Source organism: Amphiura filiformis, chromosome 11 (assembly GCF_039555335.1).
Source record: "Amphiura filiformis chromosome 11, Afil_fr2py, whole genome shotgun sequence".
Taxonomy (NCBI): Eukaryota; Metazoa; Echinodermata; class Ophiuroidea; order Amphilepidida; family Amphiuridae; genus Amphiura; species Amphiura filiformis.
Genome location: NC_092638.1, coordinates 30,966,470 through 31,110,648, shown reverse-complemented (window position 1 = coordinate 31,110,648; position 144,179 = coordinate 30,966,470). Strand labels below are relative to the sequence as shown.

Genomic DNA, 144,179 nt, shown 5'->3' with positions numbered 1-144,179 from the left:
CAACCAATCACAGAGCCGCTAATCTGTACCACGTCCGCAATTAAGTGATATAAACGCTCATCGTGCATACAATCAATCAATTGGTCCATGAGTGGCCAAACGGTTCCTGGTAAGCCGTATACTTCTATTACAGTATATGCAGTATACATGTTCTCTGTTGACAAGGGGCAGTCTTCATTGAACAGCTCTTCCTCAGAGCGAACAAACCTTTAATTTAGCAGATAGGCGAGGTCTGCTTGTTTTCTGTTGACAAGGGCAGTCTTCAGTGAACGGCTCTTTTCAGAGCCACCAAAACTTACAAAATCAGCAGATAGGCGAGATCTGCTTGTTTCTGCTGACAAGGGGCAGTCTTCAGCAAACGGCTCTTTTCAGAGCCACCAAAACTTACAAATTCAGCAGATAGGCGAGATCTGCTTGTTTCTGTAGACAAGGGGCAGTCTTCAGCAAACGGTTCTTTTCAGAGCCACCAAAACCTTTATATTAGCAGATAGGCGAGATCTGCTAGTTCTCTGTAGACAAGGGGCAGTCTTCATTGAACGGCTCTTTTCAGAGCCACCAAAACTTACAAAATCAGCAGATAGGCGAGATCTGCTATTTTCTGTTGACAAGGGGCAGTCTTCAGCAAACGGCTCTTTTCAGAGTCATCAGTAGACAAGGGGCGGTCTACATGTCTCATTCTTAGGTACTTTGTCCTGAAGAAGTCAGAGCTACTCCTGACGAAAGCTTGACAGTTCTAAACTTGTCCGACGGCGAACCCGCTAAAAACCTACTAATTGTTATGAATTCCCGTCGTAAAAGCCTATCCCACAATTTACCATGAAGGGACATGAATACGACACATAGCACCGGAAAAGTTGCAATGGTTGCAGAGGCCTGGAGCAAATGAAAGGGCGTGGTCTCGGATTTTACCACGGAATTCTAGTTCGGTCATGATGTTTATAAATACGATAGCTCGCACCCCTTTCTCGCACCCCTTTCTGTTAACATGGTTAACTGCAGTTTCTTCTGTACATTAATTTTCACTACAGCTACAAAGACACAAATTTTAAGTCGCATCCCTTTCTCGCTCCCCTTTGTATATTAAGTTCGTATCCTTTCTATTATGATATTAACATACAGGAAAATGAAAGACTTTAAGGCCTACATCAAATTAAACTGACAAGGTTAAAGTTTTAACATAGAAATTATAGTTCTTAGTTAGATGCTTTAGCTATGATAGGGCTAGCACGATCCCGCTCCCCTTTCTCGTCTTGTTGTAATAATAACTTGTTCAATTCATTGGTGCCCTTTCTGCACAGCTACAACTATCGCATCCCTTTCTCGCCCCCCTTTTACAATGAAGGCACCGGAAAAGTTGTCATGGTTGCATAGGCCTGGAGCAAATGAAAGGGCGTGGTCTCGGATTTTACCGCGGAATTCTAGTTCGCATCCCTTTCTCGCTCCCCTTTGTACATATAGTCCATGTCCTTTCTATTATGATACTAACATACAGGGAAATGAAAGGTATTTAGACCTGCATCACATTAAACTGACACGGTGAAATTTTAACATGGAAAATCTAGTTCATAGTTAGGTATGATAGGGCTAGCGCGAACCCGCTCCCCTTTCTTAAATGGTTCTGGTGATATCTTGTTCAATTCATCAATGAGTCCCATATCTGTACAGCTACAACTATCGGGTATTCCGCATCCCTTTCTCGCTCCCCTTTCTATTACCATGAAGGGACATGAATACGACACATAGCACCGGAAAAGTTGCAATGGTTTCAGAGGCCTGGAGCAAATGAAAGGGCGTGGTCTCGGATTTTACCACGGAATTCTAGTTCGGTCATGATGTTTATAAATACGATAGCTCGCACCCCTTTCTCGCACCCCTTTCTGTTAACATGGTTAACTGCAGTTTCTTCTGTACATTAATTTTCACTACAGCTACAAAGACACAAATTTAAAGTCGCATCCCTTTCTCGCTCCCCTTTGTATATGAAGTTCGTATCCTTTCTATTATGATATTAACATACAGGAAAATGAAAGACTTTCAGCCCTACATCAAATTAAACTGACAAGGTTAAAGTTTTAACATAGAAATTATAGTTCTTAGTTAGATGCTTTAGCTATGATAGGGCCAACACGATCCCGCTCCCCTTTCTCGTCTTGTTGTAATAATAACTTGTTCAATTCATTGGTGCCCTTTCTGCACAGCTACAACTATCGCATCCCTTTCTCGCCCCCCTTTTACAATGAAGGCACCGAAAAGTTGCCATCATGGGTTGCATAGGCCGGGAGCAAATGAAAGGGTGTGGTCTCGAATTTTACCGCGGAATTCTAGTTCGGTTATGATGTTCATAAATACGATAGCTCGCACCCCTTTCTCGCACCACTTTCTGTGAACTGCAGTTTCTTCTGTACATTAATTTTCACTACAGCTACAAAGACACAAATTTAAAGTCGCATCCATTTCTCGCTCCCCTTTGTATATTAAGTCCATATCATTTCTATTATGGTATTAACATGCTGCAGGGAAATGTAAGCCATATAGGCCTGCATCAAATTAAACTGACACGGTTAAATTTTAACATGGAAAATCTAGTTCATAGTTAACCTGTGGTACGTAGGTCTAGCACGAACCCACTCCCCTTTCTAATATGCCCAGCAAACACAAAACGTTTTCGACATCATTCGCAAAAGCTTATAAAAGGTTGTCAGAAAACGTTTAAATGTCGGGTTATATAAAGGGTATATTAAGAGTATAAAACGTTTTCATAACCTTAAAAACATTTTTGATAATCTAGTGCTCAGCAAACAAAAATGTTTTACAGAAAACTTTTAAAGGTCGGGTTATGTAAAGCGTATAAAAACGTATTAATAACAAACCAAAAACATTCTTGTAAACTTGATACAAAACATTTTAAACAAAATGTTATTTTGGGGTTGAAAAAATATTTTGCGAAAAATGTTTGCCCATAATATTTTCAATAACGTTTTAAAAACGTTTTCATGACCTTTATATAACCCGATATTTAAATGTTATTAAAAGGTTTTGATAAAAACATTTTAAGAACGTTTCTGTGTTTGCTGGGTTCAAACATTTTAACATAATGTTATTTAAGTATTGACACGATATTTGGCAAAAATGTTTGCAAAAATAGTTTACAATAACATTTTTTGAAAACATTAAAAAATATTGTTGTAGTGTATTTTTATACAAAACGTTTTAAAACGTTATCATGGCCTTTATATAACCCGACATTTTAATGTTATTAAAACGTTTTTACCTAAACCAAAAGCCAAAATATAACCTATTTAAAACGTTTTTAAAACGTTTTTGTGTTTGCTGGGTGGTTCTGGTGGCATTTTGTTCAATTCATTGGTCCCTTTCCTGTACAACTATAGCTAATGGGTTAATCCGCATCCTTTCTCGCCCCCTTTCTATTACCATGAAGGGACATGAATACGACACTTAGCACCGGAAAAGTTGCAATGGTTGGATAGGCCTGGAGCAAATAAAAGGGTGTGGTCTCGGATTTTACCGCGGAATTCTTGTTCGGTCATGATGTTCATAAATACGATAGCTCGCACCCCTTTCTCGCAACACTTTCTGTTAACTGCAGTTTTTTCTGTACATTAATTTGATAAACAAGTATGATTGACAGTGTGTTTTAGAGAACGAAGTCCCGGGGTAAAGTTCTGCTTAAAGGTCAATGTCCATAGTCGATATTTAACTCGGATTTCGCGATTAATAAACCGGTAGATTCTAAAAGCAGAATTGTTTAGTATTGAAGTGCCAATATAATTATGGCATTATCATATGTTGCATTAAATAATATAACCCTACGTACACTTTACTTTTACTGTCACTAATATAATTATATAAACCTTTTCATAACAATTTTATACTAATTTTGATGTAATAAATATCAGTATAATTTTGAGTTTAACTGAATGCTTTCATCATGATTAACATGCTTTTATTTATCAAAAATCGACTATGGCATAGTCTACTTTTACAATGAAGGCACTGGAAAGTTGCCATGGTTGCATAGTCCGGGAGCAAATGAAAGAGTGTGGTCTCGAATTTTACCGCGGAATTCTAGTTCGGTTATGATGTTCATAAATACGATAGCTCGCACCCCTTTCTCGCACCACTTTCTGTGAACTGCAGTTTCTTCTGTACCTTAATTTTCACTACACCTACAAAGACACAAATTTAAAGTCGCATTCCTTTCTCGCTCCCCTTTGTATGTTAAGTCCAGATTTATTATGGTATTTAATACAGGGAAATGTAAGGCACGTAGGCCTGCATCAAATTAAACTGACACGGTTAAATTTTAAAATGGAAAATCTAGTTCATAGTTAAGCTATAATAGGTCTAGCACGAACCCGCTCCCCTTTTATAATATCGTTCTGGTGACATATTGTTCAATTCATCAAGTTGTTCCCTTTGCTGTACAGTCCGCATCCCTTTCTCGCTCCCCTTTCTATTACCATGAAGGGACATGAATACGACACTTAGCACCAGCAAAGTTGCAATGGTTGCATAGGCCTGGAGCAAATGAAAGGGCGTGGTCTCGGATTATAGAACAAAATCTTAAGGCCCTTCACAATATTGGTTTTGAGTTTACTGCCGGCATCCAAAATTGAGAATTGCAAAATATTTAATTAGGCCTATTTGATATTTATTTGACATTTTCTCTATTAAATGACATTTTAATTACGTTAATTTGCTACTCATATAAATTTGATCATCCTAAATTTAACTATGATGCTGAACAAACAAAGAACCCCTCTGCATTATTATCAATGCATAAAATCAAGCATAATTGCAATATAATAATAAATTTGATACGCTTAAAAGTTGGAAAAAAAAATAATTATTTAAAGCTACCTCGTGTCTTTTAAAAAAACAGAAAACAAAAAAATACACTATTATTAAGGCTCATACGCATTTGATATAGGCCTACTGCAGGGCCTATAAATTATAGAATAATGAAGTTTCAAGTTCACGGAATTTTATTCACAGTGGATGTATCACGTGTATAGGTACATCTCTGTGGGTAAACAAATCATGCGTTGTAGGAATATTCCATCGGAGGAAATTTGAGGGTCATCAGTATTGTGCATGGGCAAAACCTTGGACCTAGCTTGCCTGGTTTGATCACAGATATCATATTGCACATACACACACATTGTATGCATGGTGGTGCACACTGCAGTTTGATCGGTGACACCACATGTTGAAACTTAATCTGTGTGTCAAGTGTTTCATGTCAAGGTGCAGGAACCCGGGCAGGGTCCAGGGTCTAGAATTAATTGTTGTTTATACTCTACATGCTTTGCCTGTCAGCAGTCAATTACAGGCATGCATCAAAGTCTCTCAAGAGAGCATTGGCCAAAGCTAACGTTAAACACCAGGCCTTCGCCTAATGCTTAAGGGTGACGAACTGATAACAACAATTCTGTTATATTTACGGACAGCTCGTCACCCATTTCATACTTTTACATTTTTTACTCTTTACCCCATAATTTCCCTCATTCTTCAGGCCCTATATATATAGGTCATATCGCATCTGGTGTAGCTCATTTACATGACAATAACTTAGCGCATCGGGATTTGAAACCCGATAATATACTCATCACTGGAACTCCATATTCGCCAAAAGCCATGATCGGCGATTTCGGATTGGCAAAGTTTGGTTCTGACAATTTTCAAGGAAGTTTGTATGATTTCTACATGGCTACCTTACAAGGTAGGTTTCAAATGAAAGGCGTAAAATACTATATTAAGAAGAATATTTATGTGCAAACCAAAGCAAGCCGTTTGAATTTTCCCACTAACAACAGAATACCCATCCAAATTTGAAATTGCATTGAGAGGATTTGGTCAAATTCTAATAGGCGCTAGCAACCTGAAAACAAAATTTTTAATGTATAATTCCATTTGTTTGAATGTTTCACACTATTTTTGATAATTTTTCCGCCCTTGGTTCTTTTGCCACCCCTTCTTCTGCCGCCCTTCGTTCATGCTTCCTCTTGCTTTTTGGATAGGTCAAATGCAAGTTGTCATTTTATTCTTGTGCCATTTTCTCTCCAGGTACAATATTCTTCTTGGCTCCAGAAGTTTACGAAGGACACTACACTGCGAAAGCAGACGTGTTCTCCATGGGTCTGATCTTTGCTACAATTATCTGCTATAAGAGAAATAAGCACGGTCTCATTGTTGCTTTTCTCGATGAGAACCACGGGCTCCAAACCCCCGCAGAAGCACTCCGTGACGGCGACGACATTGAAGTGTTGCAACAGCCCGCCATTCGAATCTCAGAAGAGCTTAGGTCTTTAATACGAGACATGGTTGACATTGATCCGCAAGCAAGACCAACCGCAAAGGAAGTTCAAGAAGTTGTTTACTCAAGCATAAAAGGATCTTCTCATAACTGCATTCAACGAGTCATTATCCGCATAATTGAATCTGCAGCAATGGGCGCAGGCGGCCCTCTGACGGGGATGGCTACATCCCGGGGCTACATTTAGTTAAGGTGCCATGTACAAGAAGTAGACTTCGGAGTGGGTTCCCGGGGGGGGCACTTCAATATGAAATGGATATAGGTGTAGGGCTGGCACTTTCGCAGTAAGGGGCATTCGGTGAGAGCAAAGTGTAAAAAATATGGGGTCATTGGGTGAGAACATGACCTTTTTTTAAATGAAACCTTTGGGTGAGAGTCGAAACGGCGCCACAGAAACCTCGAACATCGAATGTCATTGTTTTTTCAAAATAAGTAACAAAATCAGTGATAAATGAAAGTTGCTGTTCAAATTGAAAAATAAGGGTCTCTGGGCATGCTGGGTGACAGATCAAATTGAAAAATAGAGAGTCTTCGGGTGACAGCGCATGTATTCGTAAAAAATATGGGGTCGTTGGGTGACAGTGATGCTAAAAAAGGGGGTCTTAACAGCCCTACATATACGCGTCACCTCCAAAGTTGAGTGCCCCCCCCGGAGTGGGTTCCCAGGGACTGAGCAAACCATAATTTCCCCGAAAAAACTGGGGGATCCATGTTCAAGTATTGGAACAAACATTGCTAAAATCAGAATATTGGATCCTGTTTGTGACTCTAACCATGCTAACCGGCGCAAAGTTCATAACGACCGGGATTCAGAAGTTGTCCCATCGAAACAACTGGGCAATAGACCAAGAAAACATTAATTTTGCAACTTTGAATAAAACATGTTTAAACAGACCGGACGGAGCAGACGAGACTTTTTTGGTTCCACAATTATCTCGCCAAGCGAACCTGCACATGAACGTAAGTCATCAAATGCTTCTATGCTTCATTTTATCTAATGTTATAGGCGCATAATATCAGAACTTTGTTTTTCTGAAAACAAATAGTACTGTATGTCTCAGCAACATTTAGAGAATCGTTTTTAGCCACTGGAGTGCATCTATTGTCTCATATAACACGGCGACATCATCATTTTAAGTTTACGCCAAAAATAACGATGTCGCCCTTGTTAGGCTAATGAAAGTCGATTCCTTGTTTCCCGTTACCCTACTCCGCTCAAAACCAATTGCTGGCCAAATATTTCATTATTTTGAATAAAACATTGATTTCTAACAAACTTTCATACCAATAAATAATTGTGGTTTTAAATATATCATAAATCTCTTTCTGTTGATTTTCAGGGATTTTCTTTGCAGTAGGAGCATGGCATATGTTTAATAATGAATTAATAATGAATACCTACTCACTTCTCTGTCCCACACTTTTCTGATCTCATCCCGTAAAAATACTGTGAAACTTTTGATAATAGTTGTACAATCACCTTCATGTGGTTGTAAACTACATCTGTAAACTACAAACTGTGATTTATCACATGTATACATGGGTAGTTATTGGTTTACACCTGTAACAGATGCAATAATGAAATGGTATGAAATAATGAAGAACAATGAAATGGTCACCTACACGGTCATGAAATTTTGTGTAATGGGAAACAAGGAATTTACTTTCATTGGCCTTATATGAGACCATAGATGCACGACAGCGGCTAAAAACGATACCTTTATTCGCGCGCATCATATTTTGTTCAGGGCTCGTGTTTTTAAAACTCCCGCCACATCACAATAATGCAATTGAACAGTGTAGTGGTTGCATGGGTTCACTCAAGCATATCGATATACCAGTCCCTTGCCTGCCTTTGTTGATAAATATTGAGGTCAACTCATCTATACAAGTACAAACTTTACAGCGTTCAGACCTGGCGACATCACTCATCATACACGCGAAGTTTACATGTGTACGCTCGCGCTATTTGCGCTATTTTTTAGTTTGCTCACACGGTATACCTGATTTAGAGTCGATCCCCATAGGCAACATGCCATTATTCCGGGTTTATTGTTGTACAAATATCATGATTATGTAAAGACTGCACAAAGAGTAACGCAGCTGTTATAAATACGCCTTTAACGTCAGAACTATTAATTGTGTTCACAATATTTCAAAGTAGAAAGAAGGATGATTTATTTATGCGGATTTTGATACCCCATTGGGTCCAATTTCGTTTAATATTAAGGGAAGGGGTATGAACGTTTGGACAGTATTTATTTTGGGACATTAGAGCACATCAGACATATCGAATTGCATTCTGAATACGAAGAATGTCATTCTGATATCAAATAATTTTGATTTTTGAAATTCGCAATTTAATACACATTTTATGGCAAATCATGAAAAATTGATATTTTTGATATTTAACAGTACTTGAAGTAAACTTTATAAATCTGATGATTTATACTTAAAATTAATGTATGTAGGTGGGATGAAAAGCCGACGATCAATTGAAAATTTTGACCTTTCGTATTGAAGATATGGATTTTTTCCCAAAACACACAAAAAAATTAGGTCTTTTTGGGAAAAAATCCATATCTTCAATATGAAAGGTCAAAATTTTCAATTGACCGTCGGCTTTTCCTCCTGCTACATACACTTTAAGAATATATCATTAGATTTATATAATTTACTTCGAGGACTGTTATATATCAAAATTTGAAAAATATCAAATTTTTATAATTTGTCATAAAATTTGTATTATATTGTGATTTTCAAAAATGAAAATTATTTGATATCAGAAAGACATGCTTCGTATTCAGAATGCAATTCGATACGTCTGAGGTGTTCTCATGTCCCACAAAAAAAAATGTCGAAACGCAATAAACGCTCATTTTAGATCCCTTAACAACACAACACAGCTATTTGTATTGATTTTAAGTCAGCGCGGGCGCGAAGGTAAATGGAGGGTTTTACCATAGATAAACTCCTGGATGGGGCAGCTTTAATTAGCATGAGGCCACATTGATATGTAAATAGCGTATTGTTATTTAAATTTGTGCCCAGACGTATTGAGGGCGACAGTCATGTTATCCAGACGGAGAATGGCTGCATATGCCGGGCATGTCAATTTGCTGAGTGAAGGCTGATAATCACCTTTCTGTATAGGTAATAAGCTAGTATATTTCGTGTACCAGTTGGTTATAACAAAAATTAGTATCATATTAAATATATTAAATGTATAAACTTTGAAATTTACATGAATTTGAAGAGCAGAGCTTCGAAATCTAGCTAAGTCAGGTGATGTGAAATTCTGCTGCGTGACCCCCTCTGCGTGGTAGAATTATATTCATAAAACATTGAATTTAACAGATATCATGGGCAGCCAACCACGATTTATCAGCATTTAAAATATATGTTAATTAACAAAGATAAATAATAAAGAGTACAAATGGCAATTAACTAGTAAACAAGCCTGAAATCTTAAAATGTTGCCACGTGATTTCCCGAACACATGATATGTCAACATGTGACCACTATTCAGATTTACCGTAAATATTTGGAGTATGCTTGCACATCATGCACATACACTGTGCATTTCTTTACCTCCGTATAAAATCAATAATTCATGCTGGGAGCCAAGTAACATTGTCTGCTAACATTGTCTGCTCAGTGCAGATTGGTATTTTATTTTACTTGAGAGCATTTATAGAAATACATAAGACGAATAAGGCGCCATGATGGAAGGTCAGGTCGGGTATCAAAGGTTATTATAACTTAAATACTACTTGTATTTCACACCTTGCCTCTGTCACATATTTCCTTCATATTATTGACAGCAAGTCCTAATTTTGACTTTGCTATTGCAAAATGTCATTTCATATCAAATTAGTAGACTTTCTTTGAAAAAACATATCACTGGTGCCTGATGGGAATACCTGTCCGCCATTTCATTAAACTGGATCGTTTTCGCCTGGTTTGTGCCCAGATGTATTGGGGGCGCGCTATACTCTCATTGAACAGGCAAAGTTCGCAAAACTAACAACGTTGTTATTTGCCAAACTCAATTAACATGATCCAAGGGGTCGAACATGAATTATTCATAACGAGCTATAACGGATCGATAACTGGCCTCACTTTCTAGCTAGTAAACCAGCTGAATTTTTCATAGATTTTGCGTGGCTAATAGAACAACCGTGAATTTAGTGTCACCCCCTTGGTTTTACGTGCCACACTGCTTGCGTAATAACCAGGAAAGTTGAAAAAGAAGGAGGAAGAACGGAATTATATCCTTGAGATAATCCCGTAGGTTATCCTGTCGCACCTATTCATAGTCCTTTATTCTCAAGTAGTTACACATCTACTTGAAAGTAGCCTTTGATGTGATGTGTGTTGCCGACTACGGTTGATTAATTTTCACTCCAGAATTGAAACCATATCCAATGTTTCTATAGATAATTCCTTGAAAGTATGACACGTGTGTGTTAAGTACCTGATGTTGCTCTGCAGGGATACCACACGTGGATACTATAAGAAAGAAATGTAGTTTTGTAAAGATTCCAAAAAATCCGCCCATTTTGGAACATATATTAATTATTTAGGAGAGTGTTTTAGGATTTTGTTAGAAACGGGATGATTTTTGATCATCTATATTTTATTGTTTTAATGTATTTTCCTGTCATTTCCTGCAAACCTAATAAAGATATTTTGATAATTGAAAATAGTCTGTATCATAAATCGTAGAGGTTGAAAGCGTAACCAAGCGTGCAAAATTATTCTTTGCCATGGAACTTCGGTCATATTTTATTTGAAATAAACTGGATGTTAGGATCTGCATGCATGGTATGCATAGTATTGATGGTATACAGACACTGACCTTTCCCTAAAACTAGTAAGCAGCAACTTGTGTATCACACCCGTCATGGGTTCGAACCCTTTTGTTGTATTTTATTGTTAAACCTAAATAGCGTGATTGCTTTTGAATGAGCGGCAACACACATATTTTGTTTGAAGATAGCTGGATCTATCTCATTTCTTTACATCTTCTCTGGTAATAACCATTGATCACTGAAAACTGCAACTTTTAAATTCGGGTATTTTTCTTTAAAAGCGCCACTGTGTTGTTAATATTGAACGACATTTGACAAATGGGGTATCAAAATGCGCGTAAATAAATCACCCTTCTTTCTATGTAGAAATATCGTGGAAACACTAATTAGTTCTGAAGCTATATGCGTATTTATAACAGCTGCGTTACTTTATGTGCAGACTCTATAGATGTTTGTTATTGTCAATTCGGTCACATTTAAGATATAAAAATGTCAGTGGTTCGTAGTTGTAATAGTTAATTTGACAAAAGGACTTAGTAATTACAATGATTATAGCTTGGCGGGCAGGCAGGTTCGGTTAATTTTGTATTATATCTGTATGAAAATCTATAAAGTCAAGAATGCTTGACTTTCTGTAACCGTTTATGTAAATATCTACACATTTGACATTAAGTATGTCGAGCTAAAGGGTTAAAAAAAACCTCCCTAAATTTACAAAACATTTCTTTGTATAACTTGACATACATTTCGTTGATTTAAAAAATTTAAAAACCTGTGAATAAAGGCATCGTTTTCCTACACCCCGCCAAGTTCTTTCGTTTCAAACTCTTTTTATTTTGGCCAAAAATAATCACATTTTCCAAAATTGATGCTTTCAGAAAAAGTTGAGTATTTTTGGTCAAAGCAAAAAGATTTTGAGAAGAAATAACTTTGTGATGCCAACAGATATCCCTTCTCTCATTTTTACCTTTTCAAATCAACGAACTCTTTGTCAAGTTATGCGAAGAAATGTTTTGTAATTTTAGGGGGGTGTGGTATTATTTGAACCCTTTATAATAATCTTATGGTATATAATAACTTCAAGTGCCAAGACTAATCTGAAAGGGCTCTCATAAACCGTAGAGTATGCGAGTTCAATAATAGGATGTTTCGGGAGATGGTGTCAAATAATTTTTGATAGAAAGAGTGCTTTCCATGAGTTTATATTATGGTGCTCATAATGTTGTGTATTATCCTAAAATGGTGGATTTAAGGAGACTGAATTTGAGTTTTGTGGGAGTAAAATTTCTGAATTGGGCAACATTGTTCTGATATTATCGAATTTATTGAAGTTTGAGGTGATACCGTAAAACCTCGTCTACAAGCATATATAACTTTGGATGAAAGCTAAATTAATCCAGGCGCCATCCATCGACAAATGAAAATATAATGGAGTTTGTGCAAATAAATTACCGATACCAGCGTATACATTCAAGTATTATTATCAGACGAATCTATTGTATTGTCATATTTACGACTATTCCCTATTAATTTAGCGTTCAACAAAAACACCATATGCTTTGTCAAATACCAGTGAAGAATGTGGGAGAAGCTTTTAAAAAATTGACTTTTAAGAGTGGTGTGTACTCAGAAAGTTTGAATGGCCCCTGGAATCAAATATTTTTGCCACAAACACAGAAGTGGGGTTATGATTGGCTGATTGATTCGCGTCATGATAAAAAGCTTTGAAACGTATACCTCAATTGCGGTGTAGCAGTATCATACCGGTGACTCATCCTTTATACGCGAAAAGTAGTTTTTCCTTTGGGGAGGATTCTTTACTTAATTTGTTGAATTTATATAAGAATCTGAAAGTTTATTGTCAGGATTACTAAATTGTGTGAATTATTACCAGTTTGACGAACAGCAGATGCATTTGTGTGGGTTAAAACTGGGTTAGGGTGACATGTGTGTCATCACCAATAAGCTCATTGTGTCGTTTCTTTTGTATTGTGCGAGGGGCAGTCAGTATATAATGAGAGTTGACTGGTAACCCTATTAATGAATTATTCTCATGGCATTTCTTTGTGATCGCATAAACACTGTACCTTTGTCTTTCAAACAACACATGTAAAAAAAATATCACACACTTGATACGTAACAGCATTAGCATAAAATCAATAACCTAGGAACAATGTCAAATCACGCAAAAAGGCGGGTCTTTAAAAAGGCACGTGTTTATAACGTCCAAGAACAGCAAAAGTACATGGTGCATATATGCCTAGTTTTTGGCAAGTATAAACACTAGGTCCGGGGTCTGCCTCAATTGTTAAAATAGGAGACTTGCCATTAAACTTGGGTTTTAGGCAATTATAAACACTAGGTCCGGGGTCTGCCTCAATTGTTAAAATATGAGACTTGCCATTAAACTTGGGTTTTTGGCAGGTATAAACACTAGGTCCGGGGTCTGCCTTTATTGTTAAGATATGAGACTTGCCATTAAACTTGGGTGGAAATGTGATGTCGTTGAACTTCAACAGCTTTAGGACTTGAAGGGAAGCAACATTATTCTGCAAGAATGGCGAAAATGAAAAAGCAGTTGACATTAATTATCTCCAAATGAAAGGGATTCAAATATAATGACTGGTCACATTGTGTGAGATGGTACTCAGTACGATGATAACTGATGCAAATCAAACAACAAACTGCGCATGCGTAGGTGGGATACAACACTGTTGGAAATGTATGTACATTGCACAATTTCACGTAATTAGGGCTTAAAACATTACAAAATGCTATGTAAATAGAAATTTAATTATTCATGTTATTTTTTATGGATGATCTCAACCTCAAATAAACAGAAATTTTTTCAAAATAAATTTCTCACTCAAACGATGACCTCTCTCTCTCACTCACTCTCACTCTCTCTCTCTCTCCTCTCTCTCTCTCTCTCTCTCTCTCTCTCTCTCCCCTCTCTCTCTCTCTCTCTCTCTCTCTCTGTGTACCACTACTCTTTGTAAAAATGTAACAAAAGTACAATAACACATATTTTAATCACGCTTTAACATATTTTCTAGGGAGGCTCCCGTTTTAATGATTGGAGATTAATCAACAGAACTGGCAAAAAAAATTGATATAAGTTTTACATATACTGTTAGAAAGACAAAGGTACAATGTTTATGTGATCACAGAGAGATGCCATGAAAATAAGTCATGGGGTTAATACCAGTCAACTCTCATTACATACTGACTGTCCCTCGTATACTACGTTGAATTATATGTTTTATTATATGGGAATAAGTATGAAAGAAACGATCTGAAATTGTATTGTCCTAGTAATGGTTACCAGCTGATGCACACTTGTGGTTTTAAATTGGGTCGGGTGTTTTGAAACAAAGAACTAAATGTCACCCCATTCTTTTTACCAAAATTTTAATTCTTTTATATTCTAATACATGTATATGAAATTGGAGTATAATTTGAATTTGAATGGTCTTTTAATTTAGGAAAGTAGTCCATGTGGTTGAAAGAGCCCATATGCTATGAAGGCGTACAAAGAACTACTCCGCGCCATGGTCTTTTGTTTCAGGAAAGTAGGCCGTGTGATTGAAAGAAACCATATGTTATGAACGTGTTACGAGCTTGATGAGTTCACACACCCACAAACGGTCGCTCCGTGTGGAGACACGCTTGGGTCCTGATGGGACCAGGCTCAAACAAAATGCTCAAGCCAGGCTAAAAAGCCTATATAATCATGCTGGCCTATATGGAAAGAGAAGTGAGAAACAGATTTGAAGACAAAGAACAAGGAAAAGAAGGCCACTCCCAACAATCAAGTTAACAAGTTTACTGTCAGCCTTTGGGTCAAGAGAAAGGAAATGCTTAATCCAATCTCAACTGCCACTGAGGCTACTGCATGATGGCAATTTAACGGTGTCTTTTATTCTACGGTTGAACGCAACAATATGAAAGATTTATTTAATGCAATTATAATGGCATAATTATAATGGCACTTCAATACTGAACAATTCTGATTTTAGAATCTACCAGTTTATTAATCGCGAAAGCCTGAGTTAAAAAATCTTGGGAAACTAACAAACTGAGGGAGCACGGTGACCGAAAAGATCAGATGTGAAAATCTATCAATTGTGCACAAAATTGATCAAATCAGAGTTTTAAGCTTAAATGCAATAAGCCAGAGTATGAAAAGTGCACAATGGGCAAGTGGACTACGCAGAAGTCTAACCAATTACAGGTATGCAAAAGTATTCATTGCTGGAAATTAAAGCAGAACAAGAAATGTCTTTAAAAAGACAATGCCACGGATGAAGACCATGTTTCATAATTTGCATTGATAGTTCATGATATGCTGGTAATTTGTTTTATGTGTAAATTAATTTCCGGATGGGACATATGGGTATTTATTGGTAAATACCACCAAGGATATCTAGGAAATACACATTTACTCTTAAAATGTGTGCTACGTATATCTAATTCAAAATTGTATAACAAAAATCTCCATGCATATCAATCTAACCAAGTTTCCTGACAATCCGACAATCAATCCCGGGGGGGGCACTCACATTTCCCAGCTATACGGGTATGTGCCGCGGCGACGACCCCCTTTTTCAGAGCCGCTAGCCGTTCCTTAGACCCTCTGAATTCATTGATTGCCCGCTCTGAAGCCCCGAAAATTTTCTAGCCGTTCCATAGACCCTCAGATCATCGATTTCCGCTCTCATTGACATCTTGACAGGCGTGTTTTCTGTCCTACTATTTCAAGCCCAAAAGCTACTTTTGCGAGCTCAAAAACTTCAAAGGGAATTTTCCATAAATGTCTTCCCCATTGAAACACATTGTATTAGGAGTAAGGTGAACTTTGGGCGGGATTTTGGGCTCCTTTAGTAGTGGCAACACTGGTTTGTTGTTAAACAGCACTGCACTGTCGAGTGCCTGCCGCGATGCCGATGCCTTCAGCTGATGAACATTTTGCTAGAAATAAATGATTTTGAGATCTCTTTTGGGAATAAAATTGCCAAATATGAGGAAAAGTACCTCAAATAATTGTGTGCACATCCTTGCAGCTGGCCATAACAGTGAATTAAAAGGTAATTTACGATCTACTGGTCTAGTGGAATGGTGTCAAATTCTGCACACTTCACTCAATCATCTCATGCAGTTCAATGTAGTCAATGTTTTTTCGGCACTGAAAAAAATATTTTTGTGGGTTTGTTTTTATGGTGGGCTTTTATGTAGTGCTGTTAGCTGCTGCTATAATTATCAGTAGGCTAATAGCATAGATTGTAGGTCTGCAGGGTCTAGTAATTTGATTCGAATGCTGTTTTGCTTTGCTGAGATTTTCATCGTAATAAAGGCCAAACAGACCTATTTTGCATTAATGGTTTTCCTGATTTAATAATTTAATGCACAATTCAAAGTGAAATCAATTCCTTCAAAAATCTGTGGCAAAAACGCAACAAAATTGAACCCTGGTTTGGCCTGCATGGTTTAGTTGCCGAGATTTTTCAGATTTTGGCGGCTGATCAGTTCCCAAGACCCCCCTTTTGGCCGGTCAAACAGTTCCCAAGCCCCCCCTTTTTGACCGGCCGATCAGTTCCCTAGACCCCCCTTTTTGGCCTGCCGATCAGTTCCTTAGACCTCAAGTTCGAAACTGGCGGTGGCACACCCCTACCCAAAAAAAAATTAAGTGCCCCCCCCCGGGCAATCAATATTCAGTTGACCTTTAGATAAAAGTATCATTTGGTTCAATTACATTTTGAGGCTACTTTTAACCAGCCGAATCACATGAATGTTCTATTATAAGATGTTTTGCTTAAATCTTGTTGGACCAAGGTCATTTATAATAAATAAATACATAAATAAATAAACAATTAAATTAATAAAATAATACAATAATTCATTTATTTACCTTCCTATCTATAAGTACAAGTCAAATGGGGTACATTTGTTCAATATTATAGCCTACGTGTACATGGTGTATAAATTATGCCCATGTCATAACTATGCCTTAAAAACTCTATTTTGCATGGGATTTTTCCTGTTGGAAAGACAAAACTGATGTTTAAGATATCAATTATTTTATCAATAACATTTTGAGTCCTTTTTTATCCATAAAACGATAAAGGATAGGAGATTTATTGACTCCCACATGGTCCATACTAAGATTTTAATTCTGTATACAACATTAGATCAGTTATCAACATGATCACAACCAAACAGATCACGCTATGCTCAGCGGTCGTGCAGGTCTGCAAGGATACTACGATCTGTGATACTACTGACAACTATAAAAGTATTGTTGATAGGAGGAAAAGATGCCAAACATTACTTCAGAAAATATCATATTTTCATCAAAATGTTAACAATTTGAACATGTTTGGTGTCAATCTGAACTGAAATTGAGTCATGCACCTGATTTTGTTGATTATAGCCAAATTTATCGACAAACAAAACACATATCCAGCACATTTAATAACTGCCTAAATTATTCTAGTTAAAGTTATCGCTACTACTCCTAATCTTCTATATATGTATACAAAACTGCTGGCGAAAATTGCTTATCTGGATCTCATGGACGGTCAAGGTCATCATGCATTAGATAAGATTTAACACAGTAGTCAGTGAATCCCATGGAGTGCATGCATGTGGTTGAATAGAACTCAGGACGAAGCATATAGGTACAAACACAGGAGCCAAGCTTTGTCAACTAACATGAATTCAATTTCATGCATAAGCAAATTAAGCAAATTCCCATGCTAATCTGGCAACAATAGCAGTATGAGGGAGTATGAGCCCAAATTAATGACATGAATTTCACCAACATTGGGTGTAATAAATAAAGTAATTAAAAGATAAGAGACCCACATAGCACCATTGGGCTATTTTTAAGTGGAAATTCCGTATTATAGCCTTTTCAGAAGCATTCACAATATGAGACGGTCAAAATCAGACAGGGCTTGAAAAAGGCCGCCAGAAAATATATAGTTGTACAGGGTGCGATGCTTGCTTATATGTATACATGGTGATCAACATTTTCTTCATTATTATACTTAATTAATTATTCAAAAATCTTATTCAATGTTAATAATTAGCTGCTTAAAATACTCGGTTTCGGTCACAAATAATCATAACAACCCAGAAAGAGTACAGAAACAGATTATCTCCTCATTTGGCACTTTCGGACTAACTACAAGCAACTCTGAAAATCGACTATTTTACATAGAAGTATATAGGAAAATACAATGAGTGACCCATAAACCAACTCGTTAGTCTAATTAATGAATTAAAATGACACAAACTACTGTATTATTTAATTGCTATATGATTGCTCAAGTTCAAGTTTATTTCACCATCATCATATCATATATACAGTAACAAAAAGTAATTGCTATCAACCTTGGTACTAAATAAGCATGGATTTTTATAGTTTGTAAATTAACATTAAAGGGAAAACAAGCATGTCGTCAAACTGGACTGGACTCTTTCCATATACAGTGTATGGTTCCGTGTCCACACCTCCGTGTCCACACCTGCAACCAAAGACCTAATCAGCTTAATTAATCATAAAAGAAATTAGCAGCAATTGGTATCAAATTTGCAAGGAAGAACCAGGCTTTCCATTAAGACCAAAATAAGTTGTAAACCTTGTCATCTTTTCAGACAAACAAAACAGAACATTTAATTTTCTCAAGTAAAATGTCACAACTCCGCGATATTTGTTTTACTGATAAACATTTGCATAGGAACCGCATAGTCGGAGGCAAGGCTCAGTATTGATCGGAGATTATACGTATTAGTAAATAGACAAGTAATAGTATATCGTATGTATGCGCTTTATTCCGTAATCAATATTAAAGTATACTGCGCCAAGAAAGTATCCTTACACTTGGAAAAATAATCACAATTTCAAAACTGAACCATATTGGGGTAAATTTGTTTTTTTAATAGATGCACTATCTTATCCGGCACATTTTGATACCCCATTGACTCCAGTGTGACTTCAAGAAGCAAAGTTACAAGCATTTGATTAGACGAAGGTCCAGTTTTAAAAGCTTTTAAAAGTGACACACTGGCCTATTCAAAACTCCACGGACTAGACATTTGGTTTACCAGTGGTAAATGGCTAATTTGTGTGTGCCTTTAATTTAAAACAAAGGAACAAAAGAAAACTGAAACAAAAGAGCTGACAAATAAAATGCAAGTTATGGAAAGTACCGAGAAGTAAAAACTGAAATAAATACTGCTTTCAATAAAGTTTCATTGAAAAAACTGTGTAGTCTCTTTGTTGCGCTTGTTGGAATATTTTTGCGCCTTGTATAGGCCAATTTGTCACTTTTAAAACTGGACCTTCGTCTATTCAATTGAATACATGAATACAAAAACCACCTAAGTCCATGCGAAGTTATTTTGAGAGAAAAACCCGTGTATCATTTTAATTCCTTCAGTTAGATTTACCTGGTCAATATGGTAAGTTTTACGTGCAAATGAGTGGATTAACCTGTATTAGGTATGACGATTAGCATTTCAGGGACTTCGTGGGGTTCATTTTAAATTTTGGACTTTTTTGAATCATATACAAAGACAACAATGTTAGAATGAGATTATCACTAGTAAGATAATACAAAATAAAGCACACAGGTATGTATAATGTTGATAAGCATTCTGCCATGTAATATAAACCACACACTTTCCTTTATTAAACCCATTTTTTGTTCAAAAGTCATTCTCTAGCAATGAATGTGTTACAAGTGGACTTTTATACATACTGGATTTCAATCAATGTGTTACAAGACTCAAATCATGGAATTGGGTGATTCTTTCATACATGCTATTTTTCACATGCCCAATAGACACAGAGAATGAATTTGAGTTGTTCTTGTATGCATATGACAGGCCTATGTATAGCAACAATTTCACATGCTTAACTCAATTTGGCCAAAGTATGGACTTAGGTGGCTTTTGTATTCATATATTCAATTGCTTGTAACTTTACTTCTGGAGGTCACATTGGATTCAATGTGGTGTCATAATGTGCCGGATTAGATAGTGCATCTATTACAAAAACAAATTTACCCCAATATGGTTCAGTATTGAAATTGTGATTATTTTTCCAAGTGTAAGGATACTTTCTTGGCGTAGTATATGATGTACAAGCCCGGAGAACAAGCGTATTTCTGGCAGCACGACTCGTAGCGTAGTAGTATAGCCTCTCGACTGTGGATGCAAAGGTTGTGGGTTCGAAAACCCTGGTAGAATTTTAATTGAAATAAATTTGTTTTTCTTTTGTTATGTAAGAGGTAATAATAATGGCTATAAATCCGATCCGTCGTATAAAACTGAACACAGCGCAATCCAGCCTCATAGCGAACTAGTTTGAAACGCTAAAAATAACTCCACAAAAAGTTCACTGGCGAAATACAGGTACTGTATGTAAACATTAAAAATCTTACACTAAAAGACAAAATTTCAAGGTTTTTTTTAAAGGTATCGCCAAGTACAATGGTTGGTCCTGATAATACTGAAACAAATTACAATTATTGTTTTTTACTTGATCAAGAAAAGCAAAATTTAAAAGTTTCTGGGACTGATCAGAGCAGCTTTCTCATCCAAATGGATGATAAATACTAATTATTGTGTATAATCTGGAAAACATGCACCAATCAGTCCCACATGTTTTAAAATTTCATTAGTTATTGTCCAATTCTCATTTTTCGAAAGAATTCTCATTTTAAAATTCCACTATATTTTAATGTGTATACAATTATATCACATACAGTTAAGTATTTTAAATTTTTTTGAAAGATTATATATTGCAGGATAACCGTGTGGAATATTATTCTTAAGGGGGTACTACACCCCTGCCCAATTTTGTGCCTATTTTTGCATTTTTCTCAAAAATTATAGAGCATTGGTGATAAGTAAGATATATATATTATAGGGGCAAGGACTACAACTGCTACACTGGAAATTTTATTTCACCACAGACAACAGTTGTGGAGTTACAGTTAAAAATGAGGGAAAACCATTATTGGATCAATAAATCAATAACTACTTGCCTTGAGTTGGTGATTTTTCAGTGCAGTAGTTGTAGTCCTTGCCCCTATAATATACATATCTAAATTGTCACCAATGCGCTATAATTTTTAGAAAAACGCAAAAATAAGCACAAAATTGGCTAGGGGTGTAGTACCCCCTTAACCCGGTATAAAAGATAAAAGCCACTAGATAGTCACATCCGGGAGTTACTCAACTCCTATCGGTATAAAGTGCTGTTTTAAAAAGGATATAGCAAAATGGAAAATGGGGTTTATTGGGTATAACATTTCAGGTCATTTGGTATTAATACACTTTCGAAGAAAAAAAGGGTCGTCGAAACTTTGAAAACAAATGGAGCAAAAATATATTTCTGTTCCAAATTTCCCGCATTTATAATATAAATTTGCTGAAACAAGAGAATTTCAAAGTTTCCGCATTATCTTATAGCATTTTTATGATGTAATTATAAAAAAAATGGGGGTCATTGGGTAGCCGAACATAAAAAGGGGGTAATCGGTTTTGACTTTAAAAGGGGGATCATTGGGTATTTAAGCTGGTTTCAAAAAGTGATTTTGACAGGCACATACCGTCACCTGGAAAATAATGCCCTCCACTGGATTGTATATATCGACTGCTCAGTGCCAGAAGTGGGTAAGTGCAATAGCTGTCTAGTGTAAATACCAAGTGTAGATGAGTACAATATACTGTGTGTAAATTGCCAAATGCTCACAGGGCAGCTATTGCACTTATAGAAATGGGAAATACAAAATGCCAATAGTAACTACAAACAACACGGTATGACCAGCTAATGGGCACGGGTTTATTAATGCTGTAATTATGTAGTTGTTTTTATTGTTAATTTTATCACATAAGATATCGATGTCAGTGGTTCATGATAGTTCATTATTTTGAAAAAGGTCTTGCTAATTATAATAGCCTGCAGATCTGTATGAAAATCTATTAAAGTCAATAAGAATGCTTGACTTAAATGTTTGTCTATTAAGGGTAGACGAGGTATTGTTGGTCGAAGCAACCTAAAAATCGATTTTCATTATCTAGATCAATATATTATTGAAAATTAACACCTTGATGTTTTGCAAAAGTTCATACTACAAATCGTATACTTTGCAAACTTGCTTAATTTATTGTTGTTAATGAGTTATGTACATTTTACAAAAGTGTTGTAGTTTCAGCCCTCTTTACAACGTAACTCAAGAACCGCAGCACCTATAAAAGTATATCTGTGATATTTTAATTCTTCTACACGCTCGCTATGAATTGAGCAATGCGGTTTTTGCCAAAGCCCACTACCATTCATAAGATGCTGTGAACTACCAAATCACAACAGTTTAAAATAATTAATAACCTTAAATATCATTTTTAGAAATAATTACATAGGATGAGAAGAATTTGAATTAAAGTAGGAATTCCTTAACAAAAAGGTATAATTTTACATAAACACGAACTATGTACAATCTACCAATAAGTTACCAAAATATTTACATAGTGAAGTGTAATTATTTTTCCATTATGTTAGGTATTTCGTTTTTACCCATTTCTAGGTAGTATCGTCGGCCGTATCACATACTGACGTATTTGCAAAATACGCATTTCGAGAAAATCGAACTTGAAAATCTAGCGATTTTCATTTCTGCATAATCTTGATTAAAATATTGTTGTCGATTAAAACCAGGTTAACAGTAATGCAAATATACCATATTTTCAATATAATTCACTCATCACTATGAGAGCATAACTTATTCTGCAAAAAATCAATAATAAATAAAATACGTCACTATGTGAAAAGGACTAATGTCAATTTCGCCATTCAAATGACAAATACGTCGCGCAAATACGTCAGTATATCAAATAAACTACAATGAAACAGATCTGTTTGTTCATTCATAATGCCCAACATCAGCTAAGACCCGACCATCACGGCCCAAATTAGCCCGACATGTCGAGCAATTGGCCCAGAGGAAATTAATAAAGAAAAAAGTTCATTTTATCATGCCGTTAGCCCAAGTTGCAAATATTTCGAGTGAACACTGTCGACCGGTTCCACTTGTGTGAGACGGATGTTAGGTTTCGCTTCATGTGTTACTAGTATAAACACATGATAATGATGTAAATTATGACCCACAATCAAACTAATGAGAACCAATAATGTTGATATCAGTGTTTTATGTGTAGAGTCATTTGTTGAAATCGGTTCAAAAGTAGCTAACAAAACCAACTATAAAATATTTGTCTGAATTGCGTTTACCAGATCAGATAGAATACGTAATAACCAAGTGGTTCCAATTCGATCGATTCACAATGCGATGCGCCTCCAGCGGTTGTTGAGGAAAGGCAGTGCATCATGGGGGAAAAGTCGATATCCAAAGCCCGCGTAATATGAATACACCACAGGAACATATTATGGCAATATAATGATGTCACACGCGAATGCACACTAAAACAGCAATTCATAATTTTAGTAGATCAATTTTAATCACAAAGAAGCCTTCGTGGAACTGTTTTCAAGACGATTATTCATGATGCAGTCATGTCTACAGTAGAATTCATCTCGACCTTTGCAGGACTTAAACCCCATTAAAAGCTATTAAACCAAGATAACACTCATTGAAGCAGCTCAACTGATTAAATCAGATCTTCTCTGGTTGTGCACAAGTGTCTGTTTTCAATGTGCGACATCGCAATAAAGCTGGTATTATAGCTTCAGTTGGTTAACCGATTATAAAGGAAACGAAAGGAAACAATGGTACGTGTACCTTTGTTCACGAAATGAGACAAAGACCTGCTTTTTGTTAACCAGCATTCTTCAAAATGAGCAACATAATGATTGTTGACTTAACACGGTTTAGAAATAATTTCTTCATATTTTTGGTGTTATCTGTCGTTTACATATCCTTCCTAAAACACAAAAGTGCGACCCTCTCCAAACATCTAAATTAGCTAAAAATTTAGGACATGTTACAAAACTATATTTTCTAGAACCTATTTAGAATAGTTTAAATGTAGCTTGTACCGTTTTTTTGTGGCATCCTTCAGAAGTGAGCGGTCCGATACCAATATTTTCGGTCAAATCTCCATTCAATTAACACGGGGAGTTGGCTAGCTATGCCTTGCCCTCACTCATATTTTACAAAAGTGCGACCATTTCTGGACATCTAACCTAGCTGTAATTTTAGGTCATGTTAGAGAAATATATTTGCTAGAAGTTTTGGAGAATAAATAAAATATTGGCTGGTTATTTTTCACACAGTGATGTTAACTAGGCAAGTGTCCATTCTCCCAACATACATCATTTGTAGAGGTCACGCGTCAATGGTGAGAGCACTGTGTATTGTGTATAGGAAAACGGACAGTAACTGCAGTATGTATCACGTACTCGAGTGAAAATCCAATGATGATACTGGAGGTCAAACATTAACTGGCAAGAGCAACCACTGGCGGCGTATCGTACTGTGAATCGCGAGAATTTGACTGCTTTAAGATTGTCTGATAGTCATAGGAACACAATTGCCCGGAACACAATTCAACCACAACACGTGCATTCCTTAATCGGGTACCCGGGGGGCCACTCACATGTCTGGGTGTGGTGTTTTTTAAGGCAAGGCAAGTTACGTGCGTGACGCATTTAGGGTCTAAAAACGCACTGATTTTAAAGAATAAGGGTAGTTTTCTGAAACTGAACAACTTATTTAGGGTACCTTTCCAAATTTTTGGTAATTACAAGTCCAAAAAGGGTACATTTTTTCAATTTTTTAGCCAAAAACTCATTAGGGGGTTAATTCTAAATTTTTCTGGTAGGTAAAACTCGTTTTAGGGGGTGTTTCAAAATAATTTGGTCACGCATGCGTACATTATCATACTTTAAGAGTGGCCCCCTGGGATCGGGTAAAAGCAATTTAGAATTCTATTTTAGAGTCTGTATGTTCTGTTGTTGTTGCAAATTCAAATAGCTGGAACTCCCTGCATTCTTCATTTGACGTCTTTTCCTGTAAATTAAAGTGAAAACAATACAACTCAGGATGAAGAAACAGGCGACGGCGATAACTACATAGAATGCCACCATTTTGGGAGAGTGCTTCCTCTCGTCAGGGCCAAGACGGATGCGACCTTCAAGACCGATTGAGATGGTAGTTTCCAGTCGGATGTAGTCAGCCATAACGTATTCTCCAGAGTCACCTGTCAAGAAACAAAAGAGAGAATAAACAACTATTAGTTTGTACTATTCTCCGTAACTATTCTGCTAGTCCAGATACATCTCTTTGGAAACATACTGCACACCGTCGGTACTTGGCATAACTTAACGAAAATAACGCTTATAACTCTCTTCACGCGGGTGTCGACTGCAGACGACATGTTGAAAAACAATTCAGAAATTCAGAATTGTAAATTTTCATGACCATATTTGGAATCAGCATGAAAAATGCATTAAAATGAGTACAAACAAGCCTAGTATTGATTCAGTAGTTCTTAAGATAGCTCTTGATATTTTGAGAAAATATTTCAAAACTTGAACTTTTTCCATTGAAGCGCATGGCTTGCACGCAGAGCGTACCTGCTCACGCTTTTAATCCTGTCAATATCAACCACCCTCGTATGCCTATGCACTATTTGCTACCTGCTGTAATATGAACTTACCAATTTTATAATCAAAACTATTGTCTTTTATCATCCCGTACCCATCGCCACCACCTCTCATAAACGAAGACACAGCCATCTTGTACACGCGTTCATCCTCTAAAGGCTGATAGGCGGTAGTTGTACAATCAATGCATTTTAACATCACCTTCACAACCCGGTTCTTATATGGATCGCGCGTCATGTTGTAGGTTACTCGCATACCTGTATGTGTTTTTTGTAAAAAAATCATACTATATAAGGGGCTGTGCAATAATTATGAGCCCTGGTGGGAGGGTAAAATTGGGGGGAGGGATACATTTTTGGCGAGTCGAAAGGGAGGCAACAATTTTCGGCAAGCCGAGAGGGGGGATTGATTTTTGGCACACATTCATGGGCGCCTTTTAAAAAAAACCGCTTAAAAGGCTTAGGAAAACGGTACGGAAACGCTTAAATATGCTGCGCTCGCAACATGTATCAAGATCATTTAAGGTTTGTAAATTGGGATCCCAAAAATTAGGCATGTTCAAGGGGGGGGGGCAAAGAATTTTTGGCGGGCCGAGAGGGGGCAAGCGATTTTTGGCGAGCCGTTTGGAAATTTTACCCCACACATAATTGTTGCACAGCCCCTAAGAGATCAAATCATAACTTGACCGCCGTTTCCGGCGGTTCTAAAAGTCTACGGGAATATACACAGTGATGAGGTAAGTCGTCCAACCCTGGTTCACATGGCTGGTTGATATCATTCAGTCGCCAGTGGTTCCATATAGCAATAACCTCTGGCGACCGGACGGAACCTCCCGGAACCGCCGGTCGAGTTTTGATTTGATCCTTAGAGGTAAAACATGCAAATTAAATTCCTCTTAGATCGCCTGTTCAATCTATTTCTGGTTGTGTCCCCAGCGCGTGGAAGGTTTCACATGCCAGTCTTTGCATCTGGTGACCGTCAGTCTGCCTCCAACTGTCGTCATCTATCTCCTCATTCGATTATCAGTAAGCTGAAGGAAATATGGTCTAATGATCGAAAATAACTGACCTGACACTTGAAGAAATCTTCCCGAGTAGTCTTCGTAGCCAGCCGCCGAATGTTCAAGCATTTCTCGGATGTACTTCCCTTTTATTTCTACAGCATCAAAGGTGTTTCCGAATGGCAGAACTTCATGTACATCACGTACTCGTATTTCACCTAAATACATATGTAATTTCAACATTTAATAGACTTTTTAGTATAATGTTATATTTAAAATCTCGAGTCTGTAGAAATTGTAAAGTAGAAAATGGTATTATAGAAACACTAACTAGCATACACATTGCTCTTTACGTGCAATCCATGTAAAATTAGGAATGAAATCAAAACTCGACCGGCGGTTGGCCGCTTTTTTCGTCCGGTTGCCACTAATAATAAAAACTGCACGGAACCAGCGGTCAACCGCCGGTCGAGTTTTGATTTCATTCCTTTTTACAGACAGTGTTAGACAGCATTAGTTTTTCTCGCCCATGGATGCGGTGACGTGAACGCATTACGTCAAATTGATGTCACTTAACCGCTATAACCACAATCAGCACTCTTGAATGACGTCAAATTAACGTCAAAATCAACGAACAGCGTCCATGTGCGAAACACTAGGGCCCAGCTACTCCAACATGTCAAAAGGCCAAAACCATTTGAAAACGTTTTGTGCTGTTGACATGGTTGATGGGTATACTAGTAGCTCACCTTTATCAATAGAAGCCCTTATGGCCCCTGCATTTATAACTGCCATCGATACATCACTCCATTTTCGTATACCTAAGGATTTTCTATATTCCCAGAGCATAGTGTCTGCAACAAGGTTTCCCATGTTGCACTCTCTGCGTCTACAAGCCTGATCCCATTCGGGTCCCCCTTGAAGCATAACCACTGTGTTGCCGAGAAGTCTATTGCCAGCGTTCTCAATTTCATCGGCATAAGCGTTGATTTCAGCAAGCAGACTGGGATCTGAAGATAAAGAACACCCGTAAACCATTAGTTAGAAGTTGATCTCTGCTGCAATGGTTCCGTTACTTTATAGTTCCCTTAAACAATTTGTCATGTTTTACCGACGATTTAGCGGAAAGACGGGGTAATTACGCATTCAATTATACTCTGGACAATAACGGCTGCAGCATGACACCTGTTGTTACCAACTATCAACAGTGCCTACTAGTGCTTCAGGCGATCGGCACTTTCTAGAAAGCAATGCATGACATTTGTGCTCAGGCCCTGGTCTAACGACATGCCAGGATGCACTTTTGAATGTTTGATACGGATACGAGATTCCTGCAAAAACAAAACATTGTATAGTTCTGATCTTACCTCATGTAACCGTGATCCTATATTCAATTAGCACGTTACATAATTATAACACTGATAATATCCATTGGCAAAGTTTAATGGATAACATAGACGCATACCCCTTGAAGCCCTTAAATTCCACAATACGAGTTTAATGTAATAGTTTTAAGGGAATGGAGCGCACTTGCTAAAGTTGCACCGTTGCACGTGCAAAAAACATCAGGTACAGCCGGTAGGCTGCGACAAGTGTAAGTGCGACGGGAAATGCGGAAGATTTTCTCTGCTGATTTTAACGAGATAAGATCAAAGGCTGACTGCTTTATGCATATTATATCATACCACATCCAATTTGGTCCTATAGAACTATCGGTGCCCGGTTAGGTACCGATGACTCTTAGCATCACTTCAAGGAGATTTAATAAATTGTATCAAGCGTAATAATTAACAGTTGCATATTGTTATTGTTTTTCATTTAAATAAAAAACGAATGTACACATGTTCAGGGTACGATAAAAAGTGCCATCGGTATCTCTTCGGGCACCGATAGTGCTATATAGGACCAAAAAAGATGTGCCTTATATTAACATGATTTTTGCATATCTATAAAAATAACAGTCAATAGAAGTGAACAGATTTGCCAGGTTAATGGTATAGGAGTTTGAAAGAGCAATATCAGTGGTTGGAATTTAGAGATGGTTGAACCCAGGACCTCCGATTTCAGATGGAAGTGTTTGTACTGATTGACTATATAAAAAAAGAGGGAGAAGGGGTAACTTGCCCCATTATATGAAATATATATGACACCTATATTTTAAGTAGCATTGGGTTAGATCTTGACTTATTTTTTGTTGACAATGTAGTTATATTATAAGAATGTGCTATTCTATTTAAAATCCACACTACACTACACTTTGAAATACTCACTCCAATTGTGGAAGATATACTAGGTAAAGCCAATTAAGCCATAATACAGGGGGATTACGGGTTACAAAATGTTTAACCCTGGCCAATTACATTTGAAAAACATACTCCTCCTGTGGAACATATTTCCAAAATTTTCCACGGGGGTAGTGTGGATTTCAACTGGAATAGCCCATTTACCATAGCTGTGTCTTACCTTCTTTTATTGTGTTGTCTAGTCGAATGGGATCGCCATTCCATTGCGTCAGTTTACCATCTATAAAATTAACGTTCAATCGCCCAAGATATCTGCCAAAGAGGTAGCCATTAACAAGAAGAACTCTTTCGGTAGAATCGTGCTTTGGCATGATTTCCATTGGATATGTGGGATCTTCCTTGAAACCTTCAATCATGTCTTCTTCTACATGGGAACAGTCTGTCAGGAAAGGATGAAATTAAGCGTAAATACGTTACAGGTTCCCTTAAAATATGTTATTATATTGCTGTTTGTTTAGTAACACTCTTTCGGTAGAATCGTGCTTTGGCATGATTTCCATTGGATAGGTAGGATCTTCCTTGAAACCTTCAATCATATCTTCTTCTACATGCGAACAGTCTTTCAGAGAAAGGATGAAAATAAGCGTAAATACGTTGCAGGTTCCCTTAAAATATGTTATATATTATATTGTTGTTTGTTTAGTAACACTCTTCCGGTAGAATCGTGCTTTGGCATGATTTCCATTGGATACGTTGATCTTCCTTGAAACCTTCAATCATGTCTTCTACATGCGAACAGTCTTTCAGGGCAAAAGGATGAAAATAAGTGTCAATACGTTGCAGGTTCCCTTAAATAATTATGTTAGTATGAAAGTTGTGGAATTGAAAAACTTATCATATCAAACCACGCAAGATTTGACAATGTATATTGTACAACCTTTTGTAGCTTCTGCTCTGAAACATTTCAAGACTGTTATTGGAAGACCTGTGCCAGAAACGAATTTGTTTGGAGTGTATTCTTGCAGATTTTGGCAAACCATGTAATAGCCCTAGTAAAGTTTAGGGGATGTGTAATCATTATGAGCCGCGGTGTAAACGTTCCAAATTGTGTGCAAAAATTGCTCCCCCCGGTCTGCCAAAAATCGCGTGCCCCAATCTCGCCGGCACTCTCGGCCTGCTAAAAAATGCTTGCCCCCTTCCACCAATTTTACCCTTCCACTAGGGCTCATAATTATTGCACAGCACTTATTAAAATATCCAGTTCGTAAATGTTATCTTATATCATGCATATACTTACCATTGCATTGAAAGAGATTGGCACCTCCTAACACAATGATATCTACCTCTGGAACATGTAGAGCTATCTCCAAGGCTTCATTACCGTCTTCGATCCAACCGTAAGTATGGCCAAGAACGATGATCTTATTAATCCCCTGTGATCGCAACACGTTCACTTCTTCTTGTACCGATTGAACTGCGTCTGTAAAGTTGGCATTGCCTGTATTGAACGGGTCAAAAATAAACCTTTAGTGATTTATAACGCACTTGACTAAACCCACAAGGCCCTTCACGGTTGAATATTCTAAAGCGTTAGCTAAATCTAGATCTAAGAGCAGGACCAACTCTAGTCATTTATGTGGATACAAATATTATGGTCGTCGCACTGTGGGTCGTCGCAAATGTAATTTCTTGGTGTGTACGGTTCCCATTAGGGTCCGGTCACAAACACTTTTATCGCGAAAATGTTTCGCCCCCTCCCCTTTACAGATCTCAAAAATTTCAGGCCCCCCTTTTTGACATGAAAATTATGGGTCAACCCCATAGAAAAGCATATAAACTCAATTTTTTCAGCCCCCTTTTCATCAGCCCCCCTTACAAGTGTTTGTGAACGGTCCCTTAGATCACCACAAAGGTCAAAGTGTTTGGAGAACTGCACGTTTGGAGAAAGCAACACCATTTCTGTGGGAATATTTTATCACGCAAAGGATACATAAATGCAAGTGTACAATGGACTTCCCTGAACAGTGATTTTTACAGGATAAGCAAACAAGGATATACATCAGCCAGCCAGAACATTGTACTGGAACACTTTAATCATCAAGAAGAAGACTGCTGGATATTAAGTAGTAATTAGTTAAAAAGAGTGATTTAAACAAATATTTGATTATATTGTATGTACATTTCTTGTCACGTATCAAGCATATCGACTAGTCTCTTTGTTGCTATGCGTGGTTATAGCGCGTAGCCCTGAACCGGGTTATATCGTCTCATATAACACGGCTAAGATTGCAGGAACGTTCTCAAGTGTTTAAGAATTGATTTTTAAATGCAAGCAAACTCTGTGACAAAACTTACGAACTTGTGATATTTCGTTTGTTTTCTGCGTCGTGTATCCAACAATTCCAATACGTTCACCACCTATTGTCTTGATGACAGACTTGTGGAATAAACCTTGCAGAACAGGCTCTTCCGAAACGTCCAGGTTGGAACAGACCGCATTAAAACGGGCTTGTTTTAAAAAGCTTGCCAGACCGTCTGGACCGTGAGTAAATTCAAGGTTACCAATTGCCTGCATGTAGAAGAAAATTAAGATTAGGCGACGAAAACTCCCCTGTTCTGTGGGCCGAATGACCTGTGTATTAAGTTAGGCCAATTTGTTAAATGATGACTCCGGCAATCACAACATTATGCCTTATATATATGTTAGAAAAATAATTATCAAGCACGAATCAAATGGTTTCATCTAAAACAATCTCATATTGAGCATAAAAATGAATAAAAACAGCCCGGCTCTCAACATGCTCAACACGCGATATTCAAAATTCCCGCGCCGAAATTGTCCAGTGCAATGACGTTGTGGTTATTTGTGCTCGATTGTTGTCAGCCTTCATTGTGGGACGTCATTGCACTCGACAATCTCGGCGCCCAGGAATTTTGAATATTGCGTGTTGAGAGACGTCTGTTTGGTCAATATGAGTTTGTATTATATAAAATAAAACCACGTGATTCGTGCTTCATAATTAATTTTCTAACATAAAGTTGTGATTGCCGGAGACATCCTTTAACCTACGTTCCAGTGCCTGATAGAATGCTTTGTTTCAAATAGATCTCAAATCGTTCGTAGAAAAAGGTGATCATTTGATGAGAAGCGAGATCATACAGTCAGACTTGGAACATTTGTGGGTCATAACAGTGTCGATATGGGACATGCCCCCTGTCGAAAGGTCCTCTCCATGGACTTCGATTTCAAATAAGTACGCTTTAATGAACTTTTATTTAAACGTTTAAAAAACTACATTAATGAAACCGACAAACCTACCATAGCGTCATATTCCAATGCATTCATGAAATGCGCTGTTGCATTGCCTTCGTAGTAATTGTACCATTCTCCAACAAACTGGTCGCCTCCGTCCAGTAACAAGACATTTAGATCACTATGACGTTCTTTGCGGACATCCTTGATAGCTGTTCCACGACGCGCCACTCCCCCAAGACATTTTCCATTTGCGGCTTCTTGCTCGCTGCATTTAGCACCTTCAGAGTTGAATTGTTCAAATGCAGAAGTGACCGTACTTGTATGAAGTATAGTTAACTGGAATTCGTTGGCCTTAGCATCACAGAGGCAGGCCGTCGTTACGAACAGCAAGAATGCAAGCGTGTTATATATCACATCCATCCTCTGAAAATCATGGATTTGAAATAATAATTATTAGCTACGGGCAGCAAGGGCGTAAATCGGGTGGGGACAGGGGACACGTCCCCTCACTTTTCAAAGTGGGGACACAATATCAAATGCCCCCCCCCCACACATTTTGGTCCCCACCCCCCAAAAAAAAAGAGGGAAAGGAGAGAAGAGAAAGGGAGAAAAAGAAAAAGAGAAGAGAAAGGGAGAAAAAGAGAAGAGAAAAGGGAGAAAAAGAGAAAAAAATGTTAAATTGCACCTAGCTGAGACGAATATATATGAGGTATTCCTAAAGTAATGACGGTGCAGCATCATAGATGCAGACCCGGGGATGCAGGTCGACGTTACGACCACTCGAACAGCAATGACATATCACAGCCATCCCCTAAAAATAAATTTGGATTTGAAATAATAATTAGGCCTATTACCTATATTGTACCCTTAGCACCCTCAAAAATAAGCCACTGTTCATGATAAAATGCATTTTGTTTTTGAGCGATAATTTGTAAAAACTTTTATCAAGTTTCTCGTTTGGGAATGCTGAAATGGTAACTTTGCTGTCTGTCATGCAAGCTGCATGTATGGATCAAAAATCAAAATATGCTCAAAAGTTCAATCAAATTACCCACTGTTGGAAATATTTCCATAAATAAGCCTGAAAATTGAGATGTTTGTGGACTTTCACAGAATGTTTCTATCTTTAAAGTACGCTTCTGGTTGGTTTTTATACAGAATTGTAGTTAACCAGACGGACTATAGCTGTTGAGTCTTTCTGGAAGGACTGCAGACTTGTGCTGTTTAAAAACGGGGAAGAAACTTAATGACGTCCGCAAATTTTGTATCATGGTGTCCGTCTCGTAAATTCAAGCACAAAATATCAAGTTTAAAGGAGTTATATATTGATGAAGCAAAATCAGGTCAGATGTTCAGGTTCAGTGTGCATTCAGTACTGATATGATATTCGGCAAACTTTAAGCACGTTGTACCAAGCTTTTAAACCACGACCATTGATGTATTAACTATCGCAGACTCAGAATTATATTATTCAAGTATGGCAGAATCGTGCAAAATCAGCCTATTGTGGTAAGCATGGCGAGGCGTAGCTCAGCTGTAAAAGGTGCCGACTTGTAATGTTATAGGCTATTGGAGTTGGTTTGAATTGGTTCGAATCTTTTGTTGGCTTTGTTATGATTATTATTTTACCTCTCCTAATACTTTTTATTATTTAGCCTAATATATAGTTAAACTTTACGCTATTTCGTCATCATTCAAATAATGTTTAAATTTGTGTGTACTATCTTCAGTAGACAGCATGTAAAGGCGATTGAGTAGTGTTTTATTTTTTACATATTTTACATTTTAATAATAAATTATTAATAGTACACATAGACCGATTCGTGTAAAAGTTATATTCAGTATAGAAAACACAAACAGGGTAACAATATGTGAAAATGTCATGTAATTCCAGACAATCCTGGCGGAAATTCGTTCACGTGCTGGCCTATACTCTCCCTTTCCCCGTCCCCCATTTTTTCATGGAGACTGAAAATGATGACGATGTTGTCCAAATAAACATTGCAATAGGTGGGCGGGGAAGGATGTTGGCTAATTAACACTTTTGTGCATGGCAACCTTTTTCGCCAGTATTGTAACTACAGGCTTGGAAAAATACAGTTGCCCACCAGTAAATTAATTTCTTAATATTTGGGCAAAAGTATTCAAATTGCCATTAAATTCAATTAATAAGACTTAATTATATGAAAAAGTGGAGGGGGTGATTACATTAGTGTATGTAGATGGGATGGAAAGCCGACCATCAATTGAAAATTTTGCATATTGAAGGTATACATTTTTCCCAAAATAATACCTACATATTTTTGGTGTTTGGGGGGGATCAACATCTTCAATACGAAGAGCAGAAAGCGATGCCAAAGATGTAAATTAAATACGTCCAATTAATGCAAAGTTAGTTAGCCAAGTAACTGTACAATTAACTCTAACAATGTACAATGTTCATTGTACATGAACTGTACAAAGTACAATGAGTTCATATCTAATGATATGTAAAAGTACATATCATTAGATGTAAAAAGTTGACTTCAAGCATAGCTTCAAGGGATGTTAGATATCAAAAATGTAAAAAATATCAAATTTTAATAATTTGCCATAAAATTTGTATCACATCGCGAATTTCAAAAAGATCAAAATTATTTGATATCAGAAGGACATTATTCAGAATGCAATAATAGATAATGTCAGATGTGCTCTCAAGTGCCACATAAAATACTGTGCAAACGATGCTATCCGATTCCTTAAGCTACTCAACACCTTCGTTACGTTAGTGAAGGTCACTCTTTTAAATCAAATGCACTATCATTGATCACTGTAAACATAATTAAACGTATTAAATGTTTTTAAGAATTACTTAAAGGAGGATTTCGTGATCCTAGCATCCTCTTTTTATGACATTTTTCAGTAGATGTCCACGAAAAAAGCTTATTCCCAAAATTTGAGTTGATTCCGATTTGGCGTTTGCGAGTTATGCATGATTATGTGTATTACACTGCTCCATAGGCATGATAGGCCACGGTTGTAATTTCGTTCTACCAGAACGAAATTCAAATTTGACGATATTTTGGCTAAACGAATTAATCTGCAAGAAAATTCTGGTACATAAACATGTAACCAGAGGTTTCCAGTGGTATAAAAAATCTCAACTTTTTTTTGAAAAATAGGGGGATGAGGTTGTGGATCACGAAATTCCCGTTTAAAAGTAAAGGATAAATCAATCAATTGCCATTAGATGTTGTTCTTTCATATGAAAAAAAACACTTCGCAAACAGGAAGAAAATGATGTCATATGAAGCCCTTTTGTAGTTACAAATGTCCTTCAACATCGATTGAAATGTAACTTACCGTCATGCCGTGGTTATTCTTTTGTACTTTATCCCTTCATGCGTCACGGTGTATAAACTTCCACAGAAATGCACAAATCTGATTTCCGATAATCTTTTGAAATCGATTTTATGATTTTGCGAATCACTGAATAGTGCAGTAATATTTCACTCTCCGCGTGAATCTCTTTTTCATAGATTCTTAATGACCAACTGCTAATTGAAGTATTTTATGGTTGCAAATCCAATAATAGCCTTACTAACGTTGTAATAGTCATTAACAAAATGGTAATGGTACTCAGGTGTTTATAACGGCCACTATTCAAAAACGGGCTATTGTATTACAAATCTGTAAAATGTGTTGGAAGCAGTATTTATTTCTGCGAATTTGACATCTCATTTGACATGATAGCCTAGAAAACAATAAAACTCCGGTCAATTTAATGTAGCAAGGTCCATTAAAGTTGTACTTACAACAATACAAAAACACTAAGATATCATTACATAAAAATCATAACAATAAACACTTTTCTACACTCTGAAACATGTGTAATCCCAGCAAACACAAAATGTTTTCGACTTCATTCGCGAAAGGTTAGAAAACGTTTTAATGTCGGGTTATATAAAGGACATATAAAGGGTATAAAACGTTGTCATAACATTCAAAAACATAAACTACTGAAAATATTCTAACGTAGTGTTATGCAAGTGTTGAAAAATATGTGGCAAAAAACATTTGCAAGAAATATTTTAAAATGACATTTTAAAAACATTTTAAAAACATCGTTGTAGTGTGTTTTCATACAAAACGTTTTAAAATGTTTTTATGACCTTTGTATAACCCGACATTTAACGTTATTTAAACGTTTTTATCTCAACCAATACCCAAAATATAACATGTTTAAAACGTTTTAAACGTTTTTTTAAGCACATTACTGAACAGTTTGCTCAGGACTGTTGTTGATAAATAAATGAAGAGATTTCATATTTCTAGTCCAATAAAACAGTACTGACTGTGGACGTTTCGAAGTCTAGCAGACTTCTTTCTCAACACTGATGTGACGATCTTCTGTTTACCGCTGATGATACTGGTTGCTTAGCAACGCGGTTGCCAGTTGGTTTTCTAAGAAGATCGTCAAATGCGTGACTAAGATTGTATCGCCCCTCTTCCCTGTCCCTCGTTCCATTCCTCGACACCCTCATCGTTCGTCGGGATGATGGCTCTGTCAAACTGTTGGTGTATCGTAAAGCCACACACACACCGACCAATACCTGAATTTTGCGTCCCACCACCCGTTACACTAGAAATTGGGCGTAGTAAGAACTTTAATGGACAGAAAAAAATAAAATCATCACAGAAGACACAGACAAGGAAGAGGGGGAAGCTAACATCAAAAAAGCGCTCAACACATGTGGGTACCCGCCTTGGAGTATTGATAGAGTTAAGAAGCAAATGGAGACACCTAGAGAGAAGAAGGACACCAAGAAGGATGAGAACAACAAGTCCAAAGGCATGGTCGTCATTCCATATGTGGAAGGGGTTTCTGAACGTATTGCTAGGACTTTCAAAAATACAACATTGCAACAGCTATGAAACCTCATTGTACACTCAGAAACATGTTGGTTCATCCCAAAGATAAGCGTGATCCACTCAACACCACGGATGTCATATACCCCATTCCATGTAAGAACTGTGAATCTATGTATGTTAGAGACAGATAGGAAGTTTGGTAAGCGGATCGAAGAGCACCGGGCAGAGGCAGAGAAAGCAGGGGCTACAGTAAGAACCAGAGCTATCAGAAAGGCATCCATCACAGACCATGTAATGGAGAAAGGTCACATTATAGACTGGGAAGGAGCTAGGGTAGTAGGCGAGGAGGTGGACAGATATAAGCGATGGATTAAGGAGGCAATTCAGATCAGGAAGCAAGACAACATCATGAACAGGGACGAGGGCCAATACAATCTTAGTCACGCATTGACGATCTTCTTGGAAAACCAACTGGCAACCGCGTTGCTAAGTAACCAGTATCATCAGCGGTAAACAGAATCAGGAGGGTGAAAGTGCATAGGAACAATGCCGGAAACTACGTCACTTAAACTACATCATTTTTAACGCATGCGTGTTCGTTAATACAGCTTTAGTCTCCTCCTTCTCAACATGGTACGTGGAATGTCTGGAATCACACTGACGGCGGAGGAGAATACTAGCTGGTCAGACAGTTTAATTTTATCAAGCAGAAAATACCTAAACAATCACCGTCATTTGATCGATTTACCTACAGAATATAATTGATTATTCAAAATATAATTTTAATATTGTAAACATGTTAACTTATAATATATTTGTGTACTAAAGTATAAGGACACGTGAATAAAATAATGTCGAAGACAAAATGGCCGTTAATCCGCCTATTGTCTAGACTTAAACTACATCTTCCGGTTTGTTACGTAACACTAGGATGCCCATCCCTTTGTATCGATCCCCGACAGAATATCGTCACAACAACATCAGTGTTGATAAAGAAGTCTGCTAGATTTCGAAACGTCCACAGTGCGTACTGTTTTATTGGACTAGAAATATGAAATCTCTTCATTTATTTGTGTTTAGCAGTTTTTTAATTGTAGACACACGGCATTTTAATACCATAGACCACGGATATGAGACAGTTTTGGTCTCACATCCCCTGTACAGACATGGTTCCGGTTGGAGCGGGTGGCCGCTACGACATGTACGAAGTAAACACCGTGTTATTTACTAAAGTGGTTTACGTGACATTTTATTAATCAACAGACAAATAAATACGAATTTACACCAGACAAAATATCAAGCCAGCAATTCATATTACACCAAATTAAAGTAGCAAAGTCAAAAGCAATGGTATCTTACCTATTTTTGGTTAATGCCGTTATGTGGATTCCAGGTGTAAAATCCTTGTGTCATAGCCTTTATCATTATGTGCCAGTCAGTAGGCTCCGCTGTACATGGTTCAATGCATAAACACCGAATTTGTATTTTAAATCCCTCCTATCTTGATTTGTGACCCGTAAAGCAAGGTCAGATTATCATTCAAACGATTATTTCATTCTATCGATCACAGACAAATCTATTGTGTGCATCGCGCTTCTACACACACAATCCATATGAACTTATGCATTGTGAATAATTACTGTCGATAGCTTGATTGTGGCAGAGAAGGTCTTTTGAATCCAAATAGCATTTCTGGACACACTCTTGGACACATTTCTGGATACGTTTGAACACAACACGATTATATGGAGAAACTGACATGAGCATGAAATACAGTTTGCAGTGGTTTTAAGTTTGGGTAAACTGCTGCAAATGGCTATCATTTGAAGGGTTTTTTACCCTATATTAATTTTGCTGGAAAGTTAACTACAGGTCAATGTAACTTAAAGCCATATTATAACATTTGCTGAGGAGGACGCCCTCACTGATTTTTTTTTATTCATTTTTTTACACAATTAAATTGTGCTTTATTAAACCAATATAGCCTGCAAAAATCAAGACTCTAGGTGCTGTAGCTTTGTCAAAATCCGAGATTTGGCCAGGGGTGTAGGGTGTAGTACCCCCTTTATTATTACGATGGAATTATTAGTCGAACGCATACACGATGTTCATAACACACAGTACGTACACGCGTGCGGGACGGTGATATACACAACAAAAGGTCGTACTATAACCGAAGGTGGTACGTATTGGCGACATGTGCGCTGGTAGTAAATACCAATTTTCTTTGCTTTGCCGTAGTTGTTCGGCTCAAAAATAAAAGGGATATATCTGACAGTAAAAGCTACCGTAACATTTTATGGCAAAGAAATGCTAATCTATTTTGTTTGAAAATGTTATAATATGGCTTAAAGAATGTTATGAGAGTTGCGATGTATTATGCTTTTTCACTCGTTTAGAGATGATCATGGTCACCCAGGTTAATAAAAAAGGAAAAGGGCTCGATTTGACCATAGATTTTAAATACCGGCGGTATTTAAAATCTATGATTTGACTGCTAGATCAAGCCATAGATTTTAAATGATCAAGCTGATTGGAAATTTAACGATGTACTTCCGTGTGTGGAAATGTTTTTCCACTAGTGAGAACTACCGAATCAGTCGAGCGTGTGGCAGATGAACAGATTGTCATATCAAACGGAAAATTGAAGTGGTGGTTTAATACACCCAGACAAAGAAAAGTGAATAGAGATTAACTGTGGGTAATCGGATTATTTGTTCGAGTGATCTCCTCTTTTCTCATCTTCTCTGATTCAGCGTGTTTATAGCAGGGATCAATAGTCGGGATGGGCATCTGAAATGACGTAACCAAACCGGAAGATGTAGCCTAGGTCTAGACAACAGTCGGATTAGCGGCCATTTTGTTTCCTACATGATGTTATTCACGTGCCGATATAGACCACTTGACATCACTGTTTATCAACAAAGGCGAGGGACTCGTCTATCGATATGCTCGAACGAGCCGCTACACTGTTCAATGGCTTTCCTGTACTATATGAAATGTGGGTTAAAATGCACGTGCCCTTAGCAGACTATGAGCGTGTTTATAGTGAGCCAGATTATGCGGTATTTAGCTGGACTGCCACGCAGTCTATATTTGTTTATGTTTTACTAACCATTGCAAATCTAGACTACGCGGTAGTTTAGCTAAATAACGGAAAGATTGTCTCACTATAAACACGCTCTACGATGCGTACGCAATTGAAATTGCCATAATGCGCGCGCATACTGCCGGACAATGACGTCAGATGCCAAGTGGTCTATACTTTAGTACACAAATATACAAGCTAACAGGTTTACAATTTTTAAATTATATTTTGAGTATACAATATATTCTGTAGTAAATCGATCAAATGACGGTGATTATTCAGGCATTATATGCTTGATAGAATTAAACTGTCTGACCAGCTAGTATTCTCCTCCGCCGTCAGTGTGATTCCAGTCACTCCACGTACCGTGTTGCGAAGGTGGAGGAGACTAAAGCTGTATTGACGAACACGCATACGTTAAAAATGGTGTAGCATAGGTCGAACAATAGCGTGACGTAGTTCCCGACATTGCCCCTATGAACAGACACCCTCCTGTGAATATGTGACCATAGACCATGAATCAGCCGTAAAGTCGGCCCCGCACAGTGTCAACACCCTATATTATAAATATTTTTTTCAAGCGCCCATAACTCAACCAAATGATATCGTAGAGCAACAAAAGAGGTATCAAAATGCGCAGGAGAAACCTGCGCTTTATATACATTAAATAAGTTTTTGCTATATATTACAGTTCCCGATATATCTGACCATCTGTAATCGTTTCGATACTTTATTGGTTGAGTTTATATCCAGATCAAACAGCAATGGCCGCTAATTAGTGTATTTAATTTCAAGTTTTAGTGTATTAAAAACAAAACCTGGGATTTACCTGAAAACAAATCGAATTTCCTTGTAATAGCAACACCACATGGAGTACTAGAGCATGTACGCAAATCGTAATAATATGTAGAATAGAAACTGGGTGGTATCTCATATGATAGTCGTATGATGCTTAGCCCGAGTCGCTCGGCCCATGATGCAGTCATGTCTACAGTAGAATTCATCTCGACCTTTGCAGGACTTAACCCCATTAAAAGCTATTAAACCAAGATAACACTCATTGAAACAGCTCAACTGATTAAATCGGATCTTCTCTGGTTGTGCACAAGTGACTGTTTTCATGTGCGATATCGCAATAAAGCTGGTATTCATAGCTTCAGTTGGGTAACCGATTATAAAGGAAACGAAAGGAAACAATGTTATGTGTGGCTTTGTTCACGAAATCAGACAATGTCGTGCTTTTTGTAAACCAGCATTCTTGAAAATGAGCAACATAATGATTTTTGACTTAACACGGTTTAGAAATAATTTCTTCATATTTTTGGTGTTATCTGTCGTTTACATATCCTTCCTAAAACACCAAAGTACGAGTATTTCCAAACATCTAAATTTGCTAAAATTTAGGACATGTTACAAAACTATATTGTCTAGAATTTTAGAAGAGTACTTTTAATATTGGCCGGTTATTTTTCACACAGCGACGTTAACTAGGCAATGTACTATTACCTATAACATTAACTAAAACACCAAAGTACGAATATTTCCAAACATCTAAATTAGCTAAAAATTTAGGACATGTTAAAAACTATATTTTCTAGAACTTTAGAAGAGTACTTTTAATATTGGCCGGTTATTTTTCACACAGCGACGTTAACTAGTCATATCCCCATACTGTTAACGTAGGGCTATTTGTAAAGGTCACGCGTCAATGGGAAAGAGCACTGTGTGTTGTGTATAGGAAAACGGACAGTAACTGCAGTATGCTATCCCGAACAAAATCGCCATGCGCAGCTATTGAAAAACGAGAGGATTCGCCGTACTATCACGGCAATTTTTGACACGAAGATATAGGGATGATGACGTTGTGCCCCGTTCAATTTTGTTTTATTTCGTTTTTAGAAAATATATATCATAAGCTTTAAAATGGTATATCAGTTGACTTCAAACGATATCCAGAAGCGGGATTATGGTTTGTTGAACTCGGCTCCTTCATCAAAATGATACCTTTTTTCGGTTCTACATATGTCTCTTTTTCCACATTGCTGGTAATAAATATCACACAGTCATCAGCCCCAAGTCAACGAGGTTCAGGAATGTCTTCTCATTGTTAATTGTTGGTTATACATACTTAGACAAAATACAATGTTTTGTAACCCCCACTTGAACAGGATTTAGCCAAAGCAAACAAAGACTACAGATATTTAAAGGGCAGATCTACTGCAAAAACAAGTTTATCTCCATTCGAAGAGAATAATTATTACATTACAAGTTGACACTCGTTGCAATGTTTTTATTCGTATTTCTCCTGAAAAAAGAGAAATTATGTTTGTAAATTCTGCCTTTTACACCAATTTACGGTCCTTCCCCCGCTCGAAGCAAAATTGATTTCCATGGGAGGAGACTGGTGACGTCACAGTAAATGAAGAGGCATGTTATATACACATGAGCCCTGGATATGAGCTCTTTTGACATTCAGTCATGTGTATAATATGCGACCTTGTTTCACGAGAAATCAGGAAGGTTCGAACAAAAGGCCATTGAAATTGTTTATTTGCATGATAAATACAATATTGATATACATCACGCTCAAATTCTAAAATTGCACGGTAAAATTGGTCTAAAATATTTTGTATTGTTTAGTCAAAATATTTCTCAAAAACTTGATATACATATGAATAGTAATATCACAATTTACTAATATATAAAAAAAGCGGATGATTTTATCCATATGTTTAAAAACCATTAAATTTGTAAAACTTGATAAGACCTTTTCTTCCGAGGACAGCAACAGGATACGTTCTGTGCATTTTGAGCGTTTACAGTCCTTTTTCTCAAAGCAGGCACATCTCATTTCATGACGTCAACTTTTTTCTAGGTCAAATCTGTCTCGTTCGAAGGAACTCACCGCTTAAGTTGTTTTTTGTGGAATATCAATTTGAAACGTCTATTTGCTCAATTTACCGTACATCTGAAAAGACCCCGAGGTCACACTTGCAAAGCACGTGGAATGTGTAAATATAATGGCGCGAGCTATAAACAGCCCGTTCAACAGTGTGATCATGGCGGCGAACAGATAGCTTCTGCTTTGATCACTCTTGGGACTGAGAAGGGTTTTGAATGTCTTACGCGCATAGCCAATCGAATCATGAAGTCAGCGTGTTTATAGTGGGCGCAAATGTACGGTACAGAAGCTCGGTACTTGAATTGGACTTTAATTGTACAGGTAGCTTCTGTTTTGATAACTCTTGGTACTGAGAAGAGTTTTGAATGTCCTGTTTGCATCCAACGCATCATGAAGAGGATGGTACTTCCGGTAATGCAGTACACAATTTATCCTCGTGTGTTTATAGTGCAAATATCTTGCGCCAATATCCTTTGATTGAGAAGGATGTCATTATGGTACATACCAGGCACGGCTAGTGTTTACAGTGTCGGACAAGTTTCCGGACAATTTCTGACCGGAAAAGATTTATACGCCAATGTACATCTGCTCCAACATTAAACACGCTGTATAACAGTCGCGGGGTCGTTTAGAACGTTCCAATGGGTCAAATAGGGTCCAACGTACGCTAGGAGTGAACACGATTACTTTTCTTACACGTAAAAATACGACCTGAATTCAGAAAGAAAACCTTGTTTGTCGTATAACCTATTGTATGCCTACACAATTACTATCTTCTTCTACTTGCTTTAAAGAGAACAAGTATGGACACACAAAAGACGATTTATTTGTTACTATGGTTTCATTTAATATAACTATTATATATTATTACCTCATACCTGATCAAGACATAAGAAAATATTCTAAAGGCCATTAATATATGCGCTAAAGTTACCTTTGGAATATTTCACATGCATGACAGTTGTCTGAATGCGTTCTCGGCCTAGGCCTAGAATATTGGATAGTGATTTAAATCGTGAAACCGTAGACCAATCTGTCATAAAATTGATACCCATCACATCAATTCAAAGCTATACCCGTTTTTGAAATATTGGTTACCCGCGACTTAAAATGTATGTACTATAATATCGCACACGTTTTGGCAAATGGATTCACGTTTGAATAGGTCTCATACATCGCGTATCAAAACAACAACGACAAAACCTAATATTAGTATTAATAAAATCAATGATATAGAAAATGAACAATCAACTTTTGCCCTTTCGGTTTCGATATTTGGTCGGCAAGTCCCTGGGGGAAAGTCCCCGGGGCAAGTCCCTGGGGAAAAGTCACCGGCGGTCCGAGAAATTATATGAGCTATAATACGTTTAAGGGACCTTGGGACTATATTATGGCCTTATTTCCGTTATTGTTAACGTGATAAACTGGAGGTTTCTTTGGTGACAAGCCTAAACCCTTTCCTAACACCCCAACCCTCCCCCTTCCCCACCAATCAATGTTGGGTGCCACTAGGCGCGTGTGGCCAAAAAGGTAGCTAGGATTCAACATTGATCCGGGGGAGTGGGGGGCTTATTTACATTACCCTATCAAAACCGTCCCAACACTTCTGGCCAGCATTGTAGGTCGATAGAGGGCATAGTGATTGAAAAGTTAATGGTAGCCGCAGGCTACCGAGTCTCTGCCTAATTCAAACAGCACGCTTTTGATTTTGACTAAAATTTTGACTTAACATGCTGCTTAAAATTAATTGTATTTTTGTGCTCCCCAAATATTATAGTTGCCCCAAAACATATATTTTGGTAGAGTAAGGATCACTACATCCATATATCATGACTTAACTTTCAGAATGAGACTTTTTCATCCTGCAAATTAGGCGCGTTGCATGAACTTCGACATATCGTAAAATCAGATTATTTCTACGTAACACCTACGTTTTATACGACGTTGGTGTCCAAAATGTGAAATCGCAATGTCATTTTTTACACGCAAAGTATCACACAATTTCAATGGGCGATCTCTGCGTATGGACATCGCGTATAAATTTTGTCAATTTTTAACACATCGCTGTACCTTTATTATAATGATTTGTTACAAACAAAAGGATCATAATAATAACTAGACTTTCATTCGTATGTTCATTATCCTTGACTGTCTTTAATATATTCGGAAATGGACACATTTTGTGCATTTACAACGCTGTATCTACGTTGATTTCGCACGTGGAAAATCTTTAAAACTGGCTCAATATGTGACACCTCGCTTCGATACAGGAGAGTGGTTTTGAATAGCTCGACGTACGTCCGTTACCTACGTTTGGAAATCGCAATCTCTCTAATATTCTTTTAGGCTCCCCGACGCAAGCATCACAAATGCAGACGTGTATTAAACACAATAATGAATTCGAAAAATCCCGAAAGTAACTTATTCATTATACGCCTCTTGCAAACTGGAGGGCGTAAATGAAAAAACAACAGGTCGGCCTAGAATATTATTCAAAATCAAGAATAATATCAAAAATATTCTCCTACTCGCACATCATTATTGATCATATAATTTTCTTCATCTAAACCGTCTTTTTGTCTCATTCTTAATCTGTATGAGAATCTTCGTCGCATTACGGGTACATATACTTTGTATACCAACGCAAGGAGAAGAACAGTTCCTACAGCTACTGATACGTAAGCAATTATGTCCATTGACATAGATCTTTTCCCACTTATGGGACCATGGATTACTATACGCCCATCAAGACTGGTGGAAAGAGGGCTGAAATGCTCGATATATGATGCCACAACATCTTTCCCTGGTTCTCCTGTTGAAAAAAAAGAAAGAAAGAAGAAAAGCAATACAGTATTCAAATTTAGAGTGATACAGATTTGACAACCTGAAATTGGAGTTGAAATTAACTATTGCTATTCTTAAGTTCAGAAGAGTTGCAAGTTTCAGAAGAGTCGAAAAGGTAAAGTGAAGGCAGATTGGAATTTCGCCATTTAAGAATATAAACGAGTTACAAAAAGAAAGTTCGCACTAGTCTGAACAATCAATAAAATGTGACCAATTTTGATGCAAGTAAAATTGCTTTTAAGATACAGAGTTGAAATTTCTTAATCAAGTACAAAAAGGATGACATTGTTTTGTTGCACCATCACAAAATGCTATTTTCTACATGTAACCTTTTTATGGGACATCTGGTACAATTCATTTTCCAGTATATATTCTCTTACAATTTTCAATTTCAAATTAATGTCTAGATCATTTTAAATTAATGTACAATTTCCGATGTATAATTAATCAAATTACTATATTAGACATACCAACGACATAATCCAAAGCGTTGTTTTTAATCACCTCATACCCATCTCCGCCGCCTCTCATGAACGAAGACAAAGCAATTTTGTACACCTGGTGTGTTTTCAATGGGTAATAAGCGCCATTTATGCAACCAATGCACTGTGACTTAATGTTGATTACTCGCTGATACGGTGCACGTGTCAAGTCATACGTTACTCTTAACCCTGCGTTACAAAAGAATATATGTTTTAATCAATCAATCAATCAAATAATCAATCACGCACTCAATCAATCAAGAAAATAACTAACTAACTAACTAACTAAATTACAGAATTATTTTTACTTTTTGACAAATCGGGCATGCAGTTAGTGTGTATACAAGGTTTCAGACCTCTATCCCTTTTTTTTTTTATAAAAGAGGCACAGACTCCCAAAGATGAAATTTATTTAAAGGGGAACATTTGGGTCCAAATTTAGACCCACCTGCTCCAACTTTAAATGGCTGCCACAGAAATTCCGTAAGAGCTACAGACCTTAATCTTGCATGTTTTTAGTATTTTTACAGGTACAACATATGAGTAAAATATAAAGCAAATCTGAGGGGGTCAGATGGGGGGGCCTCCTTGATATGATATGGAGTTACCCATATGTGCCTTCCAAATAACGCAACATCTGCAATGTTATATACATGTAAGTAGGCCTACTTCAATATTTTGGGAGCAGACCCCACCTCCCAGGGAAGGAAGTGTAATTAATATTGTCATTTGTTATTAGACCCTACCGAATACTACGTCACTCGTTCTCATTTAAATAATTGTTTGCCCTATGTGGGGTACCATGTGCCAATTCGCATGATAATACAATAAACAGGTGATAGGTATGAATGCTTGTCATGGGAGTGGAATCGAACTGGAGACCTGTCCCTTTGTAACTTTAACTTAGAACCTACATTTCTGCCATTTTAATTGTTATACCGTTCCGGTTGAGATGGTTGAGATTATTCGATAGGGTCTATAGGGACTGCGTCTTTACTTAATGTAGCTGACGTACCTGATACTTGCAGGAATGCTCCCGAGTATTTATCATAGCCAGCTGCTGCATGTTCAAGCATTTCTCTGATGTACCTCCCTTCTATTTCCACAGCATCAAAGGTGTTGCGAAAAGGTAACACCTTACCCAAATCGGATAACCTTATATCGCCTGTGAACATAACAAAGAAAGAGGCCACTAACCCACTTTAGAATAGGGAAATGTCAACATCAAATTCTCAAATGCTAACCATAATCCTAAATCCTCTAAACCTTACCATTAAACCCTAAAGTTATCCTTATTATTTGTGACCTGCTACCACGAAATGAGCATGAAGATGCAATTTGATAGTTTCGAGACATTCTGGCTACTGCGTTGATGTTCTTTGCTTCCCGTTCAAGCCAGTAGCAGAGCCAGTAGTATGTATGTATGTCCTTTGTGAATGGGGGCACAGTTGGCCATTCACGAAGGACATACTTCTGGCTTGTACAGGTGCGCGGCAAACAAAGAACATCAAATCAGTCAAGCGGGTTGTCTCGAAACTACCAACTTGCGACTTTACACTCATTTTATGGTAGCAAGTCCTAATCTCTTGGGTGGTGGTCGTTATTTTGGAGGTATGCCAAGAAGCCGGTCATTATCCTGAACTTCGGGTCGATTCCATGAGCTGATGAGCGTATGGAGTAGTTGTAATTGTGATAAGAGGCTACATAAACTGCACCCAAAAAGTATCCGAACACTTAAAACAAAAGCCATATCTTAAGGGCTGGGGTATGAACGTTTGGACAGTATTTATTTTGGGACATTAGAGCACATCAGACATATCGAATTGCATTCTGAATATGAAGAATGTCATTCTGATATCAAATAATTTTGATTTTTGAAATTCGCAATTTAATACACATTTTATGGCAAATCATTAAAATTGATATTTTTGATATTTAACAGTACTTGAAGTAAACTTTATAAATCTGATGATTTATACTTAAAGTGTATGTAGGTGGGATGAAAAGCCGACGATCAATTGAAAATTTTGACCTTTCGTATTGAAGATATGGATTTTTTCCCAAAACACCAAAAAAATTGGGTCTTTTTGGGAAAAAATCCATATCTTCAATATGAAAGGTCAAAATTTTCAATTGACCGTCGGCTTTTCCTCCCTGCTACATACACTTTAAGAATATATCATTAGATTTATATAATTTACTTCGAGGACTGTTATATATCAAAATTTGAAAAATATCAAATTTTTATAATTTGTCATAAAATTTGTATTATATTGTGATTTAAAAAAATGAAAATTATTTGATATCAGAAAGACATGCTTCGTATTCAGAATGCAATTCGATAGGTCTGAGGTGCTCTCATGTCCCACAAAAATACTGTCGAAACGCAATAAACGCTCATTTTGGATCCCTTAAAGACACTAAAACTAAATTACAAACTAAAGTAGTCGATGGATAGAGACTTTTGTTCTGCGTATTTTTCGGTACGATACGACTTTATTTTCCTAACTTAGAGCAATTTGAATAAAAAAGAGAGCTTATCAAAAGTGACGACAATTTGCATTGACTTTTCCCTCGAAACACGCAGATATTGATCACAGTGGTGTGTACGTTTATCCGTTAGGCTTTATTGAACCCGTAACAAAAGGTAGCAGAAATCGCCTTGAAGGAGGAAATATCTAAATATGTCACAATTGAAACTCGACCATTTGTCATTTAAATAAGTATAGCTTAGTGGAATAAAATCGCATCGTGCCGTTTCCATCTATCGACTACTTTATTTTGCATTTTAGATTTAGTGTCTGTAAGCTATTACTTTTGTTTTCAGTGTTCGGATACTATTTGAACGCAGTATACATATCGGTGCGTTAAACTGTTCTTTTCAGTTCAGGACCCTGTTACGAAAATCTATCCTGATAAAATTTTGGGCAAGCGGACAACAATACCCATGATGACCATCAACATGAATGACGTGGCCTCTAACAGAGAAAATAACTTCATTGTGATATGTAAATTTCTCTACCTATAAACACTATTAAGCTTCTTCAGGGTCTCCTTGAAAGATCTGATCGTCAGAAATTTAACGAAACTCCTTCATTTTCAAACCTTTCCACAGATTCAAATATCAATCGATGATCTGTATTCAAGGGTGCTAATCAACAGCGCATCAACAGCGCATGAGGCGTCTATTGTCATTGATATATATTGGACTTCGTGGAACGGATTGAACATGAGGTAGTTTCGTAAAATTCTTTTATTTCAAAAACAGAGCGGTCAATTGTCAAAATTGAAGATGTATCTGATAGGTGATATATTCCTCAACCACAACGGTTATTTAGGGATGTTTGATACGGTGCGTTAAAATACCAAAAACAAATTCAATTCCCAACGATAAAGTCCTTTCAGGGACACCCTGAATATTACCTTCTTCAATGGAAGCCCGAATTGCACCTCCATTCATAAATGCCAATGAAACGTTGTTCCATTTAGTTTTATCCAATGAAGTTGTATATTTCCAGATCATAGCATCGGTAATGAGATTACCCATGGTGCATTCTGTCTGCCTGCAAATGACATCTCCTGGAGGTCCGCCTTGTAACTTGACCACAGTCCTGCCTATTACCTTATTCATTGTATTGGCAACGTGTTCTGCGTATTCGTTGATTTCTTTGAGTAAATCTGGATCTAAAGCAAAACGGACACAATTTAAAGGATGTTGTAACAATGTCTTAATTGGACAGAAGTAATTTGGAGTCGGTTTTGCCCCTTTTTTTTGTTAGGCCTACTAACCAGTGTTGGAGGACTCGAGTCCTGGACTCGGACTCGAGTTTTTTTTTTCAATGACTCGGACTCGGACTCGGACTCGGAAGCTAAAAACTCGGACTCGGACTCGGACTCGGACATTGAGGACTCGACTACAACACTGCTACTAACACAAGCTTTGGTTCAGAAATATCCACTCTTGTATTTCTATTTAAAGTTGTGATGTACCACTTTTAACCGGGCATTTTCTTCCATGCATAAAGCTAAATGTGTTTGAAAAGATTGGACCGTTTATGTGGCGGAAAATTTCTAAACATAAAATAGTAAAACTGTAAAATCAGATAAGGCGAATACACGAGAAACTTCTTGAATAATAATCCACGAGGCGGATCCACACTTAATTGTAGATTCATGCAGAAAAGTGGTGATTCGTAAAAGATAATCTAAGTTTATTGCATAGACTGCCGTCACAGCAATGGTTTAAGGCCGAATAGCCCATTGTAAGGGCATTTGTCTAGTAAGTTCAAGGTCTCCGGTTCGGTTCCTCGGTCAGGGGCATAAGTGAATCTAAGCATGTTACGTGCATTATATTATCTTGTCGTACATGTATCCCGGGGGGCACTCCAACTTTGGAGGTGACGTGTATGTAGGGCTGTTAAGACCCCCTTTTTCAGCGTCGCTGTCACCCAAAGACCCCATATTTTTTAACCAACAAATGCTCTGTCACCCAAAGACCAACTATTTTTCCATTTGATCTGCCACCCAAAGACCACAAGTTCACAGTTATCGCTGATTTTGTTACTTATTTTGGAGGAAAAAAAAACAAAGAAATTTGAAGCCATTTAGAACTAGAAATTCGATTTTCGAGGTTTCTGTGGCGCTGTTTCGGCTCTCACCCAAAGATTCCATTTAAAAAAGGTCATGTTCTCACCCAATGACCCCATATTTTTTACTATTTGCTCTCACCGAATGCCAAAAATCATGCTCTCACCCATTGACCCTATATTTTTTACATTTTGCTCTCACCGAATGCCCCTTAGTGCGAAAGTGCTCCCCCCGACATGTATATAGTGACTACATAGTGACCTATGAGCATTTTTGAAGTAAATTTTCAGAAATCTACGACATATTAAATTATTAAATGACGTGTGTCATACTCACTTCTTATAACGGTATAAGTTAACATGGTTAATATGTTGTGTATTTCGAAAAACATAAGACTTCTACGACATATTGGCTTATAACCCGGACTTACACCGTTAAGAACTTATAAGAAATAAGTAAATACGACATAGGGCCTATGTACTTATTATGTTATAGATTTCTGAAAATTTACTTCTAAAATGCTCATAGGTCACTATGACATGACAACGACGATGTATTTAAAATCAGTGTGTCCTGTCTTCATTTTATTAATCTGCGTACCTTGTTTAATTTTTCCATCAAGCCGAATTGGATTGCCATCCCATTCCTGTAATTTTCCTTCATCATCAAAGGCAACGTTCAATCGACCAATGTACCTGCCATCAATGTATCCGTGGACGAGAAGAACTTTGTCGTCAGGATTGTGTTTGGGTGATATTTTCATTGGATAAGGCTCCGTCCTGTAGATGGCCTCTTTGTCCACAGCTTTATGGGAGCAGTCTTTCAAAATGTTAGAAGTAAAACCATTATAAATATAAATATGTGACGTGTCATGTCAAAAACAGACACTTTTGGGCAGGTTATCAATTTTGAGGTTTTTACATTCCTAAGATATTGAGCTCGTAAGTTATGGTATTATAAAATTGGAAATTGAGATATCGGCCTTTAAAAATATTATTGACAATGTTGAGAGTAGGAATTACCATGGAAAATGTCTCAAAAATACAATATACCAGTTATATTCCGGTCTAAAACTATCAGACAATATTTTAAACATTAATAACATATCACAAATTCGCATCAAACCCAAATTGTCAAAAAAATCACCCCGGGCAGAGTTTAGGCTATTTCTCCATTTACGATCCTGCCCAAAAGTGTCTGCTTTCGATTTACCACGTCACATATAATCAATTTGAAGACCTGAGCGCAAGAAGTACCGTAGGTCCACTTGTACCCGCAACATGTATACACTAAAGTTGCGTATATTTTCGTATAGTTTGGTCACGTTTTATACATGTGCAGGGGCCAAAACAAATCTTTCACAACCTTTCATGATGTTTTCACCCTGGAACATGTATTAAACATGATAAAAGCCTAAGAAACTATACGACTCTTTAGTGTATACATGTTGAGGGGCCACGTGGACTTACGGTCTTCTTGCGCTCAGTTCTTCATTTACTGAACAGACGAGTGAACTGCTCTTAGTCATTCAATATAAAGAATAAATTGGGCAACTTTGCCATTTTGTCTCTGGAGCCTCCAGACTTCATCTGGCAATTGACCCGCTGCTGGATCGTTCCGTTTTTACTCATGTATAGGGCTGGGCCATTAAGACAATACCCGAGCCGTCTATCTCGTGACCAGTCCAGCGGACAAGTTGCCTGATGAAGTCTGGAGGTTCCAGACGCACCGTAGCAAAATTGCAATAAGTTGCATTAAGGGGGTACTACACCCTTGCCCAATTTTGTGCCTATTGTTGCATTTTTCTCAAAAATTATAGCGCATTGGGGACAAGTAAGATATGTATATTATAGGGGCAGGGACTACACCTACTGTACTGGAAATTTTATTTCAGCACAGACAACAGTTGTGGAGTTACAGTCAAAAATGAGGGAAACCCAATATTTGATCAATAAATCGATAACTACTTGCTTTGAGTTGCTGAATTTTCAGTACAGTAGTTGTAGTCCTTGCCCCTATAATATACATATCTTACTTGTCAGCAATGTGCTATAATTTATGAGAAAAATGCAAAAATAGGCACAAAATTGGCCATGGGTGTAGTACCTCCTTAAGTAAATGTTTATTTACATGTTATTTGATGTTACTGATGGTGAGGCTTGTGCTATACAAAATGACTTACTGGGTGAAGCATGAACTAAAAGAATGTCCAAGGCGGAAGCTGGCCTAAGCTTTTCGGTGTTATGATGAACTCCCGGATGAACTGATGCATGGTGAAAACTCAAACGCATGAATGTTGAAACAATGGAAAACCTTTTGATGCAAAGTGAAACTCGTTTTACTGAGTGAAGCTTGACCTTGTGAGCAAATCACGAAAGCAAGGTAAAGCTTGATCTCCTTACGCAAGCAAGTAGGGACTACTTCACGTTCTTATACGGATAACATCGTCAACAATTCCTTTACCATCTTAATTAATATCAAAGTTTTGTTATTAAGGATGACTACTGCAAAGAAAATGCCATTCTTAAAATAAGTCTTTTGTACTTTATGGTAACTAATTATGTTTATATCTTGAAAGATTGGTCATGAATTATTACTGGTTTTACCGTTGCATTGAAATAGAAGTGCGCCTCCAAGTACAATGACATCAACTCCTGGGACATTACGAGCGATTTCTAAGGCTTCGTTTTGGTCTTGTACAAGTCCATAGGAGTGCCCAATCACGATGATCTTATTTATACCAATCGATGTCAACGCGTCTACTTCTTGTTGTACTGATGTGATGACGTCTTCAAAGCGGGCATTACCTGCAAATAGGAAATATGTACCGTAAAATTGGGGTAACTTTGGGCACTTTTCAGAGTTTTTAAACCACTGCTTCCAAACAAAACCAATTATATTTCTAATCATCTCTTTTTTATGACATTCTACACCTTGAAGTTGAAAAAGATGTTTTAATAATTTTGTAAGGGTACCCTAGGGGTTACAAACAGCCTGACCAATGTTACCCCGCATTTGGGGCAACTTTGGTCAGAATATTACATTCCATGAAGAAAAAAATATATAAAAAATTGATCTTCGCTGTATATGGGCAAATTGTTGTTTTTTGTGACATTTGACCCCCTTGCAAAATTAATCAAGCACACATCCTTGCTCACAAATATCATAAAAGTGTATCGCATGGGCTCAACAAACAACACTAACCAACTAGTGCAATATTGTTAGCTCTCTGCACCGTATAACCAACGATTCCAATGCGTTCATCACCAACAATCTTCACAATACTCTTGTTGAATAACCCTTGAAGAACTGGTTCTTCGGAGACATCGAGGTTAGCGCTGACTGCGTTAAAGTTGACGTCTTCTAGGAAGGATGCGAGGCCATCTGGACCAAGAGCAAATTCAAGGTTACCAAAAGTCTGTAACGAAAGATGAAAGTAGAATTTCGAATTCTGTAAAAATGCAGAATAATTCTTTACTACAATAGACCCTATCGAATAAACTCAACCGTAACGGTATAACAATTGAAATGGCAGACATGTTGGTTCTAAGTTCTCTTAGTGACAGAGGAACAGGTCTCCAGTTCGATTCCACAACCATTCATACCTATGACCTGTTTTATTGTATTACCATGCGAATTGTCCCGTGGTACATTACAGAGGGCAGAATTTTATTTAAATGAGGACGAGTGACGTACATAGTATTCAATAGGGTCTATTACTAACATGACGGTTACAGAAGACGAAATGTGATCTGTTAATATCATTGGCACCCTAATGCCCCTGTCATATTTTCATCGGGCAAGCGACATGTCGCATCAGCCAATCACAAGCCTTGTTTGTGTCAAGTTGCCTGCAACACGCGTGCGTCATGCCACTCAAGATAGTATGAAACCAGTATTGCAGCAGCTTGGATCATTGTCCTGATCTTTCCGGTGTCTCCTAAATCTCCACTTTACACAATACGGAATAAATTGCACGGTTTCGGGGACGCTTTACAGATCAGGGAGAATCCTGGTTACTGCATCAACCTCTCTAAATTAATGACAATACACTTGTTGTTCAATGGCATGTTAGACTTGACCTAGAATGATAATTTTATGCAATTCAAACGGTGTAAGATCACATTATGCTAGCTTCATGCATCTGCAACCTAATCGCAAGCTAACACCTACTTGTCACGAGCTTGCACACGTTTACATTACATTATATTATTCATGCCTGTTACGTTACACAGTTTTCATGCTACTGTGAAATGACTGAGAAAAGCCTACCATTGCATCATATCCTAGTTTGTTCATAAAATGCGAGGTTGCTTTGCCTTTGTAGACATTAAACCACTCTCCAACAAACTGGTCGCCTCCGTCCAGCAATAGAACATTCAGGTCTGCGCCATCATGACCTTGCTCATTTCGGACTTCCTCAATGACCGATCCACGACGAGCCACTCCCCCGAGACACTCATCATTCCTTTCTTCCTGCTCACTGCAGGTTTCACCGGCCGAGTTGAATTGCTCGAATGATGCAGTGACGTCACTGGTATGTAGTATGGTAAGATGGAAATTGTTTGAATTGTAGCTTAGACATGACGTCATATAGAGCGATGCCACGTAAATAAACCAATAAATAATTAATGCCATGTCTGGAAAAATAAAAATAACATACTTATAACATTCAGATGATGATGATCTACTGTCAACTGTCTGATGAATAAAAATTACTAATCTTAAAATGAGACCCGAGCTAGCAAAACATTTTCCAGAAATGGTTGATCCCCTGGTTTAATATGTTTGTTTTTATATGCTCTTCCATAATTCGTCAAATCTCAAATTGGCCAACAATGTCACTTACGATACACTACACTCTTTTACATTCTTGATCCTCGGTTACCACACTAAGAGATTTTAATACCCTCATTCACATCCATGATCTTCAACTACCATACAAAGAGATTTTAATACCCTCCGTCACATCCTTGATCTTCAACTACCATACTAAGAGATTTTAATACCCTCATCAAGGATGTGAATGCATTCACATCCTTATTATACTAAGAGATTTTAATACCCTCATTCACATCCTTGATCTTCAACTACCATACTAAGAGATTTTAATACCCTCATTCACATCCTTGATCTTCAACTACCATACTAAGAGATTTTAATACCCTCACGCACATCCTTGATCTTCAACTACCATACTAAGAGATTATAAAACCCCCATTCACATCCTTGATCTTCAACTACCATACTAAGTGATTTTAATACCCTCACGCACATCCTTGATCTTCAACTACCATACTAAGAGATTTTAATACCCTCATTCACATCCTTGATCTTCAACTACCATACTAAGAGATTTTAATACCCTCATTCACATCCTTGATCTTCAACTACCATACTAAGAGATTTTAATACCCTCATTCACATCCTTGATCTTCAACTACCATACTTAAGAGATTTTAATACCCTCATTCACATCCTTGATCTTCAGCTATCACACTATAGAGATTATAATACACTCATTCACATCCTTGATCTTCAGCTATCACACTATAAAGCGTTTATAATACCCTCATTCACATCCTAGATTTTAATACCCTCATTCACATCCTTGATCTTCAACTACCATACTAAGAGATTTTAATACCCTCATTCACATCCTTGATCTTCAACTACCATACTAAGAGATTTTAATACCCTCACGCACATCCTTGATCTTCAACTACCATACTAAGAGATTTTAATACCCTCATTCACATCCTTGATCTTCAACTACCATACTAAGAGATTTTAATACCCTCATTCACATCCTTGATCTTCAACTACCATACTAAGAGATTTTAATACCCTCATTCACATCCTTGATCTTCAGCTAACACACTATAGAGATTATAAAACACTCGTTCACATCCTTGATCTTCAGCTATCACAGTAAGAGTTTATAATACCTTCATTCACATCCTTGATCCTCAGCTACCACACTATAGAGATTATAATACCTTCATTCACATCCTTGATCTTCAGTTACCACACTATAGAGATTATAATACACTCATTCACAACCTTGATCTCCAGCTATCACACTATAGAGATTATAATACACTCATTCACATTCTTCATCTTCAGCTACAGCACTATAAAGATTTTGATACATTCATTCACATACTTGATCTTCAGTTACCACACTAAAACATTATAATACCATCATTGACATCCTTGATCTTCAACTATATACCACACTATAAGATAGTATAATACCCTCATTCATACCCTTGATCCTCAGCTATCACAATATTTATATATATTATAGCACACTCATTCACAATGCCCTCATTCACATCCTTGATCCTCAGCTACCACAGTAAGAGATATACCCTCATTCACATCCTTGATTGTCAGTTTCCACACTATAGAAAGCTATAGAGATTATGATACACTCATTCATATCCTTGATTCTCAGCTACCACAGTAAGAGATTATAATAACATCATTGACATCCTTGATCTTCAACTTTATACTACACTACAAAAGAGTATAATACCCTCATTCATACCCTTGATCCTCTGCTATCACAATAAGATATTATAACACTCTCATTCACATACTTGATCTTAAGCTACTACACTATAGAGATTTTAATACCCTCATTCACACCCTTGATCCTCAGCTACAGTATTGAGGTTATAATACAGTCATTCACATACTTGATCTTAAGCTACTACACTATAGAGATTTTAATACCCTCATTCACACCCTTGATCCTAGCTACCTCACTGTCTAAGAGATTATAATACACCCATTCACATCCTTGACCTTGATCCTCAGCTACCACACTATAGAGATTATAATACACTCATTCACATCCTTGATCCTCAGCTTCAGTATTAAGAGTTTATGAAACACTCATTCACATCCTTGGTCTTCAAAATTATAATACCATCATTGACATCCTTGATCTTCAACTATATACCCTTCTATAAGAGAGTCTCATACCCTCGTTGATATCCTTGATCAATCATCAGCTATCACAATAAGAACACACTTATTCACATACTTGATCTTACCTACCACACTATCGAGATTTTAATACCCTCGTTCACATCCTCAGCTACCACAGTAAGAGATTATATATAATACACACATTCACATCCTTGATTCTCCGCTACCACAGTAGGAGATTATAATACCCTCGCTCACATCCTTGATTTTCAGCTACCACACTTTAGAAATCATAGTACCCTCATTCACATCTTTGATTTTTAACTACCACATTGTAGAGATTATAATACAGTCATTCACATCCTTGACCCTCAGCTACGACACTAAGAGATCATAATACCCTCATTCACATCCTTGATCCTCAGGTCCCATACTATAGAGATTATAATACAGTCATTCACATCCTTGATCTTCAGTTACCACACTATAGAGATTATAATACCCTTCTTTACATCCTTGATCGTCAGCTACCATACTAAGAGTTTATAATACCCTCATTCACATCTTTGATCCTCAACTAGCACCCTATAGAGATTATAATATAGTCATTCACATCCTTGATTTTCTGCTACCAGAATATAGAGATTATAATATACACTCATTCATATCCTTGATCCTCAGCTACACACACTAGAGTTTATAATACCCTCATTCACATCCTTGATCTTCAGCTACCATACTAAGAGATTATAATACCCTCATTCACATCCTTGATCCCTAACTACCACACTTAAGAGATTATAATATAGTCATTCACATCCTTGATCTTCAGCTAACAGACTATAGAGATTATTATACACTCGTTCACATCCTTGATCCTCGGATACCACAATAAAAGATTACAATAATCTCATTCACTTCTTGATCCTGAACTATATAGAGATCATAATACACTCATTCACATCCTTGATCCTCAGCTACAACATTTTAATGCTATAATTAGTGGATTAATGTTGAATGTGAATGAGTGTATTAAAAGTTCTTAAAATACACTCATTCGCATCCTTGGTCTTCAGTTACCACACTAAAACATTATAATACCATAATTATACCATCTTCAGCTATCACACTATATAGAGATTATAATACCCTCATTCACATATTTCATCTTCAGCTACCATACTAAGAGATTGCAATACCCTCATTCACATCCTTGATAATTTAGCTCATTTTAACAGGTGGTGTACTTAGCCTGAGTCAATCGGCCTATCTCGAACAAAATTGCCATGCCGGTGGCTGTTGAAGAACTACTGTCTGTTCAATTAGCGTAGATTCTTGAATTTTTAAGATATTAGAAAAAATAAAAACGTGTGGCCAAAGTCATCAAAGAAAAGTGTCAGCACAGCCTTAGACCTAACGTGATTTATACTTTTCAAATTCCCAAGTTCAATTTAAAACCCCATTTCTTTTCAATTTTGCCTCATTTTGGGCAGTTACTTGGGTCCACCGAAAGGGTTCGCGACCTTTTTACAAATCGAGTGGGACTGCCCATTCTCAACTTAGGGCATAGACCCTATCCAATTTAGCAAAACAATCTGTCCACTGCACCAATCTGTCTTGCCATTTCAATTGTTATACCGTTCCGGTTATTGGATATATAGGTGATGATGGTCCACCGGTTTTGTTACACGAAATTATATGGCGCGAGTACGTTTTATGTATAACATCATTCTGAGCATTATTTTTTCCTAAACAAGGACATTAAAATTATGGATTTCGTTCTCATTTCAACTGGTTTACAATGTAAATTGAGTTTTGTTTAATACCACCATTCCTTCCCAAGAATATCAGCATTAGCTTGACATTTTCAGATACAGTAACTTTACAAGAAATGTTTTCTGTAACCTGATTGTTTTAAATAATATTTTCTTGTATAAAAGTTCTTTTGTTTCACAGTTTTTCAGTTTGTATTCAACAAACAAAACGAAATAACAAATTGAAAATAAATGTGTAGTTTTATAATAGGCCTATTATGCCTACACCTTCTCAGACCCATTCTCAGACCCATTAGAACAATAAATAAATAAATAAATAAATAAATAAATAAATAAATAAATAAATAAATAAATAAATAAATAAATAAATAAATAAATAAATAAATAAATAAATACACAAGGAATGTATTTATATAAGCTGGGCCTATTATAGAAAACCTTAGTTCCCATAAATAATAACGTAATGTTTCGACAGTAGGGTTTCAACACAAATTAGGCATACTGGCAAATTAGTGCCGTACTATTACGCTGACTTTCGTATTCGGCGAGGAGGACGATTTCGACCTCCTGGTTTGTTTACAAACAGAGAGGTAGACAAAAACCGTTCCGCGTGTCCAAACACTCAAGTATCAGAAGGATGGTCCACAATAGCGTGATTCACGTAACCTGAATAGGGATTAAAAAGCTGTCACGTAGAACCATGTGCTTCTATTGTCCAATTTGCCATCAAGATTTCATATGGAAACAGTTCAGACCCAGTACAAGATCATGTCAGAAATTAATATTTTGTTCTGGGTCTGATTATTCGGACTACTGGCAAATATTTTGCTGGACAATACTTCCTGATGCGGATGGTCGAATAAATACCATCTCTGCGCATTGTGACATTCGTCCCCATTGCTCTAAATGGATTTATTCCAAAAAAATTATGGTACCCGACGTTCTACGGCTTTTCGCCAGCCCATAGGGCTGGTACCTAATTCTGAGATGGGATTTGTGTACACTAAAGATTAGCTAAGATTATAGCCTTCTTCTATTGGTATGAATTCTTTTTTTTACTTCTTGTGGTGGAAATGTTTTTGATGTCTGCTAATTCGATTTGCAAGGAAAAGAAATGTTTTGCCGTTTCAACGAAAGAAAACGATTGAGTAATGCCAAAGTTATGTTTGAATTAATTATGACTTAAAAAGTTATCATAGGTTAGGCCTACACATATAAACATAAACTTGTTCAGCAATCAGCATATCAAAAAAATGACATGGTTAACAATTAGTAATTAGTGGGGAATGATCACTGGAACAAGGTCATATCAGTGGACTACTGAGCACAGCATGATGTTTGGTTGCCTGTGAGTGCATAATTGATATGTTGATAACAGATCTAATAATGTTGTAGAATCAAAATCTTTATTATATGGACCACATTGAAGTCAAAGTAATTATCTATCCTATCCTGTATCGTTTTATGGATAAAATTGACTCAAAATGTTATTGATGATATTATTGCTATCTTTAACATCAGTTTTGTCTTTTCAACGGAAAAAATCCGATGGAAAATAAAGTTTTTAGGGACTAGCTATAATATTGAACAATATATCCCATATTTTGACATGCACTTATAGAAAATAAATAAATTATTGTCTTACTTTATAAATTATAAATACTGTAAAATGACACATAACTAAAGTGAGGCCACTTTCTATCTTTTTTATTTGATTCATAAAATTACATTCAACAAAATGATTGAAGACTGAGAAAACACATAGTGCAGACTATTACAGAATGGAGTAGGTAAGATGCCATGTCCATAGCTTTGCAGGAGTTTCGGACTAACAATCAACACATTCAAAAAATACAGTTTAAAAGTGAAGATTGTAGTGAATGATCAGTCCTTTATCATGTGCTTTCCACTATCTACTTTATAGTAAACTATACATTGCGAAATAATATAAAATCATTTTAAAATAAAATGTGCATGTAAGTTGAGTTTACATAGCGAATTAACTAACAACTGCAGTGCATTTTTTGATTTTAATAATAAGCATGGGTAAAAAGCAGTAAAGACAAAAATACAGAACAATTTGGAGTAATAATTAAAGAGTTGACAGGAGTTATAGGAGTTAATGTTTTTTGCTGTTTCAGTGTGCATGTTCTCACCATTGATGGTTTGGTGAACTGTCATGTAACATGGATGTAAGCGTGATCCTAAAAATGCCTTTCACGGTGACCCAAACTATTTACAAGACCTCTTCTGCATTGAGGCTGGCCTTCCCTTTTAAAGGGAATTTTTATTATAAAAAATATCGCGGGAAAAGACCAAAATTGAAAAGAAATGGGGTTTAAATTGAACTTTAGAATTTGAAAAGTATAAATCACGTTAGGTCTAAGGCTATGCTAACACTTTTCTTTGATGACTTTGACCACAATTTTTTATTTTTTCAAATATCTTAAAAATTCAAGAATCTAAGCTAATTGAACAGACAGTAGTGGATTCGCCCTACGTTCTGGTATGAGGGTGCTTGAACATGCATAGTTTTTTCGAGTAATGAAGACCTTGATATTGTATGATGTATTTAGAGGTCTATTACTGGTTGGCAGGCTATAGGCTCCTAAACTAGAGCAAATATGACCTTTTTAAAATCGTTATTCTAACATCTCAATGTAGATAACTAAGTGAAAACATCAAAACTATTAAGCTTACATACCTGAAGTACATGAACAGCTAAGAGATTTACACGTTGCTAGGCCCCATGTTATGATGTGAACCACGGAGATCCAGTCACAACGTCACGGTACTGTGTGTTAGTGAGGTGACCTCGCTCAATTTTTTTCTTCACAGACGAGCGCATCCAACCATGATCCAAACAATTATCTGTGTATCGATTGCAAGCTTGACGGTTCGAGCCAAGGAGGTTGTTTAAACATGGAGGTGAAAATAGATATCGTAACGCAAATAAACTGAGCTCAAAAAGAAACTTATAATTTTTTACAACGCGTGAATCACAAGGTCATATCTTAAAATACTGTCAATCAAAATGAACCAAAATTACACACAGGATTACTTTAATACTCTACTCAAAACACATGTCAGTAACCAAGCAGTTGTCCAACTGACACAACAGCAAAATGCACTGTCATGGGACAGCTTCCTGGTCTTCCTCCACTTTCACAGCCCAACATTTGGCACCCAGCACAAAAAATCTGTGAGAATGCACACAAGATCCTTGCACAGATGATAAAACGGTGCTGCTTTCTGCTTTTTATACACTTTTTTCATGAAACAGGGCTGGGCTGTGAATGTGTTCCAGAAAGCTGTTCCATATCAGTGCATTTTGCTGTTGTGTCAGTTGGATAACTGCGTGGTTACTGACATGTGTTAAGAGTAGAGTATTGAAGTAAACCTGTGTGTAATTTTGGAAGAATTTGATAGACAGGATTTCAAGATATGACCTTGTGAAAAATTATAAGTTTCTTTTTGAGCTCAGTTTAGATTACCTAACGAATTTTTCCTTTGATGCCGATGCAGCACAAAGCAGGTTGCTCAAAGGGTATATTCCATTTTTTGTACCCTTTTAATTGTGAATGTTTCTTCTAAAGGGGTATAAAACATGGCCCATAGGAATTTCTTTTTTATTTTAACAATCGGTCGTTTCAAATTGCGACTTTCAGGATTGTCCAGAGGTATGTGTGTCTAAATTGCACTTAATTTGTTGACCCAATGTGTTTCTCCTGGACGCTCAAGAATCTGTAAAAAGGGGGAAGGGGGTTGAGGGTGGCGGAGCGACAGTTATTCGCCGGTAAATACTCTTTATTACTACTGACTCGTACGCCCACTAGCTACGGACATAATCCCATGGTTCATTCTCATAATAAGAAGGGTGTGAAGGGTATATTTTCGTCGCACACCAACATCGCCCGGCTAATAATTATTTGGTACAGCAGAGATACTAATATCAATACCAGGGATCGATACACGTGAATGTGCTATGCACGATTTGATATTCAGACGATAAATCTTTGGATACCGGGGTAGAAAATGATGAAATTTATTCTAAAGAAGCCATATTTTTACCTTGCACTTGAATATATGTGTTGACCGGATATGGTAGTCGTTAGCTTGCGTCTTGAGAAAGAACCGTGCGTCTTGAACTCAAAAACTGACAAAAATTCTGATTTTATATGTGCCGAACTATAGCGCAGCGTAGGACACTCGTGGAGGCAGTCTAAAAGCGGATGACCTCATGGCGCATATCATGCTCACTCACACACAGTGAGGTCAGTCACCGGGTTATTGTCAATAGCCTTAGTCGGATGTCCCTCAGCCCATTATGCATCTCAAAACTATTAAACTGGTCGGAACAAAATGGCCATGCGGGGCTGTGGATTCAACCTACCATGGCGATTTCTGCCATGAAGATATCGGGGCGATGACACTGTGCGATAGCTTCACATTCTAGGCTAGAGACAATTGCATTCAAAATCTAGTCGGATTCGCTGAAACATGACACCGTGTAAAGCAATGGAAGTTCAGAAGTAAACACAGCCGATCACGACAGGCGATTGCATCAAAAAAGTTTTAGACTGTCCAAAATAGGCAAATCTTGCTCAAAAGATACAGTTGACTCATCGAAATAACTTTCATCCAAATTTCAACATTAACAATATCAATAACCTCCGGTGAAAAAACTTGCACCGCTGTCCGACCGAAAAACGAATGCAAAACACTCTAGCATCGAAAGCGTAACTATCATGTGCAAATTCGAAGCTAGAGTTCTCGAGTAACTTCAGGTATGTAAGCTTAATAGTTTTGATATTTTTACTTATCATCTACATTGAGATGTTAGAATAACCATTTTAAAAAGGTCATATTTGGTCCTGTGTCACAACCTGGGCTACATTTGTGTGACATAGTAAAAAAAAAATGAAATGTTTCAAACATTTTACCTACACGTCTCATTTGAAGTGGTTCATCCTCCTGAGCATTTTGACACCTTTTTTATGGAAAGACAATTACTCAACCATGGAATAAGTTATGGTCACAAATTTGGTGTCATTTTGACAGGAAAGAACAATGTTTGTATTGATATGAAACAATATGGAAATAGATTAAAAATATTTCTGACATAAAGCCGTTTTGGAAAGTTTTCAAACTTTTTTGAAGAGTTGATTATCAGTAGCCGTGTTCAGACGGGCTTAGAGGTAGATTCGTGTTAAGCTAACACGAAGCTACCTCTGAGGTAGCTTCGTGTTAGCGCCCGTGTGGACAAGTATCGTGTTAACTAACACGAAGCTTAACACGGAAGATTTAACACAGAGAAAGCGATCGTTCCGTGTTAGCGCCCGTATGAACAAGATTCCGAGGTAAGCTAATTGACCTTATGGATACAACACATACAATTTCGCAGTATTTTATATTTTCTTTCACAATAAATTATCTCCGTTTCTCACCGAATGAGCATGAAAGAAGCACCATAAAAACGAAAAAAAGCCATAAACTAATCAAAAGAAGAAACGGAAGCGCTGATAAGTGTCTGGAAAGACGAAGAAATTGAGTGGAGAAAAAAAACCTAAAAAAAACACGTATAGGACATAGGCCTAATTGCCCTGAAATTAAGAGACACTCGGCTATCGCAGGGTATGGACAGTCAGGTATATAGCAAACGGCCATATAACTTTCAGGATATTCCTATTTTTGCCACGAAGCAAACACCGAGCCGTGCAGCTAACACGGAGTGCTTAAGAGTTAAAGACCATGAGGAAGGACCGTGTGGACAAGTATCCGTGTTAAGTTATGACCTTGCACTACCTCCGTATTACAGTAACACGGAGATAAGCCCCCGTGTGATATATTAACAGATAACTTTGATATGACCTTGATGGTTTTAATGCTTAATTGTGATTACGTTTTATGACACGACTTTGAACATTCTGACAATCCAACAATATACTTAGTCGACCTCAGATGACCTTTAACAATTTTGGCGCAGAATTGTGATCGACAATCTGACAATCTATACTTAATGCACCTCGGATGACTTTGACCTGACCTTCAACATTTTCGCGCTTACACCCATCATGTCCATAACAATTTAACTCTTACAACTTCCTGTCAACTCTCTAATTCATTACTCTAAACTTCTGTCTGTTTGCCTTTTCTATCTTTTACCATTTAGTATACTACAGATTTTTTTAATTAAATGGCTAAAACTGAAACAAGAAAAACCCGATATAAGTTCTTATGTAAATGAATTATGGCATTATGACCGTAGCTATTGGGGGCACGGGTCAGTACTAATAAATATTATTTACTATATACTAGCGAATAATTGTCGCTCCCCAGCCCCCCACCTTTTTAGATTCTTGAGAGTCCAGGCGAAAATAATTTGAGTCAACAATGAAGTGAAATTGAGACACATATTGTTAAAATAAAAGAGAAATACCTCTGGCAATAATGTTTTATACCCCTTCAGATGAAACGCCACAATTGAATGGGTACAAAAAAAATGGAATATACCCCTTCAGCAAAATGCTTAAACAAAACCCTGGCGAGCCTCAATCTGGTAATGATTCTTGATCAGTTTGAGAATGTTGATTCAGAGATGGTTAAGGGATGGGGTATGAACGTTTGGACAGTATTTATTGTGGGACATTAGAGCACATCAGACATATCGAATTGCATTCTGAATACGAAGAATGTCCTTGTGATATCAAATAATTTAGATTTTTTGAAATTCGCAATGTAATACACATTTTATGGCAAATGATTAAAAATTGATATTTTTGATATTTACCAGTACTCGAAGTAAACTTTATAAATCTGATGATTTATACTTAAAGTGTATGTAGGTGGGATGAAAAGCCGACGATCAATTTTAAAATTTTGACCTTTCGTATTGAAGATATGGATTTTTTTCCAAAAACACCAAAAAAAATTAGGTCTTTTGTGGGAAAATATTCATATCTTCAATATGAAAGGTACAAATTTTCAATTGATCGTCGGCTTTTCCTCCCAGCTACATACACTTAAAAAAATTTACTTCGAGGACTGTTATATATCAAAAATATGAAAAATATCAACTTTTTAATAATTTGTCATAAAATTTGTATTATATCGTAATTTCAAAAATGAAAATTATTTGATATCAGAAAGACATTCTTCGTATTCAGAATGCAATTCGATATGTCTGATGTGCTCTCATGTCCCACAAAAAATACTGTCGAAACGCTCATTCCAGATCCCTTAATTTGGTTTAAAAACTTTACCAAAGTATTGCTCTCATCCTAATGGTTCAGAAAAAGTACGAGCTTGGCCTAATTTGTACGCGACGTACCATTCTCATGTTATAAGCGAAAAATACGATAAATGTCAAATATTAGGACCTAGGCTCTACAGGGGTCAAAAACTGAAAAGTGCTCCTGCAAGTCAGAAAGGGAATCAGAATAGGTTGTATCGAATATTCCACGTCGAATAAAAAGTACTGTGAACTGGGCCTTACATTTTCCATGGCCATTCAAACTTATCACCTAATGTAATAAAGCTCTAAGATTATAGGCCCAAGGTGATCTCAAAACGAGCTTTATTACATCACCTAATGTAATAAAGCTCTAATAATTTAAGACCCATTGTCTTCTTTTGCCGGACGAAGCATTATCGTGGTTATTAGTGCATTAGTGGCTGTATATGGGAAGATTATACTGCAATACACTTCTAGTGCCCGTTTCTATTCATCGTTATGTATTCTTCTCCCGTGCATTATTTTCGCGAACTACCCTTCACAGCCCAAATTATATAAACCTGCACGCTAAACAATGCATTATCTAAAACCTGCACGCTAAACAATAGATTCTAGATAATACGTGCACGCTCAAATACTAGAAATACTACTTTCACATAACCATATAGTAGAGTTAGGTGACGCTTTCGACACAGAGGTCACATAACTATATAATTGTCTGTTCGATATATATACCATCAAAAAAGTACGAATATACATTCTGTGGTGTTAAAATGGTATAGTTACAAACGGTGTTCTATAGTAGGGTACAATTACCGAATAGGGTGCAACTCGCTAGACTTGAGTCCAGTCCTCGTTTACGGAGTTTAGGGTTAGGGTTGGGGTAGGGCAGTCTTGTAATAAGACTAGTAGAGTTGCACCCTATTCGGCAATCGCTCGTGCAAAGGTCAAATATCATTGTCATAAATTATGATTAATGACCTCAAATAAATCAAACATCAAATGAGAATAATCGAGCTTCTATTAATTAAAAAGGGCCAAAAACAGGTGGATCATAATTATACAAGATGACACCATTGCAAAATATTCAGCATTTTACAAATGAAATACATGTAGGCCTATATCTAAAATAACATAGCCGGGCCTGGAAACACACACTAGCGCATAATATCATGATCATGCTTTATAATACCATAGGCCTTCAAACACATGTGTTTGAAGGCCTATGATAATACTGAACAAATTGTTAAATCCCAATGTCGTGTGTTTTAATATAAGTAGATTTTAAAGTTCAAATTATAGAGCTATAAAGTCCAGTTGATATTGATATGTTTTTCCTCTCATCTCAATTCACCGTAGTACTAGTCGGACATCTAAATCGATCGTTTCCAGTTGAACTGGTTCAGTGCTCTCTCTATTCGAAACCACGATATTAAATGATCACAACATAAAGTCAATTGGTTACAAACCATGCGTGAATAAGTTACTAAAGTATGACGTATGGCGCAATCGATACCATTGATAGCTAACTTATACAGGGATTGATTTTCTTTACCAGTTAAATGCTACGTAGCTGGTCAATGTCCTGACGGTGTTTTTAAAATGCAAGATATTTTCCCTAATATTAAAACTAATATAATGAATGCAGCAATTAATATTGCCTATTGTTTTAAATAGGCCTACACTCAAAGTGTATGACGGATAATGTACTCGTGCAAATGCATTCGTCAAGATAATTGCACTTGCCATGGAGTTATTGCATTTAGCTCTTGAGCCTATCGGCTCTCGAGCTAAATGCAATAACTCCACGGCGCGTGCGATTATCTTGACGAATGCATTGCACTCAGTTCATTATCCTTATCATAACAATTGATTTCGCAGTACTTATACCCTAATAATTATACACTAAATACCGGATAAGCTGGGTCATTATAACCACGCTCTATGATTCACTCCTGTATGTAGTGAAGTGTACTTTTTGGTAGATGTATCATATAGAAGTCCCTAAAGGCCGACATACACGAGGCAACTTTCCAAGCAATTGCCTGTTGCACACACCTTGCAAAAAGATTGCTCCGTGTATTTTTGGATTTGCAAGGAATTAATCCCCCAAGCAACAGGCAAAAAAGTAGAGACATGCTCTACTTTCAAGGTTGTTGCATGCAATCTAACCTTCTCCAGCCAATCAGCTGAGTGAACACCGACTGGTCACTGCATTCATTTCGGAATGTGTAGGGACCATCTTGATTCACCATTCACAACATGATAATGTGTGCACATGCTACATTATAATACACTTGTATGCCTATGTTGTTGTTGTTGGTGGTAGCCCTTTTGATCTTGGTTTTCCTTAGCCTTTTCTTTATGGACAATTGTATATATATATACAGGAGAGGATGGCAATCTTTTGCTTTCAGGACAACACATGAGCCATTTTGATATGATTACGAAAATCATTAACCACTACTTATGTTTTGAGTATATCCCCAAACCTATGACCATGCTCAAGGAATTGCAAGGCCCCACATTGCTTCGTGTATTTTGATCAATTGCTCAGCTTCATGGTCAGTGAGCACATAATTCACCCACTGAGTAATGGGCCTTGCAATTAAAATTGCCTTGTGTATGCCCTGCTTAATATTTAAATGAGATTACACAGAGAGTAGACATCCTTGAGAGGCAACTCTATTCCAGACATCCTTGAGAGGCCACTCTATTCCTGTGGTTTCTTTTATTAAACCTCATTTAAATATTTGGGACTGTAATACATCTACCTAATTTTTAGTAAGAATCCAGACAAACGAACATATGAAGTTCTTAGTTGACAGAAGAAGATAAGGTTTGTAAAATGTACCTAACACTAACAGTCAGTAGAGATGTGGGTTTGTAATACAATAGTCATTGTAGTCATGGTAGTACATGTATTAGTTAGGCCTATTGGTAAAACTGTTTACTTGATCCGCAGTTGCATTGCTTGTCGACCATGTCAATCATAGATTTTTAGAAATGATTATTGAAGTGCATTCATTTGTTATCCTCATATCTAACTAATTACTTAATAATTTGTTATCTTATTGTCATCCCTTTTGATCGGAGCAAGTTTCCTGATTAGGAAATGTCACAATCTGGTAATTTCCGGATCAGGGAAGGGTTACTTGCGCATGTCTGTTCTTCGGAAATCTTATGTGACAACAGGGTTTATTTTAACGCAGAAATCACGCGTATTTACGCGTTCACGCAGATTTCGTAACCCTTCAAATGCGTGAACATGGTGAAAAGTCCACCGCATACAAATTCTTGAAAACGTACGCGTTCATATATTCAATAATTTGTGACAGACAACGAATATATATTCTTCATGCCCTCCTTTTTATGTGAATGTATCATGGGATTATGGCCGTAGCTAGTGAGTCAGTAGTAATAAATAGTATTTATTATATACCTCATATATAGATTCCTGTCATCTGATTGGTTGAATGTGCAGTCATTGAATTAACTATGCCCTCAAAATGAACTATGGACCGGTCCATGGAAATGAACTTTGGATCGGTCACGTGCGTCCCGATCAAACTGCGCAATCGCAACATCCACGTATCCATTCGGCATATAAAACAAATATTGACTGCTTTATTCGGGACATGGTTAAGATTATAGGCCCGCGGTGATCTCAAAATAATGCTATGACCCTCGGCTGCGCCTCGGGTCATAGCATGGTTTTGAGATCACCTTGGGCCTATAATCTTAACCATGCCCCGAATAAAGCAGCCAATATTTGTATACCAGCAAATAACTTTGACTCCGCAGCCACCCTCAATCCCTCACTTTTTTTAGATTCCTGAGCGTCCAGGCGAAAATCATTTGGGTCCACAATTAAGTGAAATTGAGACATACATTGTTAAAATAAAACAAATGAAAATATACCCCTTCAGCAAAATGCTTAAAGAAAACCCTGTTTATAGGTGATTTTTTTTTTTTTTTGATTTGATTTGATTTGATTTGATTTGATTTGTGTCTACTGACACTGTAGGGTCTTTGATTACAAATCTTGTTTTGGCTATTTGTTTTCCATGTCATATCACGCAAAGCTACTGTTGGCTTACTTGCTGTGGGGTTTGTATATTATACATTAATTAAAACAATTAATCAATTCAAATAATAGAGCCATCATTCATTGTTTTTACTACGAAATTATTGTTCTACCATGTTTACTATGCCTAGTTATTTTCTGTGAAAAAAATAGCATACTTAAACGGTCGATTTGAAGCTAGAAATTTAAATTAAGTGAGCCTATCATCATGCAGTTATTGTTAACTACATGTATGCACACAACACAACGGGGGAGCATGCATTTGTATGAGAAAGGAAATCTACCATCTTATCCAAACTCCCGTGTTAATCCAATGCACATTTTGCGTCGCGTTTGGAAGAGGAGTGCCACCAAACCGTAATACTAATAGGTCCGGGTAATAGGTACAAATTTAGTACTTTCTGTCAATCAAGTATGGTTTATTTTCTACATGTCAATCTTTAAATTATTAGCATAGTCCTTATAATAACGGTGGAGCGCCTTGATGAGTAAATGATAGCAAACCAGTGGAAAATCCCCAAAACTCAGTCAGTGGAGCTCCACCCGTACATGTCAATAGCGTCATTATCGATTGGATTAGTCGACCGTAGCGGACAATTCGATCGCTCATTGGATTAATATTATCACGTGGTAAGAATTGTGCATTGGACAATCGATTACTATAATGGTTTAGTACTGCACATATCGGTTTAATCTTCACTAAGCGGGTTTATGGCTGAAAAGGTCACGGTGAATTTGCCGTGGACAAAACTGCACTATATGTGCAATGCCATGTGGGAAATGTCTGGAAATTGTTTTGCTTGCTCGGCGGGTCTCTTTGTAATTTTGTTCATCAGACAGTTGACAGTAGACCATCATCATCTGAATGTTATAATTATGTTATTTTTCTTTGTCCAGACATGGCATCAATTATTTATTGGTTTATTTACGTGGCATCGCTCTATATGACGTCATGTCTAGGCTACAATTCAAACAATTTCCATCTCACCATACTCCATACCAGCGACGTCACTGCATCATTCGAGCAATTTAACTCTGCCGGTGAAAACTGCAGTGAGCAGGAAGAAAGGAATGATGAATGTCTCGGAGGAGTGGCTCGTCGTGGATCGGTCATTGAGGAAGTCCGAAATGAGCAAGGTCATGATGGCACAGACCTGAATGTCCTGTTGCTAGACGGAGGCGATCAGTTTGTTGGAGAGTGGTTTAATGTCTACAAAGGCAACGCAACCTCACATTTTATGAACAAATTAGGATACGATGCAATGGTAGGCCTTTTTTTTTTCAAGGTAGCATGAAAACTGTGTAACGTAACACGCATGAATGATATAATGTAAGCTTGTTTCAAAGTATATGATTTGTAGAATGAACTATTGCAAAACATCAAAGTGTTATTTTTTTTACAATAATATATTGATTAAGATAATGAAAATCAATTTTTTGGCTGCTTCGACCAACAATACATCGTGTACCCTTAAATAAAAGTCTGGCCTTCGTAAGGTACCACGGGGCAACTCGCATGATAATACAATAAAACAGGTCATCGGATTGAATGGTTGTGCAATCGAACTAGAGACTTGTCCCTCTGCCAATAAGAACTTAGAACGAACATGTCTACCATTTCGTTGTTATACCGTTACGGTTGAGTTTATTCGATAGAGTCTAATGTAGTAAAGAATTATTCTGCATTTTTACAGAATTCGAAATTCTTCTTAGAAATATTACTGTAGACTAATTTCTTTTTCACTTTCATCGTTCGTTGCAGACTTTTGGTAACCTTGAATTTACTCTGGGTCCAGATGGCCTCGCACCCTTCCTAGAAGATATCAACTTTAACGCAGTCAGCGCTAACCTCGACGTCTCCGAAGAACCAGTTCTTCAAGGGTTATTCAACAAGAGTGTTGTGAAGATGGTTGGTGGTGAACGCATTGGAATCGTTGGTTATACGGTGCAGAGAGCTAACAATATTGCACTAGTTGGTTAGTGTTGTTTGTTGAGTCCGTGCGAAACATGTTTTTGAGATTAGTTAGACGCGTAGTACGCTGGGGGTATGGGTAATAACCAAATGTATTTAAGCTAGTTGCAGAATTATAGTTAAGCTTCTATTAAATCCATATTATAACATTTCTGTAAAAATAGATTAGTATTTATTTTCCATAAAATATTAGCTTATACTGTCAGATATGCCCCCTTTTGATTTTGAGCCGAACAAGTGAGGTAAAGCATAGAAAATTGGAATTTACTACTAGCGCCCATGCATGTTACCCCGCGGTTGTAATACGGTACGATCCTCGGGGTGTGTGTGTATGTGTATCCCGCATGCCGTGTACGTACTGTGCATACATGTTCGACTAATATTTCCATCGTAATAATAAAACTCCGGTTCCATCGTTTTATTCAAAATCTCGGATTTTGACAAAACTACAGCACCTAAAGTCTTGATTTTTGCAGAATATCTTTATTGACTAAAGAACATTATAATCGTGTAAAAACCAGAATTTAGCAATTTTTTGAGGGCGTTTTCCTCAGAAAATGTTATAATATGGCTTGATACCTTTGGGGCGATACATTCAATAAGCACGACAAGTGATAGGATTTAATAATGCAACAGCTTTAATCGATATTCTGATGATCATTATAATATGAATTGTTTTAAGTATTATATATTTCACTCAATCACTCGTATTATCTCAGGGAAACAATATAGAGATTAGCGTTATATGCCAACGGTTTATACGCTGCTTTTCAGATAAAAATAAAGAATGGAATTAAGGGAAATGAAGATCTGTAAACCTTTTAAAAACATTTCTACATCGAGTGCATGTAAAAGGTTTTTGTTGTTCTTCTTATATAGTTTTGTTATGATTTTTATGGTAGCTATCTTGTCGAAAATTGTAAATATTGTCCAAAAGGAATACCCGAGGCGTGGACATTTTCTTCTACCAATGTTCTAGCACTCGTCTAAGGTAGCATCGTCTTGTATATAAACTGTTACATATTACCCTATATGCAGGTAATGCCCGCTTTGAAGACGTTATCACATCAGTTCAACAAGAAGTAGACGCGTTGACATCAATTGGTATAAATAAGATCATCGTGATTGGGCACTCCTATGGACTTGTACGAGACGGGGTGTGTGTGTATGTGTATCCCGCATGCCGTGTACGTACTGTGCATACATGTTCGACTAATATTTCCATCGTAATAATAAAACTCCGGTTCCATCGTTTTATTCAAAATCTCGGATTTTGACAAAACTACAGCACCTAAAGTCTTGATTTTTGCAGAATATCTTTATTGACTAAAGAACATTATAATCGTGTAAAAACCAGAATTTAGCAATTTTTTGAGGGCGTTTTCCTCAGCAAATGTTATAATATGGCTTGATACCTTTCGGGCGATACATTCAATAAGCACGACAAGTGATAGGATTTAATAATGCAACAGCTTTAATCGATATTCTGATGATCATTATAATATGAATTGTTTTAAGTATTATATATTTCACTCAATCACTCGTATTATCTCAGGGAAACAATATAGAGATTAGCGTTATATGCCAACGGTTTATACGCTGCTTTTCAGATAAAAATAAAGAATGGAATTAAGGGAAATGAAGATCTGTAAACCTTTTAAACACATTTCTACATCGAGTGCATGTAAAAGGTTTTTGTTGTTCTTCTTATATAGTTTTGTTATGATTTTTATGGTAGCTATCTTGTCGAAAATTGTAAATATTGTCCAAAAGGAATACCCGAGGCGTGGACATTTTCTTCTACCAATGTTCTAGCACTCGTCTAAGGTAGCATCGTCTTGTATATAAACTGTTACATATTACCCTATATGCAGGTAATGCCCGCTTTGAAGACGTTATCACATCAGTTCAACAAGAAGTAGACGCGTTGACATCAATTGGTATAAATAAGATCATCGTGATTGGGCACTCCTATGGACTTGTACGAGACGAAAACGAAGCCTTAGAAATCGCTCATAATGTCCCAGGAGTTGATGTCATTATACTTGGAGGCGCACTTCTATTTCAATGCAACGGTAAAAACAGTAATAATTCATGACCAATCTTAAAAGTTATAAACTTTAATTAGTTACTATAAAGTACGAACGATTTATTTTAATTTCGATAATCGAAAAGGTAAAGGATGATTTGTTCACGTTATCCGTTCTTTGCTCACAAGGTCAAGCTTCACTCCGTTAAATGATATGTTGGGCCAAGTTTCACCTTGCATCAAAAAGTTTTCCAATGTTGTCTCAACATTCATGCGTTTGAGTTTTCCCCATGCCTCAGCTCACCATAACACCTAAAAGCTTAGGTCATGCTTCACCTTGACCATTTTTTTTTATAACTTAGTTCAAACTTCACCCAGTAAGTCATTTGTAAAGCCCAAGCTTCACCATCAGTAAGATGGTAACGCTTGCTGTTGCTTGAGGAGGGTGGGTCCAAGAATTACAATGAGTGACGCCTGCATTAAAAGGAAGACTACGGTGCGTCTGGAACCTCCAGACTTCATCAGGCAACTGACCCGCTGGATGGCTCGGGTATTGTCTTGATGGCCCAGCCCCATCCATGAGATACAGTAAAAACGGAACGACTTACCAGCAGCGCGTCAGATGCCTGATGAAGTCTGGAGGCTCCAGAGGCAACATAGCAAAGTTACAAAAAGTAAGTTCTTTTTTTAGATTTATTTCCCAAATTCTGTTTAAATCTATATTGGATGACTAAGAGCAGTTTATTCATCTGTTCAGTAAATTTTCCAGTTTTGAATTGATTATATTTATATTTATAATCGTTTTACTACTAATATTTTAAAAAGACTGCTCCCATAAAGCAGAGGACAAAGAAGCCATCTACAGGACGGAGCCTTATCCAATGAAAATAACACCCAAACACAATCCTGACGACAAAGTTCTTCTCGTTCACGGATACATTGATGGCAGGTACATTGGTCGATTGAACGTTGTCTTTGATGAGGAAGGAAAATTACTGGAATGGGACGGCAATCCAATTCGGCTTGATGGAAATATTAAACAAGGTACACAAATTAATAAAATGAAGACAGAACACACTGATTTTAAATACCTCGTCGTTGTCATGCCATATTGACCAATGAGCCTTTTTGAAGTAAATTTTCAGAAATCTATGACATAATGACATTGTCACGGGGGTAGAAGTGCGTTGGTGTTATAGACCTGACCTGACGGGGATGTCCTCTTTTGGTTTATACGCTAGCGCGCTCGCCTTTGAATTCCGATATCGTGTGTTCGAGTCCCGGCAGGACCGGAAGTGGCTCGAGAAGGCGCAGGATACTTAACGGTGTAAGCCCGGGTATAGGCCAGTATGTAGAAGTCATGTTTTTCGAAATCTACAACATACTAAATACCGTTACGAAATAGAAATACAAGAGTGGATATTTCGGAACTTGTGTTACTGACTCCAAATTGCGTTTGTTCAATTAAGGCATTGTTATAACATCATTTATTAAAACTGTGTGTGTTTTGTTTTAGATCCAGATTTACTCAAAGAAATCAACGAATACGCCGAACACGTTGACAATACAATGAATAAGGTAATAGGCAGGACTGTGGTCAAGTTACAAGGCGGACCTCGAGGACATGTGATTTGCCGGCAGACAGAATGCAACATGGGTAATCTCATTACTGATGCTATGATCTGGAAATATACAAGTTCATTGGATAATACGAAATGGAACAACGTTTCATTGGCAGTTATGAATGGAGGGGGAATTCGGGCTTCCATTGAAGAAGGTAATATAGATTTGTCACAATGTGTGAATAGCTTTTAGTGTTTATCAGCTACCTTCGACTATATTTAGAAATACGTATTTATAAATACGCACGTGACCCATGGGCACGACATACCAAGACCAGCAAGCGTGACCAAATCTTCATGCCATTGAAAAGGATAGGAACTCTTTAGGTAAATGTCATCAAATTAAGTATTAATTGAATAGCAAAATTATTACACATGGGGGGATTCCGAATTTGTAATATGTTATCAAAAACAACATTTTAAAAGTATTTGCCGACAGTAAAAAATACTTATCGAAGGAAATGTTTTCAATAACATCACAAAGTTGAACAAACTGGACAATTTTGCTGCACAGTCTAGTGTTGTTTACCTCCTTTGCATTCAAATGTACAGGAAGATCACAGGAAGATCACCCGCTGTTGTTACGGGTTCAATGAAGCCTAACGGATGAAGGCTCACTCCGCTTAATCAATATCTGCGTGCTTTGAGAGAAAAGTCAATGCAAATTGTCGTCACTTTTGATAAGCTCTCTTTTTTTTAAATTCAAATTGCTATAAGTTAGGAAAATAAAGTCGTATCGTACCCAAAAAATACGCAGATCGACTACTTTAGTTTGTAATTTAGTTTTAGTGTCTTTAAGAAATAGTTTTTTGTTTTAAGGTATCGGATACTTTTTGGGTGTAGTATTATATAGCCTCTTATCACAATTACAATTACTCCATACGTTCCTTTATTCGCCTATATGGTTCGTCATTTAAAATACTCTGACTCGATCCAATATTCCAAAGAATTAGAGTCATAAGGATTGTTTCCTAGAATCGTCATTTTGTTCAGCTTCATTTTATGTCCAAATTCCGACAGGATCTGTGCGTATTTCAAATCAAGGAATTTGGTGATGTTCATTTTGGGACAGCAAACATGGCAAAGACCTCATCAGCTCATGGATTCGACCCGAAATTCAGAATAATGACCGGTTTCTTGGCATAAATAACGACCACCACTCAACAGATTATACTAAATAATAAGGATAGCTTTAGGGTTATGGTAAGGTTTAGAAGATTTAGGATTATGGTTAACATTCGAGAATTTGATGTTGAGATTTCCCTATTCTAAAGTGCGTTAGTAGCTCCTATCTTTGTTATGTTCACAGGCGATATAAGGTTAGCCGATTTGGGCGACGTGTTACCTTTTCGCAACACTTTTGATGCTGTGGAAATAGAAGGGAAGTACATCAGAGAAATGCTTGAACATGCAGCAGCTGGCTATGATAAATACTCGGGAGCATTCCTGCAAGTGTCAGGTAAGCGCAGTCCTTATTGACCCTATTCGCCTATTGCACGGTTCCGTCATAATGCAAGGAGAGCCTCGAACTGGCATGACATGAAAGGAAGAATTACGTAACTTTAGTACGCAATGTTATATGACTGGTTCAATTCCCATTCATGCGTGCTGCCAGATCGAGGCTCTCCTCGCTCATGGCAGAACCATGCAATAGGTAAATAGAATAAACTCAACCGGAATGGTATAACAATTGAAATGGCAGTTGACAAAGGGACATGTCTCCAGTTCCAACGCTCTGCAGGGTCTAATGTTCTATTGTTTCCGATTAGAGCTAGTGCTGACATATTGGAAAATGTTGCCAATCAATATCCATGAGAGTGCCTCATTTCAAATATTGAGTTTTAGTTTTGGTTTTGGTTTTGGTCACATGGTTGCCTATTCCTTTTGTTTAAAACTAAACATTTGTGACAGGTAGTTTCGGTTTTGGTTTCAGTTTCTTATAAGTGGTGTGACGAATTAAATTACACGATTTTCGAGTTACCTGATCTAAGTATACAAAAGAAATGTTTAAATTTCGCAGTGCAATATTCACGAGCAGAGAAGTCGAACAAAGCAGTCTACACTTGAAAGCATTGATTTAGTTTGAAAGCATTGACTTGAGACTAGGAAATAGCCTAAGCTGATTTCACTGTGAAAATATAGACCATCGAAATATTTCCACAGACATTACAATAGACAATTGACAGATTATGACTTCAGTGATATAAACACTATTATACACAACTCTATTTATGTGCATGTCGCATGACGGAAGATCAATATCATAGAAAGCTGGTTTAAACTGACTTTTATTCAATTTATTTATTTGGGAAGAGAGAGAAAAAAAGATCGACAGGGAAAGGGGTGTGTGTGTGTGTGTGTGTGTGTGTGAGGGGGAGGGGGTAAGGGTAAGGGAGAAAGAGAAACAGGGGGAGAGAGCATTGGAAGTGGGAAGGGAAGGAGGGGGAGAGGGGAGCTCAAGAGTGGAGTGGAATAATAGGGAAGAGTCGATATCGAGTGTGGGGAAGGGGGAGGGAGGAGGATAGGTGGCGGAGGGAACATAGGTAAGAGGTATGGGTTGTGCTTTCCGGGGAATAATCTAATTCATAATCAAATCATCTACATCATCATGCATCGTTTATATTTCAGACAAATAAACAAAACACCCCCCCCCCTCAATATATGCACATGATTTCTACATGTAGGCCTAGGCCTCGTATATATCCATCCTTTATGTCTCAACGATGTCTATGCATAACTTATCAAACGAATCTCGGAACTCGGGTGTAATTTTATGGTGTCATGGAAGTGTGCCACCTACGGCAGAGAGCATCAAAAGTCGCCCGCGTTGATAGATATCGATAATGAAAATGTTAGCACAATAGGCTATTATATACGTATGGTTATAGGCCATTATACTTTTGATTATATAAACCCTCTTGTGTCCTCCCAGCACAATAGTGTTATGATTGCATACCAGTTCATCTCCACATTTTAATCCCTTGATTTTTGGTTTCTGAACAATAGAGAAACCAAAACTATATATTTGAAATGAGGGAGTGTACATTCAACGTCCAGTTTTCGAAATTGGGTGACTTGTGCTTGGCAGGTGCGAAATACATCTGACTGGGCTCATTAATTACGTAACGCACAACGGCATTGATGTCATCGAATGGCTGCTTAGTGCTGTTATGTGTTAAGTTTTATAATAATTATTATTACATTTATTTTCCTTTCTTTTCTTTCTCTGTATTTATTCTTTCCTAGGCCTACACTAACTTTATCACTCCCTCGCTGTCCTTCTCTCTCTTGCCTTCTTCCCCGTCTTTCTTTTCTTTTTGTCCTCTCTCACTCTCCCTGTCATTCCAATATAAATATGTCCTTATCTTTCTATTATTTTATTTACTTCCCATTATTTCTTTCTCTTCATTTGTCCTCTTTCTCCCTTCCTGTAGGCCCCCTCATTATCCATATCGCTCCCCCTTTTCCTCCCTCATATCCCCTCTCAAGACTTCTCACAGGGGAGAATCTGCCCCCACCCCCTTCCACCGCCGCTATTTCTATGCCAATCTCCTTCTTAAAATAAAAGATAAATGGACATTTGTGACAAAAACCTTTATAGGCCTATACTTATACTTACATGTATACGCAGCGATTACCATTATACAGCCTGTCTCAAAAAAAAATAGAGCAAGTGAAAAGCGCCCTCTTGGGCAATTAGAAAATACCGTTGTGACATAATGCTTACATCAACGTCAAGGGCACAGTCTTAGCTCTCAAATACCGTTTGTTCTGTTCAAATTGCTCTTTTTAATCTCGAGATATGTTCAGTTAACAACGAAAGGGTAAAATCACAATTGTGCCACTTTTACTAGGGAATAGGGCTGGTACGTGTAAATCAATGATAGCTGATGTTGATGCGTCTAATGCACTCCCCTTCGGATTAAACGCATCAACACCAGCGCGCGTGCATTATTTTGTCTAATTTCATTAATTTGTCTAATTTCATGAACTTGTCAAAGTTCATTAACCTATAAGTGTCCAATATTTGTTTGTCTTTTAACATGTCTTGAATGACAAATGAGAACAGTATACCATGAAAAAATCATTGACATGCAGATGTATTTAATTTTACAGCAGAATGTGAAATATTTATTTATCGTTTAATTTGTCGTAAGTGGAAAAAGAGAACCATTATACCTTTATCATTATAAAACATTAAAAACAATTATGTATTGTTGTGTAATTGATGCATTATTTTGATTTCGCGAAGGAACTCTTGATAAACTTGATGCTATCATTGAGTTACATGTACAGCCCTCTTCCCTAGTAAAAGTGGCACAATTGTGATTTTACCCTTTCGTTGTTAAGTAAGCATATCTCAAGATTAAAACAAGCAAATTGAACAGACTAAACGGCATTTGAGAGCTAAGTCTATGCCCTTGACGTTGATGTAAGCATTATGTCACATCGGTATTTTCTAATTGTCACAGAGGGCGCTTTTCACTTGCACAATTTTTTTTGAGACAGGCTGTAGAATACTATAGAAATGTGAACCTGGCAGCTAATACATTATGATGTGTAGTCGATCAGCAGGGGCATTCAATCTGATTCAATTTATTTAAATGAAGCGTCTAAAGGGGGCACACCACTAAATAATCGTCCCATTGAAATACACGTGAAAACACAAGAAAGTAAATTCGTTTTTCTACCCTTAGTTCCGAAAATGAGAAAATGTCGTATGGATTTTCTTAAAGTATAAAGTCTGAAATTTAATAAAAATTTATTTTTTTGTGACCAAGCCAGTCGAACTTTTGAGCTACGGGCACCTGAACAGCGCCCTCACGAATTTCAGCCTACAATTTTGCCTCCTTACCAGTTCCGGCCTTGATATTATTCCGACAGCCTGTCACTAATTAATAATCGATTTGAAACATTTTTTGAACAGATTTTTAATGTTGAGGTCTTACTCTATTCTTTTCATAAAAACAAGCACGATTCACTTAAATTTAGTACCCTCGAGAGGCTCATACATTTCGCTCAGGCGCTATTTTTAACCGGAACTATACAAGGTTACACCAAATGCGAAAGGATTTAGTGGTGTGCCCCCTAAAGTCAGGTGGGTGATAAAAAAAGATTATATCAACAACTAAAGCCCCCATTATAGACTTCAGACCCGCACAAGCGCACATTTGGGATACGTGAGTACAATGGTACCACTTTACACATGACTGCCCTTACACATGACTGTATTGTGGTCACTTATTTATACTCGCCTGTTGGGTAAAGCGTCAATACGATGCCGGATCAGTGACCAATTTAATGGCGGAACCCATTCACTGCCCTTTGTTCGAAACAATGGTACCACTTTTATGAATAGCCTGTCGCAATCTCTAATCGGCATCAAAGGAACAAAGCATTACGTAATCTATTTCTTCTCCTTTCTATCTATCCTTCTTGTCCAGTTCGATTCCACAACCATTCATGCCTATATCACCTGTTTTATTGGATTATCATGCGAATTGCCCCGTGGTACCTTACGGAGGGCAGAATTTTATATAAATGAGGACGAGTGACGTAGTATTCGACAAGGTCTATTAAGGGATGGGGTATGAACGTTTGGACAGTATTTATTGTGGGACATTAGAGCACATCAGACATATCGAATTGCATTCTGAATACGAAGAATGTCCTTCTGATATATCAAATAATTTTGATTTTTTGAAATTCACAATGTAATACACACATTTTATGGCAAATGATTAAAATTGATATTTTTGATATTTAACAGTACTCGAAGTAAACTTTATAAATCTGATGATTTATACTTAAAGTGTATGTAGGTGGGATGAAAAGCCGACGACCAATTGAAAATTTTGACCTTTCGTATTGAAGATATGGATTTTTTTCACAAAACACCAAAAAAAAATTAGGTCAATATGAAAGGTCAAAATTTTCAATTGATCGTCGGCTTTTTCCTCCCAGCTACATACACTTTAAGAATATATCATTAGATTTATAAAATTTACTTCGAGGACTGTTATATATCAAAAATGTGAAAAATATCAAATTTTAATAATTTGTCATAAAATTTGTATTATATCGTGAATTTCAAAAATGAAAATTATATGATATCAGAAAGACATTCTTCGTATTCTGAATGCAATTCGATATGTCTGATGTGCTCTCATGTCCCACAAAAAATACTGTCGAAACGCTCAAAACGCTCTGAGTCTTATAGTAAATTGAAGTAGGCCTACATACACGTAAATAGCATAGTAGATATTAGAGAGCTTGCGAAATGAAGTTACTTTAACTTTAACTTTAACGTCTAGAGGATTATAGAGGATTATGTATTCAAAACCACCTTGGTTTTGAATACATAATCCTCTATAATCCTCTGGACGTTAAAGTTAAAGTTAAAGTAACTTCATTTCGCAAGCTCTCTATTGTGATATTTGGAAGGCACATACGTTATTGGACAAAACGCAGTATACGAAAAATGGTGTACTGCAGTCATTTCGTCTAATATCCGCAGTCTAAAATTTGTTGTTAGACGAAATGGTTATTGGTGTTAGACTATAGATAAATATTAGACCAAATGGTGATTGGACTAAGTAAACAATGGTCTTAATGATTATTAGACAAAGTGGTTACTTTCTGTCAAAAGACCAAATGGTGTTCGACCATGTAATGATTAGATGAGATGGCATTAGACCATTAAAACCAAAGCAGATATTCATTTGTACTTGGAAGTGCAGCAATAGGCTACGGGTAACTGCACATGTTTATATTTTTATCTTACCTTCATCATGTTCATTTCAATGCCAGATTTTGTTTTCAGATTGCGTAACGTTTGCCATTTGTCCCCTTTATTTCTAAAAATGCACATATCTCAGTTTTGACAAATTTTAGGATGTTTTGGTTCGGCAAATATCTGATTTTTTTAAATTGCAGCTGGTATAAACATCGGGAGTGACGCTACCAGCCAGAACGTGATTCCATTAGGTTTTATTTAATTAGTTAAATAATTATTTCATTAGGTTTTATTTAATTAGTTAAATAATTATTTGACACTTGCGCCATATCAGCGAGTTAGTTACAGTGCATTATTTATTTATTTATTTAGTTAGTTAGTTAGTTACTTACTTATTTAGTTAGTTAGTTAATTATTTTAGTTACTAGTAGTTTATTTTGTTTGTTTGTTGATTTATTGACTGATAATTTTATTTCTTTATTGATTGAGTGCGTGATTGATAATTTGATTGATTATTTGCTTGCTTGCTTGATGATTGATTGATTGATTGATTGCTGATTGATTGATTGATTGATTTATACATATATTATTTTGTAACGCAGGGCTGAGAGTAACGTATGACTTGACAAGTGCGCCATATCACCGAGTTATCGACGTTTTACAGTGCATTGATTGCATAAATGGCGCTTATTACCCCTTGGAAGAACACCAGGTGTACAAAATTGCTTTGTCTTCGTTCATTAGAAGCGGCGGAGATGGGTATGAGATGATTAAAAATAACACTTTGGATTATGTCGTTGGTATGTATAATATAGCAATTTAATAAATTATACATCGGAAATTGTACATTAATTTAAAATGATCTGGACATTAAATTAATGTCCAGAATAAAGGAAGGTGACCTGATATATTTGGAAAATCAAATTCTTTAAAACTTACGTTATAATATAAAATATCATCCCTTTCAAGCACTTATGCAAAAAAAATGTAAATGTTTTTTTGTAAATGTGACTAATTCCTTATGGAATTACCGACATTTATACAGTGTGATATTGGTAGTCTACAGTGTTTTTATTAATGATAATCATCATGATCATGTAATATATTGATATCAAGTGAAAGGCCCTATTTTTCTCATAAACATATTGAAATTAGAAGTTCCAACTAGTGTGTTTCCCAAGATATCATCAAAAAACTGCCTAATTAGTCTCAACTATGGTATACCATAGTTAAGACAGTTTTTTGATGATTACTTCGGAAATACACTGATTTGGAACGCCAAATTTCAATATGTTTATGAGAAAAATATGAGCTTTTCTGATACCAAAATCAGCATTTTGATGAGGTAAAGTGGGGGATGAGATTTTAAATCAGGTTACCCACCTTTAATTTGAAATTGAAAATCGTAAGAGAGAATATACTGCCAAATGTATTGTACAAGTTTTCTCACAAAAAGGTTACTTATAGAAATTGAACCGCATTTTGCGACGGTAGAACAAAACACTGTCATCCTTCTTGTACTTGACTAAGAAATTTAAACTCTGTATCTTAAAAGCAACTTAACTTATGAGCGTAAGATGACAGGGGTGTCAAGGTGTCAACTTCCTTCACTCAATGGAATTTGGGGAGCTGCGCAGATAATTGGTGGATGTTACAATCTAAATGCGGATAGGTGTGCGCCGTTCGGCAGCAACCTAGTTGATGCGATCTGATTGTGATGATTCACCATTGCAGCGAAATTACAGCGCTTTGAGTCCTCTAAGATCTGGAGAAAGGCGCTTTATAAATCGAAAATTTATTATAAAAAAAAAAAAGATTGACTAACCATGCTAACCATCAAAATATGGTACATCGAAAGTTGTTATCATATTTTTGTTCACACATCAAAATTGCATTCTGAATACGAGGAATGTCCTTCTGATATCAAATAATTTTGATTTTTTTTAAATTCGCAATACAATACAAATTTTGTGGCAAAAATTTGATATTTTTGATATTTAACAGTCCTCGAAGTAAACTTTTAGTACTTAAAGTATGCCGATTTGGTATGCCTGAGTTTCTGTCAGGCCCCACAAAAATTACTGTGCAAGCGTTGCTATCCCATTCCTTAATCCGTTTGAATTTGAAACATTTAATTTGCACCAAAATTGGTTCATTTTCTAGATTGTTCATATTTCATTTAATTGACATACCAGACTAGTTCAGCAAACATTACCACACATGTCAAGTTTACTGCTCTTGATTACTTAATTGTGTTAAAAAGTTACAACCACGCAAGCAAGTGCGAACTTTCTTTTTGTAACGCGTTTATATTCTTACGACGTAAATGGCGATATTCCAATCTGCCTTCGCCTTAATCTTTTTGACTCTTCTGTGGAACGTATAACTCTTATGAACTTAAGAATAGCAATAGTGAATTTCAACTCATATTTCAGGTTATCACTATACAGTTAGGAGGATATCAATAATGTAACAGTCCTCAAACATGTCGAAGTAAACTTTACAAATCTAATCATGCTAATGATATGTATCTGGGATGAAAAGCCATTATCATTTGAAAATATTGACCTAAAAATCTATCTTCAATGTGAAAGGTCAAAATTTTCAATTGATCGTCGGCTTTTCATCCCAGCTACATACACTTAAAGTACATATCATTAGATTTATAAAATTGACTTCGAGGACTGTTAAATTTAAAAAATAATTTTTTTAAATCATTTGCCATAAAATGTGTATTATATCGCGAATTTCAAAAATGCAAATACGTGAAAACGTCGCTATCCGAGCCCTTAATCCGTTTGAAGTTGTGCGAACTTTCTTTTTGTATTCTTAAATGGAGAAATTCCAATCTGCCTTCACCTCAATCTTACTCTTCTGAAACTGGCAACTGTTCCTCCCAGCTACATACACTTCAAGACTATATCATTAAATTTATAAAATTTACTTCCAGGACTGTTATATCTCCAAAATGTGAAAAATATCAAATTTTAATAATTTGTCATAAAATTTGTATTATATCGCGAATTTCATAAAATGAAAATTATTTGATATCAGAAAGACATTCTTCGTATTCAGAATGCAATTCGATAGGTCTGATGTGCTCTCATGTCCCACAAAAATGCTGTCGAAACGCTTTAAACGCTCATTCCAGTTCCCTTAAGGGATCTAAAATGAGCGTTTATTGCGTTTCGACAGTATTTTTTGTGGGACATGAGAGCCCCTCCGACCTATCGAATTGCATTCTGAATACGATGCATGTCTTTCGATATTAATAATTTTCATTTTTGAAAATCACAATATAATACAAATTTTATGACAAATTATAAAATTTGATATTTTTCAAATTTTGATATATAATAGTCCTCGAAGTAATTATATAAATCTAATGATATATTTTAAAGTGTATGTAGCAGGAGGAAAACCGACAGTCAATTGAAAATTTTGACCTTTTATATTGAAGATATGGATTTTTTCCCCAAAAGACCTAATTTTTTTTGGTGCTTTGGGAAAACAAATCCATATCTTCAATACGAAAGGTGAAAATTTTCAATTGATCGTCGGCTTTCCATCCCACCTACATACACTTTAAGTATAAATCATCAGATTTATAAAGTTTACTTCAAGTACTGTTAAATATCAAAAATATCAATTTTAATGATTTGCCATAAAATGTGTATTAAATTGCGAATTTCAAAAAATCAAAATTATTTGATATCAGAATGACATTCTTCGTATTCAGAATGCAATTCGATATGTCTGATGTGCTCTAATGTCCCACAATAAATACTGTGCAAACGTTCATACCCCAGCCCTTAAGAATAGCAATAGTTAATTTCGACTCAAATTTCAGGTTGTCAAATCTATATCACTCTAAATTTGAATACTGTATTGCTTTTCTTCTTCTTTCTTTTTATTCAACAGGAGAACCAGGAAAAGATGTTGTGGCATCATATATCGAGCATTTCAGCCCTCTTTCCACCAGTCTTGATGGACGTATAGTAATCCATGGTTCCATCAGTGGGAATAGACCTAGGACAATGGACATAATTGCTTATGTATCAGTATCTGTAGGAATTGTTCTACTCCTTGCAGTGGTCATGTTGGTATACAAAGTATATGGGTTAAAACTGAAAAATCGGGAGTACTTGGAATTGGAAAATCAGCAAAAATAGAGTATCTCTAAACTACTCCTTTTTATTCATAAATCAAAAGTAGTCCTTCTAAGTTTCATTCTGGAAAATATGAAGATCAAATCTTGTGAACTTTTATTTTTACATCAATATTTCAATAAGGGTTATTAAACATTCTTGCTATCAAATTGTAAGATACATGTCACATTTCTAAAATCACTCATTTGTCAATTCTTGATGCTTTTATTTAATATGCAAAATTCAAACAAACTTCAAGTTTAAGTCACGAAACATACCTTACCATTAGATCGAAAGGAGTACTGCAAGTTATTTTGTTGACAATGCATAAACTAATTGTTTTGCCATAAAACAATGGGCTATTCCAGAAATTAATGGCACCCCCCCCCCCCTAAAGAAGACATGTGATTTGAACCATAAATGTGTGGCAATTCCCAGAACAAAATTTTATCCAAAAATATTGGGAATTCCCATTTTGATAAAAGAAAATGCTTAAAATTATTGGGAATTCCCAGTGACCCTGAAAAAGACGTGCCATAATTTTTACCATAATTTTTTGGGAATTCCCATACCAAAATTTTAGCAAAAAAAATTGGGAATTCCCAAGCCTAAAAAAGGGTACTTTTCTTGGGAATTCCCATGTCTTCTTTAGGGTTTCATCAATATGCTGCCATTTTGTCGGAATTCCCACTGCCAGAAAAAAAAAAAAAAATGCTTAAAAAAATGGGAATTCCTAGTGTCCCTAAAGAAGACAGGCAAATTTTTACCAAAATGTACTGCAAGTTCTTTTGTTGACAATGCATAAACTAATTGTTTTGCCATAAAACAATGGGCTATTCCAGAAATTAATGGCACCCCCTAAAGAAGACATGTGAATTTGTACCATACATTTTTAGGAATTCCCAGAACAAAATTTTATCCAAAAATATTGGGAATGCCCGTTTTGATAAAAAGAAATGCTTAAAATGTTTGGGAATTCCCATACCAAAATGTTTGGGAATTCCCAAGCCTAAAAATTTAGACACAAAATTTGTTCTGCCTTGCCCTTTATTCAGAGGTGTAACGACCGGGGGAGTGTTTCATAGTGCAAAATGGGAAATCGCACTGAAGCTATTTTTCTTTTTAATTATTTCAAATATTTTTCATTTTGTTATTAAACATGACATATTTCCATATTTGTTTTCTAAATATGTTGCGATTTTAGATTTTATCCAGTGATTTTACTTTTGTTTTAAATATTGTTAAAGCGATTTGTGAATATGTCCCGCGATTTCACTTTTTTTTTAATTGTTGAAGCAATTTTTGAAGATTTCCTGTGATTTTATTCATTTTTTGCCCATTTTGAAATATTTACTATGTTTTTCACAATTTTTGGGACATGGTAAAAATATATCCCGGAATTCTACAAATGTTAGGATGTTTTTAGATTATTTCCTGTGATTTTACAATTGTTTGCATTTTTCTTTAAATATTTCCTGCGATTTAACAACATTTTTGGCATCTTTTGTAAATTTATAACAATATTGTATAATTATTTGGGAAGTTTTCAAAGGAGTACCTTTAGAATACCCTACCACATCAACGGCGCCGCGAAGCTGCACGTTTTTTTGTAAAACTAATCCGACGTCGGCGCGAATTACTGATTATTGGGATAGATTTAAATTAAGTTAGAGGTAGGTATGAGTCAGGTTTTTTATAAAGTATGTCGGCATTTGACTTAATGAAGTTTGCATTCATCAAGGTAATAAGTGTTAGAAATAGGAGAAAAAGAGGGCGCAATGAGGGGCCTCTTTTTTTGGGGACACCCTGTAGGATTTAAAGTATTGTGTTTACTAGATAGTAGTGATGTCATATTTGTATTTAATTAAAGCATAATGAACTAACTCTATTGTATTATATAATGACTTTGAAGTATTGATTATGCGTAATAGATTTTATTGTACTCAAGTAATAATAATTGATCGCATCAAAAGATGATGTTAATAAGCATGATATAATTATAATTAGTGTGACGTATAACAGGCCGATTTTAATTGGTTATTAATGATTATATAATTCTAATTATTGTGATGGATTAGAGGGCGATGGTAATTAATTAAGTGATGACATAATAATAATGAGTGTGACGGGTTGTTCTAATTACTTAACAATGATTGTTAATAGTGATTAAAGTGATATTGATCAGAGGAAGGTTAATTGTTAATGAGTGGTTTGATTAAGAATGAGTATAGCATTTATTTCATGGAGTAAATACGTTAAGTTTCATGTAATGAATAATGATGTGATGGTGGAAATGAAGGAATCGTTGCTGTGCTACACGACGCCGCGAAGGTATCGCTGTAGCTACAGCGACGACGCGAAGCTAGACCTTTTTGAGGGGCCTACACCGACGGCGCAAAGGTAGACCTATTTCCGTATGGCTACACTGACGGCGCAAAGGTGCACCTTATGTAGGTCTAATCTTTAATGTCATCATTAGGAAATGAGTGTGGTGGAGGAAGGTATCGTTATTGGCGCGCTACAGCGACGCCGCGAAGGTATCGCAGTTGCTGTGCTACAGCGACGGCGCAAAGCTATTATATGTCTTTTTTGACGGGGCTACACCGACGGCGCGAAGCTATACCTATTTCCGTAGGGCTACACCGACGGCGCAAATATACACATTATGTAAGCCTAATTGTTAAAGTTGTCATATTAGCAAATGAGTGTGGTGGCGGAAGGTAGGCATATCGTTGGTGCCGTGCTACAGCGTCGGCTCGATCGAAGCTATACCTTTTTAAGGGGCTACACCGACGGCGCGAAGGCATCGTTATATTGCCGTGCTACAGCGACTTTTTGAGGGGCTACACCGACGGCGCGAAGGTATCGTTGTTGCTGTGCTACAGCAAGGGCGCGAAGCTAGACTTTATTACTTTTGAAAAGTTCTCTTTTGTATTCAAATTGATAAAAGTTAGGAACATAAGTCGTATCGTTCCGAGTGAGGTATCAAAATACGCAAAACTAAATTTTCCATTTATTGACTACTGATTGCTCTTTCAAACTCTTAATATTGGCAAGACAAAAAAGTATTAACTGATTTGTCTTCGTGGGTTAAGTCACGTGATCAGGATTCAGAAAAAGTATAGTTTGATGATCACTTTGATCTATCTCTGATGTACAGTTCTTGAGTTATATGCATAAAGTTCAAATGTCAAATTTTGGTCTCCATTGTCCACAGGGGTAACAAAATCAAAAAGATTAAAGTGGGCTCAAATCAACTCGTCTATAAACATGATAAAGCAGGTTAAGCAGCTGGATAAGTTTAGAACCATGTGGTGACATGCGAGGGATAGGTTTGGAACTGATCATCAGAAGCTATACTAGGAGGCCGGTCGACTGCATATCCGTCTTTACACGCTTTTCAATACGGAATAAAGGCTAACCTCTCGTGACATCATCCAAGCAGCAAAGTTCATTTCCCATTGAAAGGCGTGTAAAGACGGATATGCAGTTTACCGTTCTGCTAGTACTTATATTAAATACGTAGGAATTCCGAATACAAAAGTGCTTCACCTAGTAGAGTGCTCCATCTAGGAGAGCGTTTAATACTTAAGGATGAAAGAAGACGAGTGTATTACTCCATCGCGCTTTACAGTTCGCAAATCTATTAGATACGTAATAGATTATTAGGCTACGAAGATGATTTAAATCCCTCAAATATGATCATGCCAGCCCGCGTACTTTAAACTGTTGCACTGGCTCTCTGTTGAAGAGCGCATTGGTTTCAAAGCCAAAGTTTTAGTCACTGTGTTTAAATGCCTCACCAAGAGTGTTCCTGAGTACCTTTCTGATTGTGTTTCCCTCCAATGCCTTGCGCGTGCTGGCCTGCGTTCTGCCGCTGGTACCACTGTCCTAAACTGAGCACAATACAATCAAAACTCTTATATTAGCTGAACGCAGGACATTCTCCTATGTAGCCTATATGTTGCGCATCGCATCTGGAATAGAATGCCCATTAGTATTAGGGAATCACAATCAGTGGGTATTTTCAAGAGAGTTCTACTCACATTAGTTTCCTTAGATTGTGTAGCCTTTTTTCACAGGCAGTTCTCCCTGACTTTTTCTTCATGTTCTTCCTTCGGTTTCTTTTTTGTTTCGTTTTTGAGCGCTTCGTTCTAAATGTAGCAACGCTTTATAAATATTTAATGTATGTATGTATAGACGAATTAAACGAGCCAAGTCATGGTCAGGATTTGGTCGGCCATTATTAGGTCCCCGCAGCACCAAACTGGTGTTGTAACTGCCCAGTTGGGTGGATTAAAGCCGCTTAAAAATCGATGTTAGATTATTTTGTGTTGTAAACTATCATTCTTTTGTCTACGTGTAACATGGGTGATAGAATGCAGTTTAAAATACCCTCCAAGGCCGCATCATTTCACATTTTAGGTGAGATGGAGCCGACGGGGAACCAGCTTTGGCTGCCATTGAGGTGTAGGAATGCGCGAAATTTGATTCGTCTATATTATTATATTACTAGATACTTAGAACTTAGATTGAATAATACAGTACGTTTCTTTTCCTTGGTATCGGACTTGTAGTTCGCAATTTAGGAACTAGATAAACGACAGTAGTACATCAACTTCATTTTTTACAACGTCTTGGTCAGGATGAATGTTAAAGCCCGTGTAATGCCCAATAGTCATACCCCAAACATCAATTATGGTAATCCCTGGAATATTTCCTAGCATTGCTCTCATTAGCTGGTCGCATTCCCATGCATACCAATTACTCATTGAAATTATTGGTTTGTTTCTAGTATTAGCCGATTTTATAAATGCTCTAGTCCCAGGATACCTGTTTTGTAATCGATTGATTGCATTTCTGATGCTTAGCAAACGATCGTGATAATATTCCAGCGTGACTGTTGTAAAATGCGCCCAAATGGTAAGCACAATGATCACATCAGGTCCTCCAGTTTTCAAAGCGTCGAGTCTGTTTGCTATGTAATCGCAATTTGATACTATATATTTCTTACCTCGAATAGGAAAACCATGATTAGTAAACGCTAATGATATGTTGTTTTGTGCGGAGTATGTAAACGTAGTAGCATTAAATTGCAATTTAATACAAATCCTACTCCGCAAAGTATTCGTTATAAACTCAAACCATTGTCGAACCGTTGAGTCACCGAAAAAAAGCACAATTTTGTTTTGCAAAATTTCAATCATTCTGTTCTTATCAAATTGTGACGTTACACACCGCAAAGATACCCATAAATTTTTGTAGTATACTCCTGATGTGTTGTTTGTTAAAGGCAAAAACGCACCGCCATGCGCAGTCGAGTTGTTACACATTGGCAGTGTATTTGTGAACTCACAAGTTGAAAATGATCTGGAAATAGAGTGGTCGTGTTCGCTATTAACAACATTTATAACAAGAGGTTTGATGTTTTTTACATAGTCAAATTCTTTTGATCCACTGAAATAGAACTTTGAATTATCATACAATTGTTCTCTTTCTGTGTCTCCTCGACTGTAGTCATACGCAGAACACGGCATATTTGGTGGTTTAATACAATACCATGGCGCACCTGTAAAAGGGTCTGTGAAGTTGCACAAATGGCGCGTTTTATCAAGTTTGATGCCAGTGTAAGTAAGATTCATCCAAGGAGTTATGTGACATGGTACTGTTGCAGTGACATTGTTTAGTGTGAATATTCCACTATAGCAAAATCTAGCAGGAACTTTCTGTCTCCATTGCCTCAAATAGTTGACTTCTTGTCGAGTTCTAATAACAGCTACAACGGGGGCAACCTCCCCAATCCATCTAAGGGTAAACCGCGCAATGTAGGTCCCATTACCCACATCAGTAATGTTACCTTCTTGAGTTTGACTTGCTTTCATGGAATCTGTTTTTATCCACGTCCACAAGTAATCGCCTCCGGAGTTTAATGTCATATTCTTACAATCTCTGGCCGTGATTATCAACTCTATTGTATCGCACAGCAGATAAACTGGTTTGGGATTTTTGATGAAAGCATCAAAATACTTCGGACATGCTGGTGGTTGTAAGTTGTTTATTTCAATGTATTGGGCGAGTGGATGTTTGGACTCTTCAAGTTCAACGGCACGGCCATTTAATAACCAGCTTGGCGAGAATTTATTACTTGTTAGTCCGTTAATCATTGGCAGTTGATCGACGTGAGTGCATTTCGTGGATGCTCCTTTGATATCGTTGGATGGTCCATCTATGGGTGGTCTATGTTTGGGACCAACGGCACGATCCTGCGATAACAAATTCGGCAAAGATTTGTCTAAACTCGTAGCTCCCCTGATCATTTTTGGTCGTGGATAAGATATTTCTAACATTGATTTTCCTCTAAACATGCTGAATACATAGAGAGAGAAAACAGTAACGATGATGATACCACATATCAATAGCCATTTCAGACGAACAATTCTCCGGACTGATGATTCGTCTTTTGGTTGCATTTTGGACCTGAAAGATAACGTAAGGTGAAGGTTCCATTTAATTAATAACGAAAACAACACATAATAATGTAATAATAAATATTTTTGGCAATCCGAGAGTGGGGAGCGATTTTTGGCACACATTGGGTGCCTTTTAAATCAAATACTCAGAAAAAGGCTAGGAAGACAGTACGGAAGTGCTCAAATATATAAAGTTTCCTGCTCGAATGTGGTTAAAAAGCACGCCAAATTATTCTTCTCATTCCAAGGATTCAGAAAAAGTATAGTTTGACCTACATGTACCTGCGACATTCCATTTGCAGCAATTTGAGCAACTTTGAAATTTGAACTCTGTGTAGATCTTTGATCTTGAATATGGCCGGAGTACCAGGAATTGGGGTGCACGTTAAAGCTCCGCATATCCATTAAAAGGGCATTTCGTGATCCACAGCCTCATCCCCCCACTTTTTTTCAAAAAAAGTTAAGATTTTTATACCACTGGAAACCTCTGGATACATAATGTTTATGTACCAACAATTTCTTGCAGATTAATTCGTTAAGCAAAAATATCGTCAAATTTGAATTTCGTTCTGGTGTACCAGAACGAAATTACAACACTGGCCTATGGAGCAGTGTAATACACATAATCATGATAATCATGCATAACTCGCAAACGCAAAATCGGAATCAAATGAAATTTTGGGAATAAGACTGTGTATACTTTCAGTAATCTGGGATTTGATCAATTAGTAGATAATTAAATATGGTCAACCAGAAAAACTCACTTTTGGTCAGATAGAATCACCGACGTTTCGGCCAAAACCTTTGGCCTTCAGCTGGTGGATGATTTAGGGTCATCCGAGGTCGCTTGATGTTGCTTGATGACCCGATCCCAACCATGTGACAGATTCACTCTAACGAGCTCCGAGCTCGTTAGAGTTCACTTTCGAGCTCGCTTTCGGAGCTCGACAAGTTTTTTGCGCATATTAACCAAGTGGATAATAACATCAAATTCACCCAAGAAGGTCTGACGGACAATAAACTTCAATTTTTGGATTGCTTGGTTACTGTCAACCAAGATCGCACTCTCTCAGAATCAGTATTTCGCAAACCAACACATACTGATCAATATTTGCAGTTCAGCTCTAATCATCCATTGGTCCAGAAACTCGGTGTAGTGAATACTCTTTATCACAGGGCCGATACCATCATCACCAAGGACTCTGATAAGATCACTGAGCACCAACACTTGCGCCACGCCTTGAAAACGTGTGGTTACAAAGACTGGGCAATTGACAAGGCCCTAAATCGTGGTGAGAAAGACGCTAAACCAGCCAGCGAACCCACCGCGTCTTCTGGTACCAAGACTTTTGTCACCATTCCCTACCATGGGGATGTTTCAGAGAAATTAAAGAGGATCTACCGCGATCACGGCATCACTACACACTTCAAGCCAACCAATACCCTGCGGCAGTCGCTAGTACACCGTATAAGTGGTGTTGTGTATGGTGTCCAGTGCGCTGAAGATCAGGTGTGCCAAGAACATTTATGGTGAAACCGGCCAACAACTGCAGAGTCGCATGTCCCAACATAGTGTAGTGGTCTTCTCACTCGCTTCTCACCACTGTGGCCCGGGTTCAATTCCCCGCGGCGCCACATGTGAGTTTGGTTGCCGATCCATGCTCGTCCTCGCAGGTTTTTCTCCGGGTGCTCCGGTTTTCCTCCTGCATCTAAAATCGGACCTCTTCCCATATCCCTGTCCCGTCATAAATTTAGTAGCCTCTGAGCACTATTGGGATTAGCCTGGCTTCGGCCGAATGTTATAAATAAATTAAAAAAATAAATAAATAAATAGACGCGCCAGTTCAAGTGGCAACGATTCAGCTGTCTACAAACACCTTGAGGGCAGTGGTCACAGTTTTGACATTGACGACGTTGTCATTTTGGACCGTGAACCCCGTTGGTTTGAACGGGCAGTCAATGAAGCAGTGTGGGTACGAGCCGAACAACCGTAACTCAACAGGAGCGAGGGCGTTAGAGTGAATCTGTCACATGGTTGGGATCGGGTCATCAAGCAACTTCCTCATCGATTGACCTCGGATGACCCTAAAGCAGCCACCCAGCTGAAGGCCAAAGGTTTTGGCCGAAACGTCGGTGATTCCATCTGACCCAAAGTGAGTTTTTCTGGGTGACCAGATTTAATTATCTACTAATTTTGGGAATAAGCTTTTTTCGTGGATATCTACTGAAAATGTCATAAAATGAGGATGCTAGGAATAGGATCACGAAATCCTCCTTTAATGTTGGATTAAAATCTCTAGAATGTATAGTTTATGTTTAACACAAACTTGGGTTGAATTTTGATGTTGATAGTTTTTAGCGGATGTGCACGTTTTATGGTTGCCCCTAGATCCACTTTGGTCATCATGCTTAAATGAACATACAGCTATCATGTACAAGTTTTAGTAAATCTGTACGTAGTCCGTCATGAAAGGACCCACGATCGAGTGTTTTTATTTCAAACGCATTCACTACATTTCTACATGCATATTATTGATTTGTATGGACTAGCTATTGTTCGTATCAGATTATCTTTTATACCATGATGCGAGGGCTAGTTGCGCCGAGTGGCGCAATGTTTGAATTTGTATTATTTTCTAATGTTGCCCTTCCCAATACAAAAAAAAATCATCAAAATATTCCAATATTTCTAAAGTTATGTCAAATTGTGCTAAGTTTCTATAATTTTTCAAGGATGATGTCTGCGTAGCGTTGCGAATCATTTACACATGCTCCTTTCGTATGCAAGACAAGCCACACGCCGTGTTATAACTGTGCTGGGATTCCTACCAGGATGATCAAAGAATTACAACTGAGAATAATTTGTAACCAGCAATTCACAAATACACGGTCCTCATCCTCTAAGGGGAGGCGATCTGTTGTGCGTAATTATAGATGGCCAGGGGATTCATTCTATCATTATAAAAAATATTTGAAGAAATCAAGGAGCCCAAGGAATAAAAATTGTAGTGTAATTCACGCCGGACACAATTTCTTTTAATGTCAGAAATTCATTTTTGTAATTGTAATATGGCACCTCTCGCCCCTTTTTTTTTAGGTCAAAGCTGTTTTTACCATTATCATCATGCAGTTATTGTTAACTACATGTATGCACACAACACAGGGACACTCACAATAGGCAATTGAACCCTACTGGTAGCCCTGTATCGTAGCTATTGGGGATGAACTAGTTAGTATCATATATAAAAAAGTATAAAAGCTATGATTTTAGTACTTTCTCTCTGTTTCAATTACTTATTCTTTTCCAAATATCTGAATCTTCAATCCGGTACAAGCTTTAATAACGGGGAACATACATTTTTATTAAAAAGAAATCCTACCATCTATCCAAACTCGCCGTGTTATTCCAATGCACATTTTACTTCACCGGGCAGCCATTTTTTTATCGTATTTTGAAGATTGGCGTCATAAAACCGTCATAGGTACAAATTTAGTACTTTCTGTCAATCAATTATGGCTTATTCTCTACATGTCAATCTTTAAATAATTGGCATAGTCCTTATAATAACGGTACTCCGCCTTGATGAGTAAATGACAGCAAACAGCTGCAAACCAGTGAAAAATATCCCAAAACTCGGTCAGTGGGGCTCTGTTCGTACATGTCAATAGAGTCATTATCGATTGGATTAGTCGTCCGTAGCGGACAATTCGGTCGCTCATTGGATCAATATTATCAGGTGATAATAAATTTGCATTGGACAATAGATTACTATATAATGGTTTAGTACTGCATATATCGGTTTAATCTTCAACGTGTTCAATAAGCGGGTTTATGGCTGGAAAGGTGCACTATGTGCAGCGAACCATTGTTGAAGCTATTTCACATACATGTTCAAAACACTCCAGTGCAAGAATGGGGCCATATACTGCTGAAATATCTTTTGTTGATTTATATAGAATGATGTCATGACGTCGTAAATTTTAAGGTCAAATTCCTAAAATCAAAACAAAACATTGCGATGCAGATATTCCCCGACTTATGCAATTTCATCAGCGAATCAGTGTCTTTATTATTTCTTTGAGACCTTTTCCAAATGTTCGTGCTATTTATGCATAAAACGGCCAATCTATCTCTACAAAATGCGTCATTTTTATGAAAACAAATGGCTAAAGATGGCATTATGAGATTTAACTTTTATTATTACACTCATCTGCCTCCGTGGCCGAGCGGTAAAGACCGGGACTGATAAATCAATGACGCTTGGAAGCTTTGGTTCGAGTACCATCGAAGGCTGTAGAAACTTTTTTTTTTTTCAAAATTCATTGGCACATATTCATGTGGCGCCTTTTAAATAAAACACTCTGAAAAGGCTTAGGAAAATAATACGGAAACGCTTTAATATGCAAATTTTCCTGCTCGCTGTGCTGCGCTCGCAACATGTATAAATAGACCATTTAAGGTTTGCAAATTGGGATCCCAAAAATTTGGTATGTGTAAAGGAAGGAGGGCAAAGATTTTTGGCGGGCCGTGAGGGGGGGGGGGGGGCAAGCGATTTTTGGCAGACCGAGAGGGAGGGCAAGCGATTTTTGGCAGGGCGTGCGGAAATTTACCTCGAGGGGGGGGGGGGCTCATAATTATTGCACAGCCCTACTAGTATACCGCGTGGCTTATCGTGCTCACACACTAGTAGGTCCTTTCCTGACGGACTACTCTGTAACTGCATGCTATGACCATAATGACATTTAATCATGTTTTCCCAACATATGGCCGGGACGTATGGCGGATCATTTTGGGTCACAAGGTGAGTGGTTTAGCATACCACTGACCTATTTTTGTGCACACCGTATTATCTGTGTATAATTCGAAGGTAAAATAAACTAGTTCCTTGACATTCCAAGACTGTAACATGAATTTAAAAGGACAAGGACGTTTAGTGCAATTTTGGGATTTTTTTAAAGCCATATTGTAACATTTTCATACAAAATAGATTAGCATTTCTTTGCCATAAAATGTTAGTAGGTTTTACTGTCAGATATATCCCCTTTTATTTTTGAGCCGAACAACTACGGCAAAGCAAAGAAAATTGGAATTTACTACCAACGCATATGTCGCCAATACGTACCACTCCTTCGGTAGTGCTATGGTACCGCCCTTTGTTGTGTAGATCACCGTCCCGCACGCCGTGTACGTACTGTGTGTTATGAACATCGTGTATGCGTTCGACTAATAATTCCATCGTAATAAAACGCCGGTTCCATCGTTTTATTCAAAATCTCGGATTTTGACAAAACTACAGCACCTAGAGTCTTGATTTTTGCAGGGTATATTGGTTTAATAAAGTACAATATAATCGGTTAAAAAATGAATTAAAAAAGATCAGTGAGGGCGTCCTCGTCAGCAAATGTTATAATATGGCTTTAAGCAACACATTGACAATTGAGGTAACTAAACATTATCCAAAGTATTAGGCTATATGCCAAGTATGGTTGTAGTAAAAGGTAACAAAAAACGTTTTCGACATGATTCGCAATTTAAGGTTAGAAAAAGTTGTCTGTAAACGTTTAAATGTGTTATATAAAGGGTATAAAACGATTTCATAACGTTCAAATTTTTTTGATAACATTGACTGCAAATATTCTAACATATTATATAAAATTTGAGATTTAGGAAGTTTACTTCGAGGACTGTTAGGCCTAAATATCACAAATTAAAAAACATATCAAATTTTAATAATTTGTCATAAAATTGGTATTATATCGGGAATTTCAAAAAAATCAAAATTCAATTCGACATGTCTGATGTGTTCTCATGTCCCACAAAAATACTGTGTAAACGTTCATACCAGAGCCCTAATAATGTTGCCCCCTTTGACTTGGCGCCGGTTTGCTATCTCTAAGGACCGCTATCTCTAAGGTTCGCTATAAAGGTTCACTATACCTAAGGCTCGATATCACTAATTTGAAATAAGGTTCAGTATTTCTAAGGTTCGATATCACTAATTTTAAATAAGGTTCGCTATCACTAATTTTAAATAATGTCCGCTATTTCTAATTTTAACAAGCCCGGTATCGTTATTGAAATAAGGCCCGCTATCTCTAAGGTTCGCTATCGCTAAAATTCGCTATCTCTAAGGTTCGATATCACTAATTTTACATCAGGCCCACTATCTCTAATTTTAAATAAGGTCCACTAACTCTAATTTTAAAAAAGGCTCGCTATCTTTAATTTTAAATAAGGCCCACTATCTCTAATTAAAATGAAAACGGTTCGCTATCTCTAATTTAAAATAAAGCCCGCTATCCGCTATTTAAATTAGAGATAGCGAACCTTATTTAAAATTAGAGATAGCGGGCCTTACTTTAGATTAGAGATAGCGAACCTTATTTAAATTAGAGATAGTGGACCTTATTTAAAATTAGAGATAGTGGGCCTTATCTAAAATTAGAGATAGGGGCCTTATTTAAAATTAGAGATAGTGGGCCTTATTTAAAATTAGTGATAACGAACCTTAGGACTGCCGTCAAGTTTTCGTTAATTTTTTCGCAATACTCTTAAAGACTGTCTTTAAGGGGATACTACACCCCTGGCCAATTTTGTGCCTATTTTTGCATTGGTTACAAGTAAGATATGTATATTATAGGGGCAAGGACTACAACTACTGCACTGAAAATTCAGCAACTCACGGCAAGTAGTTATTGATTTATTGATCAAATATTGGTTTTCCCTCATTTTTGACTGTAACTCCACAACTGTTGTCTGTGCTGAAATAAAATTTTCAGTGCAGTACCGTAGTTGTAGTCCTTGCCCCTATAATATACATATCTTACTTGTCACCAATGCGCTATAATTTTTGAGAAAAATGCAAAAATAGGCACAAAATTTGGCAGGGGTGTAGTACCCCCCTTAAGACGTTGCAACAAAAGTGATCATTGGCATACCACTTCCCTGGGCATACCGACGGTCTTTTTAAGGTTGGCTGGCTAAAGTTGACTCGACGTTGGGCCCCGACGCGACGTTGGCTTCATTCCGACCATCATTTTAAGGCTAATTATCACAATTGGCTGGCCGATGTTGGCTAGGCGTTTATATCATACCAAGTTTACTAATACCAACCATCATTTTTTGACGCAAGAACGTTAGGGACCGTTCACAAACACTTGTTAGGGGGCCTGATGCAAAAAGGGGGCCTGAAAATTTTTGACCCTCCTAAAGGGGGGGCTGAAAAAAAATGACCGCAAATTTTCATGTAAAAATTGAGTTTATATGGTTTTCTATGGGGTTGACCCATAATTTTCGTGTTAAAAAGGAGGGGGCTGAATTTTTTGAGGTCTGTAAAGGGGGGCGACCCCCCCCTTTTAACAAGTGTTTGTGAACGGTCCTATAAACCTCGACGTTGGCTTATCGGCCATAATGCAACGTTGGCATAAACGTAAATGTTCCCAAACCAACCACTTTAAAACATAATACCTGTGAACATGCTATCAATGTCAAGTGCGCTGGTCAATAGGCTTAATTTTGTCTGATTACGGACTCGAGATGGCCTCAGCTTCAAGTTTGAGTCCTCCAACATATATATATAAATTATAAGATAGCATATATAGGATGGCGAAACTGAGCATTTACCAATAAAATAATATTAGATGAATTACCTTTTGTGTGGATGCCGAAAGCTTTTTCTGTGTCAAATCATCAAACTATTACCAAACCAATGCTGCACAGATCCTCAGTTTACACCCCGGGTTTACACACGTTTATTAATATGGGCGTCACAATAACACAATAATAATCCAGTTCGCTCGGTATCATCCACGTTAATTTGCGTGAGTTATATTCACCTTCTATCCGTATTTATCATGTGTAAAATAACTGGAAGTGTAACTGTACATTTGTGTTAGCAAAAATAAAACTCTATAAGAGAGTACCAAAATGAAATCGGTATTACTTGGGCCGTTTGCTGGACCTGCCTGAAAATACTGTGAAACTATTGGGCAGTCAAAAATTGGAAAAGAGTCGGATAGTCCCTTGTGTCTTTCAAAAGTGACTGGGGTCATATATCATGCAAATGGGTAATCATTCAAAGTCAGCAGGTCAGCGAGCAGTCCTTTTGCTAATATAATTCAAGGTTCAGTACTATTTAGGTCATGTGTCCTAAAATGGGGCTGTCTTTCGTGACATACTTTTTTCACAGCTGAAAACATCAATTTTGCGATGAATTGTTTATTGTTATACCACTTTATGTACCAATTAAGCTCAATTACAGGTAGGCCTATATATAAAAGTATTAAGCCTACATTGCTGGAAAGCATAATTATTATAGGACAGAGATACACTGACTCAACCTGAAGTCAATATTCAGGGTGTACTAGAAACTACAATGTAGGAGATATACAGGGTGTAACAATTAACCTTTTAATGATGTGGTTTAGTTTAGGAGTGCCTATTTATATTCAGAAGTATTTTCTCAATCTGAGGAGGACCACAAAATCAAACAGATCAGCTTGAAAAAAACCCACCAGAAAATATGTAGACCTACGTAGGATGCGATGTCTGCTTCTACGGTATTCCAGAAAAATACAGAACTAATTTTTTTGAATAAAAAAAATTATTATAGTGTTATGCCAAATGACACATAGCTAAATCCTAATCCTTTACTTAGTCCTAACTAGCAATAAAAGTCTAATTTTAATATTTAGCCAAGTTTGGGAAATAAGGGGCAAAAACATGCGTTTTTAGGGTGTTTTTCGTATGCTGTGACAATCAAGCCCAAAGACTTGTACTAAGACTAATTTCAGTTTATGCATTCTTATTTTTGGAAAAGACATGTTTCATTCATTATAACCAACCATTTAATTAAGTAAAACAAAAAAAGTGAAAATTAGAGCAAAATTTCGGCATATTCTCAAGATTTTGAATGCTTAGACGTGTTCCAAGTCTGTGATTTTTGTGACTTGATTGTCAGAAAACATGCCGAAAATGCATGTTTTTGGCTCTTTTTCAAGAAATTAGTAAAATGGTGAGCTTTTTCTTTGATCTCCAGTTAGGACTAAATGAATGATTATGATTGAGCTATGTTTCATTTGGCAGAACTTGGTAATAATTTTTAATCCCAATTCTGGAATGGGGAGTAGATGGTGATAAATATTTACTTTATATCAGACCTAATTCAAAAGGTTTGATTAGTGCTAATGACTAATTACTTGCAATTCTGAAAATCGACTGTTATAGAAAAGGCATGGGCGAGCGTGTAAATGTGCTCGTTAGTCTAATTAATTAGATGAAATTACACAAACTGCACAATACTTAGTTGGTTCATTTAAACATTGACATCAAATTGATAATAATCATGGCCGGGTTTTAGTTTTCAACTCAACATAATAGGGGAACAAAGTATGTCGATCATCCAAATGAACTGAACATTTTCCATAGACTTTCTATGGTACCGTCCACTAATCCGTGTCCACCAATCCGCAACCGTTAACCGTTAGCTTAATTAATCATACACTTAATTAGCATCAATGGAAAATCCTGGTTTGGGTTTCAAATTACAATGAAAGAACTGGGCTTTAAAAGTAAAAAACAAGACTAATATGAAGGGTGTAAGTATTATCTTAATTTCTTTTTTTCAAGAAAAATGTCACGCCGCCATCAGCCTTTTGGGACACATGGCCATAAGGGGGTGGTGCAATAATTTAATTATGTGTACCCCCGGGGTGGTGAATTATAGGGGGGGGGGCAAAAATTTGTTGGCAGGCCAAAAGGGGGGGGGGCAAGCATTTTTTGGTAGGTCGAAAGTGGGGTCAAGCGATTTTTGGCAGGTCGAAAGGGGGGCAAGCGATTTTTGGCACAGATATTTTGGGCACTGTTTCTATATTTACGCCCTAAAAAAGTGTAGGAAAACGCTATAGGAACATGTTCAAATATGCACAATTTCCTGCTCGCTGCGCTCGCATTATACCGTAGAATTCCGTCTAGAAGCATATATGCCTCTAAACGAGGTTTTTTTTAACGAAAGATATGAAAGGTCTTACAAATATACATGTTTGTGCCCTTTATGACGTGCGATCGCTGCCATAAATAGGCAAATTGACATATGTCAATTTCGCTGAAAGAAATTGACATATGTTGATTTTGTCCAATAGGTGAACTTGTAATTGCCACAAGTAAGCTAATTTACATAAAATCGACATATGTCATTTCCAAGGGTGGAAAATGACATATGTCTATTATTTAAAACCACTTGTGCTGTTTGCATCAATTTTTTGTTGTGTAATTGGCTGCGTGACTGCTTCCCTATACCTGATGGTTAATTGTTCTCAACCATTTTTGAGGTATAAATCGACATATGTCAATTTCAAGACATGTGATTGGTTGCAGAAAAGAATACTCCCAAAACGACATCCAATGCGCCCAACAGAAGTTGATGCATAATGCTACGAGCTGTCGATATACGTATGTTGACCGCTTTTGGCCTACACAAAAATCTTTGCCACCCATATAAATCCCTCCCCCTCCAAGTACACATCATTATTGTACCACCCCAAGACCTGCACAGGATATAAGCTTCCACCCATGTAGACTCTTACACTATGTACATGTTATTGTTATGCCGTACATTGTATTTTTAAAAACAAGTCTTCTTATTTAAGCCATTTACTTTCTAACAATACCAGCTAATACTCAATATTGAAACGATATTAACTCATTTTAGAACGGAATACACGTTGAAATAGTTGTAGAATAATATAAGAAAATGTAACAAGCGACCGGTTGTATTAAACATATGTGATGCGATCAAGCAAAATCAGTCGGAACTCGGAAATAATAAATTTTCAGATCCTTATAGGATATTAATACACACCTATGACGTCGCGCTATTGTTTTAGCGCTCCATTATTTTCCACGAATGGAGCGATGATTACAATAACACGCCATTCGTAATGCCTTTCTCTTTTTTCTGAGACCAAATACTTCTCAGGGAAAGAGTAGTGGCATTTACGAATGTAGTGTTAATAACAATTGCACTTTCGAAAAGCAAGTATTTGCGAAAAGTGCAGTATTGTTATCATCACTTCATTCATGCAAAACAATGATACGAAAAACAACAAGACGAATGATTGTCATTAATACAATAAATTAAGGAAGCGGATAGCAACATTTGCATATTGTTACGGGACCTGAAAGCACATCAGACATATCGAATTGCATAAGGAATGTCCTTCTGATATCAAATAATTTTGATTTTGTGAAATTCGCGATACTAGTAATACACATTTTATAGCAAATTATTAGTCCTCGAAGTAAACTTTATAAATCTAATGACACGTAATTAAACTGTATGCAGCTGGGATGAAAAGCCGACCATCAATTGAAAATTTTGAAATTTCATATTGAACATAAACATTTTTCCAAAAAGACCTACATTTTGTTTTAGTGTTTTGAGCTATTATCTTCAATAAAGAAGGTCAAAATTTTCATATGATGGACGTATGCTGTTCACCCAAACTTCATACTCTTTAAGTGCATATCGTTAGATTTATACAATTACTTTGAGGACTTTTAAATTTCAAAACTATCAATTTTTAATAATTTGCCATAAAATGTGTATTATATCGCGAATTTAAAAAAAATCAAAATTTAGGACATTCCTCATATTCAAATTGCAATTCGATGTGTCTGATGTGCTCTCAGGTCCCACAAAAAATACGTGAAAACGTCGCTATCCGAGCCCTTAAACATAAATTTACAATGCAATCTGTGAAAAGCAAGGCAAGATCATAACGGGCAGGTTAAATTGTTGGCTAAGTTGTAGGCCTACTATATATACTTATTATGCAAGATATGTTTTTAGCCTCACTTTGGAAAATACTTATTTTAGGCTTCATTTATTAGACCCGTATACTTTTAATATTTGGACCTTTCTTTCCACGCTCAATTAAGGTAAAAAGGGAAGTTAAACATGTTACTGCTTTTATAACATTTTTTCTTCTTTATATTTTTATACTACGTTTTCAGTGTCTTACTCCTATTCCAGAAAAATACAGAACTAATTTTTTGAATAAAAATATATTGTATAGCTAAATCCTAATCCTTTAGCTAGTCTTAACTGGCAATAAAAGTCAAATTTCAATATTTGGTCAATTTGAGGTAAAATGGTCCCAAAACATGCAATTTTGCATGTGTTCTTACTGTAGTGACAAAATTGTAAGACTTGGCACAAGTCTAAGCATTCAAAATCTTGAGTATAGGCTAAGAGTTGCTCATGATTTTAATATCACATGTCATTTTTGCTAATTGGATATTAAAAAGATTGGAAAATGTGTTTTCCAAATTATTAGAATGCATGAACTTGAAATTAGTCTTTGTTCAAGTCTTTGGACCTGACTGTCACAGTGACAGTCAGGTCCAAAGAGAGTGTCACAGAATACGAAAAAGCTCGAAAAACACCCTAAAAATGTTTTTCGCCCTTATTTCCAAAAATTGACCTAATATTATAATTTGACTTTCATTGCCAGTTAGGACTACAACCTAAAGGATTAGGATTAAGCTATGTTTCATTTGGCAAAACTGGATAATATATTTTTAATCCAAAAAAATTATGTATTTTTCTGGAATAGGGAGTAGGTCCTACGTAGGCCCCCTATAATTTGTTATTTGGGCAACCTATTGCTACATTCTGTACCTGTGCATTTAGGCCTATGAATCTGTTTATTTTTTAATTGTTTGCTTTGGGCATGTTTAATAATGATAAAAGCCACAAAAGGCCTATTTTCTGTATAATTTTATTTGGCTTTCGTACAAGCTGCATTTTGTTTCATCTGACGGTATTTTGGCATGCTTGAATATCGATCAGCATGATCAGTAGGCCTATCCGATAATTAATTTTATAATGTTACGGATACTCCATGGGTCTGGAAGTTGAGGTCGGAGCTTTTATTTCGCTTCGAAGGCGGCGAAGTTTCTTCTTTTTTTTTTTTTTTTGGGCGGGGGGTGGTTGTTGTTGGTGGTGGTGTGGTTGGGTTTTTTTGCCCTCGAAGTACAGGGACATGAAGGTAAAATGGTTTTTAATACATATAGGGCCAACCCAGTTGTAGTAACTACAAATTTCGAACGTTTGAGGACTTTTAAACTCTAAACACTAACAATGTTTAATATTTAAACATGGCGTTTATATCGTCAGTGTTTATAACACTTTGATGTGTGTAAGTGACTTTAGAGTGCGATTATTTGAAAAGGGAATGAAAGTGTTAGGTTTTATTTTGTATTTGTAAGGGGGACTGGAAGTTGAAGTCTGGGCTTTTATTTCGCGGCGAGGGCGGCGAAGGTTTTTTTTTAACCGCCGAAGTTCAGGGTCATGTAGGCCTAGGTAAAATGGGTTATAATAGGGCCAACCTAGTCACGATTATCGCACTTTCAGTTTCCCACGCGTTTGAACGGGAATTGGATTGCGTACTTTTTCAATGTCTAGTGAGCAAATTTTTTCAATATTTTGAGAAAATGATGTCAAATTTTCTATTCTGTATTGTTTGGTAATAATGTCTTTTGCCAATAGTATGTTTAAAGTTGTAATTTTGTGTTTTTGATCGCAAAGATCGGATATTTTCGTTCCCGATTCGAATTCTGAACCCTTCGCAAGGGTGCCGATTTCGGCAGAACTTTGACGATAATTTTGCCTTTTTGGACACTAAAATGCTTTCGAACCTTAATTTTGTTTCAACCGAGTCTTAAATTAGCAAGCACAATACGGTTGGTACCACTTTTATATACATTGATGAAATTTTAAAGATTTTTTTCAAGTTTCTAACCGGCGCAAATCGTTAAGTGTGTATTTCCCATTGACATCCAAAATGGCGTAAGCCAGTCCTCAATATACATAGGTACGGCGTATATAGGACTGGCAAGCGAGTCTAGGCCAACCAAATAAAACAAAGTTTACACATTTACAATTATCTTACCTTTCTTCGGCCAAAAGAAGAATCATGCCTGATTTAAGTCCTTAATTGTGAGAATCAACGATTATATCCTCGGAATAGTTCCATCATTACAATTACTCAAATTCAACGAAGCTAAAAAAATAGTGTTCACAACTGCATGGTTGCTCAGGTATAGCGGCAGGTCTAGCTTTCTTGAGGTACACTACTGTTATGACCATTTTGCCAATTTTCCTTATTATGCAAAATAGAGACCTCAACGCAGCTACTTCAATAGTTAACACATTAGAAGTGGGCATAAAGACCTATTGATGGTCTAATCACTTGAATGATTTTGCAAATCTACGTTTATTTAATTTGTGTAACAAACATTTTAAATCTTTATAATTCAAGAGGGTGGTTACGGATGATTTGAACTAAACACCTGGATTGTGATGGGTAATTCTATAGAAATTTTACCTAAAGCTAAGTCAATGTATTTTTCAATCGCACCTGCACAATCATTGTTATTATTACGGTATCAATCTGCAATTGATCTATTTGTAAATGAGCAACCTATTTCTATAACACTCCATTCGTGGAAAATAATGGAGCGCTAAAACAATAGCGCGACGTCATAGATGTGTATTAAGTCGGTTAATGGCCGCGGATTAGAACGTGAGTGAATAAGAATGGCCTGGGCGCTTCGCGCCGCGGCCATTCTTATTCACTCACGTTCTAATCCTTGGCCATTATCCTATACGTAAAAAGCATTTACTAAGCTCATTTTGCAGAAACCCCCATTGAAATTGAACAACCAGATCCAAAAATATAAGCAATTAAAGAGTGTCCAAAACAAAAGGAAACAAAAGGAAATATTTTCTCTGTTTGGCTGTATCGCAAAATCAATATTACCGAGTTCCGACTGATTTAGCTTGATCGCATCACATATAATGATTGATGAGGGTCATAAACCGTGATAGAGCTCGCTCGTACTCCGAGGTGTATTTTTGGTGCATTCGTAGCGTAGTGATTTGGAAATTGACATAGGCCTATGTCAATTTCTAAATTGGCATATGTCGATTACATTTTGAATTTTTCTGGCTGTAATTTCAGCCAATGAGGCGGAAGGCCGGTTGCAGCAACCAATAAACAGTAATAAATTCGACACTAGTTTTCAAATAATATAATAAGCATATATGGCGATTTCTCGCAAGGTAATTGACATATGTACATTTTACGTAAATTAGCTTACTTATGTCGATTACAAGTTCTGCTATTGGATGAAATCAACATATGTCGATTTCACTGAAAGAAATTGACATATGTCAATTTGTCGATTTATGGCAGCGATCGCACGTCATAGCCTCTTGTCTCTTGTGTCAAAAAAAAACCTCGTTTAGAGGCATATACAGCCTGTCTCAAAAAAAATTGTGCAAGTGAAAAGCGCCCTCTATGGCAATTAGAAAATACCGTTGTGATATGATGCTTACATCAACGTCAAGGGCGCAGTCTTAGCTCTCAAATGCCGTTTGTTCTGTTCAATTTGCTTTTTTAAATCTCGAGATATGTTTAGTTAACGACGAAAGGGTAAAATCACAATTGTGCCACTTTTACTAGGGAAGTGGGCTCCACATGTAAATCAATGATAGCTAATGTTGATGCGTCTAATGCACTCCCCTTTCGGAGCTCGTGCATAAGACGCATCATTTTGATGATAAGATGCATTATTTTGTCTAATTTCTCTCTCAACAAATAATACGTGTTCATCAACCCAGTTTGCAATATTTTTTTGTCTTTTAACATGTCTTGACTGACAAAGAAAAACAGTATTTACCATGATAAAATTATTGACATGCACATGTATTTAATTTTACAGCAGAATGTGAAATATCTATTTCTCTTTTAATCTGTTTTTAGTGGAAAAAGAGAATCATATAATACCTGTATCATGATAAAACAGTAAAAACAGTAAAAACTATTTTTATTGTCATATAATTGATGCATTCTTTTGATTTCACGAAGGAACTCTTGATAAACTTGATGCTATCATTTTGTACCATCATATTGATCTTCCTTAGTAAAAGTGGCACAATTGTGATTTTACCCTTTCGTCGTTAACTAAACATATCTCGAGATTAAAACAAGCAAATTGAACAGAACAAACGGCATTTGAGAGCTACGACTACGCCCCTGGCGTTGATGTAAGCATCATGTCACAACGGTATTTTCTAATTGCCATAGAGGGCGCTTTTCACTTGCACAATTTTTTTTGAGACAGGCTGTATATGCTTGTAGACGGAATTTTACGGTATGACTATTTAACGTTTTACATTTTGGTTCGCCAAAATCTGGCATGTAATAAGTGGGGGGGCAAAGATTTTTGGCACGTCAAAGGGGGAGCCAAGGTTTTTGACACGTCAAAGGGGAGATTTTTGGCACGGCCAAAGGGGGGGCAAGCGATTTTTGGCAGACCAGTTTGAGAATTCACCACCCCGGGGTACACATAATTATTGCACCACCCCTAATTAATTAGATATTATCATTAAATTAGGTTTGGCGTATCTCATTCAAAATTATGAGGAAATTGTGTAATATTCTCCATGTTTTGCACGATATACCGGTAGTGGCGTATCAGTGACATACGCGGTACCGGATGAGCCGAACGGAAAATTGTGCAACTGCGATATTTTCGTAAAACTACTTGCTTTTTGAAGATCATTTCCCCTTTCATATTTATCTCTCCATCTGTCCAATTTACATACCCTTTCCTCATAGTAGCACATTGCGCGTATCGTGCCTACCCACGAAAAACTACCCTTTTTACAAGTTATTATTGGGCTATTCCAGAAAATAGGTGCACACCCCCTATAGAGGAGTAAATTTGCAATCAAAGAAATGTCCGGATTTCCAAGTTTGCTTTCTGAAAACGACTGGATTTCCAGTTGCCAATGTTACTGGAAAAAGCTTGGAAATCCAATCAAATGAAGGAAAAATCACGGAAATGTTGCAAATGAGCTATCATATTGAGGATTTCTGATTTTAAACTATTTTTGTGCCGGATTTTTTTGCCTTTGGGCACTTTAAAAGTCTGGATTTCCAACAGTAACGACTGGACAAAAAGTCCGGATATCCGAACTCCTCTATAGGGGGTGTGCATCTATTTTCTGGAATAGTCCATTATCGTGGATGGTGTACAGGCCACAATGGGAGTGACCCCCCCCCCCCCGGGGGGGTAATAAGACAAAATGATGCCTATATTGACATCCGGCACCCGGGGGGAGGGAGGTTCTCCCTAAGAAATGGTGTACGGGGATGCTCAAAGGTTTTGAGGTGCATTTTCATCGTTTTTGGTACACCAATGGGGTGGTTTTGAAGTTGTTTCGGGCATATTAATGACCCCTTTAATATTTCTGTGATGGTATTGGGATGGGCTTGGGTTTTTGGGTATATTGATGTCCCGTTTATCTTTTTGATGCCGGTATACTCTTTAAGTATCTTTATGTGTTGTGTTTTTCAAAATGTGTTAGTAGCTATTTTTTACAAATAGGATTAATGATGACTAATGTGTCAAAGCTTTTTGGAAGCACACTGTTTCATGACAGCACTTACCGTAATATAGGTACTTAAGTACTTAATGATTGAAAAATTGGAAGTAAATGTATCATGTTGTGTGAATTTGTTTTTGTCAATGTTACCCTTTAAGGTTACGGAGGGTGAAAATTCCACTCAACTTGTCTTTTGTTTTTTAATTTTTATTTATGAAGTATATGTATATATTAAACATCTCAGAGATGTAGATTGAAAAAATTGTATCAACAAAGTATTTTTTAAATTATTTTTGTGTATCAATATTTGCTCTAGATATCCCACAGCACTAATTCTTTTTTAAAGACAGTTCTTGTTTTAAGGGGACACTACACTAAATCCTTCCGCATTTGGTGTAACTCATGGAAGAAAGATAAGGTGTGAGGGGCTAGCATTTTCTTTGGAAGGGGGAATCCCAAATATACATGGGGGGCCCGTGGGTTAGATTTTAAAAGGTATGCCAACATTTCCTGTCATTCTCCCCTGGCCCTGCTCTCTGCCAGCCTAACTTTGCCAATGTGGAAACTTTAAATGGCCTAGATATTATGATGCAGATTTGAATGTTTCTGTAGTGTTTCCTAAGCCTTATAAAGATGCACTGTAAATGTTTGCCAAAAACTGCTCCCCCTCCCCCATTCTACCCTCCCCCAGGACTCATAATTATTATGCACCTAGTTACTTTATTGTATTTTCACATATATTTCAATGGGACATTTATTTAGTGATGTGCCCCTTATAGTGATTATTATTCCAGTGCATGAACTGGCAACCCTATCATTTTCATTTGATTGCTAAAATCACTGAAGCATATGCACAGTGGAGCATGAGTATTCAACCAGCACTATACTAGACAAAATCAATAAAATAAGTACTATCACCTTGGCCCTGGCAACACTAACTAGCATTGTAAACAAGTTAGCACATGGTTTGAACATGATAATAGATAGTGTGGAAGTTTTGGCAGAAATTTGTCAATTTCTGCAAGTTTTGTGAAAATCAATTGATACTTCCCATGCAGTAAGGATTATCAGTAGTAATACAGGAGCACTGCACCTGGAATATTATGGGATTGTGAATTTATACTGTGAAATAGCAGAAAATGTGAGTACTTGAAACTAAATGTGTGGATATCTCAGAACTCCATTTTGGACCATTTGGCCTGATATGCTGAGATGAAATAAATTATTTTTAATGTTTCCCGTAGCTGATTCATAAAATTTTGATATGCATGTGTTAGCTGATACTTCAAAGAAATAATGTAGGGAATAATTGTGTCAATATATTGGCACACTAAATTAATATTGTTGTTGCAAAAAAGACGACATTTACCCCATCATTTTCATTGACATTCTGTGAACATGTAAGCTTACTGTTTTAAATCAGGAGGACCTATCGAAAGAATAAATAGGTACATTATTTCATTGGTTTGTTTGTAACACATATGCGAAATCGCAATGAAATCGGACCCTCTCCCCATATTTTCCTGGCCTCTTTCCCAAAAAAACCTCATGCTCATGAAATTGAACACAAATTGAAACACTTACAAAGTACATTTGTGTATGAGCTATGACGTTAAAAGTATTACAATAATAATCATTAGAGTGTCAACTTTAAGATGAAGTATGATTTTTAGGCCTGCCATGTTTATTTTTTGAAAAACAAAATATTTTAGGTGGCTACGTGCAGCCAATTTGCCTACACAAGAGTTCAAAATCCTGTATAACCTTAATAACAGGTATAATGATGGGTCACCATTTCAGTAAAAATGGTATAGAGATGGGTTGGTTAACTGATATAGGCTAAGCGAGGTATAGTGATCGGGTGTTTCTTTGGCACTACGCAGGTATAGAGATGGTCAACATTCTGAAGTCTACTTTTAGCACCCCCGTACAAAATTTCCGAGAACCCCCACCCCCGCGGGGTCCGGCACATTTTTGCCTTATATAGGCCTACAGGGAAACGTTGGTAAACTGTTGTCCAAGTCTTGAGCATGGGCAAATTTATATTTTCTATATTTAAGCCTAGTACTATAGGCGTAAACGTGATATGAGCCAACAATCAAATTAATGTAGGGTAAATGTTGGAACAAGTGGATCAACGTTGGCAGCCTGGCAAAATCACGTTGGACCAAAGGCAAAAAACTAAACTATAATCCATAATGAGCCACTGTAAAGATAAGAATAACAACAATTTCGAAGTACAAGAAGTTCTTGTAAATCACCTATATAGCATTAAGGGATCGATCAGCCACCTTTGCACAGTATTGGTGTTTTTTTTGTGGTGGGGGGGGGGCGGCTGAGAGCACATCAGACCATCAGACTCGCCAAATTGCATTCTCAATATGAGGAATGTCCTTCTGCATGATATCATATAATTTACATTTTTTGAATTTCGCGAGATCGACAAATTATTAAAAATTTATATTGTTTATTTTGTAAAATGTATGAATTTAATGAAGTAGTTGGGAGTAAAAGTCGTCCATTATAATGAAAAATGTTGACCTTTTGTATTGAAGATAATTATATAAATTTTTTTCCCCAAACACCTAACATTTTTGCCGGAAAAGATGTATATCTTCAATACGAAATGTCAAAATTTTCATATGATGGACGGCTTTTCCTCTCAGCTACATACATTTTAAGTACATATCTTTAGATTTATAAAGTTTATTTCGACCACTATATTTTATATAAATTGTTATAATTTGTCATAAAATTTGTATATCGCGCAAAATTATTTGATATCAGAAGGATATCATGAAAAATCCGCTCTCAACTAAATTACAAAATTAAGGGCGTTGCACAGTGTCATCGCCCCGATATCTTCATGGCAGAAATCGCCATGGTAGGTTGAATCCACCGCCACGCATGGCCATTTTGTTCCGACCTGTTTAATAGTTTTAAGACGCTTAATGGGCCGAAGGACATCTGACTAAGGCTACTGACAATTGCCCGGTGACTGACCTCGCTGTGTGTGAGTCGAGCATGGTACGCCATAGGTCATATGCTTTTAGACTACCCACGATTGGCCTATACACTGCGCTATATAATTCGGCACATATAAAATCAGAATTATTGTCAGTTTTTGAGTTCAAGACGCAAGCTTCTTTCTCAAGACGCAAGCTAACGACTATCATATCTGTTCAACAGATATATTCAAGTGTAAGGAACCACATCTGGTTTCTTTAGACGAAATCATTTACGGGAGATATTCATCATTTTCTACCCCGGTATCCAAAGATTTTCGTCTGAATATCAAAATCGTGCATAGCACATTCACGTGTATCGATCTCGGGTATTGATTTTAGTATCTCTGGTGTACCAAGTAATTATTAGCCAGGTGATGTCGGTGTGCGTTGGCTCTTACTAACGTTGTTCCTTGTTATGCAAATGAGCAACTTACGCTCTTGTAGCCTCTACACAGAGGTTTCTGAGCTATTGTTTTGTTATTACCCTATTCCACGTGCATCAAGGCTGTTTCCATACAGTTGAATGAGCATGAAAAGAATCTTCCGCACGACTATACAGTGCGAAGTAAATATCGTTTTTGTATACTCTTGGAATGTAATGTCCTCATAATCAGTATGCAATTTGGTGTGTCTGATGTGCTCTCAGGTCCGGGCTCAGGTCCGACAAAAATACTGTTCAAACGTCGGTATCCGAGCCCTTAAGGGACCGTTCACAAACACTTGTAAGGGGGGCCTGATGCAAAAAAATTTTATCGCGAAAATTTTTCGGGCCCCCTTTTACAGACCTCGAAAATTTCAGGGCCCCCTTTTGACATGAAAATTATGGGTCAACCCCATAGAAAAGCATATAAACTCAATTTTCCCCGGAAAATTTGTGGGCATTTTTCAGCCCCCCCCCCCCCGCCTTAAGAGGGTAACAAAATTTCAGGGCCCCCTTTTTGCATCAGCACCCCCCCCCCCCTTACAACTGTTTGTGAACGGTCCCTAAAGACAAGAACAACAAAGCGCACGTACTCGTATATGGCATGTTTCCTGTTCAAATAATGATCACGGTTCCATTGCTTGTGGCATTGTCAACGGTTCTCTGAGGTTGTGTTTCATGTCACTTTATTTATAGTATGGTCATAGAAATACTATTTAAAGCAGTCTTATATCAGAGGTCTTAATCGCGGTTTTTTGGGGGTTGGTCTGCATGCATTTCCACCTTCTATGAGTACGAAGGTAAGCCTCTATCCTTTTGAAGTGTTAATTTAAATATTGTTAAAACTAAGTTATACATAAAGTAATAAAACAAAATACACAGATGAGTTTGAATACACAGAGTTTGTAAGAACAATAAGGGTGGTCTTAACCCTGGAATTACGGAAACTTTTTGGCCTCATAACTGCTAAATTGTTGGTCTTAAGTATACAAAAGTATAGTATATTTAGAATGGTTGACATTTGGGTGAAATTTTTTTATGATTTTTTGTTGTTGAAAATTTAGCATTTTCAAACATTTTTGTTGGTCAAAATTTTAAAACAAATCACGAAAACGGTTCCTAGATATTTTTATCTAGTTTTTAAAAGTTAACTTAGTTAATAAAAAAAATTACTGAAAAAAATTGGGCCAAAAAACCGCTTTGGGGATTTTCTCCAAATATGAGCATTTTTGCCCAAATTTGACCTCACAGATGAATTCATCATCAAGTTTTTGTCATTCTAAATATGTATACTTTTATACTTTAGACCGATGAGGCCCAAAAATTTCCATAATTCCAGGGTTAAGACCAACTTTAATAGGGTCTAATATGACTAAATACATATCGTGATAATTTCGTCGTTCATCCAAAATTCCACATTTTGTACATCTTTGAAACAGGAAGTAACATGACGTGTGCTACAGTCTATGGTGATACAGAGTACAACTTCCTACCATATCCGGTATAGGCAGCCCGCATGTTGACCCTCTAACCTCTTACGCGATATTTACTTAGTCCGATTCCGGGATCTACTATAGTGTATCTCAAAATGATTTGTTTTATTTTATTCTACTATTCGGTCAAAGGTTCACTATAAATACCTACATAAATGTATTCAAGTAGTGTTAGATGCTGGTTTTTCTCAATTTTTGTTGTTGCTCGAAACTATTTTGAGTTTTGACTTCCAGTCCCCTCTATGGACCGCTAAACTTTTTTGACCCACCTCTTTGGAGACACAAAGCTTAATCTCCCTATTATGACAACAAGTATTCTATTTTTTCATTGAAATACCATCTGTGCAATTCTGGTGTAGAATCCGTAGAAAATCACCCAGTCCAATTCAGACTGGCAACTCATCACATCGAATTGTTTCCTTTTATGGACAACAGGAAGCACCGTAGAGGGCGTGATGTGTTGGTCAAAAATGTTGAGTGTCCTTTTCTGCGGATCCGCAGAAAAGGACATGGCACTCTAAACAAGGACGAGGGGGCCTGCGAACACAACATCTTTAACCCCCAGACAAACGATATGTCTATGCTTTAACCAACTCATCACGCCCTCTACGGTGCTTCCTTTTGTCCATAAAATGAAACAGTCAGATGTGATGAGTTGCTGTCTGATGAAACCACAAGTGTAGTGGTGAAAAACGTGAGTAAATCACCTTCGTTTTAAGTTGGAATTGTTCATAACGAACAAAATTCACAGTAATTATTATAATTAATGATTTTCCCGTTTCTGTTAGGTGAAAACAGTTAACGCGGTATTGATGAATATTTTATACCACCGTCATTGTGGCCATTTGTTCGACAGCTCAGCTCGGCATAAAGCTTTCGTAGTATATTGAAGAAAGATGCTACGAGATATTGACCACGATTTGGTAGATGCAGTGAAGAATGGGAAGGAGGATGATATCGTAAGGTGTATCGAGAATGGAGCCAATGTCAACGTTAAAGATCCTGGTCGGTGGGTAAGTCATACATATCAATTTGTAAGCGCTCTCTAGCAAAGTCATAGTTCATTGAATTTACAACTGTATGACAAAACAGGCGAAATTTGCAATTTAAAGAGAATTGTAAGTAAAGTGTCCGTCTAAAATTATTTTTTCGAACACGTACGTCAGCCGGAAGACCAAGCCTCTTTCCAAACATTGCGCGGTATTTGCTCACTCATTAACCCCTGGTTTTGCTGATAAGTAAATGTCCTAAACGCAGAGTGAGTCCAAGAGTTGTAATTTTTTATTCCTTAGATATCAAGTTTCGTACACCATTACTCATTTGAAGTAACGGGTCGCATTATAATTAGTGACTAACATTGTGTCTACTTTATCATACAGAATGAGACTCCTTTACACAGAGCGGCCCACTTATCTTCAGACAAATTATGCAGGATTCTATTGGATGCTGGTGCATATATTGAATCATCGGATAAAGATGTAAGTAGATCATGTTATCATTGCGATGAATCTCTGTTAACACTTTAACTTCTATTGGATGATATTATTTTAGCTTATTTTAATAATGGATAGTAAGTCTTCGTCGGAAAGTCTTCATTGTTACTTTATGTATCTTCGCTCTGGCTAGAGTTCCAAAAGCTCAGCCCGCTGAAAAGGACTTTTCTAGGGAAAGATTAAATCTTACTCATTTATGTACTCTTCATTATAAAACCTAAATGAATAAGTGATAACAATATTCTGCACAAGTAGCCTATCCTATGAGATGTACAATGTAGGCCTATTATGTTTCCAGGAAAGGTTTTAACTTCCGGCCAATCGAAGGAAGAAGTAGGTTTAATTTCCGCCATATACAGCAGATCGGTCCTTTTTACATCCATAGTCATGTCAGGATAAACATATTTTACTGTGGTTGATTTAAGGGTTCGGTTAGCAATGTTTGCATAGTATTTTTCGGGGACATGGGAGCACATCAGACATCACTGCATTCTGAATACGATGGATGTCCTTCTGATATCAAATAATTTTGATTTATTGAAATTCGCGATAATACAAATTCTATGGCAATTGATTAAAAATTGATATTTTTGATATTTAACAGTACTCCAAATAAATTTTATCAATCTGTAAATGATATACTTAAAGTTTATGTAGCTCATGGGGGGAAAAGTCGATGATCATTTCAAAATTTCGACCTTTCGTATTGAAGATACACATTTGTTTTCCAAAAAGACCTACAAATTTGCTATAATATTTATATTGTATCTCGAATGTCAAAAAAAAATCAGAATTATTTGATATCAGAAAGACATTCCTCGTATTCAGAATGCAATTCGATATGTCTGATGTGCTCTCATGTCCCAGAAAAAATAAGTTGCAGACGTTGCTATCTGAGCCCTAATGTATACATTATTTACTATGGTCCATATTTGCTTTCTTACATGCAGGGCTGGACACCTTTACACTTTGCAGCAGATAGTGGCTCAGATAAATGCTGTACGATTCTTTTAGATTCTGGCGCTGTTGTCGACTCCAAAAGTAACACTGTGAGTTTTACCTCTTTGTACAATCTTGGTAAAATAAAATACTGTAAATTAAATACAACTGACTCTGCTACGTTGCGTTCAACAAGACTATCGGACTCAATTTGGCATCTGAATGATAGTGACGTAGCAAATTACGTCACAAATATACCCGGTTTTGAAAGGTGTTCCACGTCCACTCTAACCAGATGCTAGTTGAAGTGGTTAAATTTTTGACATAAATTAATAATTATTCCATTCGTTAAATTAAACTCTACTGATAATTCGCGTTTTATCATTTAAAACACACTCTGAATTTTAGTGACCTTTTTTACATTCAGGGATGGACCCCTTTACACAAAGCGGCGCATAATGGCCATGACAAATGCTGCAATGTTTTCCTGAATGCTGGAGCTAAAGTAGATTCGCTGACGGAAGATGTAAGTCTATCGTATTATATTGTAATCTGGGTTGATCAATTTTTTATTGTTTGTTGTTTCCTGCTTTAAAACTTGGCTTCAATCACATAATAAAAATTCCTTTAAAAAAGGAATGGGGCGCCCAAATTATGTGAGCTTGGACGTGATATGGTGAATTCCATGGCATGGTGTTTAGATTTGGTCCCGGGATTTGGTATCATAATGATTTTTCTAGGGAAGAGTAGAAGATGATCAAATGCAAGACAAATGTGTTTGATTGGGGAAGGTGTATCACAGGACCGTTTTGGATGAAATAAATTGAATCGGAATGAAGCTGTCGTGTCAATTTGCGATTATGTGGGGTGGGGGAGTTCAATTTTGGGGCATATTGTAGTGATGATATTGCTTTGGATATTGAATATTGTTGAATTTCGTTATGCAGGGGGGGTATATGATGGATAGTATAGAAGAGGATCTACCCTATGTTGACCAAAAGAAAAGTTTTTATGAATGTATAACGTCTGTGATACATATACATCATAACGTCTGTGATACATATACATCATCTACTTGCTAATACACTGAAAATCTAATAGAGATGAAGGATAAAAGACAATTACAGAACATTCATTCTTCAAAAGTAGCTATATGGGTATACAATGTTTACAAGATAAGAACGTTAATGTTTTGTACATGAACGTAACATCTTTGATACATAGTTGTTAACACACTGAAAATCTGACTAGAGATTTACAATTTGATGATATCCAAAAGAATACTTACTAACTTAGCATTGAAGAATTAAAATAATTACAGAACTTTCATTTGTTAACATACACGTAGCAATGATTAACAATGTTGAAAATACAAACGTAACGTTTTGTTCATAAACATAACATCCTCGACACATCTAGGATCCGCATAATTTGTTGATTAATGTCATAAACAGTCACAAAAGATTTATGGTCTGATCATTTTATCATTTTAAGGGGACCCGATATTGCATTTGGAAGAACCAGGCTTTTCAATTACTATCAAAACTGCTGGGTACCAAACTTTTGATACAGCTTGTATAGTAATTTGTTCTAATTTCCATGCAAAAGGAGCCAGTTGTTTCATCCTTAAAACAAATAGGCTACACCATAATTTCCAATTACCCCATGCAGATAGATAAGACCTTGGTAAGATAAGCGTGTTAATTGTTATGTCACTATCACTATCTTGATCTTGATAAGATGCCTGACTTTGAAACTTTGGGTACAAAAACTCATACTCTGCAAGTTAGGTCAAATTTTGCACTATGATTGTTTATTTGAGCTTATTGGACTATGCCATTCAGATTAGGCTATTGTAATCCAAAGTGTTGGTCACCGTCTATCGGGTTCTAAGAGGCGGTAAACTGGTTACAAAGGTCAAAGTGGTTACAAAGGTCAAAGGTCTCGATTTATTTGGTGTTTTTACAAATCCATTAATTTTGTCTTTTAAACAAAGAATATACGCACACCATTTTATCCTGTGCATAACAGAAAACAATAATAAAATAAAATCCAAGCATATTGTGGATTTATTTCTGAGCAAGGGCATAATTTTAGCAAAATAGCACAACAATTGCGGAGTAAATCTAGTAAGACTGAAATTAGAAGCTACTCACAAGTACATGCCAATATTGTGGGACGCCTCCGTAGAGGGCGCCCCAAAAACAACCAGTTAATCTCTTTCCAGTTTCAGTGTACTTTGTCATACACCTAATTCATTTCAGATAATTTAATATCGTGTGCAATCAGGTTTTGATATAAGCTTGCTTCATGAAATGCAACATTGGATATAGTTTTTAAGGCTTTTTCTGACAAGCAAGTTAAATTCAACTCAATTTGTGGACTCATCCGAGCGATACGTCTTCAGCACTGCACTGATGATGGCTTGTAGTACTGGGTGACGTTTAAATTGGATCACGTGAATCTGGGCGATGAACCCATTAAGTGGACCGACAGTGCCTTAAGACAGCACACCGGTAAATAGTTCCCATTGATTCTCTGTACAAACAGGGTCCGGGAAAAGGTCATCTTCTTTAACACGAGAGCGACTCAGCTCTTTAAAACTTACACTTTCTGCAAGTTGAAGGTCAGATAAAGACAGCCAGTGCAGAGAAAACATACAGAGACCAGTGATCTTTCGCAGGAAATTGCCGACTAGATCACCGTATACGCCATACAGTTTATGTCAGCAGCTTGAAAATAGCATGGTGTTTCTGAAATGTAACACATTTTGAAAGCTTAGCCAAATCTTCAAAAAAAAGTCAGATCCTGCTAATACAATCGAGTACGCAGGCCTAAATGAGGATTAAATATGAATCAAGGCCTAATAGTTGGGGTTTAAGCCTTTTAATGTATTACTTTAAGTTCCATGCCACTTTTTCACTTTTAGAAACACTGATTTTTCCTCCAAATGGTATATAATGTTATTTACTGGTGTGCACTCTAAATTAATCGAAGCAGAAAGACCTGTGGAAAAACCAAAACAAATAACAGGTCATGTGATGTTCGTCATCCTTATATTGGTTTCTCCTTAGTGTAAGTAGGGTTAGGGTTCGGAATTAGGGTTAGGAAGGATTAGGGTTAGGATTAGGGTTAGGATTAGAGTTGGGATTTGTTTGGTATTCGCTTACACGAAGGATACACCTAATATTTTACTTGTTTTAACCAGTCAATGGCACAATTAAAATATAGGCGTTTGTGTTATTGTGTTATTAGGATGATGACCCGTGATTTTGGTTTGTTCCCAGGTCTTTCTGATTAAAATAAAGCACTGTCCATGTAATATATGTGGATCTAACATTGTCTAATGTTGCGTTTTGTGCACTATGACTGATTGGTAGACCAATTATTTTCATAAAGCTAGCCTGCTTATAAGTATTCTTTTTACTATTTAAATATTCAATTTTGTCTCTTGTCACACAGGATGAAACGCCTTTACACTTGGCGGCGCATTGCGGTTCAGTAAAATGCTGCAAGATCCTTCTTGATGCAGGAGCTTCCTTTGATTTATCAGATAAAGATGTACGTATAAAACACCATAGGCAGCGGCGGGGATCACGCCACCTCCCCCCCCCTATTTTTTTCATGGTGATTGTTCCCTTAAAAATATCCTAATAGAAGAAAAATAAAGCAATAATTGCCCTGTGCATTTTTCTTTTTAGCCAGAAAAAATGGTGTTTGGGGCCAAAATGGCAAAAATTCACCCGCACTGTTTCATCGAATACCAACCAAAACGCACCTTCATTTTGGGTTAAAATACTCTGAAATTGACACCGTCAAGCAGAACTGGCATTATCGTTAGGCATTATCCCAGTGGGCACGTCAGCAAAATGACGTTAAAACAACGTCGGAACGTTGTATAATGGTTGTAGGATGGTTGTATATGATTTTTTGACGTAAATTGATTAGTTTAACGTTGTAATAATTTTACGACCGTGGGTAAATTTTTACATACAGTTATTATAGAGTACATTAATTGCATATTGAAAACATTCTGTTTTGCAAAATTAATGTTCAAATACAGGGCTGGACATCTTTGCACAGAGCAGCTGATTCAGACAAATGCCTCAGGATTCTTCTGGATGCCGGTGCTGCTGTAGATTCAAGAGACAAACATGTAAGATAACAGTATTCATGGTATTGTTTTCATTTTGAACGTATTTATATTCCTAAATTATTTAAGCAAATGTGATACATCTGAAATTTGCTTAAGCATAACGCTTCAATAGTACTCGTGGCAACCCCCCTGGCGATCCCTAAAGGGGAAAGAAAGAGAAGGAAAGAAAGAAGGGGAAGAGAGAAGGAGAGGGAGGGAGAGAAAGAGAAAGGGGGAGAGAGATGGGGAGGGCGGGGGAGAGGGAGGGGAGAGGTACGAGGGGTTAGTGTATGAGATGTGTCTCTAACATCACATGAGAGAGAGGGGATAAAAACTACAATAAGTTCGGAGTTTGGGCCGGTATAATGTGGGCCTACAATGATGTTGGCCAGGCGCGTTGAGCTGATGTGGTTAAGGAAATAATGATTTTGCAAGATCGACAAAATATGTCCGCATCCTATCACGCCTCCGCATTGCGCCCTTCATCGGCACCAATGGAGATTAGCCATGGGGCCAGGGTCGGATTTACCATCTACCATTGGGCCAGATGGGCCCAGACACATTGCCCCGAAAATTGGGGGCCCCGAAAATTGTCCTTACTTTTTATTGCATTACTTTTTAGCCCCAAAACACCATATTTTGGACCAATATATGGTAAAATTGCAAAATTTTGCCCGCGCTTCGCGCGCACTAGCTCTGTACAAAGCTAAATTCACCTTTATTTTGGGCTTAATTTGTCATATAAATTTTTTCGCGCGCAAATGTCTCAAATCGGAATAAAAATATGCTCGTCTCCGCCACTGTTGATCTTATAATAGTAAGCCCCCTAATTTATAAATCAAAACTTGGCTACTTTATGCCTTCCTCACGGTGAAATTGGGGGCCTCCTAACCATGCTAACTTTGGCATGGCCCAGGGCCCCCAAAAGGGTAATCCAGCACTATAGGGGCAGGGTGGCAAGTCAGTTCTCTCCCCTCCTCAGTCGACAGAAATGTTCTGACAAAATTTACGATTTACATTTTCCTTTGGTCTTTTTTAGACCAAAATGAACCCCATTCTTGCCCATTTAGTGCCAACATGCCAAATTGCCGCGCTCCGCGCGCGTTTATCTCCATTAGGCCATTCTGTGAGAAGATCTGCGATACGTCCCCTTGGAAATTTTGTTTTTTCATCTCGAACTTGAACACGAATCTTTAAAATATGTACTAGTAGGCCTAAATCTGAGTGCTAGGGCAGCTCCTCTGATGCCTGAAAAAAACTTAAAACTCGTTAGCTGGATCAAAATACCGGGACGAAATTCACGTTGTTAAAGGCCTATGCATCTTCATTTGGCACGATTGAAGGAAACAATTGTCCTCAATTTTGTTCATTTTAGCATGGAAATTGCAATTTGTTCGCGCGCATATGTCCCAGTAATGTTCTTTTAGTAGCAGACCAGTGGGACAAATTTTCGCACGCTACTCGCGCATTTTATCAAATTTTAGTGCGCTTTTCCTGGTAAAGGAATTCTGGGGACAGCTCGGAAAAAAACGGTTACCGTTGTGGGGAGGGGTGTCTTCAATCCGATGAGCCAGGGGTGGCAATCTTGTTGCCATGTCCAGGTGCCAAAAGGTAAATCAGGTCATACCAGCAAAATTTATTTCTCGACAGTCGACACCCCCCTTGCGAACATGGTCTAGCAACGGCCCTGACTTGTGGCTTGGTAGTCAACTCGTCGGACTATAGAGAAAAGGTCGCTGGTCTGAATTCGGTCACAAGGTTGAGTTTTAGAGGGTCTTTTTCAGCATTTAGTTTTGGAGGGTCTTTTTCAGCATTTATGTGCGCCAGTAGCTCCGGTAAAAATACAACGTGTACAAACGTTATTAAACATGGTATCTAATAATTGCATAAATACCATGATGATTTATTTGTAATTTTTTAAGTTTAAGGTGGATAATCTGTATCTGTAGGTATACTATACAACACTCCCAATGCTGGAGCAAGCGTATAGGGTAGTGTGCGCATATATACGGAGTGAAAAGTTAGTCTTGGCGAAGGTGCTGAAGCACAGCTTCCTTGAAACTTGCTGGATCTGTTATCTGCGTAATAGGATACGGTAAATTGTTCCAGTTTTTGGCTGTTTTTGGCAGATAAGAATACTTGTGGCAGTCTTTGGTGCTGGTTATGATTTGATAGGCTGCTGGATGTGTATGCCGCGATTGACGTGGGTTTGGTCTGAGCAAGTGATCCACCGGCAGAGCCAGGAGGCCCTCTCTGGCTTTCTGAAGAAAAGTCAGGCTATTTGCATGGCGCCTGTTTTGGAGGGTATCCCAACCCAAGTCTTTGATGAGATTTGTGATGCTTGTTTTCCTGTCGTAGGTATTTGTGGTGAACCTTGCAGCTCTTTTTTGGATTGTTTCAAAATTTGTTGATGAGATCTTTTTGATGCGGGTCCCAAACTGCGTTAGAATACTCAATTATTGGTCTAACGAGGGACATATACGCAGTTTGTTTAAGTGGTTTGGGGCAGGAATGTAAATTACGCTTAATGAAGCCCAGGGACCTATTAGCAGATGATGTCATGTTGCTTATGTGTTTTGACCATGAAAGATTGTTTGATATGTTGACACCAAGATATGGGTGATTAACGAGTTAATGTAATTAGACAGGTCTAATTATTAACACTTTATACATTTTACGAATTACCTCGTTACAGGGTTGGACACCTTTACACAGAGCGGCATTCCTAGGCTCGGACAAGTGCTGCAAGATTCTTTTGTATGCTGGTGCTACTGTTGATGCAAAAGACAAAGACGTAAGTGAATTATATAATAGCGTATAGTTTCGTTTATAACGTCAACCAGGAAAGTGAGCAAGTGTTTCAAAACGTACAAAAAACAACCTAGAGCAACATGTTTGAATTTGATGTTTTATACCATTTCAGGGCGGGACACCTCTACAGAAAGCGGCATATACTGGCGAAGACAAATGCTGTCGTATTCTTTTGGACGCTGGGGCAGAAGTCGGTTCATCAGATAAAATTGTAAGTGGCTTATATTATAAAGAAACATACTGCAGTTACTGTCCGTTTTCCTATACACAGTGCTCTCACCATTGACGCGCGACCTTTACAAATAGTGTATGTTAGAAGTATATTGCATTTGCCTAGTTAACATCACTGTGTGAAAAATAACCGGCCAATATTTAAACTATTCTCCAAACTTCTAGCCAATACATTTCTCTAACATGACCTAAAATTACAGCTAGGTTAGATGTTCAGAAATAGTCGCACTTTCGTAGAATATGAGTGAGGGCAAAGCATAGCTAGCTCATAGCTAGCCAACTCCCCGTGTTAATTGAATGGAGATTTGACCGAAAATATTGAGATATATTGGTAACGGACCGCTCCGTTCTGAAGGAAAAAACAAAAAAACGGTACAAGCTACATTTAAACTATTCTATGAAATTCTAGAAAATATAGTTTTGTAACATGTCCTAAATTTTTAGCTAATTTAGGTGTTTGGAAATAGTCGCACTTTTGTGTTTTAGGAAGGATATATAAACGACAGATAACACCAAAAATATGAAGAAATTATTTCCAAACCGTGTTAAGTCAACAATCATTATGTTGCTCATTTTCAAGAATGCTGGTTAACAAAAAGCAGGCCATTGTCTCATTTCGTGAACAAAGGTCCACATACCATTGTTTCCTTGCGTTTCAATTATAATCAGTTACCCAACTGAAGCTGTATTATAGCACCTCATAGCGATACCGCACATATAAAACAGACACATGTGCACAACCAGAGAAGATCCGATTTAATCAGTTGAGCTGTTTCAATGAGTGTTATCTTGGTTTAATGGCTTTTAATGGGGTTTAAGTCCTGCAAAGGTCGAGATGAATTCAACTGTAGACATGACTGCATCATGAATGGTCTTAATGCTGATTCCACCGTGGTTGAATGGCATTACTATGGAGTTAGTTTCCTTCTCTTTTGCTATGGGAACCAAAAATGTCAGTGCATTTGAAGGCCCTGTCTAGAATACTGTGTCCGGTTTACCCTACTTTTGGTACATCTCAGCGTGCAGCAGCCCTCAAATGGTTGTAGAATGACATGTAATTCAGGAACGGGACGTAGAATACATGAAGATTTACACGACTTTTGGGAAGTGCTGCAAATACGTTACAAACAACAGAAGAAATGCTCAGAATATCAAACATAATATTCTGAAATCTGAATTAAAGGTTGCAGGAGACAAAAAAAATTGTTCTGTTATTCGGGGGGGGGCGGTGGCGGTTATAACTAAGTTATTGAGTTTTCGGACTGATGACCCTTTAGACTATTGACCTGTATTCCCTTTTAACATTCGTATTGTCACTCACAGGGCCAGACTGCTTTGCACTATGCATCACAAAGTGACTCGGACAAGTGCAGTAAGATTCTTCTTGAAGCTGGTGCTGTAGTTGATTCATTAGATAAAAATGTAAGTGTCACATTAACTATAACCGTTTGGTGTGGTTTTTGTTGCTCCAAATTTTGCCAATGTCCAGAAAATATAAAAAGGAACATTAAGCAAAGACAATTTTTTTTAAACAGTTGCAATAATAACCTTAAATTTTGTAGATAAATCTGCTCAAATATTATCACGATATCTTTATGTGTTTGTGTACTTGCTCCTCTTAATGTGGTTCAATGTTTGAATTACCTTTGACAGTATTTTGAAAAAAATTGATATGATTAGACAACGAGTATTTTTTCCACATTAATTAACAATTTTCCTGTTTCTATTGTAACATACAGGACTATACACCTTTACATCTTGCTGCGGACAGTGGGTCAGAAAAATGTTGCAGGATCCTTCTGGACGCTGGCGCTGTTGTCGACTCTAGAACTGAATTTGGTGTGAGTGTGTCTCATTGCAATCTTTATCGAGTTGAACTCCCATAATTTGACGGTATTATTTGACTTTCCACGGCTTTCTGTCCTGTTGCTTGTCTGTATCTAAGCCAGTATCTTGCTTGGTAGCACTGACATTGGTCAGGGCAGGTCTTATAGGCGTCCATGTTTTGGAGTCCAGTGAAGTACCTTGATTTCTTGATCAGTGGCCAGTAAATCGGATCCTTCTCGAGTTGAGCTTCTCGCTTATCTTTACGGGGTCCCACAGTAGCGGCACCAGTGAATTTACAAGGGGGCAAAATCGGCATATGTTATGGAAATTTACACGTAAATTTTGGGGTTTGCCTCAAAAGTGTGTGTGTGTGTGGGGGGGGGGGGGCAAACTGGGGGGCAAGAAAAATATTTGGGGGGGGAATGCCCCCTTGCCCCCCCGTAGCGCCGCCACTGGGTCACCATATCCTATCATCAGCGTTTGTTTTAGATTGAAGTATACAACGGTACAACTATACGTAGTAGATAAAGGGTGAGAAACAGACCATTACCACAGATAATCGGTGTCTTGTTGAGGTATGGTGAGCATGTTAGTCGCTCGGAAGGCGAGACCCCGATTCCTGACTTTAAAGTCATGAAGTCAGGAACTCAAGAACACAAGCGCGGCTTGAGTTCAGGAGTTCCTGACTTTAAAGTCATGAAGTCAGGATCTCGTGATCCTGTGTTCCTGACTTGAAGTCAGGAAGTCAGGAACTCAAACATGGCTTGAGTTCACGAGTTCTTGACTTTAAGTCAAGAAAATAGGATCTCGAGATAACTTAAGTGGATGGGCTTACAATTAAACTACTAACGCCGTGAAAATTGAACAGATTTCATGAGTTCTTGAGATCCTGAGTTGTCCTAACTATTTCTTTATTTTGATATCTTTACTATCTCTTTATTTCAAACGGGCTAAGTCAGGAACACAAGATCCTGACTTCTTGCGTTACAAAGGGAACTCACGTGGCCCTTAGTTACTTCCGTAGTAAATGCATTTGTTCCGTAATTTTATCCGAGACAAGTAACCAACTCAGATTCTACATGTATGTTGTGATCATTTCCATAGTGTTTCTAGAATGTCCATGGTGTTCCTTTTGTTTAGCTCACTGCCCGAGACCGTTATCTTGAGCTATTGTGTTGATAATGGTCTCTGGGCAGCTAGCTACCTCCATTACTCTAGGTAATGGTCGAGGCAACTAATCTTAAACAAAAGGAATACAATGGATAATCTGTGAATAGAAAAGGGCTAGACGTATATAACGGTATAGTGAATTTCGCATCCAAAGATTGACGATGGCTATAGTTTGAGAAAGGAATGAATTATTTCAGATAAACTTTGAATGTTAGTGGCGATATATTTTGTTGCCACTGAGACTGAGAATGAACGCCTTTCGTCTTTGATATCATGATCAAGATTACGTTTGTCCATTAACTGTAGAATTTGTTTTGTTGTTGCACTTAGTTGATTTGATATATCAAAGTGGTCCATGCTTACATGTATATAGTCCATTTGGCGATTAAAAGCAGTTCATTCTGCACATGCGCAAAGTAACTGCGACAAAGTACTGACGTTACTGCCTCGAGGAATTAAAGAGGACTATATTTTAATACTACGGTATGATATTTTGCAAATTGATGTTGCTGCTATTCTTGTCTCACACAGAGTCTGACTTCTTTATACTTAGCGGCACGCTGTGGCTCAGAAAAGTGCTGTGGGATTCTTTTAGCTGCTGGCGCAGAAGTCAATGCACAAGATAAACATGTAAGTACATTTTTATAATGCTTCAACATTTGTTCAATATACGCTAGCATAAGTTATAGGTTATCCCATATTGTGTATTGTTTAGATCGTTTTTATGAATCATTCTTACTAATTTATACAGCGACAGATTAACAGTCAGTAGCGTAGCCAGCTGGGGGTGTTGCAGGGTGCAGAGTGCCCCTGACAAAAAATTAAAGAGAATGTGCCCCCCCCGACAAAATAACATAGGGGAAAGGAGTTGCTTGTTTGTTTGTTTGTTTGTTTTAAATGATCTTCCCGTAGGAACTCGACAACGACCCATAATAGGAGAGGGTTACGGCTCGCACTACCCCCATCCTCGGTCTACGCCAAGCTGGCACAACTAGGCCAATTTCTACAAACTTGAAGGCATACTGTTAAATATACACATTTGTTGCTTATGTCATATCGTGATGGAATATTTTGACGGTGATGCATGAGGTGTTTTTCTTTTCCACATACAGAGCTGGTCCCCTTTACACGCAGCTGCTGATAGCGGCTCAGACAAATGTTGCAAGATTCTCTTAGATGCTGGTGCTATCATCAATTTACAAACAAACTTTGTAAGTGGAGCATAAGCTAAAATAAGAAAAAGCATAAGCAAAAATGTATGTAAATGGTATATAACGTTTTTTAAAATAACATCCAAAAACACTTTTGAAAACTTGCTACAAAACAATCTAACATAATGTTATTTTTAAAAGTGTTGACAAATGTATTTTTCAACAACTTCAAAAAGCATTTTTATGACCTTGAAAATAACCCTAAGTTTAAACATTTTAATCAAAACCAAAACACGTTTCTGACGTTATAATGATGTTTGTGGCTGGGATGTTGCTAAAACCCATACCTGCAGGCAGTGCCAGATGATACATTTGAAACGATCTTGGAGGTTTTGAAAAAGGTCAGAGGGCATTGAACCTTGACCATTTCCCAATATGGGGTCCGGGTGCAGCGCAGAGTGAGCAAAAGTGTTATTGACCAGTTCATTTGGCAAAAAAATTAATAATAACATCTTGAAAATACTTTACCAAAAAGGTGTTATTGACCTCTTCATGTGGCAAACAAACTAAAAAAATATTCTCAACGGGTGTCTGTGTGAGCCATTGCATTCTCAATAAACCTATCACTTTGTCGAAAGTGATACTCATTCTGGTGTCAATTGACACACAAGGAGATCATATCATTACAAAGCGTCGGTTGACACTTCGACAGGCTTATCCCGGGACTTATATAGATCGACAACTTAGATCCAACATATCTTTGCGTTGGCGATGACCAATTCGATAATTCTCGGAATCCTTCGCAAAGCAAGAAACCGAAATAACGTCATCGTCGCGCAGTATACTCGAGCGTGCGCATCGGCATGATCGGAAATGTGCGCATAGACGATGACGTAGGTTTGGTTTCTTATGCAAAGGATTTTGGGAATCACCGCAATCGACTTTTGCAATCTGTCAGTAATATCCTGGCTGCTTTCTCTATATAGGGTGAAACTCCTCTCCACAAAGCATGCAAGCGCTTCGATAACTCAGTTGGTGGGGAGAATGAGGAATACTACAAAGCGATAACTACTCTTATTCGAGCAGGGGCCGATATCTCGATCAAAAACAAGGTAATGAAAATGAGACAAATTTCATCGAAATCGGAGGAATGTTCTATTGATATTTCAAATCCTATGGAGCCCAAGTATAGACCTTTGACCTTTTTTTGTCAGTAATAACTTCAGACTGATAAGTGAAGCTATAAACTTTTCAATCCTTATACCGGAGGAATAGTTTAAAATAGGTTTTAACAAATTATGGAGTAATTTGAATTTTGACCCTTTTAAGGGATGGGGTATGAACGTTTGGACAGTATTTATTGTGGGACATTAGAGCACATCAGACATATCGAATTGCATTCTGAATACGAAGCATGTCCTTCTGATATCAAATAATTTTGATTTTTTTTTAAATTCGCAATGTAATACACATTTTATGGCAAATGATTAAAAATTGATATTTTTGATATAAACTCGAAGTAAACTTTATAAATCTGATGATTTATACTTAAAGTGTATGTAGGTGGGATGAAAAGCCAACGATCAATTGAAAATTTTGACCTTTCGTATTGAAGATATGGATTTTTTTTCCAAAAAAAAAAAAAAATAGGTCTCTTTGGGGAAAAAATCAATATCTTCAATATGAAAGGTCAAAATTTTCAATTGATCGTCGGCTTTTCCTCCGAGCTACATACACTTTAAGAATATATCAAAAATGTGAAAAATATCAAATTTTAATAATTTGTCATAAAATTTGTATTATATCGTTAATTTCAAAAAATGAAAATTATTTGATATCAGAAAGACATTCTTCGTATTCAGAATGCAATTCGATATGTCTGATGTGTTCTCATGTCCCACAAAAATACTGTCGCAACGCTCATTCCAGATCCCTTAAACACTGTGCAAGGGTGCCAAATAGACATGTCCAAGACTATAAAGCCATGAAACCGCAGTCATCATACATATGCAACTGTACAGTCGAGGGGACTCTATTTATCAAATCTACTTAATACGCATATTTTGTTATAAGGGACGCACCATTAGATTTCAAGGGGGGTTATGAAGTTGGGGTCGGGGAAAAGTTTTTTTTTTCTTCGCCGTCGAAGGCTGCAAGTTATTTTTTTAAATTTCATGTATTTATACACAATTAATTTAGGTGGGGAAAAATTTGTGAATATTCTCAGTCATCCAAGTAGATAAACATAATAAAATGAATATTAAATCTGTTCATCTGGACTTACTATTTTTGATAGCGACAGTATCGCGTCTCATCCAAGACGCATCATCAGGCTGACTGACCAGGTTGTTGACTATTGACCTGTGACGTACTTGATGGTATGACGTCACAGGGGAGTCGCCGGGGTAGTTTCCGGATTGCTGCGTCGTAGGTCCTTGACAGGTTGTGGCGAAGTCCCCCTCCTCTGTTGAGCGAAGGTTCCTCCCGCCGGACATGTATTGCCTCCTTAACTCCTCTTTCAAACCACTTATGTTCTCTGTCGAGCACTAGCACATCCTTGTCCTCAAAAGAATGATTGGTGGGGAAAGTTTTTTTTTAGTGTTGGTGGCTCATGTAGTGGGGGAAGTTTTTTTTTTCAAAACTTCCTAACCACCCCCTTGAAGTCTAATGGTGCGTCCTTAAAGGTATTTGCAAATAGTTCAATTTTGGAATTTTTACCATCTGGATCTTTATATTTCTCCTTTAATATTTATTTATTTTACAAAGCATGGTAAGACGGCGTTTAGTAAAATGTCAAGTTCGTATAAAGGAAGAATTGTACAGCAGGAATATGAAGTAAGTTCATCATTATTTATTTATTTATTTATTTGGAAAACACTTTTACAACAGCGGCACCCACCGTCTTGTTGGTGCATCCATACAAACAAAAGTTAACAAATACAAACAGAAATACTAAAAAGAATACTAAAATTGTGTATTAACTTTTACCATGGAAATTTTTGTCATAGATTGATGAATTCTGAATAACAACAAAATACATGATAAAATTACAGAAATTAATTGGTCTTAAGTTACCCAGGAATTATGGAAACTTTTGGGCCTCATAACTGCTAAATTGTTGGACTAAAGTATAAAAGTAGACATATTTAGAATGGAAATGACTTGATGAATTCATCTGTGAGGTCCACCCAAAGTTCCCCCAAAACGTGTTTTTTTTTTGGCCCACTTCTTTTTCGTTCAATGTAATAAAAAAAATTGTTGGTCCAAAATTTGTTTTGATTAATTTTTTAAAACTAGATAAAAATATCTAGGAACCGGTTTTTTTAATTTTTTTGAAATTTGACCAACTTTTGAGAAATTTGCACCAAAAATGATCAAAAAATGAAAAAAAAAAAAAAAAAATCATAAAAAAACCTGATTTTCGCCTAAATTTCAAATATTTTTGGTGAAGTTGGTCAAAATTTATAAAAACGGTTCCTAGATATTTTCATCAGAGTTAAGAAAACACAATTACATCAAAAGTTTTATTCTGTTTCCTGAATAAAACCTAGTTCAATTCTAATGCTTTAATTCGACAGATGCCTGGGGGACTTTTTTTCAAAACCCTTCCCCATTCTAGGGGTAATTTTAGTACTAAAAGCGGGCTAAAGCTAGTTACTTTAGGATAAAGAGCAATTTTTTTTAAAACCCATGTCTAATGATGTTTGTAAAAACGTAGCCCATTTTTGACGTTCTGAACGTTTTTTCAAGACATGGACCCATTACAAAGTCATTGTTGTGATATATTTATTATTCCAAAGTTAGTCACTTGTAAAGTAAACTTGTTATTATTTCTTTTCAATAGAAATCTTCCCTACATCGTAAACTGATGGCTACAGGTAGCCACCCCGTCGACGTGGTGAAAATCTTTCTTTGTGGGAATCCCGCAGCGGGAAAGACTACATTGAAACATGCGCTAACAAAGGTTTGTTGCTCCTGATTTTTTATTTTATTATTATTAGGGTTTGACTATTCTTTTAACCCTAACCATGCCAAATCTAACAAATAAAAGCAAAACAACTGCGCGAGTATGCATACACACGTGATAGGATGACGCAATTAAAGTCATTTGTCCTATGGAGGCTATAACGACAACGACACGCAGGAAAAAAAATTTTGCAATCGCTGGATTGATACCATCCGATTTCTTATTTATTTTCAATGTAGACAGTTGACAGAAAATCAACTGTAATCTATTTTTCTTAATACTTTCAATATCGCCTCAGACAGCGACATCATCTGAGATTTTTTGCGCCTCAGACAGCTATATCATCTGGGCCATTTTGTATTTTTTAAATATCGAGTTCAATGAACTTCTCATAATTTATTTATCTATAGACAGTTGATAGAAAATCAACTGTAATTATATTTCTTCATACTTTCAATATCACCTCAGACGGCTGTAGTATCTGAGTATACACAGTTGACAGGAAATCAACTGTTTAACTATTATCTTTATACTTTTAATATCACTTCAGACAGCTATATCATCTGATATTTTAAATAGATATAAATTCAAATTCATTAGCGCCTCAGACAGCTATATCATCTGGCTTATTCTTTAAAAGCAATATATATCAATAATTGAAATCATATATGTATCAGACAGCAATATCATCTGATGCCATTTACGGTCCTGAAGTGAGCATAATTTGGCTTGGACCTAACCATTACTCATTTCCGGAATTAGGACAACCCAATTCAATTTCCAAACAGCCTAATTTGGAACGGACACTTCCACCCTTTTGTCATGAAGTGGGACAATCCAAATCAATTTCCAAACAGCCTAATTTGGAATGGACATTACATATTGAATATAATTTTGAATAGTTTGCCAAAAAAGGGTTAGGAACGATGCCCTATCCTTGGGAGTGGTGGGTGGGTTTTTAATATTTGGTCACCTCATCAGAGGGTATCAAAACAGCTTGTGAATTTTTCCCGGGAATGCAATTTGAGACGAGGGTCCACGCCCCCCAAATAACCGTCTATGATTGGCTCTGGGCACGCGACCCCTCTCCTGTGGCTCCGCCCATTATTATGATCAAATGGTCTCAAACAAAAGGGAAACCCTTTAAAACTCGGAAGCCCGGGAATGTATTGCACCAATGACAATTTTGTTTTTTACTGAAGTTGCCTCAATAAAAACCCGATTACGCACGGTTTTGTTGACCGGAACAGCGAAGTACCCGTGGCTCGGTGACGTACTGCCTGGCACGCGAGGGGTCCTGGGGTCGAAACCCGGTGGTACCAAGCTACTTCTTTGTTAATCTTCTCTCCTTTTTCGTTCCTTCTTTCCTTTCCGATAGCCAAACACCACTTGGAGGGTTAGGGTTAAATACGTTTCTCAATAAACACTTTTAATGATAATCAATAAAATAAAATTAAAGAGTTAATTTACCATGTGTTTACTACGTTAAAACCTTCCAATCGAAATCTACGGAACTTTTTAAACATTCGAAAACAATCAACATTTCATCTTTATCTAAGCTTTGTTTCATTAATTATGATTACCCAATCGATTATGTTCCTTACTTGCAGAAGCTGTCCATTCTGTCCATGGTAAAAGGCGTGTTTGCGAATACTGAAAAGGTGAGTCCCTTATCAGGGAGCTTGTAAGAATTAGTATAGTACATATACTTAACAAACTATTATTTGATAAATCTATCCAATATATAACTTTTGAGATATCTACGGATCACATTTAAACATCTTCCTTATTTTAAGCTACTTCAATTATTCTTTGCGCATGGTCAAAGGTGCTCTAGACTATAGCCAAGACTATCCAGTGTAATCAAAAAACAAAAAACAAGAACCATGCGCTAATAATTACAAGATGGCGAAATTTGTAACTTAGGTCGAACAATGGCGTGACCGGAGGTCCCGACATTGCCCTTATGAACTCTGACCCTCCTGCCCTTACGTATTTATCTGAAAGATATTTACCCATCCGATGGCTCTCGATGTTCAGCTGGATGTTGTCCTTTAGTTTCATTAATTAGCTAATTAATTTAATTATTTGTTTACTTATTTACATGAAACAATAGTTTTTATGCGCCTTATATTGCACGCAACCACAATACACTTGTCATGCATGTGAGTCCACTATACGTGAGAAGCTACATACATTAATATGCCTAAAGGTAAATTTTCATAAATAATATATTTTTAACATAGAGTGATTTATATGAATAATATTTAAATAGAAAGACGAAGAAGGCGACTACACTAGAACTCCTGGAATAGAGGTTGGCAGAGAGTCGGTGAGGGGCGTTGGAGAATTTATCGTTTGGGACTGCGCCGGGCAAATAGAGTATTCCGTGACTCATGGGATGTTTCTGGGCTCGGCGCAGTCCATTTTCGTTGTCATTTACAACCTTCTAGAGTTGCTGACTGGAAATATGGTAACTTTATAGATAGAACCTATGTATAAATGTGTAATAGCATTTTTGAATTTGGGGTCGGGAGTTGGGTCCATAAAGACAAGTGCGTTAAACATGCAGCGCGGACGGAGGCAAAAATGTAAGGTTATTAAGTAAAAGTTTGTGAGGCAAGAGCTCTCAATCTTGGGAAAGTGACCAAGTTTATTAATTATACATGTATGATGGAATCCGGATCAAAGTTGCAATCTAAAACACACATAAAACGTAACTTGAAATTTATCTGCTTGTGGTTTACTTCCCAACTATAATTCTCTGTACTTCTCAATGTGAATTTGGGTACTCAAGCCCTAGCTGTCCTTTCGAAAAAAAAAAGGTTATCATTTGGTCATAACCGTTTGTTTAATACTGGTGGAATTCTGACCCAAATAGCATATTAGAAGCTATATTTACGACTAACTCACTATTATATATATAATGAATGTTATTAAACTGTCTGCTGTATAAGTGTGCCAAAATATTCATAATCACCCACGGATCCATGATTTAAATAATCTCGCAAATAAGACTGATTTACGGAACTAGAGCAGATTTAATTAATTGCTAGTAATTATAACATATGTATATGTACATGTAACGTACATATACACGAATAGCATAATGTTCCTTACATTTTGTGTGTTTTGTTTTCAGTCCCCACCAAGTTCTGGCTTCCGTTTATAAAAGCAACACGAGCTCTTGACGAAACCCCGAAAGTGATTCTTGTCGGCACACATAGTGACAAAATAAGAGACCAAAGAATTGGTAAGAACGCTATATAATATGATACATAAGTACCGGTATCGCAGTGTGGTACAATAGGATGAGATCATGAGAATATGGGCATACGGTCGTGGTGATTGCGCATACTGTCGAATAGTGATACAAACCGTCTCTCTTTAGTCAATAAAGTACAAGTCAATTTACAGTCATCTGGGATTCATCATTGAGTATGCGGTAATAACGCCAAAATTCCATGCCCAGATTCACGTGAATATCACTTTAAACGAGATGGAAATTACATTACTTACTGTTCGTAGTCAAAACAATGACCTGTTCCGTAGGATGAGTCATCTTTACTACAAAACGGATACGTGTTTCTTTTCACAGGATTACAGGCAGTGAAGGAACTTTTGAAACTGTTGAAGGCAAAATTTTCTGGCATTTTGGACATTGACGAGGAATTGATTTTATTGGATGCACGGGAGGAGAACTCGGATGGGATGGAGCAACTCAAAACTTCTCTGAAAAGAAGAAGAAAGGAAATCACTGTGAGTCTAGAATTATAATCTGTTCTTACAGTTCCGTTACAATTTGAAAGGTTGGTGCTCTTTTGATGTAAATTATCGATACTTGACGTCATCTCAGTGGGAGCGAAACTATGGGAGCATATAGTTCAGTAGTTCAACATAATTGAATACATGAATACAAAACCCACCCAAGTCCATGGGAAGTGATTTTGAGAGAAAAACCTGTGTATCATTTTAATTCCTTAAAGAGGAAGCCCCGCCAGAGCATTTCTTCTGGGGTGAACCAAACCTGACTGGTTATCAAATTAATCTGTGACTAGGTTATTTTTGAATTTGACAGGTGCTCATTAATGTTTAATGTTATTGCATCAATTAGCACCTGCTAAATTCTGTTAAAGTTCAGAGATAACCTTGTCACTGATTAAATTGATAACCAAGCAGGTTTGGTTCACCCCAGAAGAACTGCTCTGGCGGGGCTTCCTCTTTAAGTTAGATTTACCTGGTCAATATGGTAAGTTTTACGTGCAAATGAGTGGATTAAACTGTATAAAGTATGACGATTAGCATTTCAGGGACTTTGTAGGGTTCATTTTAAATTTTGGACTTGGGTGGTTTTTGAATCATATACAAAGACAACAACGTTGGAATGAGATTACCACTAGTAAGATAATACAAAATAAAGCACACAGGTATGTATAATGTTGATAAGCATTCTGCCATGTAATATAAACCACACACGTTCCTTTATTAAACCCATTTTTTTTTCTTCAAAAGTCACTCCTTCAATTAATGTTTTACAAGTGGACTTTTTTTCATACTGGATTTCAATCTATGTGTTACAAGACTCAAATCACGGAATTGGGTGTTTCTTTCTTACATGCTATTTCTCACATGCTCAATAGACACAGATGATGAATTTGAGTTGTTCTTTCATACATATGACAGGCCTATGTATAGCAACAATTTCCCATGCTTAACTCAATTTGGCCAACGTATGGACTTGGGTGGGTTTTGTATTCATATATTCATATAATCTTATAGGCTACCAAGATCTTTCTCATGCATATGATGCATTAGACTAATGGAATGGAATTTTACTGTTGATGTTAGAAATTCTCAGACATTTTCAAGAACCAGCTAAAATACCATCTGTTCCATCAAGAGTAGTTGTTTGTTGTTGTAATACGGCAAGTAAGACAAGTTCTTTTCTGACTTTCCCGCACTTTTCAGGATTTTGTCCACTTCTAAAAAATACCATTTCCCTACTTCTAAAAAGACCATTTCCTCGCACATTCCTATTACCCCTTTAAAAATATAGCTCAACAACAGGCACACCTTTAATCGTTGCTACTGAAAATCATTATTTTGTAAGACAATCCCGGTCATAAATAGTTGGAACGCTTGTGTCAAAGTAAGACTGTTTGAAACCGCATTTCTGCTATACTTGACACACTAAAATTTCGCTTCCTTTGGTATAAAGTCTGAACCCTTGCCTACTACTACAACCATTCCCCTGCCCCACCAATCTGTCTGTAGGGGTGGATGACCAAATAAACAATCACTAACATTGATCGGGGGGACGGGGGCATATTTAAAGTACCCATGTTAAAGTGTTCCAACAATAATCAGATAATATGACCGGGATTGTAGATTGTATATACTTATCTCGTTTTGTCTTCTGACAGAATCTATTATTGTCTTCTGACAGAATCTATTATTGTCTTCTGACAGAATCTATTATTGTCTTCTGACAGAATCTATTATTGTCTTCTGACAGAATCTATTATTGTCTTCTGACAGAATCTATTATTGTCTTCTGACAGAATCTATTATTGTCTTCTGACAGAATCTATTATTGTCTTCTGACAGAATCTACTATTGTCTTATGACAGAATCTATTATTGTCTTCTGACAGAATCTATTATTGTGACCTTCTATATTAATTTTCAGGGGACAGAAATGCTTCCCAAACTATGTGACAAGATGCGGAAGATAATAAAACCTTGGCGTGAGGAGGCAGTGCCTGTCCTCGACTGGGCTGAATATCTGAAGAGAGTCAAGATGAATTATGTAGGAATGGATGAAAACACTTTACGATCAGTGACTGCCTACCTTCACATCATGGGAGACGTAAGTTATGTTGTGCTTACAGATGCAGCACCCCCCCCCCTAATTTTTGCAGAGCGGCGCCTGACTTTGTGTGGGCGCCGAGCCGCGGCGCCCCATATTGAAAATTCCTGGATCCGCCCCTGGATTATATAAATTCTTGGCGAGAGGAAGTAGTGTCAGTCATTGTCTGGACTGAATATCTGAAGAAAGTCAAGAAGAGTTATGGGGGAATGGACAAAGATACCTGAAATATATAAGTGCGTACCTTCATATCATGGGAGTCATAAGCTATAATTAAATGTCTGCATCTTTTAGGTTTGTTCATTTAGCCATCTCTTCGTCTACTTGTAGTATGTCTTTCTTAATAAATGGGTGGGTCGATTGTAACTTGATGACGTTTTCTGGCTCACATTGAGGTCCATTACCCAAACTTCCTTATTCCAAGTTCTGAGTTCAATTACTCCAGCGAAAGCAAAACACATAATGTCACAATTGCCTATAGAATAGGGGGTTATAACCACCAAACTACCATTGGTTCGTACTTCCATAAACGAACATATTACTGACATAAAGTTTCACATGAGTTACGAGGAAATAGATGAGCTTTCATTATGATACCAAAATCTGCATTTCGATGGGATAAAATGGAGGAGATGATTAAATATGTTATGCAGGATATTGTAGGGTTACGTAATATATGCGCATGGCCAATGACAATTTAAAAAGGCATTATAATGCTGTGGACGTATATGTATTGTATTGATTAAGAAAAAAGGACTCGAATGACAACTGACTTATGGAAAAAAAATAAAGAGCAAATTGACAATTGTAGTTTTATTTTAAACAAGAAATCAGAACCGTTCATGTAACCACAAGTTCTTATAGACTTACGCCGAATAACATGTGCCATGCAAATACTGCTTTTCTGGGCTAATACGAGCTTCACATAGACATTTATCGACATTCACATAAGTTAGGTGTGCACACTTCTCTAACACTACTTTAACATATGGATTGTATCTCTTTCGTTGTATAGGTGTACTGGGCCGAATTTGAAGGAAAAGAAGATCAAGTTATCATCAACACTCAGTGGTTCACAACAGAAGTCATTGGGAGAGCCTACGCAGGTGAAGAGTTTGCTGAGCAGTTCCAAACCCTGTTACCAAATCAGGCATTGTATTCACTGAGTGAGCTACGCGAATTCTTTACCGACAAACTAGATACCAGTCAGCTCCTTGCACTACTCAACCATATGGACCTTGTACACGAAACAGAGGAGGGGCTATTTCTTATGCCAGGAAAGCTTCCTCTGCAAGGTAAAGAGGTCACGTGGGATGTTCATGAAGCATGTGATGTGAAGGGAGTTAGCATAGAGTGTGAAGCAGATACTGACATCTTTAATCCCAGTGTCTTCCCGTGTATACAAAAGAAGATGCTGGATGCGCGTAAAGGGGCCACTGTAGTATCTCGCATGGCAGTCAAATGTACATTGGAATTTGTAGACGTATTCATTCAGCTTTCAAAACACAAAGAAGCCATCAATATCGCCGTAATGTGTCGTCATGAAGGTTCAACGAAGGCCGCACATGCTTGTCTTGAACACACAGTCGAGATGATTGAGGCTGAACTCTTCAAGAAATCTGCAGGAACCAATCGCCAAAGATGCCACATCAGTCAGGCTGCACTTTATCAAAGTAAGAATCTTGAAGATGTATGGAGCTACAAAGAAGAAAATCTTGTAGAAGCTGAACGAGGAGATGGTTTAGTTCGAAAAGATGCTAGTACTAGACCCGAAGATGTTACCAAGATCATCTTCAAAGGATACGACAATGTTGTCTTAAGAAGACTGGGTTCAAGGTGTCGCTACGATTGGCTTCCAGTAGATGCAGCGAAGAGATGTTTTAGTCGTCTAGATGTCATCAGTGAATGGCGAGAAGACTACCGTAGTGTAGCCAGACTGTTAGGCATCGCAGAGTTTGAAATGGAACGGATCGTCAAGCTAAGTGAGAATCGGGATCAATCAGTGACGTGTAACCTCATCAGACAATGGTGTGAGAAGAATGGGGCAAAGATGACAATCGGAATGCTGAGGAAACTGCTGTGTCGTTTGAGTCTGGAAATCAATGTAGATGCATTGGAAGCTATTGATGAAGTGATGGAGAGCTATCCAGGGAAGGTACGTAAAGCTATTCTCTACGCGTTTACCTTTTATGGATCCGAAGCAATGTCAATTGAAGTCTTTATTCCATTACAGATACTTAAAAATGCACTGCAAAATTCAATCATTGTCATGAACGTGCTTTTGTTTTTCTATTTCAGGATACAAAACCCAACCATTATGACGAAGAAGACAATGAACTTGATGAATCGGTAGACTTCGGTTAGTATTTCAAACATTTTGCTTCTTATTGAATATTAGTAAACTGTTAATGCATAAAGTAGGACCTGTTAGATTCAAAACAGCAATAATGTTCTTTTTAGCAAGCAAAATATAGACAAAGACTACAGTGGTGCATGCAGTACTTCCAAAATATTCTTTGTTCTTTGTATATTAATTTTAGTGTTCATCTTGCCTCAACTTAGGTGTTTCAGATTATCTTGTGATATGGCGACGGGTTCTGAAGCGTAACAGGGCTATTCTGTTAGCTGACATGGATCCCAGCTTGCTGACCTCACGGCTTCTATATCTTCCCTTGCAAGTTTGCGTAGTCTTCGAAGGAACTGAAGCAAGAGATATCCAACAGCGAGTTAACAATGCAAAAACGCTGCTGATATTTCTTTTGGAAAGGGAAGAAGAAGACTGGCCACGAGATCTACTGAATGGCTTGCAAGAGACAGATCAAGGACCTTTAGCTCAAACACTGAAGGAAGAATTCGAGGTGATCGCCAGGGAGGATTACAACCAAGAGAGGCAAATGACGACATTGGAGTGTGAAGCACAAGAGGTGAGTTTACTTTGTTTTTTGTCTCTTACTACATCATGTACATGGTAAGAATAATCAAAGGCAGAAAAATGGTATTCTGCAAAAATCATTTTTGCTCCATGTGAAAAAAATTCCTTTGTAACAAGGTGAGTTTTAAATAATTGTTTGGCTCGTACAAAATTGTTCTTTGTTCATTTGTCCCCAAACAAAATATGGTCATGGTTTAACAATATCAACTACGTTGTACACGTGGTTTTTAATATAGCAGCATTAATCGTACCGATTTTTAATTCGCCACATTTTGGAACTATGGTATTATTATTATTATTATTATTATTATTATTATTATTATTATTATTATTATTATATTATTATTATTATTATTATTATTATTATTATTATTATTATTATTATTATTATTGATACATTCCCATAGATTCCAATGGAGGTGTTAGTAACACCACCAACAGCAGGGATATCCCCAACGGTATGTGGCATATTGCCAGCAGCACCCTCACCACCAGTATCATCGCAAGCAGAACTTGCTCCTGCCACAGCACCATTGGCAGCACCAGCACCATTAGAAGCAAAAGCAACACAAACAGTACTAGCACTAGCACCAGCACCAACGGTATCACCAGCGGAAGCAGAACCAGTAACCGTGGAAGCCCCAACAACAAGTACAGAGGCAGTACCAGCTTCAGTGGAATCATCACTATTATAATCATACCATAGATGAATCGGTGCCATAAGCTACTGGAGCAAGGGAATCGATACCAATAGCACAATGATCAACGTCAAGAATGTGTTCCGGTGACGCTTAATTCGGTTACAAAATATTGCGATTTTTCAGGAAAATAAAAAGAGTGAATGTTCTTAGTCATCCAGTAGTTTCAAACAGAGTTTTGGAATTAAATCAAATACTGGAACTTACTTTTTGCAACTTTGCGACGTTGAGTCTGGAACTATCAGCAACGTCGCAAAGTTGCAAATAGCAAGTGCCAGTATTTGATTTAATTCCAAAACTCAATTGTTATGAATCATAACATTTTATTATTATTATTATTATTATTTTCATAATTGAACAAATTGACCTATATTGTCCAATCTTTTCATGCGAAGTAAAAGAAACGATGTTGTTGTTGTTACGATAATTCGTACTTGGTATAATTGAATATGATTAAAGTGCAGCAAGCCATAGACGTGCATCGAATGCACGCCTTATGTATGCATTCGGAATGCATGCATCAATTGC

The 144,179-nt window shown here is 37.1% G+C and overlaps 4 protein-coding genes across 4 annotated transcripts; 2 read left to right on the top strand and 2 right to left on the bottom strand.

Moving 5' to 3' along the window:
• Positions 1-24,790: 24,790 nt before the first annotated feature.
• Positions 24,791-38,708, bottom strand: LOC140164719 (snake venom 5'-nucleotidase-like). Its single transcript, XM_072188077.1, has 9 exons — positions 38,496-38,708; positions 32,349-32,708; positions 31,385-31,598; positions 30,327-30,527; positions 29,250-29,468; positions 27,536-27,796; positions 26,855-27,004; positions 25,840-26,043; positions 24,791-25,380 (listed from the first exon to the last, which is right to left on the bottom strand). Exons 2-9 carry the CDS (start codon positions 32,703-32,705, stop codon positions 25,109-25,111), a joined length of 1,878 nt encoding a protein of 625 aa, XP_072044178.1. The 5' UTR covers positions 32,706-32,708; positions 38,496-38,708; the 3' UTR covers positions 24,791-25,108.
• An 8,706-nt stretch (positions 38,709-47,414) lies between these two features.
• Positions 47,415-62,535, bottom strand: LOC140164131 (5'-nucleotidase-like). The gene is made up of 7 exons (XM_072187374.1): positions 62,458-62,535; positions 55,312-55,679; positions 54,244-54,457; positions 53,646-53,846; positions 51,640-51,858; positions 49,876-50,136; positions 47,415-47,617 (listed from the first exon to the last, which is right to left on the bottom strand). Exons 2-7 carry the CDS (start codon positions 55,675-55,677, stop codon positions 47,415-47,417), a joined length of 1,464 nt encoding a protein of 487 aa, XP_072043475.1. The 5' UTR covers positions 55,678-55,679; positions 62,458-62,535.
• A 7,203-nt stretch (positions 62,536-69,738) lies between these two features.
• On the top strand, positions 69,739-87,975 carry LOC140164130 (snake venom 5'-nucleotidase-like). The gene is made up of 10 exons (XM_072187373.1): positions 69,739-69,826; positions 71,972-72,339; positions 72,837-73,050; positions 74,085-74,237; positions 74,921-75,121; positions 75,901-76,119; positions 76,592-76,852; positions 78,007-78,156; positions 84,036-84,233; positions 87,355-87,975. The coding sequence occupies exons 2-10, from the start codon at positions 71,974-71,976 to the stop codon at positions 87,603-87,605; spliced, it is 2,013 nt and encodes a 670-aa protein (XP_072043474.1). The 5' UTR covers positions 69,739-69,826; positions 71,972-71,973; the 3' UTR covers positions 87,606-87,975.
• Positions 87,976-117,221: 29,246 nt separating this feature from the next.
• LOC140163630 (uncharacterized) lies at positions 117,222-143,788 on the top strand. Its single transcript, XM_072186945.1, has 24 exons — positions 117,222-117,442; positions 117,809-117,907; positions 118,873-118,971; positions 119,289-119,387; positions 122,324-122,422; positions 122,925-123,017; positions 125,692-125,790; positions 125,920-126,018; positions 127,362-127,460; positions 127,778-127,879; positions 129,567-129,665; positions 130,148-130,246; positions 131,173-131,298; positions 132,953-133,021; positions 134,031-134,150; positions 135,764-135,814; positions 136,429-136,626; positions 137,259-137,406; positions 137,752-137,912; positions 139,842-140,021; positions 141,037-142,176; positions 142,320-142,380; positions 142,584-142,945; positions 143,361-143,788. Exons 1-24 carry the CDS (start codon positions 117,326-117,328, stop codon positions 143,646-143,648), a joined length of 4,107 nt encoding a protein of 1,368 aa, XP_072043046.1. The 5' UTR covers positions 117,222-117,325; the 3' UTR covers positions 143,649-143,788.
• The last annotated feature ends 391 nt before the right edge of the window (positions 143,789-144,179 follow it).

Coding starts and splice junctions, on each gene's coding strand:
- LOC140164130 (XM_072187373.1), top strand. CDS start 71,974: ATGGCATCAATTATTTATTGGTTTATTTACGTGGCATCGCTCTATATG. Junction 72,340..72,836: donor AATTAGGATACGATGCAATG/GTAGGCCTTTTT, acceptor CGTTCGTTGCAG/ACTTTTGGTAACCTTGAATT. Junction 84,234..87,354: donor CACTTTGGATTATGTCGTTG/GTATGTATAATA, acceptor TTTATTCAACAG/GAGAACCAGGAAAAGATGTT.
- LOC140164719 (XM_072188077.1), bottom strand. CDS start 32,705: ATGGATGTGATATATAACACGCTTGCATTCTTGCTGTTCGTAACGACG. Junction 29,469..30,326: donor CAATCTCTTTCAATGCAATG/GTAAGTATATGC, acceptor CTTTCCTGACAG/ACTGTTCCCATGTAGAAGAA. Junction 27,797..29,249: donor AGACAACACAATAAAAGAAG/GTAAGACACAGC, acceptor CTTTATCTTCAG/ATCCCAGTCTGCTTGCTGAA.
- LOC140164131 (XM_072187374.1), bottom strand. CDS start 55,677: ATGGCATTAATTATTTATTGGTTTATTTACGTGGCATCGCTCTATATG. Junction 51,859..53,645: donor ACTTCTATTTCAATGCAACG/GTAAAACCAGTA, acceptor ACATTTTGAAAG/ACTGCTCCCATAAAGCTGTG. Junction 47,618..49,875: donor TCGGGCTTCCATTGAAGAAG/GTAATATTCAGG, acceptor TTATGTTCACAG/GCGATATAAGGTTATCCGAT.
- LOC140163630 (XM_072186945.1), top strand. CDS start 117,326: ATGCTACGAGATATTGACCACGATTTGGTAGATGCAGTGAAGAATGGG. Junction 129,666..130,147: donor TCAATGCACAAGATAAACAT/GTAAGTACATTT, acceptor TTCCACATACAG/AGCTGGTCCCCTTTACACGC. Junction 137,913..139,841: donor GAAGAAGAAAGGAAATCACT/GTGAGTCTAGAA, acceptor ATTAATTTTCAG/GGGACAGAAATGCTTCCCAA.